The sequence below is a fragment of the Talpa occidentalis genome, unplaced genomic scaffold, assembly GCF_014898055.3.
Source record: "Talpa occidentalis isolate TD23 unplaced genomic scaffold, MPIMG_talOcc4v2.1 talOcc4.2, whole genome shotgun sequence".
NCBI lineage: Eukaryota > Metazoa > Chordata > Mammalia > Eulipotyphla > Talpidae > Talpa > Talpa occidentalis.
This window is the reverse complement of record NW_023602073.1, coordinates 136391869-136536047: the sequence shown is the minus strand read 5'-3', so window position 1 is coordinate 136536047 and position 144179 is coordinate 136391869. Positions and strand designations below refer to the sequence as shown.

Here is a 144179-nt window from a genome sequence, read left to right as displayed (position 1 = left end):
CAGAGAGGGAAAGAGGAGCTCATGTTGGGTGAGCCCGGACCACCCAGGAGAAAGTCCAGCTCCAGGTCAGGTGCAACCTGACCTAATAAGCACAACCTTACTAACAGGTAGAGATGACTTTTAAAGTGTTACTGCTACAGGGTAACAGGTGAAGTTGATTTTTGAAATGTGCCAAATTCTGGAACAGGCCCACCATCCACTTCTATGGTGCTTTTGTGACAGGTAAATGCCCCTTTTGGAGTAAAGCCTAGGATATGTTGGCACCTGGCTGGATGAGAAGCCTTCACTCAAAGAACAGATTCCCTCCTGGGAGGAAGGCAGAGTAAGTGTGTCCACACCAGGGCACAGCTTGACTTGAAGGGGCAGGTGAGGAGTGGAGGGCCCGGCTGATAGGATCCCCGTTCTTCTCTGCATAGCATCCTTTTTCACTGCCCCGGCTGCCCTGCCTTTCCTGGCACAGTGGCTTTTCTTTTCCATAAGTAGCAGAGACAGACAGTAAACTTGAAGCTAAACAGCATTTGTTCAAAAAGTGCGCTGAGTTACCCAAAGGGAGCGCAAGCAGGTGTCCATCTCTCCCAGCCTGGCTGTGAGTGGGGCCTGGAGCCTTTGGGGACCTTGGCAAAACATCATTCTCTGGGGAAAATGGCTAAGCAAGTAAGCATCAACTTGGACATTACAAACTTGGAGGTAAGGGAGAGGCACTCTGGGAGCACTGGCAAGACAGGAGCAGTGAGGGCTTCCCCCAAGTGGACAAGTGACCATCAACTGCAAACCAGTCTTGAACAGTGACCTCTGGTGGCAGCGGGCAGGCAGCGGTGGGTATGACCTGGCACCTCCAGGTTTGCTAGATTCCTCACTCCCACCGCACTAAACACACCAGCCAGGAAAGACTCAAAGAAAAGGTACCAGTTTCTCCATCACAAAGGGATGCTGGGGCCTCCCCCGGTGGCGCAGCGGTTGAGCGCTGGGTTGCGAAGCTGCCCGCAGCCTCTGTGGCGCCGGTTCGATCCCCGGCTGCTCCCCGACACCGGAGGAGGGTCCCACATGGCGCGCAGACCTCTCCTGCCGCCCGCTGCTCCCCTCAGCAGTGTACTTCGGTCCTTCTGCCTGTTCTGCTCCCCGCTCTGGCTCTGGTGAATTCTCTCACCCTCCCGCACTTCTGACTCTACCCAGTGCTTGTATAAATAAATAAATATATCTTTTAAAATAATAATAATAAATTAAAAAAAAACAAAGGGATACTGGGGAGATGGTCTGGGTACTAAACGAAGTGAGCCTATTTGTATATCCAGCTGATAAGTGGGTCAGTCACTCCATTCACCCACACCTCCCCTTTTTGGAGGTGGTTCAAGGTCCTCTGTTCTGTGCAGTTCAATGTGCAGGAAACAGCTCTTACAACCTCCCTCCCCCACTTCGGCTCCCACAGATCCAGGATAGCGCCTGGCACTCAGAACTACCAGAGCCAGCGCCTGCTGGAAGTTTACAACAAGAATATGCCCTGGGCTGTGCCCTACAATACTTTACCCACTGCACACTGTGTTTTCCAGAAGACCAGAACCTCTAGAAAATATTCAAGTTGTTAATGTGGAAAGAGATGCCTCTGAAAATTAAGAGAACAGCTGACTATGTACCATGAAAAGCTTGTTTCAGGATTTTTTTTAATGGATAAAACATCACTTTAATTACATAGAAATACTAGATTAAAAAAATCCAGAAATTGCATTGAGTTCCAGAACTGTGAGTTCAAAAACCATAAAGCAAAAGCAATCTCAGTTTGTCTGAGTAAAATAAAAGGACTTATCCATCCACTGATATGTTATTTATATTATTAAATGTACATATTTGAAAATATTTGGCTCTCTTCACATTTTTCATGTGGGTTTTAAACCACATAACCACAGTTTTGGCTAATGAGACACATGTATTTGTGTCCTGTGAAAAATTAAGTCCTCCAATTACCAGTTTAACAGAAGCTGCTGAATCTGAGATGTTTTTCATGTCAAAATCCCAGTAATAAAGTGCAGGCAGGGAAAGTGGATTCTTTTGCAATATTTTCACAGTATCAACATAGGGCTTGCACAGGGAGAGTCTTTTAAAATTACTTTTGCAGAGCCTCGCTGGTGGCACAGGAGTTAAAGACAGCTCTATCAAGGTATAGCCAGCCTCTGCAGCAAGAATTCGATCCCCAGCAGCCAGGGAGCAACCCACATGGCATAGCTCCTCTCTCTCGCCCACTGCTCCCCTCAGCAGTGCATTTCAGTAGATCTGCCTGTTCTGCTCCCCACTCTCTCTGGTGAATCCTCTCACTGCCCCCCCACACACACACACCTCTCTGGTCTACACCCCAGTTCTTGTATGCATAAATAAATAAATCTTTAAAAAATAAAATAAAATTTGTTTTGCATTGAACTGATTTGAATTGCAGACAGTGGCAAAAACTTTAGAGCAGGGTTCAAATTTTTATTACACTTTCATGGAGAGAAAAGTGGAGAGGAAGCTAGGGGTGGGGGATGCCGTGACTGATGGAGGTAGCAGGGCGTTTGGAAAGTGGGGTCTTCCCTGTCAGCCTAGGAAAACCGCTTCCAGTCCTCTCTTCCTTCATGCCCCCTGCTCTCTCACACAACACTGCAAACCATGAGGTCCCCTCCTGCCTCAACACTCACATGCACTTGCACCAGGTACTTAATTCATGATTAGAAATTAACCATAGGGGGCCTCCCCGGTGGCGCAGCGGTTGAGCACTGGGTTGCGAAGCTGCCCGGGGCCTCCGCAGTGCCGGTTCGATCCCCGGTGCTCCCCGGCCACCGGAGGAGGGTCCCGCATGGCGCGCAGACCTCTCCTGCCGCCCGCTGCTCCCCTCAGCAGTGTACTTCGGTCCTTCTGCCTGCTCTGCTCCCCGCTCTGGCTCTGGTGAATCCTCTCACCCTCCTGCGCTTCTGACTGTACCCAGTGCTTGTATAAATAAATAAATAAATCCTTAAAAAAAAAAAAAAAAAAAAAAAAAGAGAAAGAAATTAACCATAGGAGGCCTCCCTGGTGGCACAAAGGTTGGGATGCAATCTATGTAGCAATCCGCAGCCACTGCAGCATGGAGTTAGATTCCAGGCCAGCCAGGGAGCATCCCACATGGCGCAGCAGACCTCTCTCCTGGCTCACCCGCTGCTCCCCTCAGCAGTGTACTTCGGTCAATCTGCCTGTTCTGTTCCCCACTCTGACTCTGGTGAATCCTCTCATTCCCCTCAACTCTGGCCTGTACCCCAGCTCTTGGATGCATAAATAAATAAATCTTTAAAAAAAAAAAAAAAGTAGGGGAGAGAGAAAAGCCAGCTGGGAGGTGGTCCTAGTAGGAGAGAACAGTGACAGAAATGTGAGAAGGTCCCGACACACATCCTTCAAACTTCCCCTGTCCAAGCCCAGCCTGGTTACACCGCCAGAAACACAGCAGCAAGGCCTGTTGGCACACCTGCCATAGGACAGTGGTTCTCTAACGTTACACACATCAGAACCACCTAGTATCCAGCCTGCACTGATGCCGATGAAACAGAATCCAGGACCATGGGACTAGGCCATAAATGGGTTTGTTGTGGTTGTTAATACCCCAAGTGACTCCTATGTGGAACCAACCTTGAAAACCATTGTTTAAGAAAAATGCTTCTCAAACAGCAACTTGCCTAAGAATTACCTGGGCATCCTGTGAAAAATGCAAACTGGGGTAACAGAGATCTGGGGTGGGCTCTGAGCCTAGGCCATGAGGCTGTGCTCCTGCTGTCCAGGGCTGGTGCTGGCAAGGCCACGCATGATCTCCTTCTGGACTGCCTATGTGTGTGCACAGAGCTTCTGCAGGGGTCCAGGGGATTGAGCTACATAGCCCGGTCCCAGGAATGTTTTCACAAGGTGGGGCTACCTTCCTATTATGCCCTAACCCTAAAATAATTATTTTATCCCTGCCCAGTCAACATGCTCTTTCTCCACCCAGCCAGCCTGGAAGCAGAAGCTGCAGGATCCTGAGGCAACACTGTGTGTCAGTGAGCAACTGCTCGTTCTTTTTCTCTCTGACTTCAAGAAATCCAGGGAGCTCCTGGTCCTATTTAGCCTGCTCTTAAAGAAGTCTAAGGCTCATTTCTGAAAGTGGAACAGAGTGATGTGAAAGAAGCTCACTCTTCTACCCGTAGCTCAACATCCAACTTAACTGAAAGTTGTCACTTTCCAGCATCCTTTAAAAGCACACAGCGGGCCTCCCCTGGTGGCACAGTGGTTGAGTGCTGGGCTGCGAAGCTGCCTGCAGACTCTGCAGCACCGGTTTGATCCCTAGACACCATTCGATCCCAGGCCGCCAGCAAGGGTCCCACATGGCGCGCAGACCTCTCCTGCCGAGCCCGCTGCTCCCCTCAGTAGTGTACTTGGGTCCTTCTGCCTGTTCAGCTCCCCGCTCTGGCTCTGGTGAATTCTCTCTCCCTCCCGTGCTTCTGACTGTACCCAGTGCTTGTATAAATAGATAAATAAATAAATAAATAAATAAATAAATAAATAAATAAATAAATAAATCTTTAAATAAAAAAATAAAAAATAAATAAAAGCACACAGGGTTCTTAGAAGCAAAGCTATATCCCAAAGCAAAGCCCATGGTTCCCATGATACACACTTTGCACACTCACATTTAAATGGTTTTTACTGTCCCTTTCCTGCCTATGGAACTTGTTTTATCTATGAAAATGAAAAATGGTGATACACGCTATGTTGATTTATCGACAGTCACCAGCAGGATTAACTTCTAGTTGTCTCTTTATTCATCTGAAGGGTTAATATTGGTTTAAAAAAAAATCAGTCAAGATTATGCATGGGTCAAGTTCAATTTGGCCAAGACACAAAAAGCAGGAAGTAAAACACATTTGACTGAAAGATTTCCACCATGTAAATTCAACAGAAGAATCTTGACACAAATCTGTGACTTCCCCCACTACCTGTTTGCAGCAGTTGCGGCCAGCTTTATCCAGAGTAATTCACAGATTGCCGATGCCTTTGATATTTTCTAAGGACACATGTTGGGTGGCAAAAGCAGTATTACAAGAATAAAATAATAGGTGCCTAGCTGGAGTGGAGGGAGAGGCATGGAAATGTGCATTTGTTCAGGGGGAAATAGGCTCTAAATAGAAGTGAGGCTAGTGCCATCTCAAAGGACGCATGACCCCAGAGCACAGGGGCTGAAAGGGGTGATGGTGGAAGGTAGTGCATACCTGCCGGCCACTGCCAGGCCATCTGGCTGCCTTGAGAGTTGATATTAGCCTCTGTTCCAGTTTCCCAGCTCCCAAGCACCCGCCCTAGATTGCTGATAATCATAAAACAACTGGTGGAAACTTAACAAATCTGCGGACTTGTAAAAACAGTTCTGTAGTTCTTAAACTGATGCTTTGTTCAGAAGCATTTAAAAACGATTAATTATTTATTCCCCATAGCCTCCGCGTGTGGAAGTCCCACACTCTCACCCCAGCTTTAAATACCGAGATAAGAGAGGCAAGGTTAAGTGATTTGCCCAACGCTGCCAGGCTCAGTGCTAGCAGCACCCACGCCCTGGGCCTGCGGGGTCCCGGTGCACAGCGCAAAGCAGGGGGGACCTGTTCACAAAGGGGGACCTGTTCACAAAGGGGGACCTGTTCACAAAGAGGTGCCAGGACGCCAAACCAAGGCCAGCAAGCCGGTGCTACCTCCGAGGCGTTGGCTCCAGCCTTTGTTAAACAGCAGTGAAGCATCAACCGCGCCAACAGTGCGGCCACACTCTCGCCGCCACCTGCCTGGGTTTTGGCAGGAGGAAATACACCCCGGGTGTCCTCAGACCCGCAACCCCCCAAAGAACGTTTATTTCAGGAGCCTGTGCACTTGGGAGGGTTTCCAAGATCGGCCTCGCCCAAGGTCTCCAAGTGAGGGACCGCACCCTTCCGAGGTTTCAAAGCCGCGCGGGGGACCAGAAAGGTTCCTCTTCCAGACGGACTCCCCGACTCCAGCGCGGCCGGCGCCCCGAACCCCGCGGGGGCACCCTCGCCCCGGCGCCCCCACCGCGGCGGGCGCGAGCCTCTCGGGCTCCGGCACCCAGCTGGGGGCGGGGAGGGTGCGCGCAGCCTCCACCTTACCCGGCCCCCCGCCGCCCCTCCGGCCGCCGGCCCCCCGCGCCTGCGGGCGCCACCTGCCCGCCTGCGCCCTCCGCGGTCCCCGACCCGGCGCCCCGCGCCGCGCGCCCTTACCTGAGCCCGAGATGTGGACGCGCAGCGGGCGGCCCCGGCTGGAGCAGGACGACAGGTCGCTCTGGGAGCGGCCGCGCGGGCTCGGGTCCCCCGGCAGCCGGCGCAGGGCCGGGGGCGGCGGCGGGGCGGGCGCCGCGGGCTCGGGGGCTGCGGCCGCCGCCCGGGTGGCTGGCTCGCCCGGGGGCTCCGCGGGGCTCCGGCCCGCCTCGGCCATCGGCTCCGGGAGGCCACCGGGCGGGCGCGCGGGGTGGGGCGGCGCCCGGGGCTGCGCCGCGGAGCGCGGACCCCGAGGCGGCGAGCTGGGCGGGGAGGCTGGACGCGGCGCCGAGAAGCTCGCGGGGAGGCGGGAGGAGGAAGAGGACAGAAAAGTTTGCACAGGAAGGAGCCGCCTACAGCCGACTCTCCTCCCGCCGGCGAGAGCCGCCGGGCGCGGAGCTGGGCCGCCTGCGGTGCCCGCGAACCTGCCCGGCGGCCCCTCCCCCGAGGCGCAGGCCCTGCCCTTCGCGGGGTGGCCGCGGGGTCCCCTGCGCCCCGCGCTGGGCTCCCCGCCGGGGACCGCGGACAGACGCCCCGCGGACCCCAGGCGCCGCGATGCAAGGTCGGGGTTCACACCATTTCCCGGGGGATGCGGGGGGTCCTGGGGTGGGGCCCTGGGGGTGCCTCGGACACACTCTCGAGCTGCCCAGTGATGGAACAGAGTGATCACGCCCAGTGTGCAGAGACGCAAGGCGGCGCAAAGGTGTAGCGGACATGCTCGGGGGCTGGTGGCACATCTTGGTGACCCTTATCTCAAGTCCAGTCACCTTCCCCTCTCACCCCAGGCGCCCCCAAAGCCCTTTTCTAGGTCTCACCACTGTCCATTCCTGGATTGCTGTGTGAGTGGACTCGAAGGTGATGTTTTAAACACCAGTCTTCAGAGAACTAAATAAATAACACAGATTTGATATCTGTCAATGCATTCTAAGGGAAAGACAGGTCTCTGGCGACCTTGCTGGAAATACCAGAGTTAATCCTGGGCCTGGTAAAAGATTTTGCAAATTGGGCAGTGGAGATTTCGTGGTTCACCTGCTGACTTCACAGAACTAAACTTCATCAGTTTCAGTGTTAAGCCACCAAGTTATGACTTGCTCAGAAAGAAAGGAATGTCCTGGAGTTCACCCACAGGCTATATAGATAAGGACCAGGAAGACATGTTATGGGGTGGGAGGAGGGGCCGAGGGGACCAGGTTAGCAATCAACATTTATTTACACGAAATTAACATTTATTTACATGCAATTAACATTTATTTACACTTGCAAACCCATACTCCAGATGCTTTGCACAGGTTGTAGCTTCTAATAAGAAAACAGAAGGGAAGAGACAGGAGGAGCAAAAAAGAGGGGGTCCAAGCTAAAGAGGCCCACTAATGTCCACAAAGACCGAGTAGCAGCTACTTTACAGTAATAGCTCACCTCTGATTGTTTAAAAGGCTTTCCATGTCATTCTTCCAGTAACTCTGTGGAAAAGGAATGATTATTCCAGCTTTGCTGTGAAAATTGGCCAAAGCAGGTCCACTTCCACAGTCAGCCAGACTTGCCTGGCCCCGCTCTATTGCCTTCTTTTCACAACCTCTTACATTTAGACGGCTCCAAATGTTCCTTTGCTTCCTTGATGGCTTGCTTTGTTTGAGACAGCAAAGATGTCTGATTTCGTGGCTTTAGTGCATAGGTCATTGACAGGAATTAAAGGACACTTAGAGCCTCCCTGGTGGCGCAGGCAGTTTAGTGCCACACTATAAAGCCGTTCGCAGCCTCTGCAGCGCTGGTTCGATCCCGGCTGGCCAGGGAGGGTCCCACATGGCATGGCAGACCTCTCCTGTCTCGTCTGCTGCTCCCCTCAGCAGTGTGTTTCTTCAGTCTGCCTGTTCTGCTCCCTGCTCTGTCTCTGGTGAATCCTCTCACCCTCCCACATATCTAGCCTGTACCCCAGCACTTGTATAAATAAAAAATAAGTCTTTTTTTTTTTTTTAAAAAGGACACTTAAATGGAGGCTCCGGTCATCGTGTTTCTCACCATCACGTGCTACTCAGTGTGGAGTGTTATCTGGCGATGCTGTCCTTACCCCTCACATCCCCTTCCTTGGTAATTGGCCTCTCCCCTGACACCCTCTCTATCCTCCCCCTGTTAGGGGAAAAAGGATGTCCTGAGCTAATTCCATACAGGTTTTGTGGACTCCACCCCCACCCCAGACCAAAGCAAATCAGGACATTGGGAAAGACAAATCCCATCACCACCAAAGAGAAGGTTGCTGGAACCTGAGGGTGGAGTTAAGAAGCCAGGTTTGGTATAAAACCAGACATGTGGGTCTTGGGGGGGCTTTTTGGCTTCATGGCTCTTGGCTTGCGGCCAGCCCTCATAGTGCCATTGGGTTTCCAGGTCTGCGGATCGGGTAGGACGCATTAAAGACTTTATTTCCCTATTTTCTCCCTGAGTTGTACATTTTCCTTATTTCCTTTTCCCTTGTGAATAAACCTTTTATTAACCTTTTGTGTGTGCCTGCAGTAGAGTATTCATAAGTCCCTTGTAAGCGTGGGGGTGAGGACCCACAGCCAGGCAACCCGTTTTATGTCAGGGCTGCCCTGTAACAACCCCCACTACAAACACACACACACACACACACACACACACACGCATTGCCTTCTCTCGGGCACTCATCCCAGTTCCCTCCACATGGTCTCACCCCATTGCTTGTAACACGAGGCTCACAAATCCTGCCACATTTTATGTTTCCCCCTTCTCGGGCTTGTCCTCTAAGGCATCTCTTCTGAAGACAAATACACGAATAATTAAATACTTCAAAACACATGGAGTCTTCTCTGACACATCATTCAGGTGTTGGGCCATTCATCACTTCCACTTTAATTCAATAAATTCATGTCTGAGTGCCTTTTGTGGGTCAGCACTGAGCCAGGTGCGCCATGCCCTCCAGGAACTCCTCCTCCCTGTTTCTCTTCAATCATTTTCCCTTCACAGTCAAGCTGCTAGAGAGAGGACAGCCAAGGGCTAGTCTCCAGTTCTTAGGGTGCCTCTGCCCCCCGTCATTCCTTTACTCTCTGCAGTGCTTTTCTGCCCCTGTTATTATACGGAGCTGTTTGGGTCAAGATCGCTTTTTTTTAAAGTACAGGCCAGAGATGCAGGGGGTGGAGGTACAGGCCAGAGATGCGGGGGTTGGGGGGTGAGAGGCTTCACCAGAGACAGAGATGGGGAGCAGAACAGGCAGATTAACCGAAGTACACTGCTGAGGGGAGCAGCGGGGGAGTCAGGAGAGGTCTGCTGCGCCATGTGGGTTGCTCCCTGGCCGGCCGGGGATCAAACTGCTGATTGCTTCATAGTGCAGTTCTTAACCCCTTGTGCCACCAGGGAGGCCCCCAAGATCACTTTTGGGCATATTCGTTATATGTCCTGCAGACCTGTCTGGCTTACTTAACTTAACCCCTGTGCAACATTTGACATCCTTGATCACTTGCTCCTTTCCTGGACTCTGCTTGACTGGTTTCACCTGGTGGTCCTCAAGCCCTGCTGCCTCCTTGTTCCTGTCTTCTCGGGATCTCTTTTCACCATCTGCTCTTACGTTGTGTTCCCCAGGGTCTGACAACAGCCTTCTTCATTTCACACTTGACTTGTTTTTGTCCCACTGGGAAATCTCACCTTTAGCTTTGAACTACATGTAACTCCAAATCTCTGCCTCTACCGAGCTTCAGTGTCCAGGTGCCTGCTGGGACAGTTCACTCTTCTTAATGTTTCCTTGGCCTTGACAACCAGCATCCCCCAAGCTGAACTCCTCCATGAAACTGTTCTGTCTGTCCTCCATCTCTAATAAACTTCTCCAGAATCAGTTTCCTCCTTGCCACTTCACCGCCACTTCTTTAGCTTAAGCCTATCATCTTTAAGCTTCCCCAAAAAGAGAAGATTCTCTGCTTGTAGCCTCACCGCTTTCCACTCTGCCACCACCTTATTCCTAGAATGATCTCTCGAAAATGCTCACAAGACTTTGCTGCCCCACCATTTACACTCCTTCAAAACAAATATGCACGCCCTGAAGTCAAGTGTTTATTCCTCAGCATGGCATAACACGCTCTGCCCTGCCCCCAATGCTCTCCTTGCCTCCTTGCATCTGTATATTATTTTGCTTTCTGGGGTGCAGACCTAATTTAGCTCCCTCCTCCTCCTCTCCTTGTACGTTTGCACCCTCATTTCCTCTGCCCAGAGCGTTGATCCCCACCTTCCCTAAATGATCATCACTCTTCTTCAAGCCTCACATCCTGTTTCTTTCCATCTGAGTTTTCCTTACACCTCCCTAAACTCCAAGCTGGACAAGTGGGCCTCCTGAGCAGGACCGTAATATCCCACTCATACCTCCATGATGTCTCTTTTCACATAGGATGCGGTTGTTGAGACACTCATGGTCTCTGTTTCTCCCATGAGCCACCTCACGGCCTCAAGTGTGGGACTCACCTTTTTTCTCCTAGCACCTTGGTGTGTGGGCTTTGTGAGCTAATGAAAGTCATTAACCAACAATTGTCTGGGTAGGCAGGACAGGGACAGAACTGCGGTGTATGTGGAAGGCACCATGGAAAGCCAAAGAAGAAGGCACCTAACTTGTCTGAGGCGGAGGATCACGGCAGGCTTCCTGAAGAAGCAGCATCTGAAATTCAAAGGCTTGCCAGGATGGGAGCAGGTGTTTGCGAGGACATAGAGCTTAGGGACTGGGGCTCCCAGCACATTTTATGTATGGCTGATCACAGAAGTCTGTGGGAAGAGTTAAATCTTTTTTTTGCAAAGATATCTTTTATTTATTTATGCATACAAAAGCTGGGGTGCAAGGCCAAAGGTGCCGGGGGTTGAGAGGATTCATCAGAGAGAGTGGAAAGCAGAACAGGCAGCTCTACTGAAATACACTGCTGAGGGGAGCAGTAGGCGAGACAGGAGAGGTCTGCTGCACCCTTTGAGTCAGCTTCCTTCCTGGGGATTCAGTGCTGCAGTGGCTGTGGATGACTTCATAGTGCTGAGACTTAACCCCTTAAACCACCAGAGAGGACCTGAGAATTAAATCTTTTCTTTTTTTAAAGATTTATTTATTTATTTATTTGTACAAGAACCGGGGTACAGGCCAGATTCGAGGAAGGGTGAAAGGATTCACCAGAGACAGAGCAGGGAACTGGCAGATCGACTGAAATACCCTGCTGAGGGGAGCAGCGGATGAGACAGGAGACATCTGCGCCAAGTGGGACACTCGCCGGCTGGCCCGCAGGGATCAAACCGGCACTGCAGAGGCCATGGACGGCTTCACAGCACTGTGCTCAGCCGCCTGCGCCACCAGGAGAGGCCCCTGAGAATTAAATCTTGAGTCTGAAAAGATGGGCAGAAAGTGATTAGGATTCACTTTTCAAATACCATTATGTCTGCAATTCTAAAATTATTAGATGCCATTTTCCACTGGAGTTTTGTCTATTTCTAGTTTGTTTAGCCTGTCTCATCCCTACGGTAAGATTTCTGCTTCCTTAGCAAGTGATGTCGCTCAGCACATTGGACAATATTTTGCCTAACACTTAATAAACATAAACTCTTTGACAGATAAAGCAAAGAGGAAAACAGTTCAGCTTTTCAGAGCAAAATGTTTCTAAATGCTATTAGCTTGTTTATTTAGCTATTTTCATTAAAGTTATTAAATTTCATTTTTATTTCTGAAAAGTTAAAAATAAAAACTAGAGATGAAAAGAGAATTGCATATCTTACTGTATGCATTTTTTTCAGAGTGTATGCATAAATACACTATGGGGTGTAGGCCAGAGGTGCGGGAGTAGGGGTGGTGGCATTCACTGGAGACAGAGTGGGGAACAGAACAGGCAGACTGACTGAAACACACTGCTGAGGGGAGCAGCAGGTGATACAGGAGAGGTCTGCTGAGCCATGTGGGCTGGCTCCCTGGCCTGGGATTGAACTAGTGCTGCAGTGGCTGCCAATAGCTTCATAGTGCTGAAACTTAACCCCTTGTGCCACCAAGGAGGTCCAACCTGAAGACACTTCTTGAAAACAATACCAATCCCCTTCCAACTTGGGTTGCTTTTATGACTGTGATTTAATTGTCTTTCCCTCCCTCCCCTCACCCCACATATATGCAAAGCTCCATTTTTCAGACTTCATATATAAAACAGGCACGCAAAAATATAGCAGAAAGGTTTTCCTAGAAAAGATTGTTCCAAAATATATGACATTATAAATGAGTGCCTTTTATTGACAATGTTTTTCCTTAATATATGTAGATAAAATCACCTTGAATAAGAGAATGTGAATCAAAATAATATTTGAAAAGAAGTGGCAGAGATCAAAATGGATGATACACAAAGAAAATGAAATAGCAGAAAGGCAAGGAATCCAGGTCATAAACCGAGCTTGATAACAAATGAAGATAAAGGGTCATAATGCAGAGAGAGCAGGCCTGCATTTTTTGTTGTTTTTTTTTTTTTAAGATTTATTTTTATTAATCTCTGCAGACAAGAACTGGGGTGCAGGCCAGAGGTGTGGGGGTGAGAGGATTCACCAGAGACAGAGTGGGGAGCAGAACAGGCAGATTGACTGAAATACACTCCTGAAGAGAGCAGCGGGAGAGACAGGAGAGGTCTGCTGCACCATGTGGATCAGCTCCTTGGTGGCATCAAACTCAAGCTGTCACCGGTGATAGTGCTGAGACTTAACCCCTACGCCACCAAGGAGGCCCAAGAGTAAGCCTGCATTTTAAGTCATGTTAGAAAAAGAAAAGGAGGGCTTCCCTGGTGGCACAGGTGGTTAAGCAGAGCACTGTGAAGCTGTCCACAGCCTCTGCAGCATGGGTTCGATCCCGGCCAGCTGCGGAGACACCCACATGGTGTGGCAGACCTCTCCTGTCTCACCTGCTACTCCCCTCAGCAGTATGTTTCGTCTGCCTTTTCTGTTCACCATACTCTCTCTGGCGAATCCTCTCACTCTCCCTTACATCTGGCCTGTACCCCGGTTCTTGTATAAATAAATAAATCTTTTTTAAAAAATTTTTAAAAAATGAAAACAAAAAATAGGAAACTAGTATTGATGACTTCTAAAATGTCTTCTGATCTGGGAATTGTATTCATAAAATTCTTAAAGTTCTTAAAATTGAACATGAAATTCTTCCAGAGGGAGGCCAAAGCTGGTTCATAGTTTTAGTCCAAATCACTATTTCACTCAAAGTTATAAGCTACAAAAGTAAATCTTCCTTTCTCCCTATCTTTTTGCCTTGCTCCCTACCTTACTTCTTCTCACTCTAAATTTGGCTAATTTGTCCTATTATGCCAAGGCTTTATGCTAGGCACAGAGATAAAGGAATCTTTTAATCTCAGAAAAAGAGTCCTGGAGGTTCCTCCCCGGTGGTTCAGTGGGTTGAGCCCAGTGCTGTGAAGCTGTCTGCAGCCTCTGCCATGCTGGTTCGATTCCCCGCCGGCCAGGAAGAGTTCCACATGGCGCAGCAGACCTCTCCTATCTTGCCCGCTGCTCCCCTCAGCAGTGTATTTCGGTCTGTCTGCCTGTTCTGCTCCCTGCTCTGTCTCTGGTGGATTCTCTTGCCCTCCCGTGCCTCTGGCCTACACCCCAGTGCTTGTATAAATAATCTTTAAAAAAAATAGCCCTGAACAGTGGGTGCACAACTACAACAGAGAAACAAAGGAGGGATCCCCTACCCTTTTTGCATGAGTGGGGCTTTAAGGAAGAGGACACAAGAAGAGGATCATAAAAGTGAATAGGGATGAAACAGAGGGAAGCAAGCCAAGCAGAGGGGATCCCCCAAGCATAAGAGCCCAGGGTAGAAAGAAGTGGGAGTTGGGTATGGTGGAGCCCTGGAGGTGGAGATGTATTGGGAGATGAAAGAAAGAGGGCTGCTTAAGGATTCCACAGAGTGGTAGCAGGATCACAGTCATCTTTGTTTCAACTTTGAGAACTAATTTGATACCTAAGTAATACGCCACTAAATTTGTTGAGTTGTTATATATATAAACTCAACTCCCTCTGCAAAGAATGCCAAGAGATATTTTCCAGGATTCCTTCCTGTTCCTTGGATCACACACGAATTTTAGCAATTAAGGGTTTAAGGAGATCGGAGGGGACTTTCCCAGTTCTTAGACCCCTGGCTACCAAGGTCAGCTACAGGCTCCTTCCCTAGACTTGCAGGAATCAGCATGTAGTGCCCAGGACACGCAGTCAACACAGAAGACAGCCTCAACCCCATTCCCAGCAAGGATTGGAAGTGTCCAGCACACCTAGAGATTGGGTTCTCCTTAATTCAACCCTCAGAACACTAAAATCAAGTGTTGGGGGGAATGCAAAATGGCACATTTACTTTGGAAATTAGTTTGATAGTGGCTTATATGTTGAAATGTATATTTATCCTTTGACTCAGCAACCTCATTCATTGGCATTTATCCAAGGGAAATGAAAACTTATGTTCATGCAAAAATCTGACAGTAAATGTTTATTGTGACTTTACTCATAATGTCTAGGAAATCAAAACAGCCCAGGTAAATACATCCATGCAGTAGAATACTACTCAGCAACATGAAGTTCTGAACAAATGTATACAACATAGATGAATCTCAAAAGCATTAAGCTGAGTAAAAGTAGCCAGACTCAAATGGCTTCATACAGTGTATTCCATTCAATAACATTCTGGGAAAGGCAAAATGGCAGGGGCAGAAACAGAGCAGTTGAAAGGAATAGAGGGAGAGGGATGATCTTTCTGGATAATGGAATTGTTCTCTATATCTATCTATTGTAGTGACAACAACCGTATTTGTAAAATCACAAAATTAAATACAAAAAAGGAGGAAATTTTACTATGTGAATTGTACCTCAAGGGAATGAATTGCCTTCCCTTTCCTTCCCTTTGGGCACAACCCTGCTTTGAACGGCCAAGATTTTCAGCAACAAAGACCTGCTGACAGTTTGCGCTGCGCTTAGGGAGGCTGGTTTGGAGGCTTTGTACTCACATAAAAAGAAGAAAGACTGTTGAAAATGCTATATGGCTCCTAGGAAGAAAAGATCTACTCTTCTGGAAGGAGCCCAAATGATTTTTTGTCCCTTTTTGATGCATCTCTAGCTGCACGGGCAGGGCCAAGGAAAATCAAACCAAATGAAAAGCAGAGGTCAGTTTAGGGGCTGGGGGCCCTGATCCTGTTTCAATCAAAGTCCTGCTGCCTGTTGTGGTGCTGATGATGAGGATCATACCTGTAAGCTGTTCCTAACAAACTGTAACTGGATGAATGGACATGCCTGCTTCATTCTTCAGACTCAAATTATCTTCTCAGTTTATTTATTTAGATTGATTTATTTATGCATACAAGAACTGGAGTAGAGGCCAGAGGTGCAGGGGGTGAGAGGACTCACCAGAGACAGAGTGGGGAACAGAACAGGTAGATGTACTGAAATACACTGCTGAGGGGAGCAATGGGCGAGACAGGAAAGGTCTGCTGTGACATGTGAGTCAACTCCTTGGCTAGCCAAGGATCCATGCTGCAGAGGCTGCAGATAGCTTCACAGTGCTGTGCTTAACCACTTGCACCACAAGGCCCTTATCTTCTCAGTTTAGAGGAATGGATTCATTCCCACAGCCATGCAGGTAATCTGGCTCTTGAGCCCATGTGCTAACCACACACCCTGTTACCCAGGGGTAGGCCAATGGAACAGAATAAGGAATCCTAAGTGTGCCAAACAGACCTAAAGCTGAGTCTACCATAAAGGTACTATCATAAATCAATGGGAATTAATCAACAAATGGTATTTGAAGATTTTCCAAAATATTTGGAAACTATCTTTGGAATCTTCCTTTGACAGATTGACTAATACAGATACACTAACTATAAAGATGGATGAAAGAGTTTTTAAAAATCACAACCTGTAAAAAAGAAAAAAATATGGGCCAGAAAAGCACTTTCTAGAAATGAAATAATGGAAAAACTCATAAAGGAAAAAAATCAATAGATTTGACTTCACAAAATTCAAAAACAATACTGTAAAGCAATTCAGAAACAAAACAAAAAGTAAATTGATTCCAGAAATATTATATCCAATTTACATTATGGCTCACAAAATTGTATCAATTTATACCTGTGTTTATAGTATAGAGGGTTCCACCAGCATTGACCAGAAAATTTGAGAAAACATTTCTAAGTTGACAAGAATGATAGTGATAAGCTTCTGTTGTTATAATTAGCATTTTTTAAAAGTCTAGTGTCTGTATACCTGTTTGATATCTTTATTGGCCATTTAGATTTCCTGTTTAGGAAATGGCTCCTCATGTCCTTTCTCAATTTCTCTGTAGAGATTTTAGCCTTATTGATTTGTTGGAGCACTTTACAGATGAGGAGGAGCACAATTTTTTTTCATTCTGGTAGAAAATGTATTTGTTCAGTTTGCTGTTTGCCTTTTAGTTCTGTTTTACATTTTTCATTCCTGTGGCTAATGGAATTTTTTTTTCTTTTTCAAGCCAGTTGTGTATACAGGAAAGCTATTGATTTTTATATATTTGTAACCTAGTATCTTTTTGAATTCTTTTTAGTTCTGAGAGTTTTCAGATAACTCTGTCTTGGTTTTATTTTGGGTCTATAACAATATCATATACAAAAAGGAAGGAGAGGTAGTGAAGAAAGGAGATGCTGGAAGTGCAATTTTGGGGGAAATAAATATTCTTTTTCTTTATTCTTATGGGAATGTCTCTAGAATTTCACTCTTAAGTTGAAGAGTTGACTCTTGGTTTGATGTAAATATTAATCATTATCGTAGGAGCTATCCTTCTACCCTAAGGTTGGTTTTATTTTTAAGGAAGTATTATGACAGGCTAGTATTCCTATATATCAAAGATGGTAATAAGAATAAAATCAAACATTTAAAATTCATGCAGAAGGCAAACTAGAAACAGCATATTTTCAGTTTGAGACCAAAGAAACAAACAAACAAGTCCCCTGTGATTATTTTACCTGTTGTGGATATGATTTTTTTAACAGTCCTTTGATTTTCCTTTGAGAAATACTCCTTCCTTTTAAAAAATTAACCTTATTGAAGGTTAATTTACATAAAATACGTTGTGCCTATTTAAATGCAAAAATGGATGAATTTTGACATATTGACACATAGTTGAAATGCCATCCTCTAGTTCCTGATGATTTCTATCATTCCCAAAGATTCTTTACAGTCCATCCTTCCCTTTGCCCGTACTTCCAGGCAACTACTATTTGGCTTTTCAAATTTGTTATTATAGATTAGTTGGTATTTTTAAGAATTTTGTACAAGTGCAATCACACTGTATGGACATTACATCTGGCTTCTTCCACTCAGCTCTTTTCCCACTTCCAGAAAGGTAGAGAAACTTGGTACTACTGAAGATGACCTTCCTCAGAAGGCGCCTTGGGGCCCCTTGGTAGCCTGGAGGCTAATCCCGCTTCAGAAAATGAGAACTCCAGTGACAGTGGTCAGAGTCAGTTAGAGCTCTTGTGTTTTAAGGATTCTCAAGGAAAAATGTCCCTTGAGATTGGATTTCTACTCCCTGAGAGGAAAAGGAGAAACCAACATTCTGGGTTGATGATGGCTTAGACTCCAGAGCCTCATAACCCAGTGCCCTGGAATTCTGGAGATGAAGAAGTATATGAACTGAAAGAACTGATCTCAGAAATGTGGGCACCTGGACACTCAGGAAGATGACCTCAAGAGGGAGCCGAAATGACTGACAATGGAGACCTATCACATAGAAAATTTAGACATGGATCCTTCAACCCTCTGCAGTAGATCTACTTGTGCAAGCCAAAAGAAGGGACCGGAGAGAGTTGCCACTTGAAAACCCAGATATTGCCCCCTTGGGAACGTAGCAAGGTCATATGTGTGTGTTATTTTCCTTTTGCTCCTGTAACAAATTGCCACAAACATGGCTGCTAAAAAAACCCCACAAATTTGTTGTCAAGCATTCTGGAAGTCAGAAGTCCAAACTGGGCTTCACCACACTAAAATCAAGTTGTTAGATCTATGTTCCTTCTGTAAGCTCTAGGGTATAATCTATTTATTTGCTTAGTGACTGCAATTATTCTTTGGCTTAATGATTCTCTTCCATCTTCAAAGTCAGCCAAGTCTTTTTCTCCTGATGCTATCCTGCTGCATCCTTCCTCTCCACTGAAGGACCTCTGTGATTATATTAGGCTCACCCAGATAATGCAGGCTAAACTCATTATTTCAAGGAAAACATATCAGCAAGTTTAATTCCACCTGCAATCAAAATTCTCCTTTTCCATAACATATTCACAGTGTCCCAGGGTTAGGAGTGGACATCCTTGCATGGGGGACATAGTCTGCTACACTCCACATGTATATTCCATATGTCACATGTTCCAAATATGTAAATTCACAGAACTGACCACAAAAAGCTACCACTTGAGAGCACATGTATGCATGCAAAGATGGCCATCCATGTGGATATAATGAGCTAGCCATGGAGAGTTGGCGGTCTTGAGAACCCATTTATTATCATCCTTGGGCACTCTGGGAGATTCCCATGTGTGGGAAGTAAAGAGTGTGGGACCATCCTCTCTTGAGGAACTCAGGAGGCCAACCCCAAGTGTTCTGTAGCACAGAACCAGGATCGCTTGCAGAATTCCACAGTACAGTTCACAACAACTCCACATCCAGCCCTGGGAGTTTCAAGAAGCAGGATTCAACACTAGCTGGGGTGTGGAAGTTGTATGTACCCCTTCTGAATGCCATGAGCTCCAACAACAACTCATATGGAAAAGTGGAGATATTAAGCTTTCTGCCAAGAAGATAGTTGGATATTGGAGGCAAACAAAACATGGTTAACAGTCTATCAAAATTTTAAATAAAGTCAGGATCCAACCCTGTGCTTAAAAAAAAGTGCAAATGGAAAAATCCTGTTATTCAACATTTTGAACAAAAGGAAGGCAGTCCTGGGAGTTTCTCATTTGTTATGTTGCTCAGCAACTGATACAGAAGAATTCTGATATGGATCTTGCCTTCAAAAATCAGCCAGAAGATTCCATAACTGTTTCTGGAAACCTGTAAGCATGTTTCATTTTTATAACCCCATTCTACTTATTGATGAACAACTACATGACTTAAATTTTAAATTTTCCGTGAAGAAAATTGAGAAAACATAAATTATCAAGAATAAATCTTTTACAGACATTTGAGAGTCTTTTCCTTTTTTGGAATAAAAATTTGAGCAGTTCTGTAGTCAGGGAATAGTATGGGCTGTACTGATCTTCACAGAATGAATGAAGTTCTTTCTAATAAGTTTTCAAGCTATCATTACCCATGGATGAAGAGGATGTGTTGTGATGAGAACTGGAATGTCATCCCCAGATAGAGATGTCAAAGGATTGCAGTCTTGTGTGCAACATACTCCACCATCTTTATTGCTCTACAAGAACTTCTAGAGATAATAAGAGAAAGGGACCTCTCACTTGGTGCCAGGCTGTAGGGCATGACATGTCCTCTGATGAGTCATCACCTCACCACTGCACATATGTTATCTCTGTTCTGGTCACTGTCATGATACAATCTTTGATAGCTCTTTGATTGTCGAGTTCCAGTCATCTTAGGAGATCGTAGACATTTTTCTTTGTTAGAATCTGTCCACATGACTGACTCTTGATATCCTGACTGCTATAATGTTCTAGCTTCAGCAATTCTAGTAAATAGCCCTCAGGGTCAAGAATGGAACCAATCCTCTGTCTGCCTCTTGTGAATGTTACTTGAAGCTTCTCTAGTTATCCTTACAGGTCTTATCCTTAGATGATAATTTAAAATACTACCTCCCCATGTCTCAGTGCTTCCTCTCCTGTTACTCAAGAGTGCCATACATCTGTCTCCTCAGCACTTCATCACTGCTTATCTCTGTGGATTCCTTCTGTCTTCCCTTTGGACTCTGATTCTTGAGGGGACTGCCCAGAGTTCTTGGGAACTTGAGGACTGGTTCTATATCCTGGGTACTTGACTCATGCTGTTGGTCTCTGCCTAAAGCACCTTCTCTCTCATTGTCCACTTTATTAAATCACTCATCCTAGAGATAGCTGTTAGAATTTTCATTCCCCAGGGAAGTCTCTGACCGCTCCCAGACTCGATTAGAGTCCCATACCGTATGTTTTCACGTGAAGCCCATACCCCAGTTTACAATATCTGGATAGGCATTTGTTTTTTGTCCATATTTCCCACTAGAAAGTAAACCATAGGAGGGATCAGACTGGGTGTTTCTTTTGCCTTAAACTGCTGGGCCAGCTCAGTGCCTGGCATCAAGTATAGGCTGAATAGATACTGTTTGACCTATTGAAACAAAGGAGTAATGACTAAGTAGTGTATGCTATAGTAGATTTACAAACAGGCTGTTTATATATAATATATACAAATATTTAAACTCAGGCTGCAATTATGTATGTAAAATCTCAACTCAGCCACAATATATGTATATGTAACCTCCAATTAGACTATAATATATATACATTCATATATTTATATGTTTATGTATATACATATATGTGTATATATGTATATAAATAAATTTATATACACAAATATATAAATATTTATATATAAATATATATTTATATGTAAGTAAATATATATACAAATATATAAATGTATTTTTATATATTTTTATAAATATATACATGTATACATATATACATATATATAAATAAATATATATACACATAAACACAAACACATATTCCTCTGAAGTCCTAAATGTGAATCAGGACTTAAATGCCTCTTCCCTTAGTCTCCCCCTTACTTATCTAACATACATAATAATACTAGTCTACTAATATTACTTTGGTGAGGGTTAATATGTGCTTTGCATGATTTAATTCTCACAACATTCCATATATACCCAGCACACAATAAGCACTAGACAGTATATGCCAGCACCTTTAAAATACCACCTCTCTGTAATCATGAAATTCTTACGATCATGACAATCACCACTATTCTAATGCACTTTCCCTGGCTCACATTAATATAAATATTTCATCTAATCTCTTTGTGTATTTTTAGTGCACATTATCCTGTGTCTCTAAGTTCTCCAGGCCTGACTTATCTATTGGTGCCACGGGCACAGTTCCCTGGGCCCACAATATTTGTAGGCAGTGGTTTACAAAAATATTTTCATTTCTCCTAAGATCTAAAGAGGAAAAAATAATTTTTAGGTTAAAAAAGTTTTAATATGTACTATTAATCTATTTGCCTTTATACCAACATAGTCATATATTTTATAATTTTTAAATAAGATTTATTGTATTTATTTATGCATACAAGAGCTGGGGTATAGGCCAGAGGTGCTGGGGAAGGGGTGGTGAGAGGATTCACCAGAGACAGAGTGGGGAGCAGAACTGGTGAATTTACTGAAATACACTGCTGAGGGGAGCAGCGGGCGAGACAGGAGAGGTCTGCTGGGCCATGTGGTTCAGCTCCCTGGTGGGGGATCGAACTCAGGCCTTCATGGTGATAGCACTGAGACTTAACCCCTAGGCCTCCCACTTCTAATGGGAGGAAGCGCCCCAGGAAGACAGCAGTGACAGGGCCCCAGGAGTCAGGGGCAGCCCTGCCCTTCTTCACCTGCAGTTGTGCTGTGAAGCCCTCACTCATCCTTAGGCTAATAGGAAGGAGAGCAAAAGTACCAGGGGGTTGGCAGGACTTCTGTGCACCCACTGAGCAATTTATTGTCAGGGCAGGCTGCTTACTGAGAAGGACATTGCAGCAAGAGGGTAATCTTTTTGTTCCAGGTCTCTCTGGGAAAATAGAAGCGCTCAGAACAGGCTGGAGAGGCTCCTCTCTGTCACTCAGCTGCTATCTCCCACTGCTTCCTCAGCCCTCCCATAGGGCCTTCATAGTAGATTTCCTGCCCACAAGCCTAAAATCCATGCCCCTGGGGTTCATTCACTGGCAGCTGTGCTCCTCCACCCACCTGCTCAGGTGCCAGCCTGAAGGGCAAGCTCTGAGCCTCCTCTTAGTTCTCAGGCTTCTTGGGCCTCCCCAATGGCCCTGTGTTTTCACACAGCTTTGTTTCTTCAGCATAGCCACCTTTCCCTCTTCACTCATTCTTTTTTTTTTAACTCTTTTTTTTTTAAAGATTTATTTTTAGTTATACAAGAGCTGGGGTATAGGCCAGAGCTGTGGGAAGGTGAGAGGATTCACCAGAGACAGAGCGGGGAGCAGAACAGGCAGACTGACAGAAGGCATTGCTGAGGGGAGCAGCGGGCGAGACAGGAGAGTTCTGCCTCATCATGGGGTTTCTCCCTGGCCAGCCGGGAATCGAACCGGCACTGTGGAGGATGAGGACAGCTTCACAGCGCTGTGCTCAACCTGCTGCGTCACTGGGGAGGCCCTCTTCACTCATTCTTGCACACTGTCTGCCTTTCTTTGCCTTAGTTTCCATTTGATGCCATTTTCTTTCTTTCTTTCTTTCTTTTTAAATATTTATTTATTTATTTATACACTGGGTACAGTCAGAAGCGTGGAGGGGTGAGAGGATTCACCAGAGACAGAGTGGGAAGCAGAACAGGCAGACTGACAAAATACACTGCTGAGGGGAGTAGCAGGAGAGGTCTGCGTGCCATGTGGGACCCTCGCCCAGTGGCCGGGGATAGAACCGGCACTGCAGAGGCTGTGGACAGCTTTGCAGCCCAGCGCTCAACCGCTGTGCCACCAGGGGAGGCCCAGATGCCATTTTCTTTATTTTGTTTCCCACTACTTTTTTAAAAATCATCATTATTACTTACGTCCCTCAGCGCCCCTGGGGAGCAGACGTGATGTGTGTGTCCTCCTCGGGCCTCTTCTCCCCGAACTGGCTTCCACGCACAGGTGCTACTTCGAGCATTCATTTCTCATTGAAGACTTTGGGAAGGGGATACTGAACGGCGTGCATGGCGCTGGGGAGGCTCAGCTGCCAAGCACGCCCAGAAATTACCTGGCACCACCCACTGCCTGCAGGAGAAACACTCTCCTTTGTTTTGTGTTGCCAAGCTGCTTCCTTTGCAGACCAGCCTATCTTCTCCCCCATAGACACACTACTGGGGTGGCAGGCAAACTGAACTAAATGTTAATGAAACAGTCTCTTTAGGAAATAGTAAGGTTCTCCTTTGGTTAAAAATGCTCAGCCTGTCAGATGCTTCCCCATCTTCAGCTTCCCCTAAGGTGGCAAGGGATTGGGGGCGGGGGGTGGGGGTGAGGGGGTGGGGTGGGTTGAGTAGGGTATTGAGAAGAATAATGGGTATGGAGAAGATATACCCTGTGGGCATTGAGAAGAAATACGAAATACGGACCTGCTGCCTTTTGTGGTCATGGGATGCCAGCACTTGTCTGGACACTTCCCCAGAGGAAGCCTGAGGTTGTAGCAATGTGTGATCTGGTCCCTTCTGGGCCACTTCAGCTTTCACTGCTGTGCTGGAGGCCTCTGATGTATGGCTGTGAAACACCCGCCACCCCCCCACCCCCAGATCCGTGGCACAGAGGCCCAGCCACAGGGAACCACTCAGGCCAGAGTTCCTATTAGGTTCTTGGCTACTTGTGGATCATGTCTGTATTACTCAATCATCAAGGTCACCCAGGAAAGCCAAACAACCTCTCCACTGGCCTAAGGACCTGGCTCCACCTGCTTACATTTGCAGGCCTAAGAGACTGTCTCTGAAGCCCTAAATGGGAATCAGGACAGAACAACCTCATCCTTTAGTCTCCCCCTTATTTATCCTATATGATAATGATACCGGAATTGTCAGGCCTAGTCTCCCAGCCAGGATCGGATTTCAGGCTGCAGGGCAGCGCTGAGCCCCAGCCGCCAGACCCCCCACGGGTTGGTGTCTCACGAAGCCGCAGCAGGAACTTCGCAGACGCTCAGGTAAGCAGGCGAGAAGCGCAGGTTTGTTTAGAAGAAGAAAAAGTTTATTGAGGAGAAAAAAGAACAGAAATAAAGTGGGACTCCCAGGCCAGGGAACCAGGCCTGGGAGGGGCAAGGAAGCCAAAGTGAAGTCGTGTCTCAGGGAATATATACTTTCTTTCCCTGATTATTCTAAAGCTCTACCAGTCTCTTTGTGATTGGTCAGTTTTTGGCTGTCTCACTTAATTAGCTACTGAGTGGGAGCTCTTCACATTCCTTATCTAACAGGTCTGTCTTTCCCCATTTGTTACATCTTTATCTTTATGGTCTAGCCCTCCCGGTGAGCATCTTTACACTTTATGTTATCATCTGAAGAAAACCAGGACCATCCTTAACAAGATTATCTGTGGTGCTGGGATGTTTGTTTTTCCCAATGGAATTGGTTTTATTTCCTTGCTCGTCCTTATCTCTGAAGCCTTCCTGAATTCTTCAAAGGTCCCCTCCTGCACTGTCCTAAAACTGCCTAATAACCCTAGCTTGCCCTGTCTCAATAATACTTGATTATACTTAGGTAACATTTAATATGTGCTTTGCATGATTTAACTCTCATAACAAGCCAATGCGGTTTGCTAAGAGAAACCTGCATGGTTACTGGTGAGCAGCCTTGAGGGGAGCTGTCTCCGCTGAGGGAGGTCAGTGAAGAGAGGTCCCCTCAGTCACATAAAATAGGTGTGAAACGACTTAGCCTGGTCACACAGTCTGGGCAGAGGGTGGAGTTAGAACTGGCACTCTGGTGGACCACTCCTCAGACTGTGCTCAGCAGCCCTCCTGGCCCCTCTGAGTCCCTTGGCCAGCTGCCTTCATTTCTCCTTCTTCTATTCCCTGCCCCCAGCCCCAGAAAAATCAAGATTTTATTCCCCTATGGCATGTGCTCTCTCTACCATGAAGCTCACTTATTTTCCATATAAAGCTGCAGGGGGTTCAGTTTGTTTTGAACACTCTTCTTCTGGTTTCCAGAGAGAGACTGTGTTGATGTCAGCTGTGAGGCAAATGTTTCACTTCCTCCGTTGTCCACGTCAGAGGAATTCTGGGAACCGCTGAGACCAGTTGGTGGCGGTCATCCAACTCCCATATGGAGATCCAGAATGCGTCCTCTAGAGCCTCATTCAGATATCAGCTCCCTGCTCAGAGGCTAGCTATCCCTGAGGACATCCACTGATTCCTCTGGCAGCAACAAAGAGGGTGGCTACTGGGGCACTGTCCTCCTGCCTGGGAGCACAGGGCTGTGTCTGCACCCAAGGCACCCTGTTGCTGCAGAGACAAAGGCCTCAACCTTCTACTTTCTTCATCTGCATTTCAAAGTGACCTCAGACAAATAGGACGGATCAACGTTCCTTAATAGTGGTCCTTGCTGCCATTTTTTTTTCCTGTTTGTTTTTTTTTGAGTCTGTTGGTTTGGAGTGCGGGGACCGGGGGTTCGCTCTGGGAAAGGTGTCACCAGAGCTCCCGTTTCAGCGACACACAGCAAGTTTCCCAGGTGAGTTTTCCCACATGATAGAGACGTTAGTTATATTTAAAGGGCAGGTGTATTAGCGAAAGGAACAAAAGAATAAAATATACTCGCATAGACACCAGTGGGCAGAAAAAGCTGCCCCGAAAGGGACATGTTAGCTGAGAGAGGCCTGCATGGTCGCAGCGGGTCGGCCTTGAGGAGAGCTGCCTCCCTGAGGGAGGTCTGTGAGTGTAGAGGTCACAGGCAGGCAGGAAGCTGCTGCCCTGCAGAGGGAGAGAGCTGGTGAAAAGAGGTACCTGCATAGTCACAGGTGGGCAGACAGAGCGCTGCCCCGAGCCTGTGCAGAGACTGCACTGATATAGTCTTTTGTTAGGGAGGGGTCACTCCTTGAGAGCCTTAGGGTTAGTTGCTGATTTTGGATAACCAGGCAGAATCTGAAAGGGACCAGGAGATTCTACAGTGGGCTCAATCTCCATATCTTTACTTTTGGGGTCTGTTGGGCTCAATCTCCATATCTTTACCCTTGGGCCTGTGCTCTAGAGAGCAGCCTGATACCTGCTTGGATGTTATGCTTTGTAATCTAGGCATCTGGCACCTCGGGATACTAGTTTCTGCAACTCTGTTGATGGTTATGCTAATCTCTTCTGTCCCCACCTCCTTGTGTGAGCCAGGTTTCTGGTCTTGTGGCACCTCCTTTTGAATTTTTTTTTTTTAATTCCTGTCCTCCATCAGTACTCATTGAGCGCCCAGGCCCAAAAAGACCTTATAAATGAGCTACAGGCACCTGTAGAACCTGTTGTTCCTGAGGCCTCTGCATCCTTAATTCAAAGGTTAAGTCCGTAGTTGAAGCGTTGGTCTGAAGTGGTTCTATTGCTCATTGAACAGTAGCTTTTAGAGCAAAGACTATGTATTTTTTTAAGATTTATTTATTTATGCATAGAAAAACTGGGGTGTAGTCCAGGGGTACAGAAGGGTGAGAGGATTCACCAGAGACAGAGTGGGGAGCCCAACAAGCAGATCTGTAACAGGGTGGTCCCCAGGAAAGGGGGAGGTTCCAGCTTCCCTGCCCCACCCAAGGAAGGGTGGAGCGGAGCAGGAAGAGGAGAAGCAGCAGAAGAGACTGAGGAAGGAAGGAGGATGGAGCCAGGAGACCTGGAGGAGGCGCATGGAGCTTAGAGACACGTAAAGAAACTGCGCTTGTCTTTTGGTCGTGGACTGGGTGACACAAATGTGGGTGAGACCTGTGGGGAGGTGACAATGGCAGCTTTTATCTTGATGTTGATTTTGCTCTTTTCCTTCCGGGCTTGTCCGGTTGTTTGTGACCCTTTTCTGTGGGTCCCCACTGGAAGATGCTTTAGACTTGTGGCAGGCTTTGGGGCCTTGTTCTGGGCCGATCCCATATGGATGGACTTTTACCCACGAGGAGATGGGTAACTTTGGGTGCTTCATTTAGAAACTAGACTCTTTGCCTTACCTGTGTTGTTTCCTAGTTTTATTAAAGTTCCTTCCCATTAAAGTCTCCTATGTTTTGTGTTGATGCGGCGGATGGCAGAACCCATTTAGAATAGGCAGGTTTGCGGGGTTTGGGCTGCCCCTCTCCCTGTCCTATAACAGATTTGGCGTCCAACGTGATTTAGGACAGAGCCATCCGTGGTTAGTCAGCCCCATGGGGAAATTGGGCTTCCCTATGGCACTGGCTACCATAAGCGCAAATGTGATTTTTGGTTTCTCCGGTGTGTTTGTTTCATATGTCGATTTGCTGTTGAAAAACTGGCTTGGGCTTTGTGAAGATCTGTGTGTCTGTATGTAATTTGTTTGTAGTGACTTGCTAAGACATTTGATTTTGTGGAAATTGTTCTGTGCCAGTTTTACTCAAAAGATTAGGCAGTACATTGGACCATGTGGCCAGATCAAAGATGGCGTCTGAGGCCACTTGGAACTTTTTTTTTTCTTTCTTTTTGTAATCTCTGCTGTCTCATTAGCATTTCTAAAGGCAATAATGGTTCTTCAGTGGTATGTTGCTTTGTCTTTGGCTACTTCCTGCTCTCTGCCTGATGGATTTTGCAAGCCAACTGTGGAGCAGTGGTGTTTTAATTAGCAAATGTATGCCTGGGTGTTAAGGAAAGAGTAGCCTTAAGCAGTAACTGGTAATCGCTGGTATCCTTGATGGGTTCTTGGAGATAACTTGAATTTTTGCAAAGTCTGGATCAGAAAAATTAACAAGATTTTGTCTGAGTCTGAAAGGATTTGCTGCTATGAATTTTGTCTACACAATTTGTTTTGGGCATGTTTGCCATTTTGAATACTGGATTTGTTCAATTGCTGGTGTAAGACAAGATTCTAAGTTTCTGCTTCCTACTGAGGAAGGTCTGTTGTGGAAAGCACTCTTTAGGGTGCATCATGTAACTGTACCAGGTTTTCATACCTGTGTTGTTGTTGCCCCTCCCTAGTGTGGGGGAGGTGTAATCTGTGCTTAGATGTTTACTCTGCTCTTTCAGCTTCTGTCCCAGAGTGGCTAACAGAAGTAAGGAGATGACTCCTTTTAATTGAAAGTTAATTACTGATATTTTGATTTTGCTTTTTCAGGTTCTATTCCAGGAAACCCAAGGAGTGCCTGCTTGGTGGCTAACAAGAGATGACTCGTTTTGCTTGAAAGTTAACTTTTATTCTTTCAGTTGCTGTACAGAATACCCCAGGATTGACTTCTAACAAAAAGTCTTCAACACTGAAAACCCTAAGTTGATAAACAAGGTCATGTAACTCTTGTGATTAATAAAACTTTTCCTTTCTATTTCTAAAGTCTTAGGTTTGCAGGATGACAACCGGAAATTTTTCTGCCACCAACACTCCACATTTTTTTTGGACTTTGACATTTTTTTTCTGAGCCTATGGAGTAAAACTGCAGTTACATAACATATTCTACGTGGCATAACTAAAAAAAAAAAAAACTGTCTTTGTCTACATGTTGTATGTCTGTATGTCCTTGTGTCTGTCTTGACCTCCAGTGATCGACAAATTGGTATACATGATGCCCATAGACGTTGGGGGGGGAAAAAAAAAAAGAGTCTCCGGTTATGAGAAAAACAAAAAGTTAGGTTTGATTGTCAACATTGTGCTACTGAACTAAGCCGGTGCCTTCATAGAGATTGAATATTGTTGTTTCTGTTAATTTTCTGATATTTATGGCAAAGCTTCCCAGAAATCAAAATTCAAGTACAAATTTGGTAGCCTGTCATTTGACTGATGCAAGGAAATTTTGTGGAACCTCAGTAGAGCTCCTGAGACACTCCACAAAGTTTCTCCCTTTCCTCCTGGGAAAGGCATTAGATGAATTTGTTCTATTTGGCTCACCTAGTAGAGTAAAACTAGAAGGGAAGCATTGTCACTTGGGTAAACAGGTAATAACACCTTGACCTGATATGTATGTAAATTGTCAATGGTGATTGTCACCTTGTAATATTATAATTCAATTGTTTCACATCTACAGAAATTGTTTCTGAAAATATAGGGAGAAAAGGTCTCAACAGATTCCTATTGATGGAACTGTTGAGAGTAAAACTTTTCTACTAAGGACTGAATAGACTTGGAAATACACCTCATATTTACTAAGTTTTCCTTGACATAATAATACTGATGATTTTTTTGCATTTTGCTCTAAATCCACAAAGTTTTCTTGTTTTGGTGACCAGGATCTGCAGCAAGGTTGTAATTTTTTTCCAGCAAAGCTAACTTGTCACATTTTCTCTCCCCTTGATACCAACACAGCATACAAATAGTGGTAGTAATTTTTGCTACTTATTTCAGAGTCTGTTTTTGCATAACTTCCATAGGGATTTTGTCTGTTTTTACGAAAATTGGACGTGAGTTTGATTGTGTGGCTTTGTGTGGAGTTCTTCCAGAAAGTTGAAAAAGAGCTGAACCAAGAAGAGGAAAGCCCAGGTGGAGTCTGATGAGACCAACTTTATACCTGAAGCCTGCATCGACCAGATGCCAACGGTTCGCTCTGATCCTATATGGAGTATTCCAACGGAGCCAGCTAAAAATTGCTGTTAGTTATTTTTGCCGTGTGATTTTATGCAAAAATAGGAAAAATGGTTTAAAAGAGGATTTAGTTTGCAAACTTTTGCTATGCTGTTAAAAGTTTGGGATCAAGGTTGAGAAAATTTGTGTTTTACATCAGTTGAACCATTTTAACATTTTTTCCCTGTGATTTTGATATATTTGCTATCTTGTTTTAGCCAATTCTCCAAATTTTTTTTTCTTTTGGCTTGGATAATGGACTATTTTTAAGTAATAAAACTGTCATACTGGACATTCATGGACAATGCTGCTGACTAATTGTTGCTTCTCTTACACACATTGTAACCCTGAAAAAAAGACTGTCTCCTAAAATTACACCATGAAATCTGTGCCACCATAGATATGGTGGAATAAAAATTAAAAGGGGGGATTGTAACAGGGTGGTCCCCAGGAAAGGGGGAGGTTCCAGCTTCCCTGCCCCACCCAAGGAAGGGTGGAGCGGAGCAGGAAGAGGAGAAGCAGCAGAAGAGACTGAGGAAGGAAGGAGGATGGAGCCAGGAGACCTGGAGGAGGCGCATGGAGCTTAGAGACACGTAAAGAAACTGCGCTTGTCTTTTGGTCGTGGACTGGGTGACACAAATGTGGGTGAGACCTGTGGGGAGGTGACAATGGCAGCTTTTATCTTGATGTTGATTTTGCTCTTTTCCTTCCGGGCTTGTCCGGTTGTTTGTGACCCTTTTCTGTGGGTCCCCACTGGAAGATGCTTTAGACTTGTGGCAGGCTTTGGGGCCTTGTTCTGGGCCGATCCCATATGGATGGACTTTTACCCACGAGGAGATGGGTAACTTTGGGTGCTTCATTTAGAAACTAGACTCTTTGCCTTACCTGTGTTGTTTCCTAGTTTTATTAAAGTTCCTTCCCATTAAAGTCTCCTATGTTTTGTGTTGATGCGGCGGATGGCAGAACCCATTTAGAATAGGCAGGTTTGCGGGGTTTGGGCTGCCCCTCTCCCTGTCCTATAACAGATCTACTGAAATACACTGCTAACGGTGTAACAGGGTGGTCCCCAGGAAAGGGGGAGGTTCCAGGTTCTCTGCCCCACCCAAATGGAGGGTGGAACTGAGCAGGGAGAGAAGAAGCTACAGAGGAGACTGAGAAGGGAGGAAGCAGGATGGAGCCAGAAGGAGACCTGGAGGAGGCACATGGAGCCTAGAGACACGTGAAGAAACTGTGCTTGCCTTTTGCCTTTTGGTCGTGGACTTGTAACAGGGTGGTCCCCAGGAAAGGGGGAGGTTCCCTGCCCCACCCAAGGGAGGGTGGAGCTGAGCAGGAAGAGGATAAGCTGCAGAAGAGACTGAGGAAGGAAGGAGCAGGATGGAGCCAGGAGACCTGGAGGAGGCGCATGGAGCCTAGAGACACGTGAAGAAACTGCGCTTGTCTTTTGGTCGTGGACGGGGTGACACCCATGGGGAGGTGACAATGGCAGCTTTTATCTTGATTTTGATTTTGCTTTTTTCCTTCCGGCCTTGTCTGGTTTCTGACCCTTTTCTGTGGGTCCCCACTGGAAGATGCTTTGGACTTGTGGCAGGCTTTGGGGCCTTGCTCTGGGCCAATCCCATTTGGATGGACTTTTACCCACCAGGGGACGGGTAACTTTGGGTGCTTGATTTAGAAGCTAGATTCTTTGCCTTTCTTGTATTGTTTCCTAGTTGTATTAAAGTTCCTTCCCATTAAAGTCTCCTATGTTTTGTGTTAATGCGGGGGATGGCAGAACCCATTTAGAATAGGCAGGTTTGCGGGGTTTGGGCTGCCCCTCTCTCTGTCCTGTAACAAGGGGAGCAGTGGACGAGACATGTCCGCTGCTCCCCTTAGCAGCGTATTTCAGTAGATCTGCCTGTTGGGCTCCCCACTCTGTCTCTGGGGTCATGGGTGGGTCAGCTTCCTAGGCAGGGATCTAACTCAGGCTGCAGCAGTGAAAGGGAACTGCTAAGAAAAAGAAATTTTTCCCTGTTAAAGAGTCATAGACCTGGAAATGTAAAGTAAATAATAAGTTTGCTTCCTTAATAAGCATATCTAAACAAGGTCTGGCAGCCTGCTAGGCTGATTGATCTCACAGGCCCTTCTGGAAGATCTGTATCCTATCCCTTTTCCTGTGTCAAGAATTTGTATGCTAACTAACCAACTTTATCAATGTAAAATGGTTGTGTATAAAAGAAACTCTTTGTCTCTAGACCAGTGCTCAGAACTTAGCAGGTCTGAGACCTCATGCATGAATAATAAAGCTTTCCTGACTGCACCATTCCTAAAGTACAGCTCGTTCTGTAACAGGGTGGTCCCCAGGAAAGGGGGAGGTTCCCTGCCCCATCCAAGGGAGGGTGGAGCTGAGCAGGAAGAGAAGAAGCTGCAGAAGAGACTGAGGAAGGAAGCAGGATGGAGCCAGGAGACCTGGAGGAGGCGCATGGAGCCTAGAGACACGTGAAGAAACTGTGCTTGTCTTTTGGTCGTGGACTGGGTGACACAGATGTCGGTGAGACCCATGGGGAGGTGACAATGGCAGCTTTTATCTTGATGTTGATTTTGCTCTTTTCCTTCCGGGCTTGTCCGGTTGTTTGTGACCCTTTTCTGTGGGTCCCCACTGGAAGATGCTTTAGACTTGTAGCAGGCTTTGGGGCCTTGTTCTGGGCCGATCCCATTTGGATGGAGTTTTACCCACGAGGGGATGGGTAACTTTGGGTGCTTCATTTAGAAACTAGACTCTTTGCCTTACCTGTATTGTTTCCTAGTTTTATTAAAGTTCCTTCCCATTAAGGTCTCATGTGTTTTGTGTTGATGCGGCGGATGGCAGAACCCATTTAGAATAGGCAGGTTTGCGGGGTTTGGGCTGCCCCTCTCCCTGTCCTATAACAGTTCTTCCCTGGTCTGGGTAAAAGGCTAGAATTTATTTCTGCAACAGCAGCAATAGCATAATAGAGCTGAAACTTAACCCCTATGATACCAAGTGCCGACCTCAGTTTCCCTCAGTCAATAAAAGGAAACAAAATTTTAGGGAAAAGAAATTGGTTTAATTTGTCCACAAATGAGGAGGTCAGCAAGCTCGTGTCTGAAAGAACACCATCCTCTTTGGCGGGGTGCAGGATTATTTATACAAAGAAAAAAAAAAAGGAGAGATGGACAAGGATCTGCAAAGGGGAGGAGCAGAGGGATCAGCACAGAAATGGATGGGCGCCAGCTTGCTTTTTGCAACAACTGCTGTCTAACTCCCTTTTCCTTGGAATGCAAGAAGACAAACCTGTTAAACAAGAAGGGAAATTGCAAGAGATGGGGGGGCGTGGGGTGGACACGAATTTGTTAATACTTAACTCAGAGACCAGTCATAAAAAGGACAAACCTCTCAAACAAGGGGGAAGACAAACTTGTTAATACTTACCTGAGAGACCAGTCATTTGTAACTGCATCACCTACACCACGAGGGAGGCCCCAAGACTAGCTTTTTCAAGTATTGTCTTGCAGAAGGAAAGTGTCATCGAGTGCATGCAGGTGTTTCCATAAGTGATCAGGCACTAAAATATTTCCTAGATTTCATTCCTTCAAGTCATTTAACTAATATATTTTGAGTAGAATCTCTTTCCCCTCTTCATTTCTTTTTAATATTTTTTTATTTATTTGTTTATTTATTTATTTATTTATACCAGCACTGGGTACAGTCAGAAGCGCAGGAGGGTGAGGGAATTCACCAGAGCCAGAGCGGGGAGCAGAGCAGGCAGAAGGACCGAAGTACACTGCTGAGGGGAGCAGCGGGCGGCAGGAGAGGTCTGCGTGCCATGTGGGACCCTCCTCCGGTGGCCGGGGAGCAGCCGGGGATGGAACCAGCGCTGCAGAGGCTGCTGGCAGCTTCGCAACCCAGCGCTCAACCGCTGCGCCACGGGGGAGGCCCCTCCCCTCTTCATTTCAAATAGATCTATTTTCTATTCATTCCTAGAAGCTAATGGCTACTACGATTCCTGTGTGTCCTCAAGGGCATGAAGGGAGGCCTTTAATCTATCTTCAGTATTTCCTGCAGATTTTGTACTTTTGTGTCAAGGTTGTACTTAACTAAAAAAATTTCTTTGCCTTCAAGTAAAACAATGATCCTCAAGGCATCTATATAGATCAGAGGCTCTGATTAGCCCTCTTTAGTGGAAAGGCATGGAAATGCAAATGATTTATTGAGTGATCAAAGAAAATTGTTCAGAAGCTTTCAAACTGTGGGGCTCACTTGAGGGGCTGACTTGACAAGAAAGCAGAGTTTCATGGCTACTTTGTCATCCAGAGGAGCTGAGACCGGGAGAACTTGGAGAACAGGAAAGGCTGAGACAAGGGATAGTGATTTTATTTTTTTTATTATTTTTTAAAAGATTTATTTATGCAAACAAGAGCTGGGGTACAGGCCAGAGATGTGGGGATTGAGAGGATCCACCAGAGACAGAGTGGGGAGCAGAACAGGCAGATTGACTGAAACACACTGCTGAGGGGAGCAGCGGGTGAGACAGAGAAGGTCTGCTGTGCCATATGGGTTTTTCCCTGGCCGGCCGGAGATCGAACTCATGCTGCAGAGGCTGCAGATTGCTTCATAGTGCGGTGCTTAACCCCATGCACCACCAGGGAGGCCCGGATAGTGATTTTAAACAATATAGGAAGAGAAAGAACAAAACAGCTCCCAGGAAAATAGAAGTGTTTTACTGAAATGTTGCTGAGCCAGCCCCATCTAGAGTAAGATCCGGTTACAGGATAATTAGGGAACAGAAAAACAACCACCAGGAAACTTCCTGACTATCTAGTTCCTAATCAATAGTCTGGCATATGGGGTAACAGAAATCTGACAGTATATAGTCAAAGACTGGGCTGGAGTAAAACAGGCGTTCTCCCTTGAACCCCCTCCTGCTGTCAGGAGATCTTTCCTCTTGCTTCAGTAAACCCACAGTTGCTTGCTCTCATGTTTGGTGTGTGGTTGTTATTCTTCAACTGGTGCACACACCCGGACCCACGAGCACCCCCTCCGAACATCATCATAGCCATGTCTGCTATTCCTTAGAGAATGCACAATCTCTCTTCCATTGTGAAGAGTGTCTTTTTGTGAGCTTGTTTTGGGGGGTGTCAAGATGCAGTGACTAAGAGGCCTAACTTTTTGTTCACATTTGCTGTGGATGTTCAGTGGTGGGTTCACTGAGTTCCTTCATTCTAGGCTCAGAGCAGATTATTAAAAAGGTCACCCTATTACAGCGCAAGGAGAGGGGCACCCTAGACCCCATAAACCTGCCTGCTCTAAATAGGTTCTGCCCCGCCGAATCATCACAAAACATATGAGACTTTAATGAAAAAGAACTTTAATACAATTAGGAAACAATATAGGAAAGGCAAAGAATCTGGTTTCTAAATCAAGCACCCAAAGTTACCCGTGCCCTCGTGGGTAAAAGTCCACCCAAGCAGGATTGGCTCAGCGCAAGACCCCAAAGCCTGCCACAGGTCTAAAGCATCTTCCAGTGGGGACCCACAGAAAAGGGTCAGAAATAACCAGACAAGTCTGGAAGGAAAAGAGCAAAATCAAGACAAAAACCACCATTGTCACCTCCCCATGGGTCTCTTACCAAATCTTTGTCACCCAGTCCATGATAAAAAGGCAGGTGCAGTTTCTTCACGTGTCTCTCTGCTGCACTGTGCCTCCTCCATGCTCTCCATCCTGCTTCCTTTCTTCCTCAGTCTCCTCTGCAGCTTCTATTCCTCCCTGCTCAGCTCCACCCTCCCTTGGGTGGGGCAGGAAAACTGGAACCTCCCCCTTTCCTGGGGACCACCCTGTTACAACCCTACTTTATTACTAATGGGACTATACGGTTATAGCTGGCAGTACACCAGAAGTTCAGGGGATCCTCTATGTATTAACTGATAGAGGACAAGAATAGAAAAAACTAAAAAAGGAGGCACCACAAGACCAGAAACCTGGCTCACACAAGCAGGTGGGACAGAAGAGATTAGCATAACCATGGGCAGAGTTGCTGAAATTACTATCCCGAGGTGCCAGATACCTAGATTAGAAAGCATAACATCCAAGCAGGTATCAGGCTGCTATCTAGAGCACAGGCCCAAAGGTAAAGATATGGAGATTGAGCCCAACAGACCCCAAAAGTAGAGATATGGAGATTGAGCCCATTGTAGAATCTCCTGGTCCCTTTCAGATTTTGCAAAGTTATCCAAAATTAGCAAGCAACTGATAGCTCACAAGGAGTGGCCCCTGCCAAACAGAAGAAGACTATATCAGTGCAGTCTCTGCACTGGCTCAGAGCAGCAATCCCAATGCCCACCTGTGACATGCAGGTGCCTCTTTTCACCAACTCTCCTCCCTCTGCAGGGCAGCAGCCTTCCTGCCTGCCCGTGACCTATCAAGGCTGCCCACCTGCAACTATGCAGGCCTCTCTTAGCAAACCCATCCCTTCTGGGGCAGTCCTTCCTGCCCGCTTGTGTCTATGAAAGTGTCTTTAACTGTTTTATCCCTTCTCTAATAAACCTGCCCTTTAAATATAACTAATGTTTCTGTCTCGTGGAGAAACTCGCCAGAGAAACTCGCTGCGTGTTGCCTCAGCGGGAGCTCTGGTGAAAACTTCCCCGGAGTGAACCCAAGGACCCCGCATTAACTCCAAAAACCACATGATTAACCAGGGGTCCTGGAATGGAGACTGTTACTCAGAAGCCGATAAATCAAGAGGATAAATGTCCTTATACCTGGGTGGAACCCAGCCACTGCTGCCCCCATGCCTTTGCAGAGATGGGAGAATGAGGACAACAGCTATGTAGTGTCATTTCCTTCCCTGTTCTTTCATAACACGCAATCATGATATTGGGGTTTGGTGTAAGGGGCTCTTGGCTTCCTCTGAGAAAGAATTCTTCAGTCTCCTTTCAGTGGCAAATAGCAAGTTGATTAAGAAAAGGGGAAGCTGAATAGACATAAGCAGGCAGCAGTCTTAAAGGGCAAGAGCTGCATTTTGCCAGAGCAAAGGGTATCCTTACCTATAGCTCTTAGATGCAATTATTCTGTGACATATCTCACTTTGGGGTCAGGCTGGATTGACTTTCTGTAATAACAGATAATCCTTTCTGACCCAACCTCTGGTTTTTGATATTGGGAAAACTTCCATCCTGAATATTCTACTCTAAGCTTCCATCAGTTAGAACCTTCTTCGTTAACGGATTTTAGCAAGCATCTTTGCTGTGGTTTAAACTAAATTCAGGGACTACAGCAATGAAGGCCAGGACCCTTGTCCTCACGAAGCTCCCGGTCAAATGGGAGATGAGATCTGCATCCTCCCAACTTCCAGGCAATCCATGGAGTCCTGTGGTCCTGGTTAAAGTGAGGTGATTGGGGAACCTGTTGGAGAGTAAACCATCTGGAAGGAAAGAGAGGGGTAGAAGGCATCACAGAGGCTGATAGCCGAATTGACCCACTGAAGGATGAGAGGGATGTAGCAGGTGCACAAGAAAGCATTGAAGAGTTAGAGACATGAACTTCTGACTACATCCCTTTGTTACAGGGCAGGGAGAGGGGCACCCCAGACCCCCCAAACCTGCCTGCTCTAAATAGGTTCTGCCATCTGCTGCATGAACACAAAACAAATGAGATTTTAGTGGGAAGGAACTTTAATACAATTAGTGACCAATATAGAAACGACAAAAACATAGTTTCTAAATCAAGCACCCAAGGTTACCTGTCCCTTCGTGGGTTAAAGTCCATCCAAATGGGATTGGCCCAGAGCAAGGCCCCAAAGCCTGCTACAAGTCTAAAGCACCTTCCGATGGGGACCCACAGAAAAGTATCAGAAATAACCAGACAAGTCTGGAGGGAAAAGAGCAAAATCAAAATCAAGACAAAAACCGCCATTGTCACCTCCCCACGGGTCTCTCACCCACATCTGTGTCACCCAGTCCATGACCAAAAGGCAAGTGCAGTTTCTTCACGCGTCTCTCTGCTCCATGTGCCGCCCCCAGGTCTCCTTCTGGCTCTCCATCCTGCTCCCTTCCTTCCTCAGTCTCCTCTGCAGCTTCTTCTCCCTGCTCAGGTCCACCCTCCCTTGGGTGGGGTAGAAAACCTGGAACCTCCCCCTTTCCTGGGGACCACCCTATTACACCTTGATCAGTCATTCCAAGTTTCTGCTTCCTTCCCCAACCCTGCAGATTTCTTACACGTGCCATCCACGGGTTTCAGCTGTCTTCCCTTGCCCTGTTTTCTATGGCAGTGATTCTCATCATCCCGTGTCCAGCCCAGCAATATCAGCCTCAGGGAGGACTCGGTCAGAAACCACGTCCTCTGGACTCCACACAGACTACTGAACAGGAAACTTGGAATTGGACCTGATCCAGACCCAAGGTTGACAGTCACTGTCCTAACACACTAAGAATCTTGGGGCAGAGGCTGCGCACGATCCCGGTGGCCACAGTCCGCTCTCTGGCCTGGCAAAGACTGGGGCACTTGCCTCAGGTTCTGGCCTGAGGCTCGGTTCCAAAGTCGTGTTTTGCAGGCTTCGGGGTGGCGTCTGTAAGGGGCTGCAAGGCTTGAAGGGCGCTCCACAGGTCCTGAAAGCACACTGCTTCCCTTCCCGGCTCCTCTCTCCGCCGAGGACAGCTGGGAGCAGCAGCCCAGCAGCCTCAGGGCTGGCTGCAGGGCAGAGCAAGCGTCCACAGTCATGCAAATGAGAAACGCAGCCTTCTTGGGTCTTTTGGCCCGAAGGCCAAGTTCAGGGCCCCTCCCACCCCAGCGGGGGAGGGTGTGTTTCTCCCGGGACTGCTCGGTCAGGTGACAGCGTGAGAGGGCTCAGCGGGGACGCGGAAGAACTGGGGCTCGGGCCGGCCTCGGAGCCGGGGACATGCAGCCCCGGGGGCCGCCTGGGCTCGCGCGCTCGGCGCTGCTGCTGCTGCTGCTGCTGCTGTGGCTGCTGCGGGCTCGGGGTGCAGCCCCCGGCGCCGCGCGCTTCGACCCCACCTGGGAGTCCCTGGATGCCCGCCAGCTGCCGGCTTGGTTCGATCAGGCCAAGTTCGGCATCTTCATCCACTGGGGCGTGTACTCCGTGCCCAGTTTCGGGAGCGAATGGTTCTGGTGAGCGCACCTCCCTCCGGCTCTGACCCTGCGTTAGCCCCGCGGGCCTCCAGCCGCCACCCAGCCCGTCGCCTGCGCGTCTTTGTTTTGCACCCTTGTCAGTTTCGCTCCTTCTGTTTTCACCGGGTTAGCCGTGCCTGGTGTTTAAACCTATCATTGGTTGTGTCACTGGTTCGTGCTGAATGAACCACCAAGTTTTCTTCCCTGTGATGGCTAAATTGTCAGGCACTGAATATGACTTCTTGGTAGTGGCACAAATAATAATCCCTGCAAAGATGAGGGACTGAAGTCGCAGAAAGTGAGCGACTTGTGCAGGGTCTTGATGAGCGGTGGTGCTGGGCCTAAATTGCTGTCTAAGGAGACTCAGAATCTGTCTCATCGCTGTTCTGCTGCTTCCTCCCAACTCAGAATCTGTCTCATCGCTGTTCTGCTGCTTCCTCCCAATTCTCAGTCGTGTCTGGAAGTCTGGTGAAAACATAAATTCATGGGTGTGTGAAGCGTCTGTTCGTTTGGGCATGCACTGGCTCTTTGATGTTGGAATATTACCATGGAGGGCTCTAGGAAATTTAAAACAAAAAAAAAAGGTTCTAGAGTATTTATCCCCTTCAAGCCTTAAGTATTTGTAGATTTGCGCTATGACAGGCATGGCCTAAAAAATTACTCTTTAGATTTTACTTCTGTTACCAGCCTAACTGGGTCATATCATTGGCATTCAGAAAGCAGACTCTGAACCACGAGCCTGCTCCTACAAAGGCGGTGTTTAGTAGCGAGTGGGGCCAGCTTGGAAGAACAGCAGAGTTGGTCAACAAAGAACTACGAACCAGAGACACACTGGGGGGCAGGAGGGAAAGGAGGGACTGGGGTCAAAATAAGGGGGTTGTAATTGTATGGAGAATATAAAAATAAAATTTAAAAAAAAAGTACAGCAGAGTTGGTTCTCAGAAAAGTCTGCCTCTCAGTTTGTCAGTGAAGGAAGATTATACAGGAAGGTATGCAATGTGGGACCATCTAGGAGTGTTTCTTCATCTGGGGTGCAGGGCAGTCTAGGGGTAGTTGATCACAAGGCAGTTGATAATACTTGTGGATGAGCTGCTCTCTTCTGTGTTAGCAACTAAAACTACACTTCCTTGTTCCTGGGGCACTGATGGTACCAGCATCCTGGGAAAGAATGGAATTATTTTATTAAATATTAGACAGATGGAATTATTTTGTTAAACATTAGACTAGAACCTGAGGAATATGGTACAGTGACTTCTAAGGCAAGGGGCGTATTCTAGGTGCAGGCCCCACTATACTTTGAGATCTATGTGAAATGTGCATCTAATCTGTGTTACACAAAGCTGATGAAAGTCTTCAGGTATTATCTTCTTCAACATAGACATGGTATCAAATACATGTACCTAAGTGTGTGTTTGCGTGCATATGTTGTAGAGCAACCCCGATACAAACACTTGTAAATATATACGTGCACATGCTTATAATGTTAAAAAAATTCACAAATTTAGAGATCTAATTGGCTTTATTAAATGATTCATGAACTGGGCAGTATTTATTTTTTGTTATTTTATTTTATTTGTTTTTTTAAAGATTTATTTGTTTATGCATACAAGAACTGGGGTACAGGCCAGAGGTGTGGGGGTGGTGAGAGGATTCACCAGAGACAGAGTGGGGAGCAGAACAGGCAGATTGACTGAAATAAACTGCTGAGGGGAGCAGTGGGTGAGTCAGGAGAGGTCTGCTGTGCCATGTGAGTAGCTCCCTGCCCGGGGATTGAACTCATGCTGCAGCGGCTGCGGATAGCTTTTTATAGGTTGGGTCTTAACACCTTGTGCCACCAGGGAAGTCATACTCCAATTCTTTATGGCAAAGTTGAACTAGTGTGGGAAGTGAGAAAGCGACTCTGGGTGATTTGTGTAAGGTGGCTTCAGCAAGGGGAGCTTACTAAACTTGTGTGCTATTTCTGTTCCTCCCCATAGGTGGTATTGGCAAAAGGAGAAGAATCCAAAGTTTGTGGACTTTATGAAAAGTAATTACCCCCCTGGATTCAAATATCAAGATTTTGGACCCCTATTTAGAGCAAAATTTTTTAATGCCAGCCAGTGGGCAGATATTTTTCAGGCTTCTGGTGCCAAATACATTGTCTTAACTTCCAAACATCATGAAGGTAAGTAAGTGCAACATTTGTCAACTCCGACTGTGGCTGTGGAATGTAAAATAGTTTGTTTGGAAAAGACATTATAGTGGGGAATCCACATGTAGTCGGATCTCTTTCTTAGGAGATCCAGAAGTGGCCACTGACATTTGCTAATAATTTATTTAGTAAATAATTTTTTATTTTTTTTAAATTTATTTATTTATTTATACAAGCACTGGGTACAGTCAGAAGTGCGGGAGGGTGAAAGAATTCACCAGAGCCAGAGCGGGGAACAAAACAGGCGGACCAACGAAATACACTTCTGAGGGGAGCAGCGGGTGGCAGGAGAGGTCTGCGCGCCATGTGGGACACTCGTTGGCAGCCAGGGATCGAACTGGCGCTGCAGAGGCTGCGCACAGCTGCGCAGCTGTGCAGCCCAGAGCTCAACTGCTGCGCCACCAGGAGAGGCCCATTGCTAATAATTTAAGGGACCACATGTTTCACCTAGTTGGGAGGCATGGATGTGAGGGCCATTTGTCTGTGACATCTGTCATCCCATTGATTTCCAGTGTTGATTGGGCTAATCTGGCTGACTAGGTGGCTGTCCTCTTCCTCCCTCTTGTTCCATGTGTGTCCCTCCCAAGGCTGTGCACTTGGTCAAAGAGGACAGACTTCCCTGAATAGATCATTCTTGCGTCAAATGTATAAGTAGTTGCACTCCCCTGCCAGAACCTTCAAACAGGTCAATTGAAAAGCATTTCTTATGATACATTAGAAAAAAAAGACAAACAATTGCATTTTGTTATATTAAATTTTAATAATATTTCTAAGATTTGACTACAGCTCTTGGCCGTGGGGTGTGGGTTGCAGGCCTGTGTTTGTAAAGGAATTACATTCTTTCATTTCACCTTTGCAATGCATCTAGGGAGGCACCATAGGGTGTTGTTATTGTAGTCTCAATGGCACACCTGGTTGCACTTTCTGCTAACTCTTACATGGCCAAGTGGTGGACAGTTTGCTTTGTGATGAAAATGACACAGAACACTTGGTGTGAAAAGGACTGTGAATTATCAGCGGTAATGGAAGAATATCTAAAAGGAAACATGGTGGTTATAATAGTGTTTTCCAGAAAAGCAAAACCCATAGAAAGTATAATATATATGAAGAGACTTATAAGAAATTGGCTCACTCAGTTACAAGCTGAGAAGTCTAGACCCAGGAGAGCCAAGGGCCAGGGAGACTGTGGAAACCAGGAGAGGTGATGATATCTGTCCTGGTCTAAATCTGAGTATAAAGGCAGAAGATATATGTCTCAGCTTGGAGATGGGGAGAGTAAAGCTTCTTACTCAGCCTTTTAGTCTGTTTAGGCCTTCAGTTGGGCTGGATGAGGCCCAATCATTGAGAAGAGCAATCTCCTTTACCCAAGTCTGCTTATTTATATGTTCATCTTATGCAGAAATACTCTCAAAGTCATGTCCAGAGTAACATTTAACCAACTATCTGGACATCCTGGATCCTAGTGAAGTTGACACATAAAACTAACCAACATAATGGCCCCCCATTAATAGGACAGATTCCAGCATCTGTAAAATTCAGTATCTAGAAGAACGAGGAAGCGTCACTAAATTATTTTTTTTTAAAGATTTATTTATTTATGCACACAAGAGCTGGGGTACAGGCCAGAGGTGCGGAGGGTGAGAGAGTTCACCAGAGACAGGGTGGGGAACAGAACAGGCAGACTAACTGAAATATACTGCTGAGGGGAGCAATGGGCGAGTCAGGAGAGGTCTGCCGTGCCATGTGGGTCTCCTCCCTGGCTGGGGATTGAATTTGTGCTTCAGAGGCTGCGGATAGTTTCATAGGTTGCGTCTTAACCCCTTGCACCACCAGGGAGGCCCCACCATCACTAAATTCTTATTGTTTCAACCACATGTTAATTCATTAGAAAGTTTCCTTTGCATGACCATCTCTGCCTTGGTAGAGACATTTTGCACCATTGTTTTCTCTAGGGGCAGGGAGGTAGGAAGGAGGGAAGAAACAAAACTAAAAATCTGGAATTATCTTAGAATCTCTTTTCTTCTGGCCACATTCTGGTAGTTTAACGATTTTTTCCCCCTAAAGATGTGCCTCCTGCTGAGATAGATATTTATAAATTGTATTTGCTCGTGAACATGTTGACATCCTGATGTCCAGAAACTTCTCCAAGCTGTTTGGCACAAAGAAATACATAGGGAACTTGTTTAAAAAAGAAAAGAAAGTCTTAGTCATACTGTGAGGACAGATGATATAACCCACATTTATCAATTTTGTAGGAATTATGTTGTCAGATGTTTTCATTGCTTTTGGAAAAGGCTCCGCGGAACTTGATTAGGCGGGAAGACCAGAGTGTGGGCCTTTGGTTTTGGTGGTTGGGACACACTGAGGGAAGAGTTGTGGAGCAGGTTTGCAAGACAGGACTCTGCTGCTCAGTGGAGCCCTCTTGCTATTGGTTAGCAGTAATGAACAAGCACAATTGATTGTGTGACAATGGCAGGAGGAGCAGGGGCCAGGGGCGACAAAGGGTAATTAACTTTTTGGGGAATAGGAGGGATCATGTTGGCCACATGTACAGGGAGGACTCCTGTGCAGGTACTTGCTGTAATCTCTGAGCTACTCCCAGACCACCTCAGACCATGGCCACACAATCTGTCAACAGCTTCCTACGTGTCCCTGGCTGCCTCGTGATGTGGGCCATTGTCTTAAGGCAGTCATGCAGGAGTGCCTTATCCAAATCTCACACACACACACACACACACACACACACACCCGTGTGCATAGAGAGGCCACATGTGGTGGTGCTAGTGTGCCCGAGACCTGTGTGGTTTTAGCGCTGCCTGACATTAGAGCCTGTCAAGACGAAACATTTTGAACAAGACTGTAAATATTGACACTGCTTTGAAGTTCACCACAGACATCTTTGAAACATGTGTGAGCTGTTTGAAGAGCCTCTAAAAAATGAATCTCAAGAGTGAGTCAATTTAGACTTGTCCTAATTTATAAGAATAAGTGGTTCACGAAAAGCAGTTTCTATGTGTCTGTTCTCAGATGCTTTGATCTTCAGTGGGATAGTAACAATGTACTGATGTTCCTGTGCACTGGCTAAGTATTAGGAGGTTTTTATATTATAATATAAATATTTGAGTTTATATTACCTCTTCTAATATTTTTACATAGCAGTCTAAATGCAAATTTCTCTTAAAATGGGAATTCTTTCTAAGTACTCGTGTGAAGATACACATTTTTTTCCAACCCATTTCATTGGTAGGTCATTCATTTCAAGGTGATTTAAAAGAGCATCATCCATACTTATGACTTGAGAGTAGGATGAGGTTATAAATGGTGGGTATATTTTATTTATTTATTTTTTTTATTAAGGTAACATTGGTTTGCATCCAGAAACATGGGATCCCACCTCATCAGGTCCATGCTACCACACCACACCCACCACCAAGGCACCCAAGCTCCCCCACCCCATCCACTGTGCCCTTCCCCCTTCATCTTCACGCTTCCCCTCCCCCTCAGCTAGTCTCAGTTTTGTGTTTTTTTTAAAGATTTATTTATTTATACAAGCACCGGGTACAGTCAGAAGCACGGGAGGGTGAGAGAATTCACCAGAGCCAGAACAGGGAGCAGAACAGGCAGAAGGACCGAAGTGCACTGCTGAGGGGAGCAGCGGGCGGCAGGAGAGGTTTGCGTGCCATGTGGGACCCTTGGCCGGGGATCGAACCAGCGCTGCAGAGGCTGCGGGCAGCTTTGCAACCCGGCACTCAACCGCTGCGCCACTGGGGAGGCCCACAGTTTTTTTTTTTTTTTTTAAATTTGTTTATTTATGCATACAAGAACTGGGGTACAGGCCAGAGGTGTGGATGGTGAGCGGATTTACCAGAGACAGAGTGGGGAGCAGAACAGGCAGACTGACTGAAGTACACTGCTGAGGGGAGCAGGAGCAGTGGGCGAGTCAGGAGAGGTCTGCTGCACCATGTGGGTTGCTCCCTGGCTGGCCAGGGATGGACCTCGTGCTGCAGTGGCTGCGGACAGCTTCATAGGTTGTGTCTTAACCCCTTGTACCACCAGGGAGGCCCTAGCCTCAGTTTTACATTCAGAATTCTAGTGTTTGTTTTTGGCTTGGTTTTGATTGACCTTGGTTTTTATTTTTATATTCTGCACATAACTATCTAGTATTTTTCTCCTTATGACTTATTCCACTTAGCATTATCCTCTCCAGTTTTACCCATGTTGTTGTAAATGGCAAGAGTTCATCTTTTTTTTGGTCATAGCTGAGTAGTATGCCACTGTTGAATATACCACATCTTCCTAATCCACTCATCTGTCATTGGCCACCCAGGTTGTTTCCATAACTTGACTATTACAAATATTGCTGCAATGAGTGTGCGAGGACTTATATTCCTTCCCATTAGTGATTTTGCATTCGTCTCCTAGATATCTAGGGTGGTAATTACTGCATTGTGTGGTAGTTCTATTTTTAATATTTTGATTAACCTCCACTGTGTTTTCCATAGGGGCTGTACCAGCCTGAGGTATGGAGAGTGTATTTTAAAGTACAAACTACTGGGGAATAGTGCCCCCCTGGTTAAATGAATAACAAGGCTAAAGAAGATTCACTACACATGGATCCCTAGTGTTCTACAAATCATACTATAAAAAGTAGATAACCCGGAAACTGGAGTATATACTTTAATCTTTGTTCAAAGGACAAATAAGAATCTCATAGGAGCGCATCACCGGGTCTTCAATATAAGCAGTAGTTGTCATAGTGGAGCATGGGAGACATGGATAGTGTTCCCAGGTTAACAGCCATTTGCTGACGGTGATGATGAGTCTGTGCTGGACCCCACGATAGCAGGGAACACTGCAGACGGGACACTGTTCCTCAAGGAGCACGTATTCTTTTTTTTTTTTTTTTTAAGATTTATTTATTTATGCACACAAGGGCTGGGGCACAGGCCAGAGATGCAGGGGGTGAGAGGATTCACCAGAGACAGAGTGGGGAACAGAACAGGCAGACTGACTGAAATACACTGCAGAGGGGAGCAGTGGGGGAGACAGGAGAGGTCTGCTGTGCCATGTGGGTAGCTCTCTGGTTGGCCGGGGATCGAACTCGTGCTGCAGAGGCTACGGATTGCCTCATAGTGCGGTACTTAACCCCTTGTGCCATCAGGGAGGCCCAAGGAGCAAAATATTCTAAGAAGGAAAATAGAGGTAATGGCTCTGACTATACTGACCTTAAGAGGTATCTAGAGAGTTACTTTTAAAGGTCTTGGTTCTGTCTAGTTTGAATTCTCTTTTGTTTCTCGTAAAAAAGAGAATATATACTATGGATAAACCTGTCCTAAAAGCTGTTTGCAGAAGCAGCTATTTCTATCTCTTGCATACTCTCTTGCTTCATGTTCCAGAGCTGGGAAGTTACTAAGATTGTGAGATTGATTTGCTTACAAAGGTTTTTACTGTACTGTTTCAGGCTTCACCTTGTGGGGCTCAGAGTACTCGTGGAATTGGAATGCTGTAGATGAGGGGCCGAAGAGGGACATCGTCCAGGAACTTGAAGTAGCCATTAGGAACAGGACGAACCTGCGTTTTGGACTCTACTATTCCCTTTTTGAATGGTTTCACCCGCTCTTCCTTGAGGATGAAGCCAGTTCATTCCATAAGCGACAATTTCCATTTTCTAAGATGCTGCCTGAGCTCTACGAGTTAGTGAACAAATATCAGCCTGAGGTCCTGTGGGCAGATGGTGATGGAGGGGCCCCTGATTCCTACTGGAACAGCACAGGCTTTCTGGCCTGGCTGTACAATGAAAGGTGTGTATGCAGTGTGATTGCTGTTATTGACCTTATACATGTATGATTTTTAAAAAAGATTTATTTATTTATGCATACAAGAGTTGGGGTGCAGGCCAGAGATGCAGGGGTGTGAGAGGATTCACCAGAGACAGAGTGGGGAACGGAACAGGCACTTCTACTGAAAATACACAGCCGAGGGGAGCAGCAGGCGAGACAGGAGAGGTCTGCTGTGCCGTGTGGGTAGCTCCCTGTTGGGTGCTTGAGCTCCTGCCACAGTGGCTGGAGATTTGATATATTAATTTTATGGGTTGTTCTTTTCATCTATGCTGGTCTTTTATGACCCCTATTCTGGGAACTTGGCTTATTCATTACTCTTTTTTTTTTTTTTAAGATTTTTTAATTTATTTATACAAGCAGTGGGTATAGTTAGAAGCGCGGGAGGGTGAGAGAATTCACCAGAGCCAGAGTGGGGAACAGAACAGGCAGATGGACCGAAATACACTGCTGAAGGGAGCAGCGGGCGGCAGGAGAGGTCTGTCGCGCCATGTGGGATCCTTGCTGGCAGCTGGGGATGGAACCAGCACTGCAGAGGCTGTGGGCAGCTTCGTAGCCCAGTGCTCAACCGCTGCACCACCAGGGGAGGCCCTATTCATTACTCTTTTTAATTATATACTTTATCATTCCTCTAATTCCTTCTTTTTATCCTCTTACCTTTTGATAATCATTGCTGCCTAGTCAATGTCACCCTTGTCTGTCTCTTTTCCTTGGCCATCAGCATGCTCACCTCTTCAAGTCCTTTCCTATTGCTTTCTAGCATGTCCCAGGCTGCACCATTAAAACAAGCGGTTTTGAAAATAAAAAAAAAAAGAACAAGGGGTTTTGACTGAGCTCCTGTAATAGGTTTAAACTCCAGGGACAAGTTTATATTTCTACTAGTGGTATGTGCTATGAAGTCAGAGGGCATTTTGCTTGCTTTCTCTGGGTCCACGAAGGCCGCACAAACTTATACTTAAAACAAGTTTCTCCAGGTTCTCCTTCCAAGAGGAAAACAGGTGGAGGACCCACTTCTGCTCGTGAATGCAAACTTTCTAAGTAGCAAAGTGGAGAGATGCACGCACTGGCATCTGCTATGATGAGTAATGTTGTGGGGATGTTTCTTTTCACAGCGAAGCCCATGATGGTAACAGTAAAATTTTCTGAGATTTCTCAATCTTCGGCACCACTGTAAGAGAAAGGCTAGAACACACGTATGAGGTTATTCAGTTTTAGGTGAGAAGGTTGGCTTGAGTGTAAGTTCAGTTTTGGCTCTCATTCAAAATATGGGAGGAGGGCCTCCCCGGTGGCGCAGCGGTTGAGCGCTGGGTCGCGAAGCTGCCCACAGCCTCTGCAGCGCCAGTTCGATCCCCGGCTGCTCCCCGGCCACCGGAGGAGGGTCCCACATGGTGCGCAGACCTCTCCTGCCGCCCGCTGCTCCCCTCAGCAGTGTACTTCGGTCCTTCTGCCTGTTCTGCTCCCCGCTCTGGCTCTGGTGAATTCTCTCACCCTCCCGCGCTTCTGACTGTACTCAGTGCTTGTATAAACAAACAAACAAATAAATAAACAAACAAATAAATAAATAAAAATACATGCCTCTTTAAAAAAATATGGGAGGAGGCTTCAAATAATAGTATAGTAACTCATGTAAGTGCTACGGGGGCTGGGCACAGGGCTAGGTGTTTTTACATTAATTATTTCTGTTCTAATAATAAGTAGAGAAATTGGTTGTTCAGGGGAGCTATCAACATGCTCTAGGACAGTTTACTTAGAAAGTACCAGAGCCAGGCTGCAATCATCTGAGGTGTATCTGACTTCAAGATCATGGGGTTTGCATTCATGTTTATCCTATGATTACATTTCAGAAGAGGATTTTCAGTAGACTTCTTTTCAGTGACATCTTTTTGTGTAAAAATAATTTTATGTTTGGTTTGAAAAAGTTACACTTTTCATTTCAGCCCTGTCCGGGACACGGTAGTCACTAATGACCGCTGGGCAGCAGGTAGCATCTGCAAGCATGGTGGCTACTATACCTGCAGTGATCGTTACAACCCAGGACATCTTTTGCCACACAAATGGGAAAACTGCATGACAATAGACAAGCTTTCCTGGGGCTACAGGAGGAATGCTGATATCCGTGACTATCTTACAATTGAAGAACTGGTGAAGGTACAGTAAAATGTCTGGTGACTATTGGTAAGATCCTTCATAGAGTGGGAATTATTCTTAGACTAGTGACCTATAGGGGCCTCCCTGGTGGCATAAAGGGTTAAGACACCGCACTATGAAGCTATCTGCAGCCACTGAAGCATGAGTTCCATCCCTGGCCAGGGAGGTGACCCACATAGCACAGCAGACCTCTCCTGTCTCACTCACTGCTCCCCTCAGCAGTGTATTTCAGTCAATCTGCCTGTTTTGTTCCCAACTCTGTCTCTGGTGAATCCTCTTAGCCCTCACACCTCTGGCCTGTACCCCAGTTCTTGTATGCATAAATAATAAATAAATCTTAAAAAAAAATTTAAAGACTAGTAACCCGTAAACACAGGATGTTATTCTATCCTTGTATTTTTGTTCTCCTAGTTAGTGACTACATAGGCATATATAGATATTTTAATATATTCTCCATGTAATTTATTTATTAAGAACTATATTTATTTCCTAACTTTTAGCAACTTGTAGAAACAGTTTCATGTGGAGGAAATCTTTTGATGAATATTGGGCCCACACAAGATGGCACCATTTCTGCAATTTTTGAGGAGCGATTAAGGCAAATGGGGACCTGGCTAAAAGTCAATGGAGAAGCCATTTATGGAACCCACCCATGGAGAGCCCAGAATGACACTTTCACCCCAGATGTGTGGTAAGTTATCTTTGTAAGTAAGTACTATTTGATAGAGAAAATCCTTTAAGATTTCTCAGAGATATAAAGAGAGAAGTAGGATAAAAATGGAAATTGGATGAATATCTACTTTATGCAGGGCATATTCCAAACCTTATTTAATGTTTTGAACACTTATTATTTATCACATTGAGCTTGAATCATCCCTAGATACCTCCTTATGGTGAATAAATTTTAGTGAAAAGTAGTCAGCTCTTACAAAAATTGCCATTCAGAAATATGCATAGAGGTTAATCCAAAAGAGAGGATAGGGCCTCTCTGGTGGCTCAGGGGTTAAAGACAGCTCTACCAAGCTACTGCCAGCCACTACAGCACAAGTTCAATTCCTGGCTGGCCAGGGAGCTACCCACATGGCACACAGGCCTCTCCTGACTTGCACGCTGCTCCCCTCAGCAGTATATTTCAGTCAGTCTGCCTGTTCTGTTCCCCACTCTGCCTCTGGTGAATCCTCTCACCCCCCCGCATGTCTGGCTTTCATCCAAGTTCTTGTATGCATAAATAAATAAATCTTTAAAAACAAAATAAAAGAGAGACTGTTTAGTTATTTAAATATATCACATCAAATTAATAAACAAGTGATGCCGAAGGTCAGAAAAATATTAGAAATCAATCAAAATAACAGCATCATTTTTTAAAATAAAATATTTATTTATGCATAACAATCTGGGGTACAGGTCAGAGATCTGAGGGATGAGAGGATTCACCAGAGACAGAGAGAGAAGAAGAACAGGCAGATTGACTGAAATACACTGCTGAGGGGAGCAGCAGGCGAGTCAGGAGAGGTCTGCTGCGCCATGTGGGTTTCTCCCTGGCCGGCCGGGGATCGAACTCGTGATGCAGAGGCTGCAAAGAGCTTCATAGTGCTAACAGCATCATTTTAATTGATTAAAAAGTTATAACTTGCTCATATTATTCTAAAAATCTAAACATGAAGTACTTGAAAATTATCTTGCTAATTTTTCTCTTAACTAGTATTTTCTTAAAAGCTCAGTCTCAGGCTCTGGCTAAGCTTGGTAAGGTTCGTTGTACTGTTACAGAGCAACCTCGATAAAAAAAGGGTTCCCTGACTGTGGGTCCTCACCAGTGCCCTTAAAGGGGACTTGTTAATGCTAAACTGCAAACATACACAAAAGATTGATAAAAGGTTTATTTACAAGGTAAGGCAAAATGCAGTAATGAATAACCCCGGGAGAAAAAAAGAGAATCCCAATGACCCATCGAGCTGGCGAAAAGCTGAGCACACTGCGTGGCCAAGAGGGCGATCCTGGCCACAGGGCCAGTTAAATACTCAAACCGAGAACCTAGTTGCTGAGCTGGGCCCTGAGGTCTTCGCAACCTTCCCTTTGGTGATCATGGGATTTGTAGTTCCCAGTGTCGTGTGGGTGGAGTCCACAAAGCCTGTATGGAGTTTGCACAGGACATCCTTTCCCCCAACAGGTAAATGAGGATCTGAATCGGAGTTGCAAATATGATGGTTTGTGAAGTGGGGTCTTAACATAAAGAAATGGGTAGTATTAGTCTAACTCTCAAAATTCACTTTGTGTTGCCACTAACGTGTTTAAAACCTGATCAAGCATAAATCAATAAGATTAGACTAAATGTTCTTTGAGCTCACTTGACTTATGATTTAAAAGAAATGGTCAACTCACTTAAGAAAATGAAGGCAATTGAGACAGAAGCAAATGTGGAATTCTAGAATGTTGCATTGGAGCAGTCACAATGAGAGCTCAGTACCAAGCCTTCCTTTTGCAGGGACAGGTGTAAATCTGGTTTTTGCATTTGCTCCTGTGCTTCTATTTGGAATGAGGGTGACTGATTTGTGACTTCATGGTCATTTACCATTATCCCATTGTTTTCTTTCAATAAAGATAAAAGCCAAGACATTTTAAAAAGGCCTCTAATGCTTGTGTCTGGCTCCACCCTCTTCATGGAACCCAGGTGGCCCTGCTCTCCATCCTCACCACAGATTCTGTGACACTTACAAGGTCCTATAAAAATCGACTCGCTGCTGTCTCTGTGATCTTGTCTGTTATCAAAATCACCCTCACATGCCTCTTTCAGCTCTACCCACGGTCAAGCATGGGGATGGCTGTTTGCTGTCCTCTGCCTGGAAGGCACTTTTTCCAGATACTCACATGGTTTTTCCTCCGTCTTCAGGTCTCCTCGATACCACTTCCTCAAAGGTCTTTCCTGGTTATTCTATTAAAAGAACACCCAGATCCCTCCTTGACAAGCTAGTGTGCTCTGTCTTTCTTATCTGACTTCAGTTTATCCCATAGCACTTCATAATCACCAGACATATTTATTTTCTGTTTCTAACTTTTCCCACTACCACATAAGCTCCACGAGTTCAAGAAATTTGTTCAGTGCTGCACCTTCAGTTCTAAAAACAGCAACTAGCATTTTAAGAATTCGATTAAGTATTTGTTGAATCATTGACTGAATAAATGAACAAATTCTGTTTTCTTTGTCTAGAGTTTATGCTTACACATTGCTTTGTTCTCACTTTGAGTCTCAGACGGAATGTTATTTCTTGGAGAGACTTCTTGCTGATGGTTTAATCTGAAGAGACACCTTGTTACAGTCAGCCAAGGCCCTTTTCTTTCGTTGTGCTTTTCAAAACTTACACTTTTATATTATTTGTGTATTTGATGTCTGCCTTCCTTACTCTAGTCTAAGCTCCATAAAAGAATTTTCTGTTATCTCTAACATGGGACACAGCATTAACATGTACACAGCTATTGAATGAAGATAAAGATTTGCGTCTGAGCTTGCATCTTACCTGCTGTGTTCATATTCCTCTATCTATATCCAACTCCTCAAGAACAGTAAGATGAAGAGCAGTACCATCCCAGAAAACTCTTTGTTCTAAGAACATCCAGAAATTGTGGGAGAAAGTGTTTTAAATGGGACTATTTTTCTTTCCTGTATTAATGGAGACTTGCTAAATGAAAATATCTCTATAAAATAATTTTATGCCTGAGCCATAAATGAGAAACATTACTATGCTTTCCCCCCTTTTAACCAGGTACACATCCAAGCCCAAAGAAAAACTGGTCTATGCCATGTTTTTTAAGTGGCCCATATCAGGACAGCTGCTTCTTGGACAACCCGAAGCCATTCTGGGGGCAACAGAGGTAAGAGGGAATTTTATCTTTCTTCTTTTAAACTGTTGATAAGACAATCCTGATGAACTCATAATTTTTAACTGTAAGGAGAGCTTTACATGTGCTCCTGTTATACTGCACAAGAATAACTTTGACCAATGTTTGGCCAAAATTTTTGGAAACTTTGTTTCCCAGAAAAGTAACCTTATAAAATAGTTACATAACCCCCACACATAGCAATGTAAAATAGATATTTTTCTTCAACAGTTGTTCACAGTTGTTCAGGTTCACTGCATGCATCCAAAATTGGAATTCAGGTTCTTCTCCTGACATCTGAATAAAAATAAGATGCCATGGTTCAAATTTTTAAGAGCCTTTTATAAATTCATAACAATTTTTGGAGAAAGTGAAAGATTAATCCAGAAGCTGTAACCACCAGGTCTGGCATTGAGTTCTTTTTGGTATATGTTATAGCTTTTTAAAAAAAGACATTTATAACTCACTGCCCTGGATATGACAAATCATTTAATTTATCTATACTTCTTTGGCCTCCATTAATACTGTTATTTTAAAAAGGATCACTTTTGTTCTTGTATTGCGCTACCTAAGCAAAACTTTGATTCAAAATAACCCTAGACATATACAAAACTATTTAAATTTATTTACTATAAAATTAGGATATAAACAATTACAGTAATAATTAATCACATGTATTCACGTTAGTGAAAGGTACTGGGAAGTCTGAGGAGGAAGAGTGGCTGAATATGAGAGGCAGCCTTTCTCCAAACATTCTGTTTAAGAGCTGGGCAGCAGATTAATCCCTTTCCCTGAATCCTCTCTGTGGCATTTTCCTCCTTCTGCCTCTAATCAGCCTTTACAATCCTTCTCCCCAACTCCAGCACACTTTTATATCCCATAGAAGAGTTATATAGAAGCAAGACAGATATATGGACTCATTTGGAACAAGAATTAAAACACCTTGTGAACCACTCAATAAAAATGAAAAATAAAAGCTCCTGTCTACGGCACTTTTTAAGAAATGTTACCTACTTCTTCTCAATAAAGTGGGGAAGTCAGAAGTATATTTGGAGACATTTGTGTGTTTTCTTTTAATTGCAGGTAAAACTACTGGGACATGGACAGTCACTTAACTGGACTTCCTTGGAGAAAAATGGCATTATGGTGGACCTGCCACAGCTAACTATTCATCAGATGCCCTGTCAGTGGGCCTGGGCTCTAAGATTGACTAATGTGATCTAATTTGCATCAGTGGTTTGTGTTGCAGTTACAGCTTAGACTGTAAATTACCAGGTTTCCATATAACTGTAGCACATAGAGAAAGCAAATATAAAGTTGCCAAAATGACCAAGTCATTATTTTATTAGGTAACTCAGCCCTTTCACCTCTCCTCTTACTCCCTACGTTTTCCTCTAAATTAACACATAGCTGTTTTATCTCTCCATTGCACTTTGCCATGTGAGGTCCCTTTGTATTGAATTCATTTCCATGTGTGATTGAGAGGTGGAAATTATTGCTTTGATGTAGCTAAGAATTGGTGGTTTGAAGGACTAAACTGTGCCTCTTGCAAAATTCCTATGTTGAAGCCAATATGATTGTATTTGGATACAGAGACTTTAAAGCAGTAATGGAGGTTAAATGAAGTTAAAAGGGTGGGTTCCCAATCCAATATGACTGGTAGACTTATGAGAAGAGGAAGAGACATCCAAGATGCAAGCACACAGGAAAGACCATGTCAGGACACAGTGAGACGTGTGCCACCTGCAAGCCATGAAAAGGCCTCAAGAGAAACTGAATCTGCCACACCCTGACCCCGGGCTGTCAGCCTCCAGAACTATGAGAAACTACTGTTATTTAAGTCACTTAGCCTCTGGTGCTTTCTTATGGCAACCCTAGTAGACTAACACAGGTGGTATAGATACAATAAATTGGGCTTAACATATATTTACAATGCTTACTTTTTTTTTGGTAAAAAAATCTTTCCTTTTGGTAATAAAACTGATAAATGTTCAGTGTAGATGTTTAAAATTATACAGAAATGCTCAAAATAAAATCACTGTTCAGATTCCTATTACTGTTTTAGTACATATTATTCATATTTTTTTGGGGGGGGTGTTTAGGCGTAGGGCCTATTTTTGTAGATGGGCTAATTAGATCTGTTTACTATATTTGCCTTTAAACAAACTGAAGTTGAAAAACTAGTTAAAAATTAGGAAGTCTAGTCAGATCTGCTCTTAAAATGAAGAAAATACTGATGTAAAAGTACTGATTTTCATATAAATTTAAGGAAACACTGATTTAAGAAGTCATCCTCCTCAACAAAAGATGTTTAATAAGGTCAGATTTTTATTTGAAGTACTACAGGTTTGATGTTGTTACAGTAATTAAATGCAAAAATCTTACTTTTTTCAAAAACATTTTGAAGAGTGAAATAAAACACAACTCATTTTATTTCCTAAAATCATGCTAAAGTTGAAAATCTTTTTAAAAAATTACTCATGGTTGAAGTTCATGACTGTCATGATTTGAAACCATGCTGATATATTTACATTGATAAATACATCAGTATATTTATTACATGTTTAATAGCATTGAATCCCAATTGACATCTTATTAGAATTCCAAATGTGAACAGATGTGCATGATTCTAAAAACTAAATGAAAAAAAAGTGGGAAAAATCCTCAAACAATACCAAATAAATATTATTAGAGGAAATAATATAAAAAGTAGGGTCATCTATTTGAAGAAAATAATTTTAAGACTAAAACTTGTCAGCCACTTAGATTCCTATTCTGTCCACCTATACTTTGACAATTGAGAATAAAGGAAGAAAAGCAAATATTTCAGCCAATTATAGCTAGATATAGGGTTTATTTAATGAGTAGCTATTGAGGGAGCCAAGTGATAAAATAGAGCTCAACAATTGAAGGTGCTGATAAAACGCTTTGCTAGTAACCAGAAACTGTATGTGAAAAATATGAGACACCTAATTTAAAGTTATATTAAGGCTTATCTTTCATACATGTGAAAAGTACCACAACTGGGTCTCCTAACAAAGATTTAAAAATAGGGGCCTCCCCAGTGGCCTATGGGTTAAATCTCAGTGCTATCACCACAATGGCCTGAGTTCAATCCCTGGCCAGGGAGCTAACACACATGGCGCAGCAGACCTCTCCTGTCTTGCCCACTGCTCCCCTTTGCAGTGTATTTCAGTAGATGCACTTGTTCTGCTCCCCACTCTGTCTCTGGTGAATCCTCTCATCCCCTAGGATTCTGGCCTATACCCCAGTTCTATGCATAAATAAAATCTTTAAAATATATAAAAATATACAAAGTTCCTAGAGTTATCATTGGTGTGGAAAACAAGAATTATGGTAAGGCTAGTGAAAAATCAGGTCTCTCATTACCTATTTTAAGCCAATTGTTTTTTATCTCCAATGAATTAACCCTTTTCCCAGAGCTACTAATAGGTAAAAATTGCCTTATTAGAATTTCAGTAACTTGATTTTTCTTTGTGTGACTAATGTTGAAGGTAAACCAAATTAAGTCACTAGATTGAATATCTAGACATTACTAAAATTAAAATTACTAAAGAGGATGAGAGGATTCACCAGAGACAGAATGGGGAGCAGAACAGGTGGATTTACTGAAATACACTGCAAAGGGGAGCAGTGGGCGAGGCAGGAGAGGTCTGCTGTGCCATATGGGTCAGCATCCTGCCCTGGGATCAAACTCAGGCCGTAGCGGTGACAGTGCTGAGACTTAACCCCTAGGCGTCTAGGGTGGTCTCTATCTCATTTTCTTTTGAGTGCCACATTGAAGCAATGCAATTGCCCTAGTCAGGTATTCAAATAAATATGAAGTGGGAAAACAATAAATAAGACAGTTATTTTGTCTTCTCTTAATTTTGATTATGTAAGTAGATCTATCTAGGTAAAAATCCTCCCACCTAATATCCAAACAATTACATACTCATCAAATTTTTATATAAACACACTTAACATATTTATACAGGTTTGAAGGAGAAAAAAGTAGAATTTGTGCTAAGTAATCTCCATTTAAACAACTCACTAGTTTAACTGATGCTATTTTCTTAAAAGAACCAAGTGATCGATGCCAAGGGCAAGCTGTCCTTACTATAGTTCTCAGTTAGGACTGTGTCTGGCACACCCAGCTTCCATTTGCTGCAATATGTTTCCCAAGGGTGAACTGAATTTGTTACTGTAGTGGATTGAATATTCTCCAATTTATGTCCACCAGAAGCTCAGATGGCAATCTTACTTAGAAGTAGTGTCTTTGCAGATGTAGTTAAGTGTTGAAATAAGACTATATTGGACATGAGTAGAAGAGAAAAAAATATAGACACACAGGAGAGGCCGTGTGAAGATAGGCACAGATTGGAATGATGCTGCTACAAACCAAGGAACACTAGACTGAGAAGCTGGATGAGTCAAAGAAGGATTCAAAGGCTTTTTCTCCTGGAGTTATCACAGGGAGCAGGGCCCTGTTGACAACTTGAGCTCTGAATGATAAATTATTTCTGTTGCTAACCAACCAGTTAGTGGTAATTAGTCATGGCAGCTCTAGGAAATGAATACTTACTAAACAAATGGATCATGACAGTTGAACTTTTTAATCATGATTATATAAAACTTGGTAACACGAGTGTGAAGAGTTGTAGTTTCTGTGAAAGTCGAGTACTTAGGAAAGATTTTTCTTTAAGAGGTATTGGTTAATTGTGGGCAAAACAGTTCTTGTAGGTTGGGGACAATACAGTAAAAATGTGCAAGAATTTTGTAGGCCTGGCTCACAACTATATCATGTAATACATGTGATTTGTACAAGATAGGTTATTAGAGAATGTTTAGAAATGGACCTGTAGAGAAAATATGGGAAAGGCCTGGTTCCTACATTAAATAATTCATGAAGAATATATCAAATTTTTAAAAGCCAAAATATTGAAGAACGTATGTGCTATGTATTATGTGACATCTCTTTATTGGCTTAGTCTGTATCTGGTCCAGCAGCAGCCCCCAGCCATGTGTTATTTTTATTATTTCCTGCTATCAGTGCCTTTTTTGGATTAATCAAACAACTAAGGGTACCAGACAAGAGGGTTCTTCCTGCACTATTGAAAGGCACATTTGCATATCTAAGTACAGTTAGCTTCAAATACATGTAGTTTTTACCTTGTCATCTCTTCAATTGCCACAACTTCTCCAGATGTAGATGATTTCAAGTAATAATTTTCAGTTGATCAGCTTTATATCCTTACATATCCATGCCTGTTCACCTCGAATTTTCCCTGGATGAAATCCTGGGTTAACATTGCTGAAAGAGATGCATGCCCTATTACACACACACACATTTGCTAATTTTTCAAAATGCAGTTTTTCTGTCACCCTATTAGAAATAACATCATTATATTCCATTAGACTTTAGGAAGAAGCATTTGCCCCTTCTACCTTTACATTTGTTTTGTTAGTTTTTAAGAGACATTCTAGATACAGACCCCCTAAGCAGTTGCTTTGAGACTCGCCTAAACTTAGAAGAGATCTTACAGCTCATTTTCTACCTTCTATTATTTAGCTATAAGTTATGTTGGAGGAACATAAAATGATGTCACTGAAAACATTTTGATTCTGATGATACATATTGATTCAATTATTTCTGCCCGAAATATCCTTATAAATACAGAACTATAGGGGACAATGCAATTTTTCTTTTTTAGATGAAAACGCCATTTATTTTTTCTGAACAAACGTTCAGAGAAAGCATCAATTATGAGTTAAATAAAATGAAAATTAGCATATCCTCTCCAAATAACAGCAAAAATGCTATGGGACAAATAAATTAATGGCTGTAATATATTAACTCAACAAAACCACATTTTACCAAAATATTTTATTGCAATAAGGTATTCAGTGTGCTCAAAATCAATACAAACGAAGTTATTAAAATTATTTACAAACAAATGAAAGTATGTAATTAATAACAGTAAGTATAAGTAAACAGCATCAACACAATTTTACCTCGAAATCAAACTGTAATTTTCTAAAGCTTGTTAACAACAGTAGATAAAAATTGCTGATCATGATTGTTAAGTTGTTAAATTCACGTTTCCATAAAAAAGAAAATTCCTTCATCAAGCTATATTTGAAATAAATAATTTATTCTTATAAAGAGTAATTGGAGAAAGTCTGATTCATTCCCATATATTGCAGTCCAGTGAACTTTAGGATTAAATAGCATATTTTCCAAACTTCTCACCTAACCCCAAGATTTTTCACTCAGTATTAATATGAAAGTATACTGCATTTCATATTGTATTAAAAAAAATCTACATTAGTTTCTAGATAACTTGGAACTACTATTCATGGTGTGACACATTATTAATAGTTCAGTATTTGCACTGTGTAAACACAAATATACCCACAAACCTAGTTTGTGGATGACTTAAAAAATATATTAAGATGTAAATTAAATCTTTTATTATGAAATGAAGACTTTGATTAAGAATATATTTTTTATTAGGCATTTTGGTAACAAATCATTACCCTATATATAGTTGGTTTATTCAGTGTATTTTTTTAAGTAAATAAATTCCACTGTGGCTTTTCTCGAAGAAAAAAATCACTTCTCTAGTTGTTGGGGAGTACTAAAAGCCTCGTACACATTAGCAGCAAAGTCTTTCACCTGTTCCATCATCAGCAGATCCTAGCAAAAATGACAACAAAACATTATAATTTGTAAAAAGTATAATTTAAATCCATTTCTGTAATCAACCAGTGAATTTACTTCTACAATTTTTGAGAACAAGTCTTAAAAAGAAAACCAATTAATGCGAGGAATACCGTTTCTTACAATAAATTCCAGGAGATAGTGGCTAAGTTCTTATATGAAGGATGGTGTTCTCTCTTAAGTATCAGAAAATTCAAGTGAGCACGAGGCTTGTCTTGATTTCAACAAATTTATGGTTAAATTCTCTTAAGACCACTAGATATTTTACCTCACAGACACACACTCTTATTTACTCTAGTGGTGCACTCTATCACACACTATACGTGGTTTCAGGTTTTCCATTTCTCTGAATAAGTATCACCGGAGAGAAATGTAGTTTTATACTAGACACACAGCACATCCCAAAATACAAACTTTTTAATAATGCCCCCAAACTTTCTTCTTACCTGAACAAAATGACTAGGTGTTTCACTGCAAACTGAATGGATCTGTCCATTTACTATGGGGATTATCTTAGCTAAAGGCAGGCTCACACTGGAAAGACTGAAAAATTATCATAGTAATAATTATTTTCTGAAATTATCTTACAGGAATTTAACATTTTAATTATAAAGGTAACAGTCACTGAAAAATACTGATCGAATGAAAAAATAAAAACCATACATAGTTCTACCACCTAAAAATAAAAACTATAAATATATGATAATTTCTTCCAGTAATTTTTATACACATCTATGTTTTTGTGTATTTTTTAACATAAAACCATCGCATCTGAGACAACAATGCTCTGCATTTTTATTCATATATGCATTTCCCCATCTCATTAAAAGTTCTTCCAAAGGTTTTGCTTTTTTAAATTTTTAAAAAAATTTTTAATGAAGTGCCATTATTTATATTCTTGTTAAATTTTTCACAACATAGGATTTCACTACTCAGGTGTTAATGAGTACATAGTAATCCATCATCTGGCAACCAGCTTCTTAGAATTGTGAATTTAAGTTTATGTCTAATTCTCTTCAAAGCATTGTGTAAACATGGAATTGCTGCATCAAAGGGCATGGATGTTTTTGCCAAATGCATACTGCTTCTCCAGCAGTGGGGAGAATACCTGCTCCATCATGTTTTCTTTCTGTATCAAGCTTTATCTGTATGTCTGATAGCTGAAACTGGGATCTCACAGTTTTAATCTGTATTTCTCTAAATTAGTAGCAATGTTAAATGTTTTTTCCCTACTCAGTGAACTGTACCACTATCTATTTGGCAGTGTGAGCCAAAATCCTGGGCATCATCATTGGTACTTCCTTCTCCTACCTATACTATAATCCTCCACAATCCCAAGTATTTCTTCTATGGGTCTAGGTAAACAATATCTCCTGTGTGGTGTACAGCAATAACCTTCAAACCAGTAAGTGCTCCATAAGCATTTGCTGAAATAATAAATAGTATGTGTGATTAAGTATGATGTAATGATTATTAAATGATGAAACTAATTTTTGTGAGTAGGACATAGATTTAGGTTTATTGCATTAAATATTATGTTTCACAATATATAATTACTTAATATATCATACACATAATTTTCTTGTAAACATCATGAAAACATTGAGACTATGGTGGGTGTCTAATGAGTGTGCTTTGCTGTGCTTTGAGGCAAATGAAAAACAATGCCTTTACAAAATTGGTGAGGAAGTCAGGCACTATTTTCTATCACGACATCTTTGTAGCATGTTTTCAAAATCTGACATGATTTTGTTTACTTGTTTGATGTCTCTTTTTGTATTAAGAGTTTAAAAAAAAATTGAAGACACACTATCATAAAAGTCTGGGACATCAGGTGCATATCTATCTTAGTGTATTATCCCAGCACTTTAGTAAGAGCGGAGCACAGTGCATGCTCAATATATGAATCAATTAATAATTAAGTCTTCATCCATTGCTATGTCCCCAACTTTCACTGTCCTAATTACTTCTCCACAAAGCAATCAAAGCGACCCTACAATGTATATCCCACCATGCCACTCTCCTAGCATTCTCAAGCTGATATCCATCTTCTTATCTGCTGCATCCTCCAATTTCACCTCACACCTTTTTTTTCCCTAGTTCTACCCATTCAGCTACCACATCGATCTTCTTCCAGGTCCTCAAGTGTATCTTAGCTTTCCTGTCTTCAAAGTTTTCACCATGGGACTTCTGCCTTGAATGTCAACTGCTTCATTCTAGTCCAAGGCTATATTTAATTGTGGCTCATCTTTTAGTTCTCAAATTGTTTTCTCAGGGAAACTGCTTAATGTTTCCTACATTTGTAAAAATACTTCTCTATAAATTTCAGTGTTCTTTCCCATTTTACATAGTTTTTACAATTATGCTTATTGTCTACATCTCTTCCTAGATTATTAGAGCCACAAGGACAGAGGCCTGTAAAGTGCCTGATACATAGCAGGTGCCAATAAGTAGATGTGACTTGAATGGACAAACTAGTGATTTCTGTCTGTTCTTCTGTGAATTATCTGTATGTGTTATGACTATTTCTTTCTTCAGGTGTTTGCTTTACTGACGTGTATAATGCTCTCTGTATATAAATGTATATAAATCTCTCTGCATGCCATTTTAGTTTGCAAACATTTCCCCAAATATAACATTTGCATTTAATATTGATTATATAAGAGCTAATAACGCTAGTCTATGAGTTTTAAATTTTACAGCCAAACTTATTATTTTTCTTTATATAAAGTTCTTTACCTTTATTTTTAGATTTTCTTCATTAGATTACATAAATACTTACATTGTTTTCTATCAGTTCATTTATGTTTTTATTGCTGAAACCTCCTGGATATATAATATATATGTATATATGGTATACATATGTATATACAGTCTATACATATAGTTATGTGGTATATATATGGATATATGGTACATATATAATATATATGTATATATGGCAAGGCTCTAAATTTATTATTATTGTTTTGCAATTAGTCATTACAAAATGACTAATTATGTCTTATCATCATTTACTAATTTATCTCTCCATCATCTTCTTTATAAGCTAATAGCCTATATATTTTGAGAAACTTTCTGGGTTTTATATCCTAGTCTATTGGGGAGTAATGTATTATCCTAGTTAGCTGCATCTTATATGTTCTATAGGGAAAGCACATTCATTGCTACTTTTTCAATAATTTCTTGAATATTCTCAGCCCTCTACTCCTTCAGATCACTTTTACTATCAATTTTTCATGATCAAAAATAAAGCAACCACTTTGACTACATTTATAGATTAGTATCTTTACAATTTTCAGTTGATTCTCTTAAGTTTTTAAGCACAAAATCATGTTATCTCACATAGTATTAACTTTTTCTCTTTCCTGAACTGATGCTAATTTCTGAAGATAAGAATTTAACTTAAAAAAATCACTGTCAACTAATAGCTCATGGGAATAATAAAGATGTTAAATAAGTTGTCTATTTGCAAGATATATAAAAATAAATGGTTTTCCTAAATTTGGTTCTCAAAATTAATCTTTACTAACCTCTGCATTGGTTACCATAATAGAATGAATAATGCTGAATAATTATGTCAATAGTGACCATCTTTATGTCATTGATTTTTATGTCATTGATTTTAATGGAAATCACCTAGTGTTTACCATTAAATGTATTTTCTTTTAGTTTCTTATAATCTATTATTGTATAAAAAAGTATTTTTTATTTCTTGAAGACAGTTATCCATAAGAAATGCTAAATTTGCTAGCAGTTTGACCTCAAGTTATTTACTTTTTCTCTTAGAAAATACTAGTGTTTCCTAGAGCTATTTTAAAAATTCATTGAGACAACATTATAAGAAATAGTTATCATACTGCACATGGAATAAGGAAGTCTTGGTTGCATTATTGTTGCTATAAATTTCTGGATTTCATTTGCTTATATTTTACTTAGGAATGTTACATGTGTAGTCACACTTTAAGTCTGTATAGTTTTCCTTCTAAGTCCCAGCTTTATCCATTATATTTTCTGTTGGGTTATTACTGGTGATAGGAAAGTTTTTGATTATAAAATATATATTATACATATATCAATACATATACATTTATATGCATGTTATATATAGTAGACACATGAATATACACACTTACAAATGCACTTACATAATTGGAGCTTTTAATAGTTTGCGTTACTTTTCAGTTGATTTTCTAGAGGGTTCTAGATTAACTGCAATACACATAATTAGTGATATTTTGTCTCTTTGCCAATGTTAAAAGTCTTTTTTCTTGACTTATTGTTTTTTTTTTTTATAGAGGCATGTTTTATTTATTTATTTGTTTGTTTATTTGTTTATACAAGCACTGGGTACAGTCAGAAGCGCAAGAGGGTGAGAGAATTCACCAGAGCCAGAGCGGGGAGCAGAGCAGGCAGAAGGACCGAAGCACACTGCTGAGGGGAGCAGCGGGCGGCAGGAGAGGTCTGCGCGCCATGTGGGACCCTCCTCCGGTGGCCGGGGAGCAGCCGGGGATTGAACCGGTGCTGCAGAGGCCGCGGGCAGCTTCGCAACCCAGCGCTCAACCGCTGCGCCACCGGGGAGGCCCTTTTCTTGACTTATTGTGATGACAGTGCTTCCGTGATGTGGTCAACAACAGGAAAGACAACAGGTATGATAGAAATATTCCTAGTATTGGATCAGGTAGTATGAAGTTGGTTATTGACATGAAAAGATAGGAAATATCACTAAATGCCAAGACTGTGTAATGAAGTTTGAATGGACACAAGAGAATCTCTGATTTTGAGAGGAGTAATGTAAATGTAAAGCAAATAAAGAATAACTGAGGAGTAAGTCTCCACTTCAAGGTGGCACATGTGGCTCACACATGAAAGTACAGATAATGAGTACTAGAGGAGCTCAGAAAAGGAAAACTTACAGTAGGGTTGATATGTCCGCAAAGTAATTTTTATTTTTATAATTTTACTGTGTGTAAGATCAAATATTTGTTCATGTTTAAAACATGATGACACAATTATTATAACTTGTTATTACTATTCAGGAAGTAACTAATACCTTGCTAGATAAAAATTATGTTGAAATTTTATTATTTGGACAACCTTGATTTAGGGAGTATAAAAGGGGGTGAAATTTATTTTGGTATAATTTGAAGAATTGACAAAAAAGATCTTAGGATATTTAAAATGTTTCAGAAAATAAACTTTATGGCTTTTAGCATCCCACATACTCAAAGTTTGTTGCAAATTACTCTTTTTTATAAAATAAAGAAAGGTCCCAGAAAATTGGGGAAATAATCTCTTGCCCTATGTATTAAAGAATTAAATTGGATATTACACATACATACTGCATATCAATTACTGTTTCTACTAATTTTAATGGATGAGTTTATAGTCAATTAACACTGATTTAGTATCTTATTTTCAGAGTTTAATGTAAAAAACCTACAAAACTGAGATCCTTAAAGAGTGTAAATTCTAGTATGAGATCAAAAGTGCTGATGTTGACATGATAAGGATATATATAATAAAACCATAAGATATGTTTTGACAGCATGAATCCATGACTTACGATCATGGATTTTGATCAAACAGTTAAGATCAAAATTACTAACAACTACACTAAATAAATAATCCCAATCCTATAATAAAAGGTGAAAATGAACACATTTATATAGTTGTAGAACTACGAGATGATTTATAATGGGAATCTTCAACAAAAGTGCCTTATTGTTACAATTACCAAAGTATTGTATTATGTAGGCCACTTATGGCTTACAGTACATAATTAATAAGAAAACACATTAAAACAAATACATTGTCAGTTTTTTGTTTCTAAAAAGTTAAAAAACTAATAGCTGCAATTTGGCCTACAGATAGGTATTTTCACAATGTAAGTACTTTAAATAGTGGCAAAATTTTTGGAAGAAATATGAGCTTTAATATTAAATACAGAAGGAGCTTCTACTAATGATGGGATGACTGGATTAACAGTTTAATTTGTTGAAAAATAAGCATTCAAATTTTATTCACTAAGATTTACCTGGAACAAAAAATAAACACACCTAAAACACTATTTTTTTTTTAAACACTCATTAGATGGGTGACATTTTTATTATGTCATCTTACCTGTTCATGGAGTCACCATGTTGCAGGTCCTGTTCAGTAGGTCGAAAGAACTCAGCCATATTGTCTAGTAGTCTACTAAACCTCGGTTTAAACAGGTATTCAAAACTGTACTAAAATCTGGACTACACAAAACAAGAAATATGTTACTTTATAGATTCTCAATGAAAAAGGAATTAAATTCAGTAACTATGTGGTTACCTTTGATATATATTCCTAGTCACAATCTAGTTTTCAGTCTAAAACACAGTAAGTATATCGAGTCAATCCTTAATAATTAAACATAAAAAGTTAGCTTATTTTATTTAGCACAACAAAATGAAGATATTTCTTTTGCTAGATTTTCTTACATTAGTATGCTATACAATATTTCTTAAAGTATCAACATTACTTTTCTTGAAGAAAATTCTATAGTCATAGATTATGGTTTGTTTTGTATGCCTATTATGACATTCCAGTGAGATAGAAAATTTTATTATCACATACAGATGAGGAACTGGATACTTGAGGGACGAAGAAATTTGTCCAAAGATATGTAGTTAAATAAGCAGGCAGTTAAAATTTGAAACCAGGTCTTTTTGAACTTAACTTTCAAGCTCTTTTCACTGTACTATATTAGTATTTCATAAAAACATTTTTGATACAAAGAATAATGTATTGTGCTGTGAAAGAAATATGCCTCATTAAACAAAAAATTAGTTTTATCATCACACATAGAAATTCTCAATCCAGATCAACTCATGGGAGTGAAGAGCTAGGTCTATACATTTGAGACTTACTAGTAATTAAAACAATGGATGTGTTTAAAATTGCATGGAGCAATTGAGGATGAAATAAGAACAAATATCTGGAAAATACTAATGTTTAAAGGAAAGACAGAGATAGAGAAACTTAAGAAGAAATGATCTGAGAATTGTTAGAAAAATTAGGAATTACACTGTCATGAGAGCCATATGAAAAAATAATTTCTAGAAAGGCCTGATCAATAGTGTCAATTATCAGAGAAAGGTTAATTAATATGAACTTTATAGGCTGAGCAGACTTGGCAAAAGATCAGTGTGATCTTTCCTAGAGCTTTATGGAGTGATTTGGTGGAAATCTGAATAAGAAAGAAAGGTAGAGATTGCTACTAGAACTTGATAAATGTACACAGTAGATTCAGTAGCTGAGTTAACCCAATAATTTGCTGATTTTCTCAAAATCATGAAAAAAGTATAGGCTGAAGACATCACTGCCTCAAAATACAGAAAGAAAGAAAATGGGTTTAAATATCTTTGATTTAAAAGGTATTTATGGTTGTCTTTGAAAGCACAGTTTGCATAATTTGGTGCTTTTTTCCATTTTTAAGATCTCTTCTGGGTAATTAAAAATAGTATACTCAGTTTAGGAAAGGTGAATTTTTTTTTTTTTTTTTTTTTTTTTTTTTTTTTGGTGGGACCCTTGCAGGCGGCTGGGGAATGAACAGGCACTGCAGAGGCTGCAGGAAGCCTCTCAACCCAGCGCTCAACCGCTGCACCACCAGGGGAGGCCTAGAAAGGTGAATTTTTAACATTCAAAGTTTTAGGAACATTATAGTCTATCTTAAAAGGGTTAGGGGAAGTATTCCTCAAAATCATGTGTGTACACATTAGCAGCAATGTGTAGGTATGTACACATGAGGGGTAGCTGGAGCTCGCTCAGAGCATCTCTTCCCAACTCAGCACTGAGTGGCTTCAATTTGGTGGTCAGATTAGTTATGACTGCAATTTCAGTTTTTGATTTTTTTTTAAATAGACCTGATTAAGAACCATTTACTAGTATGTGTGGATATAACAGAATCATCGTCAAAAGGTTTTTTCAAAATATAAATATTAACTATCTAGTTTCCAGCCCCTCAACAACTATATCAGAGTCTCTAGAGTAGGCATTGTCATCTTAAAAAAAAACAAAAAACCCAAAAACCTGCTTCCTTCTTTCTCTAATAAGAAAACCACTATTTTGGATAGGAAGGCAGGTAAGTAGATTTAAAATTTAATTTCAATAAAACAAGGTTCTGAATATGTTGTTCAAGAATAACTACAAAACGGTCATAAGTATATAAAAGCAGAAACACATAGTTTTTGTTATGTGTAATATACATACCTTTCTAACATGTCTCTAGTTTCATTGAGCAGTTTAATAGTAGTAATATCTCTAGGAGAAAGCCCACAGGCCTGTAAAATTAAAATGCCATATTTCAGGGTTTCAAATATTAGCAAGAGATCAGGAAATTTAGTCTGTTCTAGCAACAGTCAAAAAAAGGTCAAACTCACAAAGAACCTGTAAAGGCTCATTTGTGTAGGTAAATATATTTTAAACATGAGCAAAGTACAATTATACTTTGTAAGGTCTTTATTTACCTCCTACTCTTGGGACTCATTTCTCATCACTGATTTACCTCAAAAATCAAATGTGATTAAAATGTAATTTATTTGTCTGCAAATGAAGGTTCAGATTCCATCTTGGCATACAAAGCTCTTTATGATCTTGCATCAACCCTCAGCTCTACTTTCTATTACATGATCTCTTGCAAATACGCTCAGGCCAAGTGAACTCCTGAATTCATCTCCTGAGCTTTCCAAGTGTGCTGAACATGTCGTACTCCTACTATATCCCAGGCATACATTGTAGTATTACATAACTAAGACTCAAAAAAATTTGCTGATTATCTAAAATTATAAATGTTTTGCAGTAGAAATCATCTATATTTACAGTTGTGTTTCTAAATTAATGAGGCTTTTTTAAAATTACTGGAAATATATGCTTTCATTCACTTACCTTTTCAAGAGATTCAGAAATCTAAATTTTAAGAGATAGTACAAAAGAAATTTAAAAACAGAGTAACTGGTTTGGTTAAATGGTTATGTAATTAATCACCTGAGCTGCTAATGGGGTTTCTTCATCTGGCATCATATAATGGCATAACAAAGATTTGGATTCATCTTTATTAACCCAAGAAGAAGACTGATGCTGCTCCACAAGGTTTCTTATTTCTTTTAGTTTTTGCTCCAGGTCCAAAAGGGATAAAGAGTATTTAAGAGAAACACTAGAAGCAGAGAAGGGTAAACTGGGATAAATCGAAACTATACAACATATCCTATACACACTCTTATCAGATTACCATCTGAGATCCTGTTTCATCTAGTCAAACCTGAAACTGCTACCTGTGAAATCACTAGCATAGATTAAGAAATCAGCTACCAGTTAGGGCCCTTATTATAAAGTGAAGAAAAATCTTGTAGCAGATTTCACAAGAAATTCCCACTGCAATTATATCACTAGCATAAACAGGAGATAAGAACTTTAGAGGCAGATGTAGGCTTTTTATATGATTATCCAAATATTTCTGGTTTGTATAGCAATCAATCAATAAACAGTGAAATATTAAAACTTTTCCTTTAGTATCAAGTGGTTGATACTGAAGAAGAAAGTGGATTCCACAAAGCAATACTACCCTCCCGACCTACCCTCCCACCCAAAAGGCTTTGTAAAGTGTATCAAGTCACAAAGAATTTTACAGACCTCCATTAGTCAAGTCACTAGTTTCAGTAGAATACTTCTTACTTTCTTTCATTTATCAGAATCAGGAAGTAAAAAAGCAGCCAAAGCAAAATGCCCTACCTTCCTAAAATCTTCTGCACAGCTTGTTTAATGACGGTGATTAGTTCTGTGAGACCTGTGAAAAGAAAAACAAACATAAAAGCTTGTTCACTGTTCGAATTCCCCAATAATATAAATGAATGAATGAAAATTAGTCTACAGGTCAGAAATAAGAATCTTACCATCTCCAAGGAGGTGTTGAATACTTGATAAATATTGCTGTTGGACATCTGGGGGAGCAAGAGTTGTCTGTACAAAATAGAAAAAAGGTAAAATTATTCAATATTAGTAGTAAATTAATAGTATTTTCAGTATAACATGAGCTGAGATTTTTCAGGACCTGGAGTGACAGGTAAAATAATATTCTTTAATATAACAAAAGGCCTAGTTTCAAACCATGAAAAATAAAATGCTAAGAGGTTCTAGTCACATGAAATACAAAGATACTGATTTCATAGATATCATCTCAATAAATCATATTTAATTTCAAGCCTCTTGAAAGAAAAGGCAATACCTATTTAAGCCTATTAAAACTTACGGTGCCATTTTTGCCAACTGCTGCATTATCCAGGTAAATATAGCCACCAATTATGTTTAACTGGACTCGCAAAAGAACAACCAGCATACAAGTACTATATACAGCTACGATACTTCTTGTGAAACCTTCACAGAGAAAAAGAAAGCCATTTGGTATTATTAAAACAGAAACAAGAGTGTAAAATCATGAATCATCCCTATGATTTTTCATATGATGACTTTAAAGGTACAATTATAACTATTTTCAATACAAAAACATATCAATTCAAACTATTTTACATTTTAGCTCCTTAAAACTTGTTTGATGTAAATTAGCTATGAACTCTTTATTGAAACAATAACCAATATATTGAGTGAAATGTTTTATATTATCAGCTTAGAAAGCAAAACAGGAGAGTACTGGGAAGAGTGGTAGTCTCAGAACTCGGAGATGTCCAGGAAGCAGCTCAAGATAAGAGAAGAGGGCTGGGGATGGACAAATTTAGTTTCAAGGACAGATAAAGAAGGATAAGTCCATTAAAGGGCTGGAAGAAGGTATAAAAAGATAGAATAATACCTATCAGAGTGGAGGTGTTTACTATTGATGGGAGGTTTAGTAGGAACAGAATGTCCAGTGGATTTAGCAATCCAGAAGTTATTAATGCTTGTGAGAGACACAGGAATGAAGTGGAGACACAGGAATGAAGCCAGTCTGTAGTGTGTAAAAGAACGTGTGGGAGTGAGTAAGAGAAGAAAGGAATGTAGAAATCTCTGGTACTAAATATAAGGGGCGTGAGAAAGTACAATAGCTGAAAGGAAATACAGAGTACTAGAAAAGTTTCATTTATTTTAGATAGGCAAAGCTTAAGCATGATTCAGCTGATAAGGATTAATTGAAAGAACAGGAAAACAGGACAACTGATAATATGAAATTCTGAGATGTATATCTATATCTATCCATCCATCCATCCACCCATCCATTCACCTCTTTATACATAGCCCAGGACAGCTCTTTGTTTCAAATTTTTATGTCTAATCAAAGTTTGCATATAATATCAAAGTACAGTTACTATCTGGGTTGGAGTGAAAACTGTCTTTAACGCATATTACAGATACCAGTAACTAATAAAGACATATGAAGTTACAAGTAATCATAATAATACTACCACCATGACCTCCAATTACTAAGTGCTTTCTATAACCAGACATTGATCTACTTGCTTTTTGAGAATGATTTAATCCTAATGACACTATGAGGTGGATAAAGAAGAGTGATCTACATAATGGAGTACAAACATTTCTTCATAAATATTTAAGAATGTGCTGTTAACAGACTATGTAGGCTTACTTATTATCTTCAGATCTTCCCATATCTCTAGTTTGTTTGAAGGCCTAAAGAAAAGAATATCAGAAAATATACAAATAATAACTAGGTAATCAAATAGAAAACTTTGAATTTATAGCTCTATATTTAGTAATAGATTACAGCAAAAAACAAAGGTCACAAAATAAAGTAAAAAACAAAATCATAATTTCATTAATTAATGATTACAATCATCTCCACTAGTATATCTGTATAAATCTTTGCAGTCTTCTTCTCCCTCTGGGCACATGCACATATGTATTATAAAATCACTAGGAAAAGAAGGAAAAATATTTAGTTCTTCCTCATATTTACTGTTTTCCAAATAAGGCAGGTTGTATAATGCTTCTAAGATAAATTAGGAAATATTTTTTGTTTTCAAGTATGATTATAAATCCCTGAGTTGAAATATACATTTGCTGTGTTTCAACCAGCCATGGTTATTATTCTTATCGATGTTCAAATTGCTCATCTTTGACCACTGGGGGACTATAGAGGTTGGCTCCTGGGTTCTTTTGACATGTCTATTAGTCTTTAATAGTTTCCTTACTTTCTGACAAACAAAAAAGCTGTCCGGTTTCATCTTGGTCAATTCCTTTTTTTTTTTTTTAAATTTATTTATTTATGCATACAAGAACTGGGGTACAGTCCAGATATGTGGTGGGTGAGAGGATTCACCAGAGACAGAGTGGGGAACAGAACAGGCTAATATAGACTGAAATATACTGCTGAGGGGAGCAGCGGGCGAGTCAGGAGAGGTCTGCTGCACCATGTGGGTTGCTCCCTGGCAGGTGGGGGGAATCGAACTCATGCTGTAGTGGCTGCGGAAAGCTTCACAGGTTGCGTCTTAACCCCTTGTGCCTCCAGGGAGACCCTCATCTTGTTCAATTCTTGCTGCAGAAGTTAATTACCCATTTCTTAAAGAGTCCTGGTTCTTTTAGTGGGCGGAAGGAGGAACCCTAAACTTTGTACACTCCAAATGGGTTCTACTACCTACCTATGTGAAAGAACCTTTTTTTGTTTGTTTTCTTTCTTATTTTCAATCTGTCACTTGTAAAATAGACTGAAAATTACTAGAAAAATCAAATTAAAAAACACGAAGAAATTACAAGCCCATCGTCTTTATTATCAAACTCAGATATAAATCTGTATTTCAATAAGAAGTTGAATTACCATTACAATTGTACAGTATGACTAGTTTTATCTTTCTTTGCTCCTGAACAGACTACACAGCTTTAGTTATCCTTTCTTAGATGAAGCAGGTTCAGAAGATAAGTGGTTAAGGTATCACTGAAAACTTAAGCTAAGGCTCAAGTTTCAGTGGAATGCCATATTTATTGATTAAATTAGGAATCAATTACAATTTAACAGTTAGATATTTTAATGCAAGTAAACCACATTTTCTGAATGCAACCTCAGAAAAATTCCAAAATCATTCTTATAGAAATTCTAAATTAAGAAAGATAAAAATATTATTGGTCACAAAAATTTCAATATAGGAAGGGCTTGGCAGTAGCAATCTATGGAAGGGTAAGTTACGGTACTTTTGTTGAAACTGCATTTTATTTGGGGTTACTTTGTTCGGTGGTGACAGTGTTAAAGTCATCCAAGACATTTCTTCATGTTAATGTTCTCCATTATTAGGCCTTAAAGGTAGATTTCAACTTAAGTTCTAATATACAGCATGGTGAGTACAGTTACTAATAATACATTTTATACTTCAAATTTCTGAAGAGATATTAAGTGTTCTTTATATATTAAATGTTTCAACTACAATGGCTGCAACTGCATTGGACATGTACAGATTTTTGGGTCATTATTCCCTAAATAATATAGCCCCATCAACTATGTACATAGAGTTCATATTATATTCAGTAGTATAAGGGAGGATGTGTGGAGATTATATGCAAATACAACATCATTTATACAAGAGTCTGAGCATACTCAGATTTTGCTATGGCCAGGGACCTTGTAATCAATCCCTCGAGATATGGATGGATGGATACTGCACTAAGAAAACAAAATTACACCTTTTTTTAAAAGCTGCCCAGGATTACCCATCAAATTAATCCCTTTCTTCTCCTGCCTCCCATATTTTCTCACCACATTTTGCTTTTGCTTTTTACCATAGACTAAACATAATATGTGTTTATAATTTATTTAATCTGCTTCCTCCTTTATATGGTAAGGTCTAAATTATCTTAATTACTTTGATTTCCCCAAAGCACAGGGAACATTGGGCATTCCTGGAAACATGTTTATTGTATTTGTTATTATATTGCTTTTATAAACATGCTGTTCTCTTATCTCATTTGTCATGCTTCCCCAATAAGCCTAAAATGCAAGGTAATTAAATCTACTTATTTTCTATCCCCTACTTATGGACATACAGGTGGTAATTCTGTATTTGAGAGGAATCTACTCATATATTTATTCTTCACATTATTATAAGAAGGAATACTTAACTTAAATTTTGTATCTGTAAATAACAGTAAAAGTGTAGCAACTTTTAAGAATGATTAAATTTAGGGGAATAAAGCCTTATCACAAGCATTATACTTTAATTAGATTTTAAAAAAATCTCAAGTATACATATCCATTATTATTTTGGGATGTAATCTTTGAATAAAGAATATGTTTTTAAAGAAAATTTCCAGTTTGTTACTTAACCTGTCTGAGCACTACTGTCCTGATGTCTTACTTGCATAATGGAGATGATAATATCTAGCTCACGATTGACACTATGAGAACTGGGAATATATATATGAAAGGTACTTAGCATTTGTCCCAGCAGAGACACACTCTAGAAATAACACTTCCTTCACTCTGGTTATTGGAAGGTGACTACAAGGAAAACAAGTGGTTTAGTAAAGAAAATAATTAGAATTTATTTAGTGAATGCACCCTTTTCCCCATCCTGTTAAGTATAATGGGAAGCCATTTCCTTCTGAAGTCTTTCCAAAAACTAAAATTAAAATTAAAACATACTAAGTAACAATACCCCAATCCACGCTACACTCCATATACAAGGTCTTATGTGTGAAAGTGCTGTGTACACAGTAAACTATCAAGGTAAGTAGATTATCATTTCAGAATGGTCATGTTAGATTTCTATTTCATTTTGTTAATATAAAATGCAAGTTCATATGCCTTATTTATTTGAAATGTATGTTCATGGGCTTTATTTACTATATTGTAAACTCTTCAAGAAGCATAGTTAACATAACTTTGTCAGCTTTACAACATCTGATTTATAAACACATTCCACAAGCGCTCAAGAACTATATTTCTTAGTACCATCAAAGCAATATAAGATCTATTTATATGAAAGCCAGAATACATACAAATATTACCTTAGATTCTTTGTGCATAAGATAGAACATTAAAAAATGTATAAAATAAAACATGAATTGAGTGATATAGCTGGTAAATATTTTTTCTATATGAGCCTATATAAGATATAATTAGAAAGAAAATAAGGAAATAAAGTGCATTCCATAAACTTTCAGTGTAGTGTGTAAATAAAAATGTTGTAACTTGTATTTACCTGTTTTTTAGCAGGGCTGTGAGGCTTTCAGAATTGAGTTGCTGCATTAGGGCCTCTCTGAGTGTTGGAAGCATGGAGAGCACTATGAAATAAAGAAAATAAAAAGGTTATGAGCTGACTTGACATCCCTCACTTAGAAATGCCATTGTTTTAGAATTGGTTACAGGACTAGCATCTTGCAGGGGTGGGAGGGAAGTTCACAGTGAGCGTTTTCATGTTACTACTATTAATAATAATAATAAACAATTATATACTAATACATCCTTTATCTGTTTATGTTAAGTCAACAAAAATTATACATATACTATGATCATGCCAATATAACAATTACACAAGTCTACTTCCTTCCTGGCTAGTTGAAGACAGCATTCAGGTCTTTCTTTAGCTGTCTGGGGTCCATGATAAACTTCCCCACAAATCACAGGATGACACCTTCACCAGCCTTGAATCTGTGAATCTGGCAAGTCTCTGTGCCTCAGTTTACTCATGTAAACTGAGGACAACACAGAGTTTACCTTATAGGATTGTTGTTAAGGTTTGAGACATACATTAGAACACTGTTTCTTTGTACATGGAAATGTTCAGGAAGCATTAGCTCTTAGTATTATCATTATTACCCTTTCACATTCCCGTTTGTAAGTAAACATGTCAGAAAGCTGATTTGGGAAGCTTTTCAGTGAACTTGTATTTTGGCTCCTTGTGATCACCATATTTTATATTTAATTGCCAGAAATAGCTACTTATTTACCTAGGGTTGTGCCACTCATGTCTTTATCTGGGAAGAGATCAACCAAGTGACAGCTCAGCTGCCTCTCCCCATGATTGGAGAGATTGCACTGATCTTGGCAGTGACAGTACTCAGTGGGGATGCTGAAGCAGGCCCATTCCTGTGGTATTCCTCTACCAGGCAACTTTGGTATGAGGGCTGCCCACTGACTACCAAACTTTTAAAACTATGTTGTAGACTCAACCAAGAAATGTGTTGAGACTCCTCCTACCTAGTCTTCCTTCTTCCTTTTCATTCAAGTCAGAGCTGCTCTGTGGCCCAAAAGCTTTTTGTGCCCACTTATGCTCCCTCCATTTTATTCTTCATAGGTCCCCCAACCCTCCTTAAGGTTTGTGCACCTCTAATGCTCTCTGAGCATTTGCTTTGCAGAGGACCCAAATGACACAATGGCTTATGTCAAACTGAGATAAATTTTGAAATCCCACGAGCTACCTTTCTGTTTTCTGGAAATCCAAATAATAATCCTAAAAATGGGCTACTTTTAGTCTCAAAAAATTCATGATCATGTCCTCATAGCACCATTACACTGATACTAAATACCAATTTAAATAATTACATAATTTCTGAGAAGTCACTATTGACTGATTGTTATGCATTTTATATCTACCATTTTATCAAATGTATTTTATATCTACCATTTTATCAAATTTTCATGAAACATTTGCAAATTGGGTTTATGACATTCATTTTATGGAGGAGGAAAAATGAAATTTAGATTTTCTTAAAGATGTACAGATAATACATGAGGTAAAACTGGGAATTGAACCAGACCCTCCTCATCCTTGAGCCTGTGATCTTATTCACTGTCTTATCCCAGCTGTCATTTTATGCAGCTATTTATGATTACTTATTTGCTTTATCGAATGAAGGTAGCTTTCCAAGTATTATTCTTTCCCATGTTAAAAACCATACTCCAAATGTAACTCTGCATGTGTTTTCTTAACCTTAATGTCAACTTTTTTATTTGTTAAATGGGTTGAACTAAAAATAAATTCCTTTCAACTGAAGAAAATTCTACATTTAAAACTGGACAAAGAGAACCTACTTTTATAAATTCTTTCTAAATTAATTGTTATTGAAAGGAATGTTAGATAAAGGATTAAGGTTTAAACAGTAAAAAAAGGAAAACAGGTTTCACATAGATTTGAGAACTAATTCTTCAAGGAATTATGCCAATTACAACATAACACCTTATTCCCTTCAAATAGGGGACCCTGTTAGCAGCTTGCTAGCTCTGGAGGCTAAATGATCACCAAGAGTTAACATCAACTGAGTGTATATTATTGTGTTAAACTTACAGATATGTAGTTGCCTACTATATATTTAACAAACTTAAGGCTCTTTATGACTTCAAGGGATAATCCCACTTCTAGTGGGATTAGGTCTGACCCAGCAACTTTACTTCCTATTATTCTTCTGTTGTTCATTTTGCTCTAGTTACACACATAACCTTTTGGCTACTTCCTGAAGGTGACAAATTCATTCTGCCCCAGGCATTTTTCATAGCAGCCTCCTCCACTGTTGAATCTCCTCCCGTGTGACCTCTTCAAAGAGGCCTGGCGTCTTAAAGAGCATCACCACCCTTCACACAGTTTTACTCTTATGGCAAGTAGTCACTGCTGAAAGTTATTTGACTTGTCATTTACCATCTTTTTCTCTTACTAACATATAAATTCTAAGAGTCAGGGTTTTTAATTGGTCACCTTTTGTTTTCTTAGTGCTGGGTACCTCAAGTATTTGCAGAATATATAAATAAAATGAACAAATAAGTATTTATATTGTATATTGATGTGTAGGATATTTAAAATTCACTTTAAATAAGGTATTTCAGTTAAATCATATCAATATTTGCTGGATTTATCTTTCTTTGCCTTCACCTCTCAATTTTGGTTCTGGAGTTATGCAAATTAATACAAACCATCAAATAACTTCATATACATAAAATAATAATTTTAACAACAAATAATTTAAATATTTTAATAATTATTTTAATAATAATCATTATTTATAAATAAATATTTCTGTTTGCATTACCTGTCATATTGCAAGTCCTTTGATTACTTTCAAAATGATATTGTCGTCGTGCTTGGGCAATGTATTCTGCTGCCTCTCTTTCCTGAATTTCTCTGATTTTCTTCTGTCCATATTTTCCCAGGATATATACGCCTAAAATCATTTTAAAAAACAAGCTAGTATATTAATCCAATTAATTATATATTAACATTCCAAGTAATGATTTTAATCTACTTTATCTGAATATAAGGGTAATATCAATGAAAAACTAAAAATTAAAACATTTAAAAACCTAAATTGAGAATTGCATAAGAGCTGTCACATAAAAAATATAAGGTGATAAAAATTGTGAACTAAAGAGAAGGAAAAGGAGACTGACATTTTAACAGCAATGACAGATAGGCACGTAAGGAGTAGATTTGAAGAATTAGAAGGCATCACAATGCCTTCCATAGTGAATTGGAGATATTCTAAATGTCCAATAGGGAACTGTTTAAGGAAATGATGGTCCAGCCATACAATGGAATCTTAGGTGTTGCAAATCATATTGCTAAATAGTTAACGACGAAAGGAAATCCCAACCTTATATTGTTAGATAAGAAAATAAGATCCCAGAAGTTTTGCTTTCCAATTTAGATACACAGAAAAAACAGGATTTTAATTTCTAACATATAATAAATAGTGATCATAGTGGAATAGCAGGCTTATTTTTTCTTGTTTGCTTTTCATATTTTCAGCTTTCAATAAACATAAAAAACCTAAAAAATATGTAAGATAAATTTTTTAAAAAGAATGAAAGAAAGGAAGGTAGTCAGGCAGACATCTGAAACTATAATTAAAGTGGAAGTGGGGGGGATGCAGGCACAGAAGTTTCCTAAATTATAACACTGTAGAAATATAGATGAGGTAATGTGGCCTGTGATTTACTTTCAGCATAGACAGGACAATATAAATGTGCATATTTTGGTCTATACCAGGTAAACACTTCAGAAGCATTAGTTAAGTTGGCTTTAGAGCAAAAGCCACACTCCAAGCACTTCAACTCACTTTTTCTAGCATCATGAATATCAAAAATGGATTTTCACAGGTGATGTTAATGGTGTTTAAGATAATTAATATTTTAGTAATGTTCACATGAACAGGTCTATATGAACATTGCAATTCCTTTATGTTCCAGAATGGCTCAACTTTGGATTCTCAGCTAGTAGGTCAGAGGATTCTTAGTCAAGGAAGTTACCCAAGGGAGTCAGCCAGCAGAATCCTACAGCTAGTTTACTGCTACATTTGCTTCCAATAAATCTTTATGATTGGCTTTGTTGTATCACAAAAAGAGGACAGAACACTGGAACTTCAATGAGCTTATCAAACAGATTATCACACTATTTTAACTATGCTTGCTAACAGCTATTTTTATGTGTTGCAGAGTATATTTTATTATAACTTGACAACAAGTTTGTAGGGGAATAACTAATCATCACCAACCTCCAACCACCTCACAGCCAAAAAGAACCTAAGAATGATTAGATTTGTATTACCTAAATGATTAGAGTTGGCTTTTTACAAGGGGGAATGGGTAGCCTTTTAGAACCTGCAAACACATCCTGAATTATTTTAATCAACACAGGCACTGTAGATGAAGTGATGGCATATTAAATACTCTTAAAAATAATAGCTCAGTAAAAGGTCATGCACTACAAATAATTACATAGAAATAAAGTATAATTATTGTTGCTATGTTTGTATGCAAATAAATGCATTATACTCACATTTAAAGAACAAATAAAAGTTCATACAAGTGGTTTCATAGCTACTTTTTTTGTTAATACATCCTCAATAACTGATAATGCCACAATATCAATCGGATAAAGAAACTGACTTTTACGAAGTAACCCATGGACAGGCCCCACTAACATAGCAACTTTTAAAATGAATAGCTGGTATTTTATTTGCACAACAGATTCTAAAACTTCTGTGTAAAATGATTATTCTTTCTCAAATTATATGGTAAAATGAAACATGACATAATGCTTTTTGAGAGCTGGGAATTTTCTCTGTAACTGCACATTTAATTTATGTATTTGTATATGTATTTTCCTGGGGAGAAGGTTCACTACTTTCATGAATTTTTTTAATTATAAATTTTATTTTTATATTCCCCATACAATTGCAACCCCCTTATTTTGACCCCAATCCCTCCCCTCCCTGCCCCCCACCCCCCATAGAGTGTCTCTGGTTCATAGTTTTTTGGTGATTTTGATTTTTACTTTCTTATAGTTATTCTTTTTCCTGGTCCCTTATTTAAATTTTCTAGATTCCTGCTATGAGTGAGACCATCCGGTATTTTTCTTTTTCTTTCTGGCTTATTTCGCTGAGCATACTTTCATGAAATTCTTAATAGTGTCTTAAAATTTTTTAAGGAACTACTATGTATGTCTGATAAATGTAGTATGTTCTAACTAAAGCTAAAAAAAGGAAAATTGTTCAACTGTGTCCCACCCACCCTCTTATTCCAATTTCCCCTGCAAATTACACATGTTGAAGTCCTAGTACCTCAGAATGTGACCTTATTTCAAAGACAAGATTTTTACAGAGATAATCCAATTAAAAAGAGGTCCTTAGGGAACTGTCATTCGTTTCCTTCTAAGAAGAGGAAATTTAGACACAGACAGGTATACTGGGAAGATTGTAGCAACAAAGGAGGAGGTGGCCATCTGCAAGCTAAGAAGAAAGATCTGGAACAGATCCTTGTTTACAGCCCTCAGAAGAAACAAGTGAATTCTGCCAACATCATGATTTTGGATGTCAGGCTTCCATAAATGTGAGGTCATAAATTTCTGTTCTTAAGCATTCAGTTTGTGGTAATTTGTTATGGCAGCCCTAGCAAACCAATACATGAAATTAAGGCTAAAATTCACAACCCACGGCTTTTTTTTTTTTTTTTGCGTTAGCTCTTAAATAAATTCCTACAGAAGGTCTAATTTACCCAGGCTCTCATTCCAAAATTCATAAGTTGTAATTGAGTCAGATTTTCTCCCTAGGAAAATAAGAATGAGGGTAGAGAATTCATTTAAAATATGGAGCTCAAAAATCATCTTGAGTTGATTGAATTCTACTCTGAAAGACAGGAGATACATTGATGGTTACAGCACCAACTACTTTGGCAACTTTGAGCAACTTACTTTTCTCTGGACCCAAATTTAATTACTTAGAAAATGAAAAATTGGGTTTATAAGAGCTTTAAAATTTCTTCTGTAGCTATGACTTTATGAATGATGAAATCATTATCTAAACACAAGAAAGAAATGTAAAATGTTTTAATGTTTCCTTACTGTGCTCTGCTGGTAAAGCAAAATATCCTCTAGTTTTTCCATATTATTAAATTTGAATCCTTGCAACACAACTGTTTTACTAAGTTAATAATTTCAATAAGAGTTTGAAAATAATCTAGTAAGATCTCTCCCAATCAAATATATAACCATCTCCCATTTGGATTATAGTTTAGAAATATCTTCTAAATTTTTTCCACTTTACTCCACACCCTTTACTCTTGTCTTCATTTAGATCTAGAACATTAAAGCTCTGGAACTGGTTTAACAGCTTTCCAACTCTCTTACACTTCTGGTCTCACAACCTTCTAATCCATCTTTTATATGCGAAGTAATTTTCTAAAACATCAATCAGACTGCCTCATTTCTGTGTTTAGAATTCTTTCATATTCTGCCATTATTTCTTAACCTGGATTCCCTGCTCCACTTATATCAGAATTACTTGGGAGTACTTGTTTAAATGTAGCTATTAAGAATTTCCTTGAAAACATACCCAAATGTTTTCCTTGAAAACATCCCCCAGTGTCTTATATGACACTGCATCCCAATACATAATATTGGTACAGAGTAGGAATTTTTTTTTAAGATTGATTTATTTATACAAGCACTGGGTACAGTCAGAAGCGTGGGAGGGTGAGAGAATTCACCAGAGTCAGAGCGGAGAGCAGAGTAGGCAGATTGATGAAGTACACTGCTGAGGGGAGCAGCGGGCGGCAGGAGAGGTCTGCGCACCATGTGGGACCCTCACCCGGTGGCCGGGGATCCAACTGGCGCTGCAGAGGCTGGGGGCAGCTTCGCAAGCCAGCTGCGCCACCAGGTAGGCCCCAGAGTAGGAATTTAATAAACATTTAATGATGAACTGATGAATTGTAATCTGGACCTAAAGACTCAGTCTGATTAAAAGAATTCTGTATTTTAACCAAGTTCCTTGCATTATTTTTATCCATACTAAAGTCTGAGAAGCACTGATATATAGGATAACGTAAAATAACAAGGAATACCCTTCACAATTTGAGCTCTAGGTATTTATCCAAATTCATCATTTACCAACTCACATTTGTTCCCTGATTCATCAAAAGCAATGTCTCTAAACCTGTTGAACAGTCCCTTTCCCTGCTGTGCTTTCTCCTTTGCTAGCTTTACAACTTAGCTCAAGTGAATGTTCCTCCTCTAAGAAGCTTGCAACTTCACCTCTCTCTACTCTGCTCCCACATCACACTGCTCTATTATGGTACTATAATACTACTAATGTGCTACTCTTTTATTAAAAAATATTTATTTATTTATGCATAGAAGAGCTGGGGTGCAGGCCAGAGATATGGGTTTGTGTGTGTGTGAAAGGATTCACCAGAGACAGAATGGGGCACTGCTGAGGGGAGTAGCGGGAGAGACAGAAGAGGTTAGCTGCGCCATGTGGGCCACCTCCCTGGCAGGGGATCGAACTCCTGCTGCAGTGGCTGCTGACAGCCCCATAGTGCTGCTTCTTAAGCCCTTGTGCCACCAGGGAGGCCCCAATGTGCTACTTTTATTAATTTCTATTTCATTTTTTTCAGACTGCTGTATGAGTTTCCCAAAGCCAGGAGCTGTGTCTTATTCCTCTGTATTCCTAGAGTCCAATATAGTAAGAATAGGCCCTTACTCTCATTCAGATATTTGTTGAATGAGAAAGTGAATAGATGACAATCTGAAGAGACCAGAAATTACAGGGGTAAGATATAAATGATAATTCCATGCTCTGGGCTTTTAAGAAGCCCAGGAAACAAGGTAGCAACTATGAATGTGATTGTTCTCTGCTCTGCAACACTTTTTCTAGCGTAGTATTTCTCAAAGTGTAGCTCAGGCACTTCTAGAGGTCTTCAAAACCCCTTTTTAGGGCATCTGTGAGACAAAACTATTTCCATAATACTACTAAACATCACTTGCCTTTTTCATTCTCACACTCTCCTGAGTGTAGAGTGGAGTATCATAGAGGCCACATGATGTGGTATCAAACGTGAGTGAAGGCAGAAAGAGATGGAAATCCAGTTTCCTTTAATTAAGCCACACAATAAAGAGATCTGCAAAAGTGTAAGAAAGCCACACTTCCCTCATTTTTTAAAAATGTTATTTATCTGTATAGGTTGTTATTTTAAAATTAATTAATAAATTAAAAATGTTCTTACTTTTAATCTCCAACAGGGTAGCTATTAATAGATACAAATTTTTAAAAGATCTTAATTCTTAATGTCCTTTATTTTTGAAAGTATAAAGGAAACCTCAGGCCTAAAAAAATTAAGAATCACTGCTTTTGCCTTTTTGTAAATTGGCCAAATTGCACAAATTGTTGTAAAGCAATTACTCATCCAAAATGCAAGAAATTGCTACTTAAGAAGATCTGTAACTCAAAGTTTGTACTTATGTTTTTCCCCCATCAGCGACTGGCCACACTTTTTTCAACATGCATGCTGATATATTCTTTAGCTCCCAAGCCTGTCAAATGTGCTACTTCATCCACGTTCTTCCTGATCTTTTGCAATTGCATGCGTTATCTTCCAGCTTAACCTGTAACATTTTTTCCAGCTCTTTAATTGTTTTGTAATATAATTATCTGTACACTTGCTGTTACGGGTTTATGTGTGTGTTCCCTCAAAATTCTATGTTGAAATCTTAATGCTAGATGTGATGATATCAGGAGGTGAGGTCTGTGACAGGTGTGTACATAAGGGTGGATTGTGAATGGGCTTAGTACTCTTATAAAAGGGACTGAAAGATCTTAAGCTTCTTCTACCATGTGAGGGTGTAACCAGAAGCCGACACCCCTGCCTCTACCCATATGATCTGACCATGTTGACACCCTGATCTTGGCTTCCAGCCTCTGTAACTGTGAGAAATAAATTTCTGTTGTTTCATAAGGGTTGCAGTGGTATAATGTGGAAAGAATGTGTGTCTAGGTCTAACTAACATACCTGGGTTTGAATTCTATCTGCTTCATTATTAACTCTGAGACCTTGGGTAAGTTTCTTTTATTTTCAGAGACCTACTACCCACATTTTTGAACAGGGATAAGAATAATTACCCAGTTATCATGTGCGCTTAACCGAAAGAACTTAGCCCAATGCACAGTACAGTGGGCACCCACTAAATGGTAGGTAGTATATTAAAATCTGTAAATCTTGTATCGCCAACCATATTATCTTCAATGCTATAGGCTCCAGATAAACATTTCTTATGTTAGAGTAACTAAAATGTAACATAAAGGATCTTCCTCTGAAAGAGAAAGAATATGAGGTTCAAACAAATGCCAATCATGGCCATCTACTCTTTTACCTTTTCTGTGTAAAGATTTTCTCTTTCAGTGCCTCTGAATTTCCCCCTATTTTGCATTCCTCTTAATCTGTAACTATAAAGCTCTTAATAGATTAAAAAAAATTTACAATTACCTCTAAGTATATTCCTTTAATTCCCCCTGTGATTATTTTTAACCTACCATTAGGCTGTGCCATAAGTCTGCAGGGCTATGCTATTCTTTTTGAGGTTGCTAAAGAGGTATTTTCCTTCCTTCAATAGCAGCAAAAATACTTTATATTAATTCTAATCACATGTATTTTAACATTTCTACAAATAAAATTGACTTGGTGGTCTTAGTAAACTTTAACTAATAGATATCAGTGGCTGAAGATATCAGTACTCAACGGCTGAGGCGATCAGAACACATTTTTTTTTTTTTTTAATTTTCTAGAGGCATGTCTTATTTATCTATTTGTTTGTTTGTTTGGTTTATACATGCACTGGGTACAGTCAGAAGCCGGGAGGGCGAGAGAATTCACCAGAGCCAGAGCAGGGAGCAGAGCAGGCAGAAGGACCGAAGTACACTGCTGAGGGGAGCAGCGGGCGGCAGGAGAGGTCTGCGCACCATGTGGGACCCTCCTCTGGTGGCCGGGGAGCAGCCGGGGATCGAACCAGTGCCGCAGAGGCCGCGGGCAGCTTCGCAACCCAGCGCTCAACCACTGCGCCACCTGGGAGGCCCAGAACACATTTTTTTAATCTATAAGGAACATCTCAAATAATTCAATAAAAATTTACAAACATGATCACCATTAATTTGTAATAGACCTCAGGGACCTGGAAAAGACTGTCCTTGCTTCATTAACAAGAAGGCTGTTTCAAACTTTCAGAAATCAACAAATCTGAATTGATGCTAAAGAGCATTTAAATTTCAAATTGTTGGAGGTGGTAGCAAGAGACAAGCAACCAAATGCTTTGGGAAACTTGTTTCATCTTTTAAGTACATCTGTAACCAAAAGTACGCAGTTACTAATAACAAAATTTCTCAAAAACTCAAGTTCTAAAAATTTCCTCTTCACATTCCCCCATTTCTTTCTTCTACAATTCACAGCCTGTTTCTTTTCCCACTGAAATCCCTGCGTACAGTGCTGTGACTGTCAAAAGAGGGGAAAGGTTCTCAAGATGGTTATCTGTTTCTAAATCTCCCAGCCCGGTGCAACTGAGTTGTGTCAGCTAGATGAACTTGAGGATTCTGAGGAAGATTGCACAACAGCCTGCAAGCACTTTCTTACAGCAGAACTGGCAGCACAGTTGGTCTTCTCAAGGAGCAGCAACAGAATTAAAGCACTGATTCGCGTTTGTTTATCTGGTGGTATGTCTTTCAGTCCTTCTGCACAACGGTGCTGGCTTGAAAAATTCCCATTTCCTTTAAAGAACACTGAAAGTGTAGGCACAGGGACTCTCCTAGAATATTAGGAAACTCCTGCGAAGGGTGACAGCCAGACTAGGGGCGGGAGAGCCAAACAGAAACGAAGAACCTAACAGAAAAACAACAGAGGTGCCTTACAAAACATGTGCCTAAGAAAATGGTGCCTGGAAACAGAAACGCAACTGTGGTGGGTCCTTCAAGGTGCGTGAGGAGAACAGGCAGGGTAAAGGGGCAGTGTCGGGGCCACGGGCACAGACACAACTGCAGAGACCTAAGGAAGACTGGGGGTGTCACCCTGCTCCCCAGTCTGAGGCGGAGCAAACCCCCTCGATGCTCCCGGACTGCGGGTGCCCGCCCCCGCCCCCTCCCCGGTGGGAGACAGTCACCTTTCTCCCTCCGCCTTCTCCCCTGCTCCTGTCCGGAAGCGCCGTCACCCACCTCCGAGGACCGTGCCCAGGAAGATGCACTTCTTTTTGTGACGTTTCAGAAAATTCCACATCGCTCGCAGCATCTTCCGACCCTGGAGGCGCGGGCTGCGTCGAGGCGGGAGGGCTGCTCACCGGGAAACCGTGTCTTCGTCACCCGGCCCGGCCGACCCGGCCGGGGCGCCGTCGTCCCGCGGGGCGCCCTCCAGGAGTCACGAACGCGACTTTCCGCGGAGACCGTCCCCGGGCGGGAAGGGGGCGTGGGCTCCGGCGGAGCAGCTGCGCTTTCTGCTGCGGCCGCCGCCGCCGCTCACTGGTCCCGGGCGCCTCGGTCCTTCCAGAACTCGCTCCCGCGTGCGCCGCGATTCCGCTCCCCCGGAAACAGGAGCCCGCGCCCGCCGCGTTCCGCTTCCGGCCGGCCGCGCCGCGGCCCGGGGGACTGCATGGAGGCGAAGGCGGAGTCCGCGCCCGAGGCCGGAGGTGTGGGTTCCGTGTCGGCGGAGGAGATCGAAAAGTGGATGGAGGAGGCTATGCGTATGGTGAGGAGCCCGGGCGGTGGAGGCCGGGGCTGGGACCTTCCTCCCGCCCTCATCCCTAGCTGAGCGTGTGCGCAAACGTCCCGGGGGTGCCTTCGCGACCCCCAATCCCGTGCGCGCCCAGGTGCGCGGGGCCGGCCGCTGGCTGCGCTGCCCTGGGATGCTCTGCAGCGCGTTCTCACAGTGGCTCGGGAGGGAGGAAGGAGACGTGCAGACAAGGCTTATGTTTCACAGGCATGGGGGGTGCCCAAACTTAACCCTCTTCGGGGCGCGCGGGCGCGTCCGAGCTGCGTCCCGGGCGCCCTGGACGCGCTCGCGAACCAGCCAAGTTGTGTGTTTTGTTTCCGATCCCTGAAATCTAGGGGAAGGTCGGCAGGAAGACATCAGGATGTTTCTGGTAGAGAGAAGCATAAAAACAAGTCACTGTACAGTTTCTGCCATTCAGCCACCCCCCCTCCTGCTCGCTGTCCTTTGATTTCCTCTATCCCGTCAGTATTTCTGGTTAAGGTCTCATCAGATTTGTGTGTAATCCGAGCGTTACTCACTTGTGTGTGCCCGCGAGCTCCCTGATAGGCATGAAGGTGTGTGCACGCGCGTGTATTTGCATATATACATATATGCCATTTGGCGCATGTATGTGTATATGCGCGTATACGAGTACAGACTCATGTATCTATGGTGTGTCCTACAATTTTATGTTTCTCTAATGCCTCTGTAAAATAAATATTCTCAAGCTTTTTTTTTTTTAAGATTTATGTATTTTTGCATACAAGAACTGGGGTACAGGCCAGAGGTGCAGGGGTGAGAGGATTCACCAGAGACAGAGTGGGGAGCAGAACAGGCAGACTGACTGAAATACACTGCTGAGGGGAGCAGCGGGCGAGGCAGGAGAGGTCTGCTGCACCATGTGGGTAGCTCCCTGGTCAGCTGGGGATCGAAATCGTGCTGCAGAGGCTGTGGCTTGTTTCATAGTGCGGTGCTTAACCCCTTGCGCCACCAGAGAAGTCCTCAAGGTTTTTTTTTTTAATATATCATATCCTTCCTTCCTTAGTGGTCTCCATTAATTAACTTAGTTAATTAAATTCCGGTCATTCTTTCATTTATTCATTGCACAAATGTTTATTGAGTACACTGTGCTTTGCTTTGGGAAATCAGCTCTCAAGCAGATTCCGTATATTTTTCTTCTCTGACCTCATTACTTCACCTGCATTCATTCATATTATAACCAAATATTTTCCTCTAAGCTATGATACATTAGGTCATCTATCCATTTGTTTTTGTTACTGACATAGTGTTCTTTCGCATTGATTCTCATAGCTTTTTGAAAGTGACTCAGTGCAAAAAAAATCTATTTTATGTTACAACCCAGTAACACATGCACAGTTATGATTGAAGCAAAAATCTCATGCAACAGTGCTAATTCTCCCTGTCTACTTTTCCTGGTATTTTATTTCATTTTGAAAAAAAAATGCTGGTCATGACTCACTAACTTGGTTTCATGATTTCTTCTTTTTTTTTTTTTAAAGATTTATTTATTTATGCATACAAGAACTGGGATACAGGCCAGAGGTGTGGGAGGTGAGAGGATTCACCGGAGACAGAGTGGAGAGCAGAACAGACAGATTGACTGAAACACACTGCTGAGAAAAGTTGTGGGTGAGGCAGGAGAGGTCTGCTACTCCGTGTGGGTCAGCTCTCTGGCCGGGGATTGAACTTGTGCTGCAGTAGCCGCGGATTGCTTCATAGTGCTGAGGCTTAACCCCTTGCACCACCAGGGAAGCCCTCATGACTTATTCTTAAAGCCCACTAAGATCTCTGTAACCTTGACCTTTTTTTTTTTTTTTTAATTGAAAAGGACAGGTTTATTAGGAAAAAGAGAAAGGAAAAAAGAGGCACCTTCATAGGCACAGGTGATCAGAGAACTGCTGCTCTGCCTTTAAAAGGGAAAAGTTTGTTAAAGAAGACACCTGCATGGACACAAGCCGAGAATCTTGGGACAGGAACTGCTAGCCTTGATGTTTTTGTCTCTTAATTGGATTATAGATAATTAAGTGTGATTATGTAGTTTATCTATCCCTACAGAGTTCTGGAGGCCCTTAGCTTATTTTGTTTGTTTTGGCTTTATACATGTTTCTTCCAGATCTTAAACAAAGAGAAAAATATGCTTGTCATAAATCTTGTGCTTTGTTGACCATTCCCTTGCACCTAAAGAAATTTCCCTTTGAAGAATTGTTGGAGTAATTGCAAATGTACTTGTACTTCTGAGAACAGATCAGAGCAGAAGCATAGCTAGAGGCAGATCTGGAGGTAGCAAGTTACTCTCTGATGTACACTGAAGAATTTGAAACTGAAATGATCATTGAGTATGTCATAGTAAGAATACTAGCATCCCCATAGCATTGTATAGAGTAGACGTATTTATGTTGCCAGTACAAATAACTGACTCTAATGTTACCAGGGAAGTGAACGATTTCTGGGTCTTACTTTCTTGATGTTTAAAAGAAAGGGATTACACTATAGAATTTCTATCCTAATCAGTGCTTTTACTATACAAACGTAAGGAGTTATTACTAAAGTTAATCAGGTTTTGTGAAAAATGAGCACAACTGTATTCACCTAATAGGTGCAATATTTTGGGAAGTCATCCTGGCATAATGTAATTAATTAGCAGCCACAATTAAAAAAAAAGCATTTGTATCATTTGACTTAGCAGTATGATGCCATGGTATTTATCTTAAGGAAATAGTTGAAAAAGATAAAGGTAATCATTGTCATTTCAGTTTTATGTGTGTCATGTATGGGTAAAAACCAGGAAAGATTCCAACCTTCTCATAAAGGGAAATAAATAATTAAATTGGAGTGTATCACTGTGTTGGATAATGTGCTGTTATTAAAATCATTATGGATATTGTTAGCATGTGACCCCAGACTAATAAGGAGTGTACGTTGTAAAAGGGTTCCAGCTCTCTGCTGCATAAATGCAAAGGAAGCAGACACTTAGTGTTAAAGATCTTTAATAGAATTGGTGTGCATTAAGAGAGAAGAGAAGAAAAATATTCCCATTAATAGTTTCCCAGTAAAACCCACTAAATTACCCATGTTCTCGTGGACAAATGCCCAGCCAAAGGGGGATGAGTCCAAAGCAAACATGCTGAGGCCTGAAAGCTTGCTTCCATGTAGCCATTATTTCCAAATGGAAAGCTTAGAAGTCTAAGATGCCTTTTAGCAGAGAACCACAAGAAAGGAGTTAAGCAGGCCCCAGAGAGTTAGGAAGGAAGGAGAGAGAGAAAATTCAAAATCATCATACAAATCAAGATAATGCTGCCATTGTTTCTGCCAAGGACAGCTTTCCCACATGCCTCTCACCGGTGAGTCTCTTGCAAGTGTCTCTGCCTGTCTCCTCCACTTACCTTTTTTTAAGTCTCTCCAAGCCTCTGTGTGCAAGCTGAAACAACAGGTGGGCCTGCCTGCCTCTGTGTTATATAGCTTCACCTGACTGTTCAGCTCTGCCCTGAGTTCCCAGTAGCTCTCCCACTCAGGAAGTCTAGTTTATGGCACAATGGGACTTGTATTCCAAGGTGGCTGTGTGCAAGTGGGGGGTGAGGAAAATAACACCTGTTCACTGCACAGCACCTCTCCTTTTATGGAGATTCATGATGTACAATATCAGGTACATATGTAATGTTAACTATCACAATTACATGTGATATTAAACAAGCAGAACACAAATTATTATATAAGTTTAGAGGTTAGAGAGGCTTGTGTTCAAACCTCAGAATAGCTGACATCAAATTAACCTTGACAAGTTCTTAACCTTTTGGCCTCAGTGTCATCTATAAAATGGGTATATAAAGGCTGTCTCACAGAGTTGTACAGATTATATAAATTAAGAGAGTTATTGCTTCATAAGCACCTACCATAATATGTTCAATACATAGATGTTGTCTTTGCTAAATTAATAAAGACTACAGGAGAATGATAAAAAATAATTAATTAATATGGTGAAGTTATGGGTTACTATAAAAAGATTTATCAAAGTATTTTGTAGTAATAGTGTAAAGAAGTAATTGAAGATATAGAATAAAGCCAGAAAATAAAACCAGAATAACCAGTAGTAAATAAATGATAGCATTTATTTGGAGTAGACCTGGAGAACTTGGAATGGAGAAAATAAAAAGTATATCATCGAAGGTAGAAAACATAAAAGAAAAACTGATTTGTTTTAATTACGGCAACATTAAAAACATCTACATGTTAAAACAACAACATATAAAATAAGAAATGTCAAAGAGGGAACATATTTGCAACATAAATAAAAGGATGTGTTAGATAGCTTTCATATATAAACAGACTTTACAAACTAATAAGATGTATACTCTAGTACTGAAAAAAATCAAAGAATATCTACATGTTTATAAAAGAGATACAAATAACTGGCAAGTAAGTGAACAACTGTATGATTTTACTGTTATAAATGAAATAAAAATGATATACAATTTTTCTTTTTTCTTAAAGATTTATTTATTTATTTATACCAGCACTGGGTACAGTCAGAAGTGCAGGAGGGTGAGGGAATTCACCAGAGCCAGAGCGGGGAGCAGAGCAGGCAGAAGGACCAAAATACACTGCTGAGGGGAGCAGCGGGCGGCAGGAGAGGTCTGCGCACCATGTGGGACCCTCCTCCGGTGGCTGGGGAGCAGCCGGGGATCGAACCAGCGCTGCAGAGGCTGCGGGCAGCTTCGCAACCCAGCACTCAACCGCTGCGCCACCTGGGAGGCCCCCAATTTTTCTTTTCTAAAAAATTTTATATATTTATTTTAAATATTTATACAAGAGCTGGGGTACAGGTCAGAGGCGCATGGGAGGGTGAGAGAATTCACCAGAGACAGAGCCGGGGGGCAGAACAGGCAGATGACCGAAAACACTGCTGAGGGGAGCAGCTGGTGAGACAGGAGAGGTCTGTCACGCCATGTGGGTTTCTCCCTGGCCGGTCAGGAACCAAACCCGCACTGCAGAGGCTGTGGACAGCTTCACAGTGCAGCGCTCAACCTGCTGTGCCACCAGGGGAGGCACAAAAATATTTATTTATTTATGCATACAAGAACTGGGGTGCAGCCAGAGGTGCGAGGGGGGCAGTGAGAGGATTCACCAGAGACAGAGTGGGGAACAGAAAAGGCGGCTTGACTGAAATATTCTGCTGAGGGGTGCAGGCAAGACAGGAGAGATCTACTGCGCCATGTGGGTTAGCTCCCTGGCCTGTGATCAAACTCGTGCTGCAGTGGCTGCTGATAGCTTCACAGTGCTGTGACTTAACCCCTTGCACCACCAGGGAGGCCCAAGATACAATTTTTCACACAGTAAATTGGTAAAGTTGAAAAAAATTATAATGCCTCATTTTTGTTTGGGGGATTGTGTATGTGAGTAGTTTGCTAATTGGTTGATGAAACTGAGACAACCTTTCTAGAGGGCAATTTGGCTACATAGATACAAAAAAGCTTTAAAATTGAGTTTATCAGGGCCTTCTTGGTGGCACAGGGGGTTAAGTCACAGCATTATGAAGCTATCCGCAGCTACTGAAGCACGGCACAAGTTCAATCCCTGCCTGGCACAAGTACGATCTCTGCCAACCAGGGAGCTACCCACATGGTGCAGCAGACCTCTCCTGTCTCTCCCACTGCTCCCCTCAGCAGTGTATTTCAGTCAATCCGCCTGTTCTGTTCCACACTCTGTCTCTGGTGAATCCTTTCACCCCCGCCCCCCGCACCCCCCATCTCTGGCCTACACCTCAGTTCTTGTATGCATAAATAAATAAATCTTTTTTTTTTTTTAAAGATTTATTTATTTATTTATACAAGCACTGGGTGCAGTCAGAAGTGTGGGAGGGTGAGAGAACTCACCAGAGCCAGAGCGGAGAGCGGAACAGGCAGACTGACGAAATACACCACTGAGGGGAGCAGCGGATGGCAGGAGAGGTCTGCATGCCATGTGGGACCCTCGCCCCAGCGGCTGGGGATCAAACTGGCACTGCAGAGGCTTCGGGCAGCTTAGCAGCCCAGTGCTCAACCGCTCCGCCACCGGGGAGGCCCTCATAAATAAATAATCTTTAAAAAAAATTGAGTTTATCCCTTAATGTAGTAATTCCCTTTATTTCCAAATAGAAATATATTGTTTTCTTTTTATGATTATAGAATTTCATAGAAATTCAAATTATAAAATGATTTAGCAGGTTAATAGTTAACCTCTTGCCAGAGATCACATTATAAACATTTGGCAGCATCCTTTCCTAGATCTCTCTGTCTTATACACATATACCTTTTTTAATGCAAAAACTGTAAGGATTTTTTAAAATGTATTTTGATATATAGTTTAAGTAAGTGGCATTATATATTTTCTTTTTGATTACGATTACCTTCCTCCTCCTAAACTTAAGTAATTCTTCTTTTGGCTTATCTTCCTTTCACCCCCACCCCATGGTACTTTTGTTTTGAAACCATACAGATATTTTTAGATGGCCTTCTAGAACCATGCTGCTCACGATGGTATCTACTAGCACATGTAACTATTTATTTATTTTTTTAAAGATCCATTTATTTTTATACAAGAATTGGGGTACAGGCCAGAGATGCGGGGGGTGAGAGGACTCACCAGAGACAGAAGCGGGATATGGAACAGGCAGATTGACTGAAGTACATTGCTGAGGGGAGCAGTGGGCAAAACAGGAAAGGCCTATCCCGCCATCTGGGTTTCTCCCTGGCTGGCCGGGAATCGAACTCATGTTGCAGTAGCTGCGGTTTGCTTCATAGGTTGCATCTTAACCCCTGCGCCACCGGGGAGGCCCACATGTGACTATTTAGATGAAGGTGAAATAGTTAAACATTCAGTTCTTCAGTCACGTTAGCTATATTTCTCAAGTCAGTAGCTGGGGCTATGTTCCAAGACCTCCAGTGGCTGCCTGCAAATGGGGAGAGTACCAAATCCTATATAACTGTATATAATGTTGTTTCTTTTGCATAATACACACCTATGATAAAATTTATTTATAAATTTCATACAGTAAGAGGGCCTCCCCGGTGGCGCAGCGGTTGAGAGCTGGGTAGCGAAGCTGCCCGCAGCCTCTGCAGCGCCGGTTCGATCCCCGGCTGCTCCCTGGCCACTGGAGGAGGGTCCCGCATGACGCGCAGACCTCTCCTGCTGCCTGCTGCTCCCCTCAGCAGTGTACTTCGGTCCTTCTGCCTGCTCTGCTCCCCACTTTGGCTCTGGTGAATTCTCTCACCCTCCTGCGCTTCTGACTGTACCCAGTGCTTGTATAAATCAATCAATCAATCAATCAATCAATCAATCTTTTTAAAAAAAAGAGTCTAGGGCCTCCCCGGTGGCGCAGCAGTTGAGCGCTGGGTTGTGAAGCTGCCTGCGGCCTCTGCGGCGCCGGTTCGATCCCCGGCTGCTCCCCGGCCACCAGAGGAGGGTCCCACATGGCGCGCAGACCTCTCCTGCCGCCCGCTGCTTCCCTCAGCAGTGTACTTCGGTCCTTCTGCCTGCTCTGCTCCCCACTCCGGCTCTGGTGAATCCTCTCACCCTCCCGTGCTTCTGACTGTACCCAGTGCATGTATAAACAAAACACACAAATAAATAAATAAATAAATAAAACATGCCTCTATTAAAAAAAAAAAAATTAAAAAAAAAAAAAAAAAGAGTCTAGTATCCAGATTCTGTTTAAAAAATTTTTTTTGTACAGTGAGAGATTAATGACAATGATCAATGATAAACTAGAACAGTAATGACAGTATATTCTGGGAAAAGGTTATGTGAGTGTGATCGCTCTCTCTCAAAATATCTTTTTGTCCATAATACGCTGGTTGACCAGATTACTGAAACCACAGAAAGTGAAACTTAATAATCACATGTGCCCAGTGGCTGCCAGTTTGGACATTAGAGATCAAGGAACATTTCCATCACTGCAGAAGGTGCTGCTGGAAAGCACTGCCCTGAAATGATCCATCCCCAGCAGATCAAAACTCTTGTTCCACTCCTAGTCCCACTAGCCCAGGAATTGTTGCTCTTTAATATTTGACAATCTTGAAGGTGAGAAGTAACATCTATATGACTTTTGTTGTTATTCTTTGATGAAATGATTAAACTCTAAATATTACTGTTTTGTTCAATCATTATGTGATCACAGTTTTCTTTTGGATTGCTAAGCAGGTAACAAAGGTTATTGTTTCAATTATCACAACATAGACTAAATCTAGAGTGGATACAAATGTGAAAATGAGTAACAAGTTTGCACTCTCACTACATACAGAGAGTTCGGGACATAGAGTGCGGATGGCCTGTGGGGTAGGTATTACTGTCCTCATTTTCACGGGGGGACATTGAGGTTTAGAAAATTAAATAAATTCCCTAGAGTTAGAGAGCTGGTAACTGTGAAGTTTGAGCCCACGTCCATCTTTAGCTCTCCTGTGCTGTGCTTGCTTCCTGCCTACCCTCCCTCCTGGAAGTCTCTGCCTTTCATTTTCATTACCGTGACTACCATGTCTTAGACAACATGTCTAAGACAAAATGTCCTAATTGGACATTTGAATTTTTTTTACTCCCTTCATTGCCTAGACATATCCATTGTTCGTAGTTTTATAGCTCTGTGCATTTAGTACCCACTTCTAGGAATAATTCACAAGGCATAAGAAGAATTGAAAAACCTTTGTCACAGAATAATAAATGGTGATCATATTTTGGGGTGTTGGAATTATAAGTGGTTTTTGTTGTTTGATGTGTGGTTATTTCATCCTCAAATTTTCTGCTTTGAACAAGAGAGAGAGATCTTTTGTAAGTTTCATGTATTAGTCTAGTTTGCATAATGCATTTCCAGATACCTAGTATTACTCGAACATTGTGCTAGGACAAAAGGAAATTCAAAAAGAAATCAAGCAGACACCTATCCATTTCAGTGAACACACTGCGATTAAGCATTTCCCATGTGTGCCTTGTGCTGGGCGTGTGAGACAGGCTTGCTGGAACCAGGATCTAGTGCTTGTTTCCCAGGAGCACAGTTTACTTGATGAAACTGAGCTATACACAAATGAAAGAATTAATAGGTAATATGCCCAGGGTCAAAAATAAGAGCTGAAGCTGTAACAGAAAAAAGGTGATGAAGTCCTGAGCAAGTCACTTGAGATAAATTATAGGATGCTTTCTGTATCTTGAAAAAGGGGAAGAGAGTTGGTGGAAAGGAAGGAATAAGTTAATCAAAACAAGGAATTATAAGGAAATAGAGGAATTTGTCTTGGGTTAGGAAATGATCAAGATATCTCTTTAGAACATGGCGTCCTAATTAGGTGCCCAAGTTTTAGCGGATCTAGAAACCCTGAAACTATGTATAAATGTATTATGTGTATGCACCTTTTAGAAATGAGTCTATAGCTTTCATCAAATTCTTGAAAGGGATTTTGGCTCCACAAAGGTTGAGAACTAGGGACCTACAAGAATAAAGAACATTGGCTTGGGGCCTCCCTGCTGGTGCAAGGGGTTAAGTCTGAGCACTGTGCAGCTATCTCCAGCCACTACAGAATGAGTTCGATCCCTGGCCAGGGAGCTAACCCACATGGCGCAGCAGACCTCTCCTGTCTCGCCTGCTGATCCCCTCAGCAGTGTATTTCAGTCAGTCCACCTGTTCTGCTCCCTACTCTGTCTCTGGTGAATCCTCTTACTCCTGCACTGCTGGCCTACACCCCAGTTCTTGTATGCATAAATAAAATAAATTGATGGAGGGCAAACTGTCATTGATAGTAACAGTTGTAGCTTGATTTAACTTTTTGGATGTTATTATTTTTTGCCTCAGAATTGTTCTGGCTAAATATGTCTTTTCTGCTATTTTTTGTTTATCATAGGAAAATATATCCGGGAACTCATTAAGGGTTTGTGCAGGGTGCGGTCTGTCTGCCGTCACCTCTTCTTACCACCACATCATAAGAAAGTCGTTTCTGGGACTGATGGCTTTGGAGAAACGACAGTCTCTTCTCTCCTAGAGCTGCCATTATCTTGACAGGCAGGCCCTTGCCAAAGAAAGAAATGGCATTTACAGACGGAGCAGAGACCAGTGTTAGGACTGGCAAAAGAGGTTTCGTTTTTTTTTATTTTGAAAGGTGATTATTTGTTAACTTACATAAGACCAAGTTGACTTTTTTTTTAAAGGTTTATTTATTTATACAAGCACTGGGGTACAGGTCAGAGGCGCGGAAGAGTGAGAGGATTCACCAGAGAGAGAGCAGGGAGCAGAACAGGCAGACGGACCAAAGACACTGCTGAGGGGAGCAGTGGGCGAGGCAGGAGAGGTCTACCACGCCATGTGAGTTTCCTGGCTGGCAGGCTGGGAATTGAACCCGCGCTGTAGAGGCTGCGGACAGCTTCACAGTATGGTGCTCAACCCGCTGCACCACTGCGGAGGCCCCCAAGTTGACATTTTAAATAGTAACTGAAACTTGGGCTCTCCCCCTAAAGACAAGATGGTTTAATTCAAACTAACCTGCACAAATTTCAGATCTGTTTTGCTTAGGTTCTTTTGCATTCATAAAGAAACGATCAGAGGTTACAGAAGAGTTGGTGGGAGCATTGGAAAGTATGAGATGGGATGGACTGAAAATTATTTTCAGCTTAGTTAAATCTACTTTGAACTTGATAGCATATGTAGATATGTGTATACATATTTAATTTTCAAACTTTTTTGTTAAAGACGAACACGCAGACATACACATTAGGCGAGGCCTACACGGGGTGGGGTTTCACTGTCACTGTCTTCACCTCCACATCTCATCCCGCTGAAGGGTCCTCAGGAGTGATAACTTGCCAAAAGCTGTCTCTCCTAGAATAACAAAGTCTCTCCTGGAAAATGTCCTGAAGGATGGGCTGCAGCTTTTCTTGAGGACATGGCACTCTTTTCAGAAGGATCTTGGTGGTGGTTTGCTTGTTTTGTTTCTTTTCCTCATCATCTTTTTGCTTGTAGACAATATAGCCCATGACCATTCCTCTCTATTAATGAGAACCTTTTGGTGTTAGGTCTGTGTTTTCATAACTTTTTATTTATATTTATTTATTTATTTATCTTAAGATTTATTTATTTTTATACAAGAACCAGGGTACAGGCCAGATGCATGGGAGGGTGAGAGGATTCACCGGAGACAGAGCAGGGAACAGAACAGGCAGATGGACTGAAACATACTGCTGAGGGGAGCAGCGGGCGCAACAGGAGAGGTTCTGCTTCGCCATGTTGGATCATCGCCGGCCGGCTGGGATCAAACCCGTGCTGCAGAGGCTGTGGACAGCTTCAAAGTGTGGCGCTCAACTGCCTGCGCCACCAGGAAGGCCCTCATAACTTTAAAAAAAAAAATTATTTATGCATACAAGAGATGAGGTGTAGGCCAGAGGTACAGGGAGCTGGTGGTGAGAGGAGTCACTGGAACAGAGCGGGGAGCAGAACAGGTGGATTTGCTGAAATACACTGCTGAGGGGAGTAGTGTGAGAAACAGGTGAGGTCTGCTGTGCCATAGGGGTCAGCTCTCTGGCCGGGGATCAAACTTGTGCTACAGTGACTGCGGATAACTTCATAGTGCTGCGACTTAACCCCTTGCGCCACCAAGGAGGCCCCTGTTTTCACACCTTCTAAGGAGCATGCTGAGGTCAGCCAAAGGGTTCTGCTAAACCCTTTCCTAGAAAATTTCTTTGGGGTTCTTTTTCTCCTGCAGATTTTTTTTCTTATTCTAGTGGGCATTCCTGTCCAGTTCCAACGACTCATTGGTCAATTCCTCAGGAACTACTTCTCGGAGTTCCCCCGGGGCATCCTAATCTAACCCAACTGTAGGTTGTTCGCCATCTCAACCACAGACATGCTAAGTGTTACATTCTCTTTATCCTTGGCAAATCCTTTATGTTATGGACAAACCTGAGTGTCGTTTCTCAGATGGTGCTCATCCACTCCTTTTGACTTCACCCTGAGCCTAAGTGAGGTTCTTGATACACAGAGGCTTGAATCCAAAATGGCATCATTGGCTCTGTTGCAGCACAATTCTGGGTCCTCCTCAAGTGGTAGCTTTCCACGTTGCTTTAACTACTTGATCCATTGTTTGAATCAAAGAGTTGGTGTTTGGAGGGAGAAACACCACTTTGTTATGGGGGTGAAAAAAACCAATAAAACAAAGATGGATGTCTTGGAACATTATCAAAATTAGCAAAATCTCAAAAGGCATGTTACTCTACGAACAGTACTTCTGTATTTCACTGGCATAGCAATTCAGGAGAGCATCCTGGAAGAGGAACTGGGTCACCCATGACTTCATATTAGTCCTGCAGTACAGTGGCAATGGACACTGACTGATGTGTCTGATATGAGGTTTGCAAATATCCTATTTAGCTTGCTCTTTCTTCCTTTTAATAGAGTATATTAGTTTCCTATGGCTTCTGTAACAAATTACCACCCAGTTGGTAGCTTAAAACAATACAAGCTTATGCTCTCATAGTTCTGGAGGCCAGGAGTTGGGAATCAGTTTCACTGGACCAGCGCAACTGCAGGGTTGTGCAACTATGGAGGTGCAGAGGAATATGCCCTGGCCAATTCTAGCTCTAGTCATTCCTGGCTTGAGTCAGGCCCCCTTCCTCTGTCTTCAAAGCCACCAGGGTAGCATCTTCAGATCTTGCTCTCTGCTTCACTGTCACATTACTTTCAATTTTCTATGTCAAAGTTCATTGTGTCTCTCTTATAAGGACACTTGTTACTGCACTTAGGACAGCTTGACTAATTCAAGATAATTTACCTGCCTCAAAACGCTCAAAAAATATTTGTTGGATGAATAAATGACTTGTGTACCTGGCGTGATGTGCTGTCCTAAACTTAAATAACATTCTTAGTGGGATGATGGCCTGAACCGTATTGCTATTTAGCTTTCTCCTCCTCCCTAGCTGTCACACTTCCTTCTGACTTTCCTTTCTATAGGAGACCATGGTGCATTTGCAAATTATTTATATATATTTGTAAACCCTAGAATGTTTCAGATTTTCCACCTTTGCATCAGCTGGGCATGATTTAACTAACCTTTTTTATAGAACTGGGACAGATCGAGCCTGTGGGTAGTTTGTGATATACGCCTGAAGAATGCAATCTTGCTGCTTGTGTTACTTTTTCCTTTGTTCTATCCATGCTCATCTGTGTTTCTTTCTTTCCTGTAATCTTTTCAAGTAGTGAACATTACATGTTAGATTTTTTACTTTGTCTTTCAGGCAAAAGATGCCCTAGAAAATACTGAGGTTCCTGTTGGCTGCCTGATGGTCTATAACAATGAAGTTGTCGGGAAGGGAAGAAATGAAGTTAATCAAACCAAAAATGTGAGTGAGTCGAGTGGTGTAATCGCAAGCACATGGCAGTGATGGTAGGAGTGGAATGAACTTATCCATCCGTGGGAATACCGCCGCTTAGAGAGTCCCATAGATCTGATCGAAGGGCTTCCCCATAACAGTTCTCTCTCTGTCTCTCTTTTATTTTTATTTGTTTTTTAAAAGATTTATTTATTTTTATACAAGAGCTGGGGTTCAGTCCAGAGGCGCGGGAGGGTGAGAGGATTCACCAGAGACAGAGCAGGGAACAGAACAGGCAGACTGACTGAAATACACTGCTGAGGGGAGCAGCGGGTGAGACAGGAGAGGTCTGCTGCACCATGTGGGATTCTCGCTGGCCAGCCGGCTGGTGGGTTGGCCAGCCAGCTGGCCGGCTGGCCAGCCTGGATCAAACCCACACTGAAGAGGCTGCGGACAGCTTCACAGCACTGCGTTCAACTCGGGAAGGCCCTCTTTTTTTTTTTTTTTTTTTTTTTAAGATTTATTTATTTATTTATACATGCACTGGGTACAGTCAGAAGCACGGGAGGGTGAGAGAATTCACCAAAGCCAGAGCAGGGAGCAAAGCAGGCAGAAGGACCGAAGCACACTGCTGAGGGGAGCAGCGGGTGGCAGGAGAGGTCTGCGCACCCTGTGGGACCATCCTCCGGTGGCCGGGGAGCAGCCGGGGATCGAACTGGCACTGCAGAGGCTGCGGGCAGCTTCACAACCCAGCGCTCAACTGCTGCGCCACCGGGGAGGCCCAGGCCCTCTCTTTTTTTAAATCATATAATTTATTTATATATCTTTTACATCATTGTTCACTTTTGTACATCGTTTGCTTTTTTGAGTGCCTTTTATTTTCTTGATTCTGATAGTGGCAAATGTTTGTTCTTTTAATTTTGGGAAATTCAGTAAAATTTAATGAAGCAATTAAATTTTCAGGACTAATTTTCTTTTCATGGAGTTTTACTTTAACACTTCAGTGACATGTGAGGGAAATTTTATAACCTCAGAGTGTCATTTTAAATAAACTAATATATGCAAGTTCTTGATTTTTAGAACTTCAGTTTAACTTGTATGGCATTCTTAATTCTTTAAATGATGTGTTCCTAAAAAGTAAGTTAAGAAATCATCCTCAATTTTAAACCCTTTTACACTGCTGGTAGGAGTGCAAACTGGTCCAATCACTATGGAAAGCTGTCTGGAGGACCCTCAAATTACTAAAAATGGATCTACATATGATCCAACAATTCCACTCATAGGAATCTACACAAAAGACACAAAAGATTAATTCAAAAAGAAACCTGCACTCCTATGTTCATTGCAGCACTATTTACAATAGCTAAGATAGGGAAACAAACTAAATGCCCCAAAACAGATGAGTCGATCAAGGTGTGATCTATATACCCAGTGGAATACTACTCAGAAATTAAAAAAAGATAAACTCATGCCATTCACAGCAACATGGATGGAGCTGGAAGGGATTGTGCTCAGTGAAATAAGTCAGAAAGAAAAAGAAAAAATGGATGGTTTCACTTATAGGAGGAATAGGGAAACCATACAAGGGAACAGAGGGGGAAAAAAAAGACAAAACTAGCAGGCAAACTATAAATCCAAGACTTTCAGCAGGGGAGGGGGAAGGAAAGGGATCAAAACAGGGGAGGGAAGAGCACAAGAATCTATCATGGGGCCTCCCTGGTGGCGCAGCGGTTGAGCGCTGGGTTGCGAAGCTGCCTGCAGCCTCTGCAGCGCCGGTTCGATCCCAGCTGCTCCCCGGCCACCGGAGGAGGATCCCTCATGGCAAGTAGACCTCTGCTCCCCTCAACAGTGTACTTCGGTCCTTCTGCCAGCTGTGCTCCCTGCTCTGGCTCTGGTGAGTTCTCTTGCCCTTCCGCGCTTCTGACTGTACCCAGTGCTTATATGTATAAATAAATAAATAAATCTTTAATTAAAAAAAAAAAAAAAGAATCTATCATGATGGTTGACAGATACCTTGGTGGGAATTTTATGGGGACTACACCTGGAAGGAGAAATCAAACACTGCAAAAATGAACAATGATATAAAAAATATATAAATAAATTTTTTTTTAAGTCCTCAATTTTAAACTGGTTGTATAAAGGATACATAAAGAAAGGTATTCTTCTATCACATACTTCAGTGGAATAAAAGCTTTACCACTTGCTGTCTCTGCCTATGTGTAGTAGATATACCTTAATAGTTATGTGACTTTTAATTTATTGTGGCTGAGAAGTTCATGAATTAAGGCAACATTTCTAGAACATAGCGCAACAGTATTTCATGGTAAATTTGAAGTATTAAATGTTGTGATTATAGTAGGAGACTCAAGGGTAGTTTATAACCATAACACCTCTCAGAGACTACAATCTTGAGAGCCAGGTAGAAAGCTGCTGTTAGTACTGGTGTTATGGGACTTTAAAGTTCATCCATCACATCTATCAAAAAGGAAACAGATTTAGCAAAACACATGCAAAGTAGGAACCCAGATTCAGAAAGCAGCTATTGTGTGGGTCTAAAAATATTCATGAAATACACACATAGTACAGCAATTAGTGAATATACAGATGATTATTTGGGAGTAGAATTCTGTAATTTTTTTTTTCTTTTTGCCATGTCAAATGAGTTGCTTTAATTTCAGGCAGTGCAGAAACTGTGTAGTTTAAATAATTGTCCTATCTCCCTATTTATACCTGGTGGTTCAGTACCGTAGCTTTTACATGAGAACTTTGTCCTAATGAGAGCCTTCTAACCACTCTTAATGACCTGATTTCTTCTATACCTTGATATCAAACTGGATTTATTTTGGTGTGTATATCCTATAGAAGATTGCCCTATAAACACAGTGTAGAGGGACTCTCAAACCCAAATGAGGAGATCTGAGTTCTATTGGGCTCCAGTACTGCCTCCACTATTGCCTGTCACCCTGCTTTGTCAATCCATCCTAACGTGGCTTAGTTTCTGGTTCTTCCGCAGTAGAAGCAGAGGGTGCTGGTGGAGATGATTCAGCTCATCCCAGTTATTCATTGAGAACTCTTCAATGGGGCAATTGAATTCAGTAATTCTCTTTGATTTTTAAGAGTGTTCGACTAGGGGAAACTGTTTTGACTCTCCAGTTGGTTCTGGATGCAGCTAGGCTTGGGAATCTCTTCTCTAAAGTATCTTCCAGCTTTGAGTTTGTAATTCTGGGGCAGCATCACTCTATCCCCCACCCTGCCCCCTGGCCTCCAGGCATATGGGGCCACTGTGCCAGCAATTCCACACCCTGCTCTAAGTCCCAGGTAAACGAGCATCTTTCTATTTGCCTCCCCAACCCCCATTATATGCTTAAGGAAGACTGAGATTTTTTTTATCTCCCACAGAATTTAGTGTAGTGGTTTATACATAGCTCACATTCAGTGTAAGTTTGCCGATGGAGGCAGTGATCACAAACATTAAAATTCAGCAGGGTGCTATATATATGTGCTTCATGTAATTCAGATTGCTTTATGAGATGTGGATACCAGTATACCCCACAGTACACACGGAAAACCAAGACTTAGAGAACTTAGGTAAGTTGACAAAGGCTGCATAATTACAAATGTCATGGGCAGGATCACATTTAGATGTGGTTGATCTCTACTATCAGCCAGCATATTAAATCTGATCCCAAAGAAAATGTGAATGATGACATCTTAGTAAACTAAATATAGATTTGCTTAGAGTGAGGTCATTGACAGCCATTTCAAACTGGAGCACAAGCTTATGAAAGTTTCAAACTTTTTTTATAAAATATTCAGAAACCATAGCCTCATCTTTTTTGGATTTTTTTTTTTTTTGAGATTTATCATTGCTATGGCATTATAATTGAGAGTCTCCCCACTGTCCTTGGTATTTAAATATAAAAAGAGCTTACTTCCTGTGGCATCTTGGCTTGGTGAGGTGGTGATCCTTGAACTAGGGAGTGCAGTGTCAATTGCTAAGGGTGTCCAGCAATTGACAGTTGGAAAGGGTGTCATGGAAACGTTGGCAAAAGCAATAGGCCATTGTTTTATATTTACTTTTGAAAATTGTAAAACAGTTGTAAATGCCAGCGCCTCTTTCTTTTCAGGCTACCCGCCATGCAGAAATGGTGGCCATCGACCAGGTCCTCGCCTGGTGCCGGGGCTGCGGCAGGAGCCCCGCGGAGGTGTTTGAACACACGGTGCTGTACGTCACGGTGGAGCCATGCGTCATGTGTGCTGCTGCCCTCCGCCTGATGAGTATCCTTTGATGTCATCCATGTCTGTGCGCGTGAACGCAGCAACGGCCAGCTTCTAGAATAGGAAACCGATTTATCAAACCAATTATAGAAGATGCCTATTATAAGATAAGGTATTCCCTTCATCAAAAAATTTTAGAAATGACCTTCCAATAGTAAAATGACCTATTTCCTTTTATATCAACAAACCTGTAACTATTAAATAAATAACTATAAATAACTATAAATAAGTAAGTTAGAGAAATAAAAGCATATAATTAACTTGTTAGGTAAAAGTAAATCATAAAGTAGGTGATAAAACTGCTTAGGAAAAAGTCTAAAGAATATTTGCCTTTGGACAATAGATTATAGGTGATCTGAAATTTTGCTTTATTTATATGTTTTCATTTGTTTATTTTTGCCATGAATACCTATTACAATATGTGAAAAATTTTAAGTCAGAAATAATTATGAAGCAATAAGTAAATAATTTGTGATATAATTGTAAGAAAATGGGAAATTGAAAGATATAGCTCTTTGAATTGTGCCTTGAGTAGAGCAATATAGATATTGACTATAACAAATTAGTCTCTGAGCTCTTTTAAAAAATTACCTGGTTAAGAATTACATAAAATATTAAAAAAAATGACACATTAGCAAAGTTCATAAATAAAGGGAAAAAAATTGCCTGGCAATTCAAAAACTTAGTTTCACACGTTCGTATTTTTTATGTACTTATTTTACTGTATATGTATCAGTCATTCCATCATGTTAAAAATAATACAGAAGTTTTTGATTATGATAACATGTATAATCTCTCCTTTATAAAGGGGCTTATGATCACCTGAGAATTCTCTCCCCACACTGCCTCAGAGTGGCTCAGCTTTCACCTGTTTTGTATTGGGGTGCAGGATAATATTCTATCTGGAGACAAACAGGGAACCATTTGTTGTTTTTAAAAGGTGAAAATCCCTGGATTAAATTTCTTCCTCCTTTCTGGCTCCAATTCTCTAATGATTCTGAAAAAGTGAAGTGGGAGACACCTGCGAATGTGCTAAGCCGAACTTTTATCAGCTACATGTTCAGTCTTACTCTATTTGCAATAGCAAGATGTTGATTTTAAATCCTTTAAAATCTTTTTTCTTTTGTGTAACTGGATTGCATGTTTTTAACACTCAGCCTGAGCTTAATGGCTTTTAAGAGTGGCATGAACTTTACTCTCCAGCTGGAATAAACAGAAACCCACCTAGTGGTGTCACGATATACACTTGAATGCCACATTCTCTGCAGGACCTTAATTCTTTTTTAAAAAAAATTATTTATTATAAATTTTTAAAAAATTTTAAAATTTTTTATATCATTGTTCATTTTTAAACAATATTTGCTTCCCCCCACTCCCTCAGGTGTAGTCCCTATAGAGTTTCCTTCCCCAGTGCACCTGTGCACCATCACCTCAGTCCCTGGGCTCCTCCCTCCCTCCCTCTGATCCCTCTCCCACCTCCTCCCCTGCAGAATGTCTCTGATATATAATTGTCTGTTTTTGCTTTGTTGTGTTTTGTACTATTATTGTTTTTTTACACTGATGTCTTATTTGGTTCCCCTATATTCCTGCTATAAGTGAAGCCATCTGATATTTTTCTTTTTCCTTCTGCCTTATTTCACTGAGCGTAATTCCTTCTAGTTCCATCCACGTTGCTGCGAATGGCATGAGTTTATCTTTTTTGATTGCTGAATAGTATTTCATTGTGTATATATACCACATCTTCCTGATCCAGTCATCTATTTTTGGGCATTTGGGTTGTTTCCAGGTTTTACCTGTTGTAAATAGTGTTGCAATAAACACAGGGGTACAGGTGTTCTTTTGGATCAATGTTTTTGTGTCCTTTGGGTAGATCTGTAGTAGTGGAAATGCCGGGTTATATGGAAGTACCATTTTTAGTAGACTGAGAAACCTCCAGACAGCTTTCTATAGTGATCAGACCAGTTTGCACTCCCACCAGCAATGCAGGAGAGTTTCTTTTTCACCATATCTTCGCCAACATTTGTAGTTGCTAGTTTTTTTGATATGTGCCATTCTGAGTGGTGTAAGGTGGTATCTCAATTTGGTTTTGAGTTGCATTTCCCTGATTATAAGGGATGGTGAACATTTTTTCATATGCCTGTTGGCCATTTGCATTTCCTCTTTGGAGAAATGTCTTTTAAGTTCTTCTGCCCATTTCTTGACTGGATTGTTTACTTTGTTTTTGTTGAGTCGTGTGAGTTCTTTGTGTATCTTTGTGATCAGTCCCTTATCAGTTGTATAGAGTGCAAATATTTTTTCCCAGTCAGGCACCTTAATTCTTTCGTATAAATCCCACTGGTTGTATATGGCTGTCAAAATGAACGATTTGGTGGTTGTGGCTCTGTTCTGAATATTGCCTCTGCTGATTTACCGAACACTGGGAGACCATTTCAGGTAAGTTGACCTGCTTTTGCTCTTTCATTCTAATTGCTTTGATCTCATTATGAGCTTTTAAACAGTTAGTATGTGATCAGTGTATTAAGAAGCCATGATGGAGCCAGTCAGGCTCCCAGGATTTCTAGTGAAGTTTATTTTATGCCTTAGTAAACGACAACAGGTAATAGTTTGTTGGTGAATGCCTAGCAATCTTAATGGGGGGGTTGAAATTGTATGGGGAATATAAAAATAAAATTTATTATTAAAAAAAGAAAATATAAGATTAAAAAAAATATTGAAACTGGAATATGATTACAAAACCCTTTGGAATGAAAAAATGAAGGAGGGTATGTTTAAATAAAGCATTAATGAACAAAAAAAAAAAAGAGAGAGATTCTTTCCTGAAGGGAGTCCCTAGCCTTATGAGGTACCTCCAGACTGTCCTTACCAATGCCTTCAGGTATGTGTGAAGCCACTCCCACTACTGGCATTTTCTCTCAATAAAAGTTCCCAGCTCCAGCTATGATAATAAGATTGAGTGATGCATAACCGCTGTCAGTACAGTAGAGTTAATTAAAGTGAACACAATATATTCTTGCTCATATTCAATCATTTTGCTTGATTATGATGTATTATATTTGGTATCTGGCAATCAAACCTACATTTTCGTTATTTTTCCCCTGCCTTTTTTTTTGTGAAATTTCCCCCATGGGCCTTCCCTGGTGGTGCGGTGGTTGAGCGCTGGGTTGCGAGGCTGCCCGCAGCCTCTGCAGCGCCGGTTTGATCCCCGGCCACCAGCGAGGGTCCCACAAAAAAAAAAAAAAAAATTCCCCCAGATACCACAATCCATATTTCTTTCATTTTCTCTAAGAAATTATACTTTCCTTTTAATCTTGCCACTTGTCCTAGTTTTATGTTTGTTTAAGGTTATGAACAAGAGTAATTTATTTTTCATAGTTTGAACTATAGATGCATATCAATTTTCATCAACTTGTTTGGTTATTTTTCTTTTCATGATATGAAAGTAATCCTAAAAGTATTATGCTTTAAAAGAAAAGGACTTAAATGCTGGATGTTGCAGGCAATTAACGTCAAAGACTGCAGATATTAAGTATCTAAGAAAGACTAAATTTGACTGAATCCCAATGAGAACAAGTTTTGGAAGACATGCTGTTTTGAGTTTTACCAGCTGAACATTAGCTTTCCTAACCACTCCTGTATATTTTAGAATAGATAATTTTAACATCATATCAGAAATTACAATAAAATGATGGAGAGTAAACAGTACAATGAGCTTCATCATTAAAAAAAAAATCTACAAAGCAACTTGATTTTGCCTATCACTTCTCTGTGACTCTTTGCAAATAACTCCTGACTGTTCTTCATTGATAAGAGGTAAAGAATTTCTCAAAACTTCGGGGATGAACAAAGGTGAGCCCTTAGTTACCAGGTGGGAGTGGACTGTTTCTCCCCAGCATGTCAGTGATATCGAGTGCACTAACAGTCCTGTCGGACACATCTCTGCACAGGGTGGATCTGGATGATCAAATAAATTCATTTGTGGTATGGACACCTGGCTGCAAGGACTCACTGAAAAGAATGGCCATGGTTTGAAGTGATTTCTCCAGATCTGAAGTTAAGTTAGGTGTTTTAAGTTTTGAGATTCTAAAGAAAACATCGATGCTATACATTTTCGAATGCTGTATTTTCCTCCTCTATTTGACTGGGTCAGGGAGGAAGAATGAGGACCAGGTTTGTGGGAGGTGGACCACTGTTTTCATAATGCAGTTATAAATTCTTTTAATACTATGTTATAAGTAGCATTAAAGTTCATAGAAGATACCTTCCGAACTATTGTTTTCAACAATGATGGTGATTAATTTATATTATTAAGGGCCTCCCTGGTGGCGCAAGGGGTTAAATCTCAGCACGGTGAAGCTATCACCAGCCACTGTAGCAAGAGTTCGATCCCCGGCCAGGGAGGTGACCCACATGGCTCAGCAGACCTCTCCTGTCTCTCCAGCTGCTCCCTTCAACAGTGTATTTCAGCGGATCTGCCTGTTCTGCTCCCTACTTTGTCTCTGGTGAATCCTCTCACCCCCCCACACCTTTGGCCTACACCTCAGCTTTTGTATGCATAAGTAAATAAATCTTTTTAAAATTATATTATTTAATCTGCTCCATTAAAATTTATTTAATAAGAATATGTGCTTTTTGTCAAAGCCATAAATCCCCAATGAATGCTTGAAAATAATATCTTGGTATCTTAGAGAGATGCAGTTTCCGTCTCCCCCTGTAACTCAACAGGCCTTGTCCCTGACTGCAGTTGAGACTCACCTGGAGAGCTTTTAACTACACTGGTGCTTGGCCCCCATCCTGGACCAGTGCATCAGAGGCTGGGAGTGGGATGGGGAGATGGAGAGCTCTCAAACCATTGTACTGAGCAGTCAAGGTTGAGAGCCATGGCACTCAGTCACGTGAGAGGAGAACACTCTGACCTGCCATGTGAGTGCCGTGAGAGAGCAAGAGGAGAGATGGGGTGCCCAGGCACCGGGACAACACTTCACGTGGTAAGAGAAGGGGCTGGCGGGAAGGATGAAGGACTAGCATCCCAGGGAGCTAACTTGCAAAAAGTATGGTCAGTAATTGCTGTAACTGCACAGACTTGAGGAAGATGGGAAGGGGACCAGGGGTTTGGTCGCTAGGGGGTCATGGGGTCCTGACAGGGCAGCTTTGGTGACATCCCAGCAGCACAAGCCAGTGAGGATGAGGTTGAGGCAAAAAACGAGAACCGCACTGACAACCTTGAGTCTGGAATGTTCTCAGGAAATAATAGGGTTAAAGCTTGTCTGGAGGGCAGAGTGGAAGGTAGTTTATTGTTTTCTTTCCCTCTAGCTTTATTGAGAGATAACTGACTTATGACATTGTGTAAGCTTAAGATGTACACTGTGATGATTTGATACACATATGTATTGTGGTTTACATTGCTAATGTTAACAAGATTAGTTACCATATCCTTCATCTCACGTAGTTACCATCGTGTTGTGACTGTTGTTAGGGTGAGAACATTTATGCTCTGCTTTCATAGTAATTTTCAATGCTTATAGCATACAATACACTATAAGCACCATGCTATATAGCCCCTGAGCTTTCTTATCACTGGAAATGCATACTCTGCAACCATTCCCCTCACTACTCCTCCCATTCTCTGGCTCCCATACAGCTGCCACTCTTCTGTTTCTGTAAAGAAATTGTATGTGTGTGGACACACACACACACACACACACACACACACTGGAATATTATTCAGCTATAAAAAAGGCAGGAAATACTATCACTTGTGACAACATGACTTGACCTTGAGGGCATTATATTAAGAAAGGTTAGAGAAAGACAAATACTGTGTGGTCTCATATGTGGTGTCTAAAAGCATTGAACTCATTGTTTTGATGGGGAAGGTCTCTGCAGATTTTTTGTAGGTCTGGGCAAGATTAGACTGAAGGCAAAGGAGAAAGGGAAGGTTATTCTGAGCTGAGGCCCAAAGTGGGGTCTTTCTAGGCCCCCTGCTGTCCTGTGTGCTGGCTCCTTCCCATCCTGGCTCTGCTTCCTTAGAATCTCCATTTGTTGTATCACTCTGTCTGAGGGTGCCACGTATCAAGTCCACACTCCTGGGACAAGCCTATATATTTTGACCTCATTTTATCTCTTTTACTGTTTTCCTTATGCTTAAAAATCCCCTCCCTCTACCCACCATTTGGCTTCCTTATATACAATCTAAGTTTATTCCTATTCTTTCTCTGACATGCTGTGCTCAGCCTCTTTAGATGTTCTCTACCTTTAAGGCAAGTGCAAGTTTCATCTTCTCCATGTAATATTTCATATACTATTTAGTGTTGTGTTGCAATTTCTTGTTTTTCCATATGTGTCAATCTCTTCTCTCCAGTTAGATACCAAAGTAGAACCAAGTAGATACTCAAAATAATCCTCCACGTCAGGATAGACATATTTTTTATACAGACATGGTCGTAAATTATTTAACCTTTGTGAGTCACTTATAGCTCTGTCATATATATTTTTTTAACAACTTTTTAAAAATAAAAAATCATTTTTAGTTGTGGAATGGCAGCCCTAGCTCTATAGCAGCAAATACTTACTGGGCCACCAGCAATAAAAGTAGCTAATGTTTAATGAACACTTAGGATATGCCAGCTCTTTATCGGGTTTTATTTTATTTAATCTCATTTAATCCTCACAAAACCCTTCTAGGTAAGTGCTGTAATTAGCTTGATTTTACATAGGAGGAAACTGAAGCATAGAAAGTTTTATCAGCATCTTATCAAGATCACATAACCCATAACTAATAATAGTTGATTGTGAAATAATTGATGGATTGACAGTTGTCTGACTGAGGCCATACAGCAGTTTCTTAAGTGACCTTGTTTAGCTCATATTATTTCTTTTTCTTTTTTCTTTTTTTAAAAGAGTTATTTATTTATTTGTTTGTTTGTTTGTTTGTTTGTTTATAGAAGCACTGGGTACAGTCAGAAGCGTGGGAGGGTGAGAGAATTCACCAGAGCCAGAGCGGGGAGCAGAGCAGGCAGAAGGACCGAAGTACACTGCTGAGGGGAGCAGCGGGCGGCAGGAGAGGTCTGCGCGCCATGTGAGACCCTCCTCTGGTGGCCGGGGAGCAGCCGGGGATCGAACTGGCGGCGCAGAGGCTGCGGGCAGCTTCGCAACCCAGTGCTCAACCGCTGCGCCACCGGGGAGGCCCTCATATTATTTCTTTAAAAAAAAATTCCCACCAACATGGAATGAAGCTCAGGGACCTGGTGTTATATGTTTTTTTTTTTTTTTGCTTAATCATAGTTTCTGAGAATCGATTGGTCATATTAAGAGAAGACTTACTGTATATCCATTCCTTTGGAAATATCATTCTCTGCCCATATTACTAATATCTCTGAAGTGTGCTAACATTAGCTGATGTATATTTACAAATCCTGCATGTGTTTATAGGTCTGCATTCATTCCCAGCTTTCTCCTTTCTCCAGTGCATTCCGGGATATCGGGCTGAGGAAGCAGTGTCCATGTTAAAGACCTTCTACAAACAAGAAAATCCCAACGGTCAGTTTTCCATACTGTACATAACACAGGTCACTTAAACCAGTGTGAAGAGAGTCTGACATGAACCTGCCTCTTCATTTTCTTTCTTCTTTTCACAGCACCAAAATCAAAAGTTCGGAAAAAGGAATGTCAAAAGTCTTGAACTCGTTCCGATGAAAGACTGATGCCCCTGGATGAAATTCTTGGACTAAAAGCTGTGGACATCGTTGAGGCAAATGTTTATATGCTGTTTTTAACCAGTGGGAAAATGATCTCTCATCATTTGCTCTGTTAAAGGAAGAAATGAGAACTTTTTGAAAGTCTGACAAATTTATACACCTGCTAGCTTTTCCACAGTCTGAAAAAACATTTTAAGAAGAGGAAAAATTAAACATTGAGGTTTTAGAAATGAGTAAGCAGTACGTGCTTTTCTTACCCAAACTTTTACACCCAGTCCAGGAAAGTGCTGACTTTTTGAGACTGTGTGTCTGGACCCGGTTGCCTGGTGTGTGTGTCTGGACTGGTGCGCGCCATGCTGTGGACACCTGCTTCAGGACTGGTATTTTAGAATCAGATTCTTCATTCTTTGAAGCTGTTATTTTCACCCAGGGTGTCAGGGGCCTGCGACTTCCTTGGATATTGCATATGAATGATATAATATAAACCATGACTACATGATCCTCAGGAAACATTTTTTTTTTGCTTAGACAGTCTGGAGAAAATTCATACTTTAAAAACCAGTGCTTTATTTTATTAATTTTTAAAAGATTTATTTATTCATGATATAAGAACCAGGGTACAGGCCAGAAGTGCGGGAGGGTAAGAGGATTCACCAGAGACAGAGTGGGGAACAGAACAGGCATACTGACTGAAATACATTGCTGAGGGGAGCAGCGGGCGAGACAGGAGAGGTCTGCCTCACCATGTGGGTATTTCCTCGGCCTGCTGATATTGAACCCGCACTGTAGAGGCTGCGGACAGCTTCATAGCACTGTGCTCAACCACCTGCACCACCAGGGAGGCCCTGAAAACCAGTGCTTTAATGTCATTTAAAAATGATAGCATATTGCTATAATAAAATCTTGTTTATGTCTTCTTTGAAGATGAATAGTCTTAGAAGACACAAGAGTTTAAGCGGGACCATTCCTTCTCTGTTACTGAGCAGCTGTACGGTGTGTGTCAGGCTCTGTTTGTTCATTGAATCAGTGACCCAACAAAGTGTCCTGCCCTCGTGGAGCTTATATTCTAGCAGGGGAGACATAACAAACATACCAGGTGCACAGTATTTAGTGGCAAGAATTATGGCAAAAAGAAAAAGGAGATCAGGATAAAGGGATAGGTGTGCCATTGGGTGGTGGAAATGCTGGTTGCAGAATTAATTAAATAGAATGGTCAGTTTAATCTGAAATTGGATAGTGATTTCTTTTTCTAAAAACTCAGAAGGCAATTAAAAAGGCAGAGTACATAGGATCAAAGAATTGCAGCTGGGAGCACACAGATTTGCCCCCTGGAGAGACATAGTCAGTGGGTTTTATGGGAAAAGAAGAAAATGAGATAGGGGTTAAAGTTGATTAGTGTTAACAGGCTTAGCTATTCCTGACTGTACATAATTGGTTCTGATTCTGTAGAAAGGATGAAAAGGGAACTTGATTGATTCTTTTAGCTATACGTTCATAATTATCAGTTCTTCCCAGTGGTTTACTTGCTGGTTTCTTAAAACAATTGCTGTTGGCCCAGTCCAGAGGTATTTGCCCAGTTCAGTGAGACAGCTGTGCAGTTTCTGTGTAATAGCTCCCTGATTCCATTTCAAAAATGGCCTTACAAATGACAACTTTTCAGAAGAATTTCAAGTCTAAAATTTTCCTATGTGAACACAGCCCTGGAAAGGGTTTCCAAAGGCAGGAATCCCCCGTGTTCATGCTTGACAGCGGGAAGGGTTGACTGGTGCAATTGTGTCTTGGCGAGCCAGGCTGGGGTGCACCACATCTGCCCAGAAGGGGGCCTCGCGGCTCCATCAGAAACCCAACCCCGCACCCTGCCAGGCAGCTCCTTCTTGGTTGCATTTCTTCAGTGGATTCATTTCCTTGATGCAAAGCATCTGTATTTGTTGGTTCTGCCATTTGAGCGATGTCTCCGACTTGTTTGTTTTGAATTACATTACAGGCTGGAATGTAATTGTGGTGAAAGTATTTTTATATTGCTGAGAGTAGCAGCTAATCACAGTTACATGCTTCAGAGGATTTATAATTGCTTGGTTTTGTACGTGTGTGTTTTTAACTGCATTTGAGAAGTTTTATGGAGAAGAATATGCATGATTTTAAATCTATAATGATGTTCCGTGTGCCTTCTTTTCAATTTCACCTACTTTAAAAATTATCTTCTCATTAAATTTTAGTGCTTTGACTAGTTTATCCCTCTTTGCAGTTGCTCATAATTCATTTCTGACTCCTTATGCCATCCTGCAAGCAGATTTCATCATATTGATTGTCTTTATAGCCTTTTCGTAGGGATTTTTTGTAGACAAACAACCTGGAATCTTTTCCTTGTAGACTACCACTTAGTAAGCATTTTATGCCAACTAGTTTCTTGGTAAATATTTATTAAATATAATTATTTACTGAAATATAGAAGAAAATGAATAATGAGATTATCTAGGATAAAAATCCAAAGCCAAAAATAGTACATGGGTATTTTAAGTCACAGATAGTCTCTAATAAAGGATGAAGAAAATAAAACTTTGAACAGGGAAGGATTGAAAACACTTATCAATAGACACATGTTCTTTCTTTGTTGTGCTTTGGAGAAGGGGTATTGCCACATTCCTATGCATGGCTGAAAATTTCAATTTTTTTATGACCTTTTTGAGTCTCTCCAGTGATTGACTTAGAGAAATAAGTGTCTTCTAAATTTTTGGTTGTGGGCAGCTTCCTACTTTGTGAGAAAAATCAGTTTAGATGGTATGTTCAGATTGGAGGTCGGCATCTCCAGTGCCAGCGCAGGGCCAGTGTGGGGTGAAGGACACAAAAACTACAGGATTCTGACAGCAGTTTGAAGTGGAGGCAATGAGTTATGGATACACAATGAAGAGACCTGCCTCCAGCTACTTAGACAGGCTTAAAATATTAAGATGCCCCAGTTCAAAACATCAAATCTGATCGATTGCTTTAATAGTGCCTGTCTAAGAGAACAGTTGAGAGACTTGTTTTGCATATGAGATAATTCTACAATTTGTGGGATGTGAAAAGGTTTTAGAATCACTGTCCTGTCTAGAGAAATTAGTGGGAAATGATTGTATCTAAGCTGCTAGAGTCTCCATTGTTTGCTGATTTTTGCACCGGACTCTGCTGAGACAGGGTGGTGGGTGATGCTTTGGCAGACTTCAATCACTGATAAAACATGTTAAAATATCTTTGCACTTCTTTGTTACTTGGCACAAGCATCTCTTCCTGTGTTGTATTTGGAATATCATGGAAAGAAAACAGCCAAGAACTCCATATAGGCAAGAACTATTCATTTTTTTTGCTTGAATTCTCTATTTGAAAATAATTTCAAACTTACAGAAAAGTTGCAAAAGTATCCATGAATCTCTTATTCTTGAAACCTGTTAATACTTTATTTTTTAAAGATTCATTTATGCATACAAGAACTGGGGTATAAGCCAGAGGTGTGGTGGGGGCGGTGAGAGGATTCACCAGCGACAGAGTCGGGGCAGAACAGGCAGATCTACTGAAATACACTGCTGAGGGGAGCTGTGGGCGAGACAGGAGAGGTCTTCTGCGCCATGTGGGTTGCTCCCTGGCCTGCTGGGATAGAACTCGTGCTGCAGTGGCTGGCGATAGCTTGATAGCACTGTCATTACCCCCTGTGCCACCAGGGAGGCCCCTGTTGTTAATGCTTTATACCTTTAGCTTTATCACTTGCTTTCTCTTCAGTTCGTTTGTCTTATGTTATATATGTATGTATGTGTTTTTCTGAACCATTTGATAGAAAGTTACATGTCATGCATCATGGGTTTTTCCTTGAAATAGTTCAGTATTTCCAAAGCATGGGATATTCTCTTTTTTTTAATCATAGTGCAGTAAACTTAACATTGGTATGGTACTTTCATCTAATCCACTCTTTGTGTTCCATTTTATCTGTTGACCCAATAATGGTGGTTTTTCGTTTTGTTTTTTTTTTTTTGTTTTTTTTTTTAGTGGGACCCTCGCCGGCAGCCAGGGAACGAACCGGCACTGCAGAGGCTGCGGGCAGCCTTGCAGCCCAGCGCTCAACCACTGTGCCACCAGGGGAGGCCCCCCAATAATGGTTTTTAGATAATTTCTCCCATTCTCCTGCAATTCCAGATCTATTAAAGAGTCTTATTGCATTTAGTTATAATGTATCTTTCACTTCTTTTAATTTAGAACATTTCCATAGTCTTTCCTTGATTGTATGACATTGGCATTTTAAAAATAATACAGCCCTTCTGTGCCAAGCTCCTCTCTTACTTTTTCTTTTTTCTGACATTTTCTCACTATGAGATTCAATGTGTGTATTCTAGATGATGGATAGGTTTTTCTCAATGTCACGTCTAGAGGCATCCAAAGGCCAGCTGTCCCTCACTGGTGATAATAATGTTGGTCACTTGTGAAGATGTTATCTGTTTCTCTACTGTGTACTTGCAACAAATGAGCAGTTTGGGGAGACGAACTCTTAGCACATTTTTATAAGAGAGCTTATTAGACACTGATGGGAAGGAGAAGAAAATTAATGATATAAATTTCAAGCAACTGTTCAATTATTTGACTGTATTCCTTCTTTTTTCATCATATCTGACAATATTTATAATATTCTTTACTTAATAAGAATATTTTAAATAAGATGTATTAATAAAAATTAAAAGGCTATCTCAGAAATATGTTCTTTTTCTCTGGATGTCTTCATTGAAAGTAATAATTTTATCCATTTAATTATACCGAATAAGATGGAGTTTTGCAAAAAATAGGACTAAGATATTTCTGGTAATACAGAAACAGCCTATAGGATGTATATTGCTAGGTAGGTAGTTTCTCTTGGGTTTCCATAGAGACATCTAGACTTAAAATGTGTTAAACACTGCCATTCCAAAATGAGTGTCAGTAGAAATAGTAGAAGCCAAGTTTCTTTAAAAAAAAAAAGTAACAAGATTACTGGTTAAAAGTCCATGTTGAAGCCAGGGCTTGTCCTTCCCAGTGGTTCTGTATCTACTGGCCTGGAATAGCCTTGGGGAGAAGAGGCATCAGGAACTGGTATCCCTTGCCTTTTGGCCAAAGAATGAGGCTGCATTGACTTCATCTATGAAGACAACTGCCAACTATTTTCTTGCTCCATAAATTCTTAATTGTGTGTGGTGAGGACAGGGGTGATGGATGACGTTATTTTTACCGGTAAGACTGTCAAAAATTCTTGTGAAAGTTTGACATCTAAGTTTTTCAAGTTGAGCTAGTAAAAATAAGCTCATGGGATTATTTCTCACCTGAGTTTATTTTTTTTTTTTTGAAGATTGATTTATTTATGCATACAAGAGCTGGGATGTAGGCCAGAAAAGTGGGGGATGACACGTTTCACCAGAGACATAGTGGGGAGCAGAACAGGCAGATCTACTGAAATACACTGCTGAGGGGAGCAGCAGGCGAGTCAGAAGCCATCTGCTGCGCCATATGTGGGTTAACTCCCTGGCTGGGGATCGAACTCATGCTGCAGTGCCTGCCAATAGCTTCATAGTGTTCCCCACCAGGGAAGCCCTCTCACCTGAGCTTAAATGAATATTGGGCCACATACCATGTAGCTGAGACTTTCTGATGTGGTTGCAGAAATAGGAACTTCAGAGTCTAGAGCAGGAATTGCCAAATATGGCCCATGGGCTAAAGTCACCCTGCTGCCTATTTTGGTACCACTCACAGATTAAAAAATGGTTTTATATTTTTAAACAGTTGAAAATAATCAGTAGAATTTAGTAGCCTGTATTATATACAATTCAAATATCAGTGTCCATAAATTAAATTTTATTGGAGCACAGCCATGCCTATTTGTTTGATATTATCTGTGACACTTTGTGCTATATGGCAGAATTTGAGTAGTGGTGACAGAAGCCTATAGTTGCCAAAGCCAAAATAGTTACTGTCTGGCCCTTTAAGAGGATGCCATTATAGATATAAAATGTTGAGGCTGGATCTCTAAGGAGCTTGTTTAACTGCTGGAACTTTGGAACTGAAGAATGTGGTTTATTGAGTAGTCGTGTTGAGCTGCTTAACACAACTGTTTTGTTTTGTTTTTGTCGATTTGCCACAGAACCAACCCAAAAGAGGGAGTCTTTTGCCTTTTAGAGAAGGAGCTCACCAGAAAGTGCTAGGTATAGTCGAAAGAACCAGGCAAGGCTCATGCGTGAGGGAACCAGTGCTGGAAAAGAGAATTGGCCTGGCTCTGAAAAGGGAGTTAGGAGGAGGAGGTATTATATTTAAAGGGTAGCATCACAGCTTGTTCTGGGCTGGGCTATGCCCAGGCGTGCACAGATGGGTTACATTATAACTGTGCACACAGCTTCTCAGCCTTCTCCCTCCAGCAAATTGTGAGTTAATTGTTAGTCAGGATCTAACATATTCTGTCTCTCATGGTGCCTCATGGTCAGTGTGGTGGGCCAAATTGTTTAGACAGGGGTCACCAGTCCATCATTTAGTCCACTGGCACAGAGTAGGGATAACTTGTCCTATCCACCTATAATTTCATTTACGGAGGTTCTCTCAGATTTATAAATGTGAAAGAGATCCAGGACATTAAAATATTTCTTCTGTAAATTTAAAAACTATGCTCCCACTCCTTGCCCAGGAAGCAAGATTGGGAGACTTGAATGGATAAAGGGAGTGAAGGGGATTCCTATGGAAACTGGGCCGATAAACTGGAGAACCAGCTCTTTAGACAAGACACACCCAAGGCTGGTCACCATAACCAGTCAATGATGCCTGGAGTATAAATAGAGGCTCTGGACCCTTACTGGGTGTAGCAGACCTCTCCTGTCCGGCCGCTGCCCTCCTTAACAGTGTATTTCAATAAATCCGCCTGTTCTGTTCTCCACTCTGTCTCTGGTGAATTCTTTAACCCTGTGCCTCTGGCCTCCTCCCTAATTCTTCCCCACAACAACAAATATAGACCAAAGGGTTTTGATGCACCAAAAGAGGGGGGAAAAAAACATTAATTTTAACCAATGGTGTGGCGGGAGACATCCAGTTACTGACAGTGGTGCTATGGAAGCGGCAGTTTCACGGAGGCCTGAAGGGCAACTGCCTTACAGAGCAATGAAGTAAAAGAAAAGGGCGTGTCCACATGCCTTGCTCCCTTTAAAAGTTTCCCCCCAAAATGTTAGCTCTTCTCCACCACCTTCCCAGCAGCCCTCCTCACACAGCAGGTCAGAGGGCTGAGTTCAGACTGAGGCACCGCACTCAGCATCCCATCCAGGCGTCAGGGATGGAGTTCAGTCAGCAACATGCTGCTGGTCCCCACATCCTGGGCGTGGGAGAAGAGGCATGGTTGGCACCCTGTCATGACATCCTGGGGGTATAGGGCCACCCTAACTGGGTGATTTTTCATTCTTTTTCTGTTGGAGTGAATCCTGGCGTGTGTGGTTGGGTTGGGGATGTCTTGGGCAATGGTTCTTACACTATAGTCGCTGAAGTAAGAAGACTGGAATTACACATCCCCAGACAAGATTTTGGCCAATATTTGGGTCACCGATAGAAGCTACTATTTATGTAGAACACCCATACGTAACCATACTAATCCTCAAAACAGCGCAATAGCCAGTACTATTGTAACAGGGTGGTCCCCAGAAAAGGGGGAGGTTCCAGGTTTCGTGCCCCACCCAAGGGAGGGTGGAGCTGGCAGGAGAGAAGAGACATCAGAGGAGACTGAGGAAGGAAGGAAGCAGGATGGAGAGACCTGGACGAGGCACATGGAGCAGAGAGACACGTGAAGAAACTGCACTTGCCTTTTGGTCGTGGACTGGGTGACACAGATGTGGGTGAGAGACCCGTGGGGAGGTGACAATGGCGGTTTTTGTCTTGATTTTGATTTTGCTCTTTTCCCTCCAGACTTGTCTGGTTATTCCTGATCCTTTTCTGTGGGTCCCCACTGGAAGGTGCTTTAGACTTGTGGCAGGCTTTGGGGCCTTGCTCTGGGCCAATCCCATTTGGATGGACTCTAACCCACGAGGGGACAGGTAACCTTGGGTTCTTGATTTAGAAACTAGATTCTTTGTCTTTTCTGTATTGTTCACTAATTGTGTTAAAGTTCCTTCCTACTAAAGTCTCATTTGTTTTGTGTTGATGTGGCGGATGGCAGAATTTATTTAGAGCAGGCAGGCTTGGGGGGTCTGGGGTGCCCCTCTCCCTGCCCTGTAACACTATCATTCTCTTCATTTTACATCAAGAAAACTGAAACATAACAAAATTAAGTAACTTGCCCAGCGTCTGAGGGTACTAAGTGATCCTACCAGTCAGAATGGGCTGGGTTATGCGAAGGTCAGGTAATACACAAAATTTGCTGCCTGCCAAATGTCTCTTTGGCATAGGGTTATTTCACAGGAGGGACTCTGAAGCCTGGGGGGGTTGCCATTGTGTTAAGAGACATTTACATGTGTAAAAGAAAATCTGCATTTGTAAGGGAGTCCCCCTCTTTGTGAAAAGACCTCAGCTCTTATCAGTGGAGAGGGCAGCCACTTATATCCACATCAGGGTTAGTCATTGTTGCTGTGTCTTTCCTGGTGACCTCCCTTTACTGACTTTCCTCCATCCCTATGTTCTTTGTCTCTAGATGAAGTTATTTAAGGTGGTGACTTAAGCAATTTTGCTGAATTAGTCACTTTTCCTGGGTTTCTCCCAGGTGTAGAGAAGATACACATATTATTATTAATTTTTTCTTTCTGTTATCAACCTATCAGATGATTATTTGCCAACCTAGAGGGAACAGGGACATTTTCCCTTCTATCCTCATGTTTTATTGGCTTAGAGCAAAGGCCTAATACTCTCATGCTTCATGTCTTGTCCATCTTAGGTCAGGCTAAGGGCTTAGGTTAAAGGAAATTCTCTCTTATAGAACATGAGTCATTGTGGTGGGGGTGAAGAGAAGAAAATAGAGCAAATAATGCTCAGTGTACTAGAACACGGCCTCCCAGTCTCCAAAGCGCATATGGATCGCTTTGGGAACTTGTCACTTCCTGATTCAGGATATGTGGGGTGGACCTGAGGGTCTATATTTCTTAAACTTCCAGGTCAACCATGTGCCACACTTGACTAAGGAGGGCTTTTCTCCAGAAGTGAACATCACTTCTGCTTTACTGAGAACGAAAGGAAGTCATGTAACCACGACTCAGAGCAGCAGCAATTGCAATCTGCTGTCTGCTGCTGGGGGAGGAGAATTGGAATATGTGCGACCTGCCCCAAGAAGAGCCAAAATTGTGAATGTGGGGGAACAAAATCTGCCACCCCCAAATATGTCTTTGGCGAAAGGATTATTTCAGATAGAGCTGGGGCTCTCAAGGCTGGGTAGAGGTTGTTCCTAGTAAGACATTTGCATGTGTGAAGAAAAACGTCTCTAAGGGCGTCTCTCCTTCACCATTTTGGGATGCCCTAATTTACTCTTATCAGTGGAGAAGGCAGAAGTTAAATTTGAGTAAGTTATACTTCTGTTTATTGTGCTTCTCCTGGTGACCTCCATAACTGACCTCCTCACCCTAAAGTTTTTGTCTTAGCTGAGGTTACTTAAGATGGTGACTGAAGGAAGCCACGTGAACGAGTTACTCAGTTTTACAGGGTCTCTTCCATGTGTGAACATACTGTAACATGTTTAGGGAAAATGACCCCTCCCTTTGGCATAGAAGAGAGAGCAAGACCATCTGCATGGGTGTGAAGCACTTGAAACAGCAATGCAAAGTCTGAAGCCTGCTGGAAAAACCAGACTTTTCACTCCCACGGATGACCAAGGAGTCCAATAAATAAGATCTGACCATGATGGGTACCCAGCCTTTGGCTCTTTAAAATACATTCTTTAGAAAGGAAAAGATGAAATCCTGTGTTAATTAATTCCTCTGTGCATAAATAAAGGCCATCAGCACATCTTTAGGTCAGCTCAACTTATAACTAGAAGCCCCCCACCCCCAAGAATAATTATATTTTTAATGTCAGTGACTCACTGCGCCTATCTATATAAACTAAATTCAAACTTGTGTTTGTTGGAACAGTTCACGCAGAGTAAAATCTGTCGAACTGCTTTGCTGGCTCGAATCCTCACTTTAATTATCTAATAAACTCTTTGTCTAACTATCATCGAGAGTTTATTTCCAGTTAACACATGTCTACAGGAGGAATCCATGTTATTATTAAACTTCTTTTTGGTTTCACCCCTATTAATCAGATGCTTGTTTGGTTTTTCGCTAGCCTAGTAGGACCAAGAAGGGTATAGAAAAATTCCTCCTGCACCCCTACACAAAGCCAGGATTTGAATTCGGGCCAGCTGTCCCCTGAGTGTGTGCTCTTAATTGTTGCTCTGTGCTGTCATAGGTGTTGATCCAGTCTCCATTGAAACAGGGCAGCCAGATGGCAAAGGCCCTGCTTGACAGCCAGCCAGCCGGGTAGCCACTGATGCTGGGGTCCCAAGCAGCAGAGCATCAAAGGCAGCACATGGTGCCGCAACTTTGTGAACTGTCTCACTTCATTTTTTAAATAATAATGTGCCAACATCCAAAGCATACTTTAGAATAGATATAAGCCTTCTACTCTTATACTCATCTAATAATCTGCCATGCCCATTTGCTTTGGAGACGATGTGGGGTGAAAGGCAGCACTCAGGGAATTTGCACCAGCAGGGAAACGCCCATGGGCCTGCGTCTGCACACGCACACCATTTATCACCTGTGTTTGGGCACAGTGCTGGAGTTGCTGGGCCGGAGGAGTCCTAGACTTGTGGGTCACACTACAAACTCAGTTCCCAGATGGTGGTGGCAGAGAAGCAGCTTCTTAGAGCCTGCAACCTATACCCATAACTGCGAACTTCTGATATGGTCTTGCTACAGGGCAACCCCAGGAAAAGGGGTATCTTGGGTGTGAGTCCTCACCATTGTGTTTAAGGACTCAGAAGAAGACTCAAGAGCAGACACACAGAGAAAAGTTAATAAAAGGTTTATTACAAGGGAAATGAGAAGCCTCCTTGGTGGCTCAAGGGGTTAAATCTCAGCACTATGAAGCTATTGGCAGTCACTACAGCACAAGTTAGATCCCTGGCCAGGGAGCTGAACCACATGACACAGCAGACCTCTCCTGTCTCACGGGCTGTTCCCCTCAGCAGTGTATTTCAGTGGATCCACCTGTTCTCTCTACTCTGTCTCTGGTGAATCCTCTCACCTGCACCTCCTCACCTCTGGCCTACACCCCAGCTCTGTATGCATAAATAAATAAAATAACTCTTTAAAAAAAAAAAAAAGCAACCAAAGCTGAGCATCACTCATTAGAGAGGAAATAGGAGGTACAGAAATATATGTGGCAATATAGTTCAGAGAGGAAGGGATACTGAGTCCAGCATCCCTGAGATTCGAGACTGGGAGAATCTCCTTCACCACCACTTTGCCTTGGGAACCTGAAGGTCTGTTTGCCTTCAGGAAACATCTGAGTGGTGCTTCTGAGCTGCAAGGGACTGAAAAGATTACGCAAAACCCTGAAGACACACCCATCTGGGTTGGACCTTCAGCAACTGTGGACTGTGATTTGGCAGTGGGGACACAGATTATGATCAGGAATGAGGTTGGGGGGTTGTCAGTGGCAGGGGGCTTCTGACCTGCTGGCATTGTTTCTTATCATAATCTTGGGGTTGGGGGGCACAGAGGGCTATCTAAGTTTTATGTCAATTTGTTAAACTACACCTTTGTTTGGTATACCTTTCTATTATGTTTATTCTATTTCGCCAAAAAGAAAAAAAATGTTTCTTATCTTGAAAACTCTATCCAGGACACTTTCTTAAATTGAAACAGAAGGAAATGCAGTTAGTGTTGGGTTTGATCAGGTATCTCCAGAAGCAGGGCACCAAGGTCTGGTGTAAAACATCTGGTAAAAGCACTAATGGCCAGCTCCAGCCTTCTGAGACATAAGCTCAGCAGTTTTGAGACAGAGTCTAGGAGTCCTTTGCTCCATTGGCCAGGAGAGCCTGGGATCGGTTCTTGGAAGCCTTGCCTGGTGACCCTGTGCTCCAGGACAGCGGCACATCATGACATAGGCCCAGGTGAGGGATCATGGGCTTTGAAATCTCTCCAGACCAGAATGTTTTATCAAGTTTGGGATCTCCAGTGTGCAAATTTTTGAGAAGCAGGGAGGTTGGTTTCACTTGTGACTCAAGCCAAATGGACAGAACCACAATGTGAATTTATTGGGGTGAATCCACATTATAGTAAGATAAGCTACAATTAGATTGGCAGGGAAAAGGCAGGAAGCTAACAAACCTCTTGGCAGTTTGGGAGAATGGTGATTCAGAGTGAGTGAACCTGTCTTATGAGCTTGAGGAGTCAGTCTGCCTATCTGCACGTAGGAGGGGGTACCCCTTCTCAAGGTGAGTCCTTGGCAGTTCTCCCCAAACTCTGGAGAGGCTGCAGGACCATGAGGATGGGTCTGTGAGCATCTCAAATTTCTCAGCTTTGGTGCCTCTATTTATGCCATTCTTCAGAGGCACCTTCCAGGACCACCTGTTATTTTATTTTATTTTAAGATTTTTAAAATTTATTTATGCATACAAGAACTGGGGTGTAGGCCAGAGGTGTTGGGGGTGAGAGGATTCACCAGAGACAGAGTGTGGGGCAGAACAGGTGGATCTACTGAAATATACTGCTGAAGGGAGTAGCGGGCAAGACAGGAGAGATCTGCTGCCCCATGTGGGTTATTTTAGCTCCTTCACTGGGGATTGAACTCATGCTGCAATTGCTGCCATTATCTTGGTAGTGCTGAGACTTAACCCTTTGTGCCACCAGGGAGGCCCCCACCTGTTATTTTTTATTTAGGCAGGGCCTCTGCCTCAGACAGGTAAATCTCTGTCCTTGCTGTTCACATGTCTATTTATTTTCATGAACAGTGGTTGCTAACTTAGGTCACTGTATCATAATTACCCCCTCTTTCCTATCAGTCAGGCTATCACATTATTAATATATGTGACACTGAAGAATCCACACTTCTGGGACTGGCAATCAGCATGTGACTAGTTTAGAGCTAGTTTTCAGAGAAAACATAATTTGTTTTTATTGATATCTGAGTTACCTAAGCTCAAGAAATTAGAAATCTCCATCCAACCCAATAGGTTGGAAATTAAACGTTAATACAAGAAGTTGTTTCCAAAACATGATTAAATGTGAGAGAATTACATAATAAAATATTTCTCTTGTGCTTTGAAATAAACAATAACAAAAACCACCAACCCTCCCAAAAGGGAGAAGTTGTGGTATGGTACATTTCAGTTAAACATAATTAGAAATAAGGTTTCAGAATTAACCCACTATTCTAGTTGATTCATTCAGCAATTTAGTTGAATATGTGGGAGAAAATGGATCTTCAAGTTTTTTCTTTTGGAAAATCAAGTTGTTGTGTTGCAAATATTCTTTCACAGCTGATCACTGGTTTTGTCATTTATCATGAGAAGTGCTAGAAAGCCAGGTGGTTCCTCCAGAGACACTTGGGTCACATAACACATACAGTTCAATTAAAATAGGCAGGTAAGTGCAAAGTTAATAGTTAAGGGAAAATAATAAAACAAAATCTTGTTATTTCCATTAACTACTTGGATTCAAACCTACAATATGGGGCCTCCCCAGTGGCGCAGCAGTTGAGCGCTGGGTTGAGAAGCTGCCTGCAGCCTCCGCAGCGCTGGTTCGATCCCTGGCTGCTCCCCAGCCACCGGAGGAGGGTCCCACATGGCGCGCAGACCTCTCCCGCCCGCTGCTCCCCTCAGCAGTGTACCTCGGTCCTTCTGCCTGCTCTGCTCCCCGCTCTGGCTCTGGTGAATTCTCTCACCCTCCTGCGCTTCTGACTGTATCCAGTGCTTGTATAAATAAATAAATAAATAAATAAATAAAAATCTTTAAAAAAAAAAACCTACAATATGACTTCTTATGAGCAATGGAGCACATTTCTACTGCTTGATCCTCAAAGGTTAGTTGGTGCCCTTTGGAGTGTTAACTGGAGATAAGTCTCAAATGATAGAGTTTAGTAGATAATCAAAGTGGGAAAACAGTCCTATGGATTTTAGTCCAGGAGAGCTGTTCCAATAATCCCAAGTTTGAATTTAGTTTATATAGGTGGGAATAGTGAGTTGCTAAGAATGTAATTATTCTTGACAGTGAGGGCTTCTGGTTCTAAGTTGGCCTGACCTAAATATATGCTGATGCGAGAGGAAGGCAATGCAGGATTTAATCACTTTCCTTCTAAAGAATGTTCTGCAGAGATGCAAAGACTGGGTACCCATATTCCATGTTCTTTATCTGGCTCATTGGTCATCTGGGTGTGAAAAGACTGGCTTTACCTTCAGGCAGTAGAATTCCCTAATAGGATACAGGATGGAGCCTGTTCACACTTACAAGTCTATAAGATGGCTTTCCTCTCTTGCCTGCTACATGGGGGTGGAGAAGGCAGGTATGGCTTAGAGTAGTGGGGGGAGGGGTTAGAGAGGTTGGAGGGAGATCCCCAGAAAATTTTCTGATATGTTCTCAGGAGAATGACCTATCACTCCACAGTAACCCTGACTTTGTAGGAAAGTGCTTTCAGCTTTTAAAGACACCTTTACTGGAATGGCTAGAATATTAATTCTTTCAATGACATTTTTTTTTCCTTAAAGATTTATTTATTTATATATACAAACACTGGGTACAGTCAGAAGCGCGGGAGGGTGAGACAATTCACCAGAGCCAGAGCACGGAGCAGAACAGGCAGAAGGACCAAGGTACACTGCTGAGGGGAGCAGCGGGTGGCAGGAGAGGTCTGCGCGCCATGTGGGACCCTCCTCTGGTGGCTGGGGATCGAACCGGCGCTGCAGAGGCTGCGGGCAGCTTCACAACCCAGAGCTCAACCGCTGTGCCACCAGGGAGTCCCTTTCAATGACATTTCTATATTGGAAGATTAAATAAGTTAAGGATGTCAGCTTGAGTTTTATACTGGCAATGCCACCATCTGGATTCAAATGCTAAACAAATTCATTAATCAGCCAAGATTAATTCCTTAAAAAAAAAATTCCTTTGTGATCTGAAAGAAATTCCATTTTCTTAGTGACAAGCTGCTCTGGCAGGATGCCAGGGAGAAGCCAACATCTGCCTGCTTTAGTGGGTCTCCTCCACAGGTAACCCCGGTGCACTGCACAGTGTTCTTTTATCCTAAGCATAATTTATCAACTTCATAAACCTCAAGCTTTATTTTGCTCTTCCCTTCAAAGTCCTTCAATCTCCATGAAATCTTTTCTAACTGCTCCAGCCCACAATGATCGCTTTCTTCAAACTCCTACTCAGTGTCACAGAGTTTAATACTCAATTGGTCTTTAATTACAGTAATTAGACTGTAAGCGCCTCAAAAGCAAGGATTTAGCCCAATGCTAGACCCAGAGGTGGTTTCCACAAATGCTTTGCGGAGTGATGGCTTTGCAATTCTGGATGGTTTCCAGTCAGCCAGGACAAATGGGTAAAAGGCACTACTAAGAGAAGACCTTCTGCTGTCTCTGCTTCCAGACAGGCCTTGTCCATGGGGGCTTTTGAGCTGTCGCTGCTGGACACCTGGGCGACCAGGTAGCTCCACTCAGACCACGGATGTTTTCTTCTAGCTCATTTCTCCCCACTTGGAAGCCCACAGTTTGGAGTTGGGCTTGCAATGTCCCATTTTCAGGGTTGAGAAGCCAGAATGAATAAGCAACAGAGAGGCAAAGAGGCAAAAAGTTTATATTTGCTGTGCTAAAAGCAAACTTTCTGTGGAGGCATAATACCTAAAAGGGAGAACACTGCCTATTTAAGAGCCAGTAAAATGCTGTGTGGAGATTGATTTATATAACTTTCCTGCTAGATAAGTCCAGAAGCTAGATTAATATTTTAATCATATTCTCCTGAGTAGAAAGAGCAGCTGGTGAAATTGTTGGAAGTGACATGCCAATCTACATAGAAACCAACTGTGGTTTGGAGACCACCATGGAAATAATAACTTCAGTTATTAGGTAGAGAATGAAGGGAAAAAAGAAACCAGATAAGTTTTCAGGATCTAGAAGTTATTTTCATTATAAACTAACCTTGGGTAGATGGTAGGATATATTATTATTTTGACATTTAAATTTAAATATTTGATGGCTTTATCTTTTCATTGCTGATCACTCTTAGAAAGAGCAGAGTTAGCAGTAGTACATCCTTCACCTTTTTTACTTTGAAGTTGCCATTTTAATTGTGCATTTAAGCTCAGCTGTGTTGTCAAAACATGGCAAGCAGCACAGTTCATGTCAATGTGTTACAGGGCAACCCCAATTTGAAACAGGTTGGCCTGACTGTGGGTTTTCATTGTACGCTTAAAAGGGACTTATAATAAGACTCAACTGCAGGCAGACACAAAAAGGTTAATAAAGGGTTTATTTAGAAAAGAAGGGGAAATGAAGAAATGAATAACTCAGGGAGAAAGAAAGAGAGATAAATTGGTGAATGTGTCCTACCAGTTCTGCTGGGCTGGAACCCCAACAGTATGCTGAAAGCTGGTGAAAAACCAAGAGATGCCCAAGGACCACATGCCTGGTTACATCCAAACCTGGCTGCTTAACTCCACTCTCTGTTCCCAGCAATCCTTCCCTTGGTGATGATGACATTGTGGGATTTGTAGTTCTTTTTTTTTTTAAGATTTATTTATTTATATAAGAACAGGGGTACAGGCCAGATGCGCGGGAGGGTGAGAGGATTCACCAGAGACAGAGCCAGGAGCAGAACAGGCAGAAGGACTGAAATACAGGGAGCAGTAGGTGACAGGAGAGGTCTGCTGCACCATGCGGGACCCTCGCTGGCCGGCTGGGATCGAACCAGTGCTGCAGAGGCTGCGGACAGCTTCACAGCGCTGCGCTCAACCACCTGCGCCACCACGGGAGGCCCAAGATTTGTAGTTCTTGGTGTCTTGTATCTCTTTGCTCTGGAGTGGGGGTGGAGCCCACAAAACCTGTGTTTGTGGAGTTCGTTCAGGGCATCCATTCCCCCCAACAAATACAGGGTTCCTCCAAGTGCATTTGACTTCCCCAGTTATTAGATGGTTCCAACAGTTGGTACAAATTCACTGGCGTCCTGAAATCTAAAGAAAAGCCTCTTTCTTTGTTTCCTTGAAAATCTGGGTAACAACAGATCTTTATAAGGGCCTGTAGCTGGCACTAGCATTAGGGTCTGGAATTTAACATGGGTTCTGGGAAATGCTATATTTTGTTAGGGAACTGCCCTCAGATGGAAATTGATGTTTAGATTATTTCTGGGAGTTTGTGCTTCTGCATTTTGTGGTATTAAGGTTGATGCTGGGATATTCGCATATGTTCGTTGACTCTTAGCTATTTTAGACAAGAGGGAAATGAAAGTCTTAAGATTGAAATAATCAAACTTTGAGGGCACTAGGCTCTACTGTAGCTATGTTGGCAGACAGCCTGTGTTGCAGCTGCTGAAGAAGGATCCCAGATTTTACCTGAAGGCTCAAATACCATCTCTTCTGCCTGGATCTGAGTCAGAGAAGGAAATGGGATTGGGCAGATTTGGGACTGAAATTTCTCTGTGGGAACAACAGATTGAATTGATAATGAGAGCAAGTTTATATTGTTAACTTTTATAAGGTGATGATAAATTTCAGGAATTTTATAGTGTTGGCATATTATTTGGGCCATATTTTTTTTAAGATTTATTTATTCATGCATAAAAGAACCGGGGTACAGTCCAGATGCGTGGGAGGGTGAGAGGATTCACCAGAGACAGAGTGGGGAGACAGGAGAGGTCTGCCGCACCATGTGGGTGGGATTCTTGCTGGCTAGCTGGGATCGAATCTGCGCTGCAGGGCATGCGGACAACTTCACAGCACTGTGGCCCAACCGCCTGCGCCATTAGGGGAGGCCCCTTTTATCTGGTGCTCATGCTCACCCTGCTTGGTTGGCTATCTTTGATGAGCAGTATATTAGATGAGAAAAAGAATTGGAACTGACTGTGGCTTTGGGGCTGTGTAATGTCCTGACCTATTTTAGCAGGGGTTTTTTTTGGGGGGTGGGCTACAAAAGATAGGTATTCATAAACACCTGTAGGGGATAACAAGCCTTCTCTTTGACACCAGGAGGATATGAGGGTAACAGTTGGGGAAGTCGCTCCATAGAGGAGAGTTTAAGATTTCTTTGAACTTCTCTTTTGATCTCCTTTCCAAAGGAGACAGGTTTACTTGGGGGTAGATTAAGGCCCTCGTGGTTAATTTTATTGGATTAAAAAGAGAAATAGTCAAAACAGGAAGGATGTTGGTGTCTGAGGCTGGGAGAGTCACTTCTCTATTCACAGTATTGGTGGGTGAAGTGAAGAGCATTTGATCCATCTTTCTGTCTATGAACAATGCAAACTTAGCAGTCACTTTGGACTCTCTCATAAAATGGGTGAGACTTGGAAGCCCCTGAGACATATCACTCTTGCCTTTCACCCAAACTCTGCTTCTTCTTGTCTCTCATGGGTGTGACTTTTTCTCACATTGTAGAGTAAAACATGAGAGGCAGTCTTTGGTTTATACTTAAGTTTGGATATAGGTAGTTCAAAAGTAATGGGCTGTTTGGAATCAAGGCCTGTTAAGCTCCCCTTGCTTAAATAGCTGTATTCTCTGCAGTCCAGTCTAGTTAGAAATGTGCTGACAGAATGCAGACTTAATGGCTAGAATAGCGAGTAAGAGCTAATACTTATCAACTCTGCTGTATGCCAGGCATGGCTGTAAAGGCTCTGCAGTCATTCTGTTATCTTTGCTGCAATTTGAGGAGTTTATTGTTCTTTTTCCCACTGAAGAGTGAATTAATAGAAGTTTATAGAATTCAGCTTGCTCAAGATCACAGCTCTTGTAAGGGGCAGAACCATATTTTAAATTCTAGAACTCAAATTTCTTTTTTTTTTTAAAGATATTTTTAAAATTTATTTATGCATACAAGAATGGGGGTGTAGGCCAGAGGTGTGGGGGGAAAGGGGGAGGGGATTCACCAGAGATAAAGTGGGGAGCAGAAAAGGCAGATTGACTGAAATACACTGCTGAGGGGAGCAGCAGGCAAGACAGGCGAGGTCTGCTGCACCATGTGGGTCAGCTCCCAGGCCTGGGATTGAATTTATGAGGCAGTGGCTGGCGATAGCTTGATAGTGCTGAGACTATAACCCCTGCACCACTGGGGAGGCCCCTAGAACTCAAATTTCTTAACCATCATACTAAACTATTATAAGATTATTACCCAAATTGGGGGTCAGGGAGATAAAGATGGTGATTATTGCTTCCTTCCCAGCTCTCCACTGGAAAAAAACCTCTTGAGTTTATTCCTGAGGCTTCTTAGTAGGTTGTGAATTTTAATGTCTTTCTCCTTTTCATGTGTGTGAGATTTTTTTTTTATCAAAATTTTTTCTAGGACCTTCTTGGTGGTACAGGGATTAAGTCTCAGCACTACCACCACGATGGCCCTCCTGCAGAAAAGTGGTCTGATTTCCATCCCTGGCCAGGGAGCTAACCCACATATGGCACAGCAGAACTCTCCTGTCTTGTTTGCTGCTCCCCTGAGTAGTGTGTTTCTGTACATCTGCCCGTTTTGTTCCCCACTCTGTCTCTGGTGAATCCTCTCACCCCCTACACCTCTGGCCTACACCCCAGTTCTATGAAAAAATAAAATAAGAACCTTAAAATAAAGGAATAATTCTTTAGATAAAAAAGTTCTTTCTGAAAGTTCTTTCTGTTGTACTTGTGAGAACAGATCCAGGATACTTATAACCTTAAAAAAAAAAAAAAAGATCTACATCCTTTACAAAAACTGGAAGTAAAATTGTCTGATTTTTAAAAAAATTTTCAATGAGAGAGCTCTTGTTCAGGGCCCACAGATGAATTGTGAATACTCTTTCATCTTCTGTAACTGTTTTCCAAATGAGTCACCTGAATCATTATTACTGCGGTTATTATTGTCATTCAGTTCAGTGCTAAGTGATTTACATGTGCTTTCTCACTGACATGGAAACATATGTGATAGGTACTTCCATCCTGTATCAGATATTCATTGTCACAGCAGTTCTGCAAAACAAAAAACCCATAAAACATCAGTGGCATACAAAAGACAACTATATATTATTTATACATCTTGAGTGATTTTCTGGACCGACTTACAACATGTGGGGTTTGGCTCACTCATGACATCTAGCTTGGTCTTGGTTGGGATGAGTGGGGGAATTTCGTTCTCCACTTGTCTCTCACCATCCACTAGGCTGGGCTGGATAATCTGCTGGTGAATGCACAAGCATGAGTTCTGATCACAAGCTGTGAACATGCCTAGTTGCATAACCCCATTTCAGCTTTCTGCTTGCAATGTGTCTTCTTAATAGCCCATTGGTCAAAGCAAGCAGTGAGACTAAGGCTGTGATATTATGTGTTCCATCCTTTGTGAGAGCATGGAAAATAACAAAAGGCAAAAATGTGGAAATAACAAACAACTGGGTTTACTTTTACAATCTATTCAGTATTCTCATTTTACAGATGGAGAAACTGAGACTGAGAGAGTAAGAGGCTAGCCTGGGGTAGGGGAGTTGGTCACAGAGATTTTAAATGACAGAGCTAGAGTTTGAACCTGGTTTGTTTTTCCTCAGAGCTGGAGCTCTTAATGATGTGCTAAAAAGGCAAAATTTAGAAACTAGCTCTGCCTCCAATTCCTTTCCAGATATGAGCAATCTTTTAACTCCCTTTTTATGCATTTTCACCAATGAAGACAAAGTGCAGCTGTTGACATTATGTAATGAGAAGGCTGTGAGGAGTAATTAATGTTAGCAAATTCTCTGAAAATGTGCTAGGTATTATGATCAAAGAAATACACAGACTTTTAAATCACTCCTTGACCTTATTTTACATTCCTAGTCTTTTAGATCTCTCTCACCTGCTAGAGTGTAGAAATGTGCTGAGTATGAAATCTCTGAATACTTTCACTCCTCTTTCCCTTGAATCATCTTAGCAGTGCCCCAACCTGCCCATATGAGCAGTAACTCTAAATGAAAATGATACCTTATATACATTGCTTTTTAAAAAACGATAGTAACATCTTCGTAATTGTCCACTTTAACAGCTGACAATTGTGGACTCTAAACTGATAGAAAATTCAGCTTTACATCAATTGCCCTTTCAGAAAATGTGTTCAGCCTCATTTTCCACCATAACTTGCTACCTAGCTATTACTGCTGTTGTTCCTTTTAGTAGGTGTCACAGCACCTGTTTTGCAGAAAGTTGAAATGTTTTATATATTTCTATTGACCCTAGAAGCAAAAGAGTGGAAGGACTCATTCAGACAGACTGCTCGTCAAAAATGCATTCCTACAGAAGAAACCCCACAGTGTACCCTTTGACCCTTGACTGTCTTCTGGTCCTGTCCTGGATAATTTTTGACAGTGTAACAGACGAAACTTCCTGCTTCTCAAGAAGGAACATTCTTATAGAGACTTGAGTACCATCAGGGCATCTGTGAATATCTTGTGGGCTAGAAAGGTATTGAGGATCACCTTAGAAATAAGGAGTTAGGGAGACTGTGAAGAAGAAAGGAAGAAATTGGAGAGAGAGTGTATGTGAAAATGAAGGCACATTGGCTCTGTAATGAGACAAAAGGACAGGGTGATAGATTTCAATCAATATACAAATGATTGGGGGACTGAGAAATTCAAATCAGATTTTTTTGTGAACAAATGTCCCAGAATCAGCTACCACTTCTGTTGTTTTCCTTAAGCAAAAACTCAGAGATTACCTTTATCTTATGCAACAAAAAATAACCCATAAGTTGATATAATAGGGGGATTTTATTTTTTATTTTTTTTAATATTTAAAATTTTTTTTACATCATTGTTCAGTTTTAAAGAATACCTGCTTCCTCCCACCCCCTCAGGCACAGTCCCCATAAGTTTCCCTCACCAATGCACTTGTGCACCATCACCTCAGTCCCCTGTGCTCCTCCCTCCTCCCCTGCAGTTTGTCTCTGATTTATAATTGTCCGTTTTTGCTTTGTTGTATTTTGTACTGTTATTATTTTTTTACGCTGATGTCTTATTGGGTTCCCCTAATAGAAGGATTTTAAAAAATGTAATGCCATTATTTAATGTCTCTCATCATGATAGAGAGGGGAAGAAGGAACATCTCAATAAATTATTTTCTTGTTAAAGCTATCAAGTATCTTAAGTATAATCTTAAGTGTTTTCTTGTTGAAGCTCTTGGTTTTGATTTTTGTTGCATGACCTAATGACAGTTTGTGTGTGTAAACAATAGGAACAATTGGGCCTCCCCGGTGGCGCAGCGGTTGAGCGCTGGGTTGCAAAGCTGCCTGCAGCCTCTGCGGTGCCGGTTCTATCCCCGGCTGCTCCCTGGCCACCGGAGGAAGGAGGAGGGTCCCACATGGCGCGCAGACCTCTCCTGCCGCCTGCTGCTCCCCTCAGCAGTGTACTTCGGTCCTTCTGCCTGCTCTGCTCCCCGCTCTGGCTCTGGTGAATTCTCTCACCCTCCCGCGCTTCTGACTGTACCCAGTGCTTGTATAAATGAATGAATGAATAAATAAATAAATAAATAAATAAGTAAATAATCTTAAAAAATAAAAATAAACAATAGGAACAACAAATGATGCAGTATATTTGAAAATGCTTCAGAATTAAAAGTGTCTAATACTAGGTATTATCATTATATAAGATGCAAGTGAAATTGGATAGAGGACATCCAGAGCAGGATCCAGAGCATGTATTGCATTTCCTGTCTTTTTCATCTTTTTCATCAGGCATTGCCGTGCCTTACTTAGTGCAACTTACCAGCAGTTGACATCAGGGAAGGAATGATGGAATTCTTAATGAACGATCTTCAGCAACATAGAATCATAAATATGAACTCAGGAAGTTATTCTTGTCTATTTGTAGGTAAGATTTTCATCTATGGTTGCTATCATGTTGCTGAATCATTAAAAACTTATATAAGGTACTTACACAAAATTTGTTGTAAGGCAGACTTTCTGCCCACAAGAAACTTCTTATCTCATTGGTTCATAACAAGCAATAGACATGACTAGCAATTCTCACCTCAAATTAACAGCAATGAAAGGCAATACGAGAGTCCAAGTTAAATCTACATGAAAGTAAAAGAGAAACATTTATTCTGGCCAATGGGGTAAAGGCAAGTTCAGAAAGACCCCATCCTGCAGCTCCCAGGAGCTAGGAGTTGGGGCCAGGACCCTACAGCCAGATAGATTTAGCTCCATCTACTTTTCTCTTCAGCCATTCCATTCAACACTCATATTCCTAGGAGAGAATTCTGTTGGCATGATATGGGATACATATTCATTCCTTGGCCAAGAAACAGGAGCTAAACACCACTGCCTGAGGAGGGGCTGGTGTGGTCCCCGAAGAATGATTCGTGCACCTCTGCAAAGCAGTGGGTCCTACTGAAAGCATTACAAGAGTTCAGCAAAGGGAGAGTCTGGTGAGACTTCACAGATATAAAGGGGCTCAAGTTGGAGATTTAAGGAAAGGTAGGAATGAGGTCAATGAAGAGGGAAAATTTCAGATGGGGTCAAAGAGCAGCAAAGATTTAGAGCTGGGATTGAGCTGGTGGGTTCACCAAAGACAGAAGTGGCGGAAACAGAAGACAGGTGCTAATAAAAGGCCTTTGGATTTGTTTCAATAGAGAAGTCGCAATAGGATTAGAGGATGAACTGGTCACAGGAACAATAATGCATAGTTAAATGAATAGAAAACATTCAGGAAAAGCATAAGAAAGCCGATGCATTTTTGAAAGAAAGTCAGAAAAATCAAGGCTATGTTGGAAGAAGCTTGTGGGTATGAGCTGGAGAACCTAAGTAAAAAGATGAGTCCTGAAGGAGAGGGTCTGTGTGTTCAGAGGCAGGAGGGAGGTCAGCTGGATGAGGATGTAGGCAGCAGCACAAACATGTAGATGACACTTGCTCTGAGCAGAGCAGATCTTAGCAGCGTAAGGCAGAAGTCAAGTGAAGGGGCGCAGTGTTGGATTGGGGCTTGAAGGGGAAGGTGCTCTGGAATAGCCAGCTTGCCTGAGAACTGAGCCATCAACACAGGGTCAGCACAAGGTGATAACACACCTCTGCGTGTGTTCAATTTAGCAGGAATTTGAGTTGCATTTCCAAATGGCTGGCAGGAAACTTTCCAGTTTAATTTCAAAAGTTAGGGTTTCCAAAAGCTGGGCGCTGATTTAAAAGATAAGAAAATTTATTCAGGAATTTAGCCTTTGTTCCTAGACTTAAAGGATTATTAGAAATATTTGGAAGACGGCAGATTGGCATATTTTGTTTGGGATGGTTTGCGCCCTTGTTTATATAGGGAGCAGTGGCCACAGACATCTCTTGATCATATATCCTTTTCATAGAATAAGTGTATCACTGGAAACACCAGACGTTCTAGTGTTTTGACTTAGCCCTGAAATGGCACTGACTTAAATATGTTTAGCCATTTTCAACCTTCTTCTGTGCTTGCCCATTATTTATGCTGGAATTATCTCAAAAATGGATTAAAGAGAAAGCATGAACCTACAAGCCATCCTTAACCTCAAATATTTGATGTATGTCATCACATTTAAGTAGTTCAGAATCTATTTAGAAAAGACAAACCAGGGAGTTTGGCTCCTCTGCACCCCTTTAAAAGAACCAGCACTGAAGGCTTATTAATGAGCTGGATTATCCACAGCCAAGTCATCCAGTGGTAGCCTTTTTCTCAGGCTGCTTAAAGCGCTGCACAAATAATTGCTTTATGTCACAGATCTGTCTCTGCAAAATTGAAAGTAAATCAAATACAATTTGCTCCAAACGAGATCTACGCATCATGTTTTAATAAAAACAAATCATCTATTACTTACACGTTTTGTAAGTTTAAAATTTCATGTATTGGATTTACTTACAACGAGAAACATCAAACAGAAATGTAGTTGATAGGCTAGCTGCCCGGTCTCCAGGGGGCTTAGTGCAGCATGTGATTGCTCATAAGGAGAACGCTCAGCAGTGATGTGATGAACCATTAACCAGGACAGTAGCCACAACTACTGTGCCTGTGCATGGTTCAGTTTGTTGTGTGTTATCTGTTGAATACAGATAATCACTATGTAGATAAGATACAGATAATCATCATCAATCATATGAAGTATGTATTATTATGATGGCCCACTTTACATATGAGGACACCTTTTACACTGATGCTTAGCAAGATTAGGTAATGAGGCTGTTACAAGTTGACAAGGCAACTAGGGTTGAGCCCACACCCTCAACTCTGGTTCCAATGCCCATGCATTGTCATTTTCTTAATAAAGCTCCCATATGCAACATTATGCTAGGTTCTTTGGCCAAAAGCCTGCACCCTTACTTGTTTTTTTTAAAGATTTATTTATTTATTTATACAAGCACTGGATACAGTCAGAAGTGCGGGGTGGGGGTGGAGGAGGGTGAGAGAATTCACCAGAGACAGAGCAGGGAACATAACAGGCAGACCGATGAAATACACTGCTGAGGGGAGCAGTGGGTGCGGGCAGGAGAGGTCTGCGCGGCTTGTGGGACCCTCGCCAGCGGCCGGGAATCGAACCGGCGCTGCAGAGGCTGCTGACAGCTTCTCAGCCCCGCGCTCTACCGCTGTGCCACCAGCAGAGGCCCCCTGTACCCTTACTTGTTTTGTTTTTAATATTTTTTTAAATAAAAACTTTCAAACTTTTCACTTTAAATGGATTTTAAAATTTAAGAAAATTCGTATGAACAGTTCAAAGTAGCTGTGTGCCCCCAGATTCCTCAAATGTCCATCTTACATAACTACATGCAATGATCATGGTACTGCAGTACCAGGACCCAAGTCAGGAAATTAGCATTGATACATTCTGTTATATAATTTACAGACCTATTCAGATTTCACCAGTTTTCCCGTTAGTGTCCAGAATCTAAAGCAGGATGATATATTGCATTTAATTGTCATGTTTGCTTGGTTTCCTCAGGGCCAGCACACACTTGCCTGCCCTGGGAGGGAGTGCCTCCTCACATTCTGCCTGCTTCATCCCAGTCTCTGTAATCTACCAGTCTTTGTTTTCATAACCTTAGCACTTTAAAAAGGTACTGGCTAGGTTTTTAAAGTTTTTACCCCTTAATTTGTTGCAGTAACTTTGCATTATAACTTTCTGTACATTTCAGGTGCGCATGATATAAATCAACATCTATCTAGACTACATTAAGTTCACCAACAGAGGGAGGGAGAGAGAGAGGAGCACAGGGGACTGAGGTGATGGTGCATGGGAGCATTGGGGAAGGAAATTCTATGGGGATAACCACCTGAGGGGGTGGGGAAGGAAATATTGTTTAAAAATGAACAATGATGTAAAAAATAAAAAAAATTAATAAAGCCCAATTTTATCCTAATTCTATACAACTGACCCTTTTTATCCAATTTCCTCACTTCCTTTCCTTCTGGTAACCACTTTTGTTTTACTTAGTTCATTCATTTGCTTAAATTCTCTATCACATATGAGCAAAATTATACAGAGTCACTCTCTCTCTATCTGACTTATTTCACCAATAATACCCTCTTGGTCCAAGCATGTTGCAAATGGTAGCATTTAATTTTTCTTTTAACTGAGTAGTATTCCATTGTGTATATAAAGCAGGTCTTTATGCAGTCATCCATTGGTGGACATTTAGTTTTTTTCTAAGCTCTTGGCTACTGTAAATAATATAGCCAGGTTTTTTTTTGCAAGATGTTCCTCAGTTTGGGTTTGTCTCAGTTTGGGTTTGTCTATTTCTTTTAAAGTTTGTTTAAAGACAATTACCAGAATTAAAAAAAAAATTTTGCTTAGAAGAACTGGGGTGTAGGCCAGAGGTGCGGGGGTGAGGTGGGGTGTGAGAGGATTCACCAGAGGCAGAGTTGGGGGCAGAGTGGTGTCTTCATGAATAAATTGGGGTGTGCATTTTTATTATTTATTTATTTATTTAAAGATTTTTATTTATTTATGCATACAAGAGCTGGGGTACAGGCTAGAGATGTGGGGGGTGAGAGGATCCACCACAGACAGAATGGGGAACAGAACAGGCAGACTGACTGAAATACACTGCTGAGGGGAGCAGCAGGTGAGACAGGAGAGGTCTGCTGCACCATGTGGGTTTCTCCCTGGCCAGCCAGGGATTAAACTCGTGCTGCAGAGGCTGTGGATTGCTTCATAGTGTGGTGCTTAACCCCCTGCACCATCAGGGAGGCCCAGGGTGTGCATTTTTAGCAAAAGTACTATAGAAGTTCGTTGTGTCCTGCTGGGCACATCGTACCTATAGGCACATGGTGCTGATTTGACTGATCATCCTCCCAACTTTTATCATTTGGTTAAGGTAGTGTCTCCTAGATTTCCCCACTGGAAAGTACCTATTTTTCATTTTTAGTTAATTAGTATTTTGTAGGGGAGCTGCTTTCTTGTAATACCTTTGCCCATAAATATTATCATTGATGACTCTTGCTGGAAACATTTATTACTATTGTATTTCAAAATGCTACCCTTATTTTCCCATCATTAACTTCTGCATTTATGAGTTGAAAACCTATTGTAAAGGAAAGCATTTTCTTCTTCCCCACGTATTTATTTATAGCACTGTGGATTTATGGATTATTCCTATGTTCTGTGGGTTGTAGTCTCTAATGACAACTATTTTGTTTGTTCAAATGGTCCCACGTTTGTTTGAGTTGGCTTCTCCATCACTTTGTTGTAAAACACTTACTTTTCGGCACCACAGACTGTCCTAGGCTTATCTTGTACATTCCTTGTCTAACCATGGCATGAACCACTTCTCTTTTGTTGGAAAACAGTATTCACAAGCCAAGATCTGGGCACTCGGGGGAACTTATTGCTACTGGAGTATCATTGCTTCTAGTTTCTCTTAGTGGAGAGAGTCAGAAATGGATGTGAGTATAAACACATCTGTGTCTACTTGTACATCTACCTTTCTGTCTGTGTAGCAATCTTTAATGCACACTTCCCTTTAATTCCAATTAAGCTCCAAAAGGTAATTCCTAAACTCTCTTTGTAATTACTTTCTTTGACCATGGTAAAACTGACTTTCACTAGCCATGATCTATGCATTTATTTGCTGTGCTAGAATTCACAGAAAGTAGTTTTTCATACCCTGATAAGCATATTTGTGCATGGTTCACTTTATCTTTGGTTTTAGTGTATGCAGTAAAAACACTGCATTTCAAAACAGATTCATTCCTTTCTCTGCTTTCTGTCTGGTTGTGTTATTCAAGGTTTATTTGTTTTTTTCTTTTTTGTTTCTTTTTGACTTCTCTGTTGGTTATCCGTTTAATGTCCCTTATCCCCACCCTTCTTCACCTGCTCTGCAATAATGGAACCGGATCCTTTAAACATTTCTCCTTTGCAACCAGCACAATGCTATGATTTGTCAGTGAAGAGCTCTGGAGGGACATTGTAGGGGGAAGCGGCTGGCTTCTCTTCTGGTTTTAGCATAGTGCTGCTTTGTTGTTTTCCCACTCCTATGCATTAACTGTGAAAAATCCAGTGCTGTTCTACCCCAGCTGCTTGTCGAGAGCACACAGCCCTGGGCCTGATCCAGGGACCACCTCATTGTTTCCCTCCCAATGCGACATGCCCCACCCTGGGTTCCATGCTGCTCTGCTGCTGAGCAGGTTCCCACAGTCCGAACTCCTTCTGTGCACTTTTCTGTGCGTCTTGGCCACTTGCATCCCAGAGGAATGTTTTTGACTTGCTGGCCCTGGCTGCAATTCCTTCCTGCCTGCCAGCTTTGACTTGCCTGCACCCCAGAGGAGTATCTCCTCCTTGCGTGGTAACTTGGAGGAGCTCTGGCCCAGGCAACCCACTGATTTTTTAGCATTCATAAAATGTCTATTTACCACGCCTTCTTCGTCAATGAGATCAGAATCTCATCCTCAGTGAAGGGTTCCTTCCAAGTTAGTTCATCCCTTAGGGTTCCACTGTCTACCTTTGAGATCTCTTGTAACTTTAGAGATATTCCCTTTATAGTCTATATGAAATTTCCCTATTCAAATCACTGTGTGATTTCTGCCACCTGATTGGACATTGACTGATACACATTCCATTTTGGATTCCCCTTCCCTTTCTGTAGATTTTATCTGTGCACATAACTTGAGTAAGTGAATCATTGCCATGGCTGCCAATAGGGAGAAATACATAAAAAGGTTTACTCAGAAAAAAAGTTCCTCCCACTATCCAGTCTCTCCTGTTCTCATACTTTCCAACCAATTTCCACCTACTCCTTGTATGAAACCAGGCTCATTAGTTTCTCACTTACTTTCTCTGTTTCTTTTTGCAACCTTGAATAGATACATTTATACTTTATTTCCTTTTTGATTTTTTAAAAAGGGTAGCATCCTATTGATATTTTTTTACACTTTTTTCACTTAACAATATACTGTAATAAGCACTCCAGACGAGCTGTAGTAATCTTTACCATTCTTTTTTGTTTTTTTTTAAAGATTTATCTATTTATGCATACAAACAAAAAGTGGGGTTCAGGTCAGAGGTGTGAGGGGTGAGAGGATTCACCAGCGACAGAGGGGAATAGAATGGGCAGATTGACCGAAATACACTGCTGAGGGGAGCAGCGGGCGAGTCAGGAGAGGTCTGCTGCGTCATGTGGGTAGCTCCCTGCCTGGGGATTGAACTCGTGCTGCAGTGGCTGCGGCCAGCCTCATAGGTTGTGTCTTAACCCCTTGTGCTACCAGGGAGGTCCCATTCTTTTATACAGATACATAGTAATCCATTGTCTAGATGTATTAAAGATAACTCAGCCCCTCTTAAGCATGGGTATTTAAGCTGTTTTCAAGCAACACTGAAATGAATAATTGGTGCATATATATTTTTGTCATTTTGGAGCTGTATCTTTAGGGTATATTCCTAGAAGTGGGATCACTCAGTTGAGAGGTAAGCACATGAATTATTTGGGTAGTCATTGCCAAGTTTCTCTTGTGGGTTTTGCCAGTTTGTATTCCCACCAGCAATGCTTGAGAGTGCCTTGTTTCCCTGGTCTGCCAACAGGATGTGTTGTCATACCTACAATTTTTGCTTATCTGATAGGTGAGAAATAGTATAGTTCTAACTTGCATTTCTTGATGTATTTTTGAATATCTTTTCATATGTTTAATAATTATATGTTTAAACATTTTACGTATTTTTAAATGAAATTTCTGTTCATGTCTTTTTTTTTAAAGAGATTTATTTTATTTATTTGTGCATATAAGAACTGGGGTGTAGGCCAGAGCTACAGGGGGTAAGAGGATTCACAGGGACAGAGTGGGGAGCAGAACAGGCAGACTGAACAAAATACACTGCTGAGGGTAGCAGCAGGCGAGACAGCAGAGGTCTGCTGCGCCATGTGTGTTAACCCTCTGGCCAGGGATCCAACTCGCCATGGCTGGTGATAGCTTGATACTGCTGAGACTTTAACTCCTGCACCACCAGAGAGGCCCCATGTTTTTTTTCTGTTTCTGTTGATTTGGGTCATTTACCCTTTTAAGAATTCTTTAAATATTGAGGTTATTAGCTCCATTTTTGTGATAGGTTGTAAACATTTCTCTCAGTGTAACATTCGCCTTTGTATGTGGTGCTTTTGCCATGCAAATATTTTCCATAATTTTATGTGACTATATCTATCATCAATCTTTCCTTTCATTTTTCTGCATCTGAGTCATAGTTAGAAAGACTTTCCTATATCAACAATAAAGAGGAATTCATCCATGTTTTCTTCTAGTTCTTGTATAGCTTAAATGTTTACCTCCAGTTGTCTGATCCTTTTAGGGTGTGATAAGAGACACAGATTTTGTTTTTCCAGAGTCATTGTCCCAACAAAGAGATGCCCGCTTTGTCACACACTGAATATCCATATGTACTTATGTCACTTAGGAGGTATATTTTCTCTCACTGGTCTGTTTGCCTGATGAGGGGCTAGTACCAGACTCTTAAAAATAGAGGCTGCATAGCAGGCTTTAGTGATTGTTAGAGTTAGTTTTCTTTAGAGTTGTTCTCTTTAATTGGTTCCCCAGCTATTCTTTTTTTTTTTAAATTTATTTATTTTTATACAAGAACTGGGGTACAGACCAGAGATGTGGGGGTTGAGAGGAGTCACCAGAGACAGAGTGGGCAACAGAACAGATAGACCGACTGAAATACACTGCTGAGGGGAGCAGCGGGAGAGGAGAGGCTCTGTCCGCCGTGTGGGTTTCTCCCTGGCCGGCTGGGAATCGAACTTGTGCTGCAGTGGCAGATTGCTTCATAGGTTGCATCTTAACCCCTGTGCCACCAGGGAGGCCCTCCCCAGCTATTCTTTCATATTTATTTTTCCATGCTTATGTTAATGACAACTTGTCATTGATAGTGAACATGATTCAGTTATGGAAGGACAAATCCAGGAAGCAATTCAGGGGCCCAGGCCTACATTGGCATGCTAATAAGCCAACCAAAGGGAGGCCATGGCAGAGACCTGGGCCGTGGAAGAAGATTGAGGACCAAGCCCATACTGGGTGAGGAAGGGCCCACAGGTAGGAGGCAAACCCCAGGTGAGAGCCATAACCTGAAAGTCACTTGACTAGAACATCAAGTCAGAAGGTCAGAACCAATGACCTGTTCAGAAGAGGCAGTGATCTTGACCTTGCTCAAGAATGGAAGAAGACAGCTGCTTCAGTGTGGGAGTCCTGAGCTCTGAGTTCACAGGTGAACTTGTGCATTTGATAGGAACATTCTCAACTCTACTTCAAATAGCCAACAGTGTGACTTTCACCTGAACGTGAAAGCACTTGCTGTTTATATAGCTGAGGAGCTCCCCCTGCTCGCATGTGTTTACAGTACAATCTCAGCAGTTATTGCTCTATTAAATGATGGTCTTACTAGCCTGTTAATTGCTAAGATACTTGCTAAGAAGTATCATACTTTCCTGTTCCTTCAAAGCATGATGGATAAAAATAAAATCTTTTCTTGATGTTAAAAGCAGGACTAGCTTTAGAAGCATCAATTACTTTCCTGAGCTGTTGGCAGTTCCTGCAGAGCCCCTGTAGGTTTGGGTCACAGCCCGGGGACATCCATCAAAATAGTGTCTGCTCTTGGTGTTTTGCTGGTGGTGTTTCTTGTAGTGTTGTCTGGGTGCTGCCTTGGTGCTGTTGGGGCCTAGCCTGTGGCTCCTGGCACATAGCGGTCTTCTGGGGACTCAAGCACCCTTCAAGCGAGCTTGTTAAAATATTAAACTGGAACCAGAGACACCCACAAAGACCTGA

General features: G+C 41.7%; 3 protein-coding genes across 6 annotated transcripts; 2 read left to right on the top strand and 1 right to left on the bottom strand.

Annotated features, from left to right (window-relative positions):
* Positions 1 to 38550: 38550 nt before the first annotated feature.
* Positions 38551 to 54963, top strand: FUCA2 (alpha-L-fucosidase 2). Its single transcript, XM_037520501.2, has 7 exons — positions 38551 to 38795; positions 40772 to 40959; positions 46448 to 46787; positions 48761 to 48971; positions 49472 to 49662; positions 52730 to 52838; positions 53928 to 54963. Exons 1-7 carry the CDS (start codon positions 38566 to 38568, stop codon positions 54066 to 54068), a joined length of 1410 nt encoding a protein of 469 aa, XP_037376398.1. The 5' UTR covers positions 38551 to 38565; the 3' UTR covers positions 54069 to 54963.
* A 4355-nt stretch (positions 54964 to 59318) lies between these two features.
* On the bottom strand, positions 59319 to 86186 carry PEX3 (peroxisomal biogenesis factor 3). Its single transcript, XM_037520502.2, is given in 13 exon segments — positions 59319 to 59544; positions 60015 to 60111; positions 65692 to 65773; positions 65776 to 65813; positions 67810 to 67880; positions 68584 to 68752; positions 69328 to 69382; positions 69489 to 69555; positions 69845 to 69969; positions 71171 to 71214; positions 74733 to 74814; positions 77554 to 77685; positions 85990 to 86186. Coding segments are annotated over 13 exon segments (1119 nt in total). The 5' UTR covers positions 86063 to 86186; the 3' UTR covers positions 59319 to 59460.
* A 202-nt stretch (positions 86187 to 86388) lies between these two features.
* On the top strand, positions 86389 to 112731 carry ADAT2 (adenosine deaminase tRNA specific 2). Of its 4 annotated transcripts, XM_037520499.2 has the most exons (6): positions 86389 to 86515; positions 99776 to 99880; positions 103978 to 104128; positions 106455 to 106561; positions 111592 to 111664; positions 111763 to 112731. In XM_037520499.2, the coding sequence occupies exons 1-6, from the start codon at positions 86420 to 86422 to the stop codon at positions 111804 to 111806; spliced, it is 576 nt and encodes a 191-aa protein (XP_037376396.1). In that variant the 5' UTR covers positions 86389 to 86419; the 3' UTR covers positions 111807 to 112731. The 4 variants fall into 4 exon arrangements, with proteins under 4 accessions (XP_037376396.1, XP_054553872.1, XP_037376397.1 ...); XM_054697897.1 differs by lacking the exon at positions 111763 to 112731 and having other exon boundaries at positions 111557 to 111661; XM_037520500.2 differs by lacking the exons at positions 111592 to 111664; positions 111763 to 112731 and adding an exon at positions 108073 to 108328.
* The last annotated feature ends 31448 nt before the right edge of the window (positions 112732 to 144179 follow it).

What these genes read in the sequence shown, in the direction of transcription:
- FUCA2 (XM_037520501.2), top strand. Translation starts at nt 38,566, where the DNA reads ATGCAGCCCCGGGGGCCGCCTGGGCTCGCGCGCTCGGCGCTGCTGCTG. An exon ending in CAATTGAAGAACTGGTGAAG is followed by an intron (nt 48,972 to 49,471) that starts GTACAGTAAAAT and finishes CCTAACTTTTAG; the next exon opens with CAACTTGTAGAAACAGTTTC. An exon ending in ACTTTCACCCCAGATGTGTG is followed by an intron (nt 49,663 to 52,729) that starts GTAAGTTATCTT and finishes CCTTTTAACCAG; the next exon opens with GTACACATCCAAGCCCAAAG.
- ADAT2 (XM_037520499.2), top strand. Translation starts at nt 86,420, where the DNA reads ATGGAGGCGAAGGCGGAGTCCGCGCCCGAGGCCGGAGGTGTGGGTTCC. An exon ending in AAGTTAATCAAACCAAAAAT is followed by an intron (nt 99,881 to 103,977) that starts GTGAGTGAGTCG and finishes CTTTCTTTTCAG; the next exon opens with GCTACCCGCCATGCAGAAAT. An exon ending in TGCTGCCCTCCGCCTGATGA is followed by an intron (nt 104,129 to 106,454) that starts GTATCCTTTGAT and finishes ATTCTTTCGTAT; the next exon opens with AAATCCCACTGGTTGTATAT.